The sequence below is a fragment of the Tenrec ecaudatus genome, chromosome 16, assembly GCF_050624435.1.
Source record: "Tenrec ecaudatus isolate mTenEca1 chromosome 16, mTenEca1.hap1, whole genome shotgun sequence".
Taxonomy (NCBI): Eukaryota; Metazoa; Chordata; class Mammalia; order Afrosoricida; family Tenrecidae; genus Tenrec; species Tenrec ecaudatus.
The window spans coordinates 15879948-16005373 of NC_134545.1; the positions used below are offsets into that span (position 1 = coordinate 15879948).

Below are 125426 nucleotides of genomic sequence, written 5' to 3' on the forward strand. Positions count from 1 at the left end.
GCCTTTGTCACCCTGTGGTGGCTTGTGTGTTGCTGTGATACTGGAAGCCGTGTCACTGGTGTTTCCAATGCCAGCAGCATCAACCAAGATCAACAGTTTGAAACCACCAGCAGCTCTGAGGGAGAAAGATGAGGCTTTTACTCCCATAAAGGGTGAAGTCTCAGAAAGAAAGGAAAAAGAGCTACAGTTTCAGAAATCCACAAGGTGCATCTCTACTCTGTCCTACAGGGTCTCTGTGAATTGGAATCAAGTTGTTGTTAGGTAGACATTGTCATGCTAGAAAATTTCTATTTATTTTGGGTTTCCATGTTGGTTGGAGCACAGTTCTCCTTGGTATTCTCTTTTATCACGTTGGTTCTCTTGTGCACGGTCTTCTTTTACTTGGTTAAATTTGCCCCCAACTTCTTGTTTTAGTGATTCTTTCTACTGCTTTTCTGTTTCATATATTTCTGCTCTGATCTTTATTATTGTTGTTGTTTTAATCTCTTGTCTATAGGCTTACTGTGCTGTTCTTTCTCTAGTGATTGGATATCTTGGGTTAAGGAGTTGATTTTAGGGTCTTTCTCCTTTTTGGATGTGTTTTTTTATTGCTATGAATTGCCCCGTAAGCACTGCTTTGGCTGTGTCTCAAAAGGTTTGGGGATGATGTCCTGACATTCATGTTTTATTCAAGGAATTGAAAATTTTAGTACAATTTTAAATTTTACTAAACTTTAAAGGGGGATATGGGGAGTGGAGGGGAAGAAAAACAACCAAGGAAGAGGAGAAATAAAGTGAAAGTATTAAGAGACTAAAGAGCAGACACCATGTTTGGAAAAGCAGAAGCCCACACAGGGGTGGGAGACCCTCAGTGAGATGGGTTGACACAATGACAGCCACTCTGGGCTCCAACATGCTGGGGTTGTGAGAAAAAAAAAAGATGCAGGACTGGGCAGCATTGCGTTCATTCTGTTATACAGGAGGACGCTATGGGTCAGGGTTGACAACGATGAGGTTGCTATGAGTTGGGGGCTCAGAACAACAAAGCTACATTCAAACAATGCTGGAGGTCTCTTCCTAAGGTCATTGGAAAGACTGACTGAGAATTGAAAGCATACTTCTTAACGATGTGATTTGGCAGCACTCAGTACTTCTCCTTGTATGGTCTAAAATTAGCCCCCACACCCTGCCCTGTATTTCCCTCGGGTCTCGCCTTCTAATGGCAGTGATAAATGGAGGGCCAAGAGGAAGAAGACACCTGCCAAAGAGCAAATTAACACAGACATCATCCTCAACCCAGTTGGAAGCTCTCTTAGCCTTAGCAACATCAAAGACGTCTCCAGAAATGTAAAACTTTTCTTAAAATTTTTTTAAAATAATTTTATTGGGGGCCCATCATCTCTTATCACAATCCATACATATATCAATGTGTCATGCACATTTGTATATTCGTTGCCCTCATCATTTTCAAAATATTTGCTCTCCATTTAAGGCCTTGGTATTGGCATTCCATGATGCACACCTTCCCGACATGGTCGCTGAAGACAAATGGGTGCATAAGCAAATGTGGTGAAGATAGCTGATGGTGACTGGCTATCAAAAGATATACTTCTGGGGTCTTAAAGGCTTGCAGGTGAACAAGCGGCCATCTAGCTCAGAAGCAACAAAGCCCACATGGAAGAATGAGGAGCTTTTCTTAAATTTTTATAAAAACTTGGAAAGCGGCGAGTGGCCTGTTAGACCAGGTTGACTAGAGAAACAAATCCAGGGACACTCAGGTATTTGTAAGAGAGAGCTTTATATCAAAGATCAATTATATATTGAGAAAACATCCCAGCCCAGTCCAGATCAAGTTGTGTGTGTGTGTGTGTTCTTTTTAAAATCATTGTATTGGTTGCTCATACAACTCTTATCACAATCCATCCATCCATCCATCCATGTGTCAAGCACACTTGTGCATTTGTTGCCATCATCAGATCAAGTTCTTAAGCCTGACGTTAGCTCATAAGTCCAATACTAGTCCATAAATTCTCCCTTCAGACTTACACAGCTACATGAAATTATGCAAAATGCAGGAAGATCACAGGCCAGTAGGTGCAAAGTCTTGTGGATCCAGCAGTGGTGGAAGCATCTCAGCGCTGACTCGGTTATCCACATGGTTCCTCCAAGCCCTCACAGTTTGGCTTTTCCACAGGAAGGTGAAGCAGAGAGAGGGGCTCCCGCAGGTCTCTGCAAGTCCCCTGAAGGAAGAGAGAGAGAGAGAGAGAGAGAGAGAGAGAGAGAGAGACCAGCCTCCAAAGAGCCATTCATCTCTGTTGCCCTCCAATGAAGCTGCCATCTGATTAAACTCCGCCCACATGCTCCTACGGGAGCCTAGTTGGCACAATAAACCTAACTCTAACATGGCCATGAAACAAAGGGAACTGCAGAAGCCGTGAGTAGTCCCACCATCTTCAAGCTACTTTCTGAAAAAGACCACCATCCCCATGACAGCTTGAGCTGCCCTCCCAAGAGAAGGGACCACTGGTGTGCCATGTAGTGACTCAGCGTTTCAGTTAGCTTCAGGAAACATTCTACAATATTCTGTAATACTCTCCTTTGGTGTCCAGAAATAATCCAAATATGCATTAGTGAGGACAGTTGTTGCTGTTGTTCAGTGCCATTGAGTCAGTTCCGGCTCGTAGTGACCCTGTGCATAATAGGAGACCCTGCCCAGTCCTGCCCTGTCCATCCCCACAGTTATGCTCATGTCGGGACCCACGGTGGCAGCCACTGAGTTAATTCCTCTTGTCCAGGGCCTTCCCCTTTACACTCATGAATTACTTAAAATGCTGGGCTTGGGTGGGGGTTAGGGGGTGACATTGGAAGATGGGAGTTGCCACTGTGGGAGGGCGGGACAATGGTTTCCCCTCTCTCCATTCCCCCCTCATAATAGGGAAGTAAAGCAAGTGATCTCTAAACACCTGGCGGGCACACACACACACACACACACACACACACACACACGACAGTCAATTAAGTCCAGCTATCCACGTCTCCCTCCCATCCTGCTAGCTCAGTTACCTTAAAGACCAACCAAACTCACTGCCATCTAGTCCTTGCTGACTCTTAGCGACCCCCTGTGAGTTTCTGAGACGGTCACTGTTTATGGGAGTAGAAAGCCCAGTCTTTCTCCCATGGAGCCGATGGTGGTTTTGAATCTCTGACCATGCGGATCGCAGGCCAACACAGAACCACTATGCCACCAGGACTCCCTGCTGCAAAGACCACCCCAAGTCAATGGGGGGAAAGGGCAATCTAGAAAAAGAGACTACGAACAGTGACCTAACTTGAAGGCGACCTGCAGCCTCGCCGGACTGTGCGTGCATGTAGACACTGCGGAATTTCTGCTGTGTAGATCCTCAACAACCATGAAACCAGACAAGCTATCATCTGAAAGAAAGAAGGAGCCTGGCTGGTTGAGAGCAGAAGACCACCAGAGACTATAACCCTGAGAGAGTCTTGAAATCTTGAACCAAAACTAACCTGAAGGTCCCCTTGCAACTAAATCACAGAATGGCTCACCCCAAATATTACCCATGCATACGGGGTGCCTTTGAAATCCCACCTCTGCAAGGTCAAGTGCCCGGCAATGACTGCAAAACGACAATGAGAAGGTCAGGGAGCAGGGCAACTAGATTCACGGAAGCGGGTCAACCTGAATGGAAATCACGAGAGGGCTCATTCCTGTGTGCAGACGTCGTTGCCTGGGCACCTAAGGGGCCGAGGAAACCATCACCAAACACAACCTTAAATCGATGGGTAACAAGTGTGACTTTAAAGAAGAGAGACTTATTTTTCACTATTCTGAAAGCTTAGCATCCAAATCAGAGATTCTTTCTCTGGGCCTCGCAGGGTTTCCGGGTGTCTGCCTGCCACCCTTGGCATTCCCTTGCTTGCAGACAGGGCCTTGTGTGTTGTCGGTCTTCCTCCCGTGTGTCTCTTTGGTTCTTGTTCATAAAGCGCCGCTTAGGAATGATGAGACTTAAAGCATCCTTACTCTGACAGGGTCTCATTAGCATAGCAAAAGAAAACCTATGTGCACACAGGATTCCAGCAGCCACATTTCCTTTGGAGGAAAACAATTCAAGCCTTTAACACCTGCCCTCCTTCCCCCACCCCTGTAATCCCTGTCTGAAGGCAACTCATCCTGCCAGAACCCAGGCTGGGGCGCTCCATCCCTCCTCCATCACACACACCCATGTCATGACCAACCCCAAATCTGGTTGGCGCTGTTTGTCTTGTTTCTTTTCTCTCATTTACATAGCATTGGTGATCGCTCAGGAAGGATCTCCTTACATCTTCCCAGCAGCCTTTTCTCCCACTGCCCATCCCCTGCTGCCTCTCTTTCTGGAACTTGTGTTAGGTGCATAGAGACCATTTACTTCACTCCCCTAGCTTAGATATGGGCAGCCCACACTGCCTTTCAAAGGGTAGTACGTGAGCCGGTCCTGACCAGCTGATGCATGTAGTGTATTCATATTCTAGCCCCCTAGCCACGGACCATGGACCCTGTGTGATCCAATTCAATATTTGGTAGAAGAACTATGAAGAAAGAGGTGCTGTCCGTCATCGGTGTTGCCGAAAAAGGGGAAGATACACCAGAGATGCTGGCCGTGCCATCTGGCCACCCTGAGGAGAGAGATGGCCCCAGTAAAGCCAATATCGAACAGGAGAGAACTGATTACTAACACCGTTGGGACCCTGGATCCAACCATCCCTGAAAATGAACCGGTCACCAGTGAGCATGTAACACAAACCACGATCTCAGTGAGAGAATGCGGGCACAGGCCCCGAGGCATCTGGTCAAACAGAAAGTCCTCGTTGCTGGGGATCAGAGAGCAGCGTCAGGCCAGAGTTTCCACTTGGTCTCAGAGACAGCAGGTGCCAGGCCACACCTGGGGCGGGGGGCGGTCATAGGAAGAGATCAGTGTTTGCCACCTTGGGTCACACTGCCTGAGCAGGTGCTGGAACTAATCCAAACTGAAAGTAACAGGCTGCCATCGAGTGGAGTCTGGCTCATAGCAACCCTATAGGACAGGGTAGAACTGGCCCTGTGGGTTTCTGAGACTGTCACTCTTTATAGGAGGAGAAAGCCCCGTCTTTCTCCCAAGGACTGGCCGGTGGTTTCAAACCGCTGACCTTGTAGTTAGCAGCCCAACGTATAACCACTACACCAGCAGGGCTCCTACGGAACTCTCCAGGGGGCTGCAAAAGCAGATGAACTTACTGCCGTCGAGTCAGTGCTGACTCACAGGGACCCTACAGGACAGAGCAGGACTGTCCCCGTGGGTTTCTGACACTATAACCCTGGAGAGGAGCAGAGAGCCTCGTCTTCCTCCAGCAGAGCCGCGAATGGATTCAAACTGCAGCCCCCCTGTACACCAGCAGGGCTCCAGCAACAACAGATACCTACACTTTATCTTGGATTATGGGCTATAGCACCCAAGTGTTTAATTGTTGAGGGTGTGGGGGGAGGACAGGGGGGGTGACGTGCAGGTTTTTTTGTTGTTTTTTTTTTTTAAATCAGTTTAGGAACCTGTGCCCTGGATCATCATCCTAAAGGCGATGGGAACGTTTTCAGGAAGAGAGGAGTTATCATCTGATTTGAATCTTGCAAAAAGCATACCAGGGCTGCAGGGAGGATTTGGGGGACCGTTGTAACCAGCAGGTGAAGGGGAACAGCGGCCTGGGCGACTGTGACCTGTGCCTAGGGCAGGCTGGCCACATCTCCTACCTTTGTAGTGACGATGTACGAGAGCCCGTTCTCCTGCCATGAAAGCTATACGGCACACCAGCAGCCTGCCCCAGCCACCAAATCAGGGGCAGCAAACACAATCAATAAACCTGCCAGAAGTACCGCTTTGCATACAGATGGCCACCAGCCGGGAGCCGGGAGCCAGAAGCCAGGCAGAATCTGCAGTTACCCAGAAGCTTGGGAAAAGCACCTGCAAGCTGGGCAAATTCTGTCCACCAAACAGGGATACCTGTACCTGTCTGTCTCTCTCTGCCTGGTCACACACCTCAATAACGCCTTCTGAATATTTTCCTAGGGTTTGTTGGGGGGAAGGTGTAGTGGGGGAGAACACAGATGTTAACGGCAAAGGGAAAAGTTTCCCTGACTGCAGTGAATTTGGGCAACGTCACCTTCACCAAGTGATCAAGGTTAACATCATCCATAACAGGACAAATGACATCACAGGCCACCTCATGGAGAGGGACACAGCCAGCATCTAATCGCAAGGACACAATCGGGCAGGCAGTCCATGTGGAGAGATGCAGAAAGGGACCAGGGCCTGTGCGGGGAGTCAGGGAAGACCCCAAAGGCAGAGGAAATGCCCCAGGTGTCGGGAAACTGGAGGAAACCGGCTAGGGCAGCGGTTCTCAACCTGTGGGTCGTGACCCCTTTGGGGGACAAACGACCCTTTCACAGGGGTCGCCCCATTCCTAACTGTAGCAAAATGACAGTGATGAAGTAGCAACGAAAATAATTTTATGGTTGGGGGGTCACCACCACACGAGGAACTGTTTGAAAGGGTCACGGCATGAGGACGGTTGAGAACCACTGGCCTAGTGGGTTTAAAATATAAACACAACAAGCAAACCAACAAGCAAGCGTCTGTAGAAGAACTTCACTGGGACGATTGGGGCAATTTAAGCCTAGGCCAGGCCGAGGAGAGCAGATTGGCAGGTGTCGTGTTAAATGTCCTGAGCGTGAAGGCGAGACTGCGGCAAGTGAAGGAGGAGGTTGTCCGTGTCCTTCGTTTTTTAAAGTTTGGTTTCTTTTGTTTGTTTTTTTTCAGTGTTCTTGATATAGTATTCACATATCATACACTTCCATGGTGAAATAGCTTTTAAAATGTGTTGTACATATGTCATCACAACCAGGTCTAGTGCTCCCTCCCCTCTCCCCATTCACTGTTTGCTCCCCAAATCCCCTCACCCTCCTGATCTCCCTGTTGTCCATGTTCTTTAGAGAGGCCACACTGTGGGGTGAAGCGTCGTGCTATCCACACCTCATCCTCAGGATGAAAAAAACAGTAGCATAGATGGATGGGCGGATGGGCAGAGGGAGACAGAGGTGGAGAGAGACGTACTGAACCACAGAGAGAAACTCCCAACAATGGCTCAGTGGCTGCGTCTGCACGTGCCTCCTCTCCCACCCCCCGCCCCCACTGCAGGTGTGAAACATCCCCAATGTGAAACGTGTGACGGGAAGATCAGTAAGCTGTGCAGCACTCCCGCCTGCACGCGTGCACACACATGAAGCCGGCCTCTCACACCCAAGGGGTCCGTAGGCGCAACTGTACAGTAATAATACATAAAAATCATAGTAAAGTCATAGAAGATAGGAGAGAGAGTACGATACAGGAGTCAGACACATTTCATAGCAGCATGCTCACCTCAGCCCCACTTGGTGGTCCACCTGGAGGTGGGAGAAAAGAGGAGAGAGAATCTTTACTAACTTGGGATATTTATAGGTGGCCATAAGACATACATATTCAGTAGTTATATACATAACAAGGTGAGTGATAGCTAAAGTAAGGTCCCTGAGCTCACAGATGAGGACACCGAACACCTGTATGACGGGAAGGTATGAGAGGGGCTGGGTAACATGGCGGGAAGAGACAGCAATTGCTTCTGTCGGGAGATAAAATCCACCATGTGCTCACTTCAAAGCAGCATATCTGTTAGGTGGGGAATCTATGGGAATGTTATTTAAAGCAAGATCATGTACTTGGACTTTATCTCTAACTTACCACAGTGGTGGCTTTCCTACCGTGGAAGACTAGCTTTCCAGAGTCCCTCTGTGATAAGTTAGGGACTATAATCCTCATCGGATCTCCCTCAGTGTTAGTTCCCCACAATAAAGAGCCACGTCCTAGAGGAGGAGATCAACGGGCACCTGGGGTCTGTGTGGTCAATTCCAACACACAGGGAGCCCATGCGGCCGAGCAGAACTGCCCCCATAGAGCCTGCTAGGCTATCGCCTTTACAGGAGAAAATCGGTAGGCCTTTCTCCTGCATAGGAGAAGGGGATGGGGATGGTAGGTGGGACTGGGGATGGGAGGAAACTGGAATTACCAACCTTGGATTTAGGGGGTGGGGGAGTGGGCATTGACCATTGCAACACCAGGGCGCCTGGTTTTCCCAGGAGAGCTTCATTTTTCAGGTGAAATCACATTGTCATTAATAGCGTCCTTGAAGATGAAAATAAAATCAGGGAAGGTGTGTGCCAAGGTTGTCTCCTCTCCCCATACTTATTTAATCTGTCTGCTGAGTAAATCATTACAGAAACTGGATGATAGGGAGAAGAATGTGGGATCGGGTTTGAAAGGCGGCTGGTTAACAACCCGCAACACCCAGAGGACACGACCCTGCTTGCTCAAAGTGAGGAGGACTTGGGGCCCTGGCTGATGAAGATCACATGTACAGCCTGGAGGATGGGTCACAACTCAATGTAGAGAAGACCCAAGTCCTCACCACTGGACCATAAGTAACATCGTGATCAATGGAGAAAAGGTTGAAGGTGTCAAGGATGCTTGGATCCACAATCAACGCTCAGGGAAGCAGCCGGCAAACATCAAAGGATGCCTTGTGTTAAGTAAATCTGCTGCCTCTTGAGAGTATTGTAAAAAAAAAAAAAGCAGTTACTTTGAGGACTAAGGTGAACTTGACCCATGCCATGACATTTTCCACTGCCTCCTGTGCTTGTGAAAGGTGGACATTGAGCAAGGAGACTTCTAGAATCGGTGCGTTTGGATTACGGTGCTGGCAAAGAATATGGGAAGCACATGGTTACTGAGCACCTCTTCTATGACGGGTCACACCCATTGCCATCAGACTTCCCAACAAGGTGGACGCCGTGATCCTCATCTTCCCAATGAGGACACAGCAATCACACAACCTGGCCTGTCTCGTGCATGGACACACAGCTAGGACACACAGCCCATGGGGGATCCACAGGCCTGCTTTCTTCCCTAACGGGACACAGCATCGATACTACTTAGAACAGAATACTACCTAGCACAGAACCAGCAGCTTGAAACCAGCCAGCTCCCAGGGAGAAAGACGAGAGGCTTTCTGTTCCCAAAAAAGATCTATAGTCTCAGAAACCCACAGGGGCAGTTCTGCTGAGTTCTACTGGGTCCCCATGAAGCAGAACTGACTTGATGGCAGTGTGTTTGGTTTGGCCGTGGTTGTTCTTGAAGCAGAAGCCCACAGTGGCAGTTGCACCCTGTCTTACAGGGCCTCTGGGCGTTAGAATCGACTCCGTGGCAGTGAGGTGCAGGAACCTAGTGATTTCTTCTTCATTCTGAAGATTGAAATGATCCGGTCTCCAATGGGGATTTCAATCCATTTTCAGGTGTGGAAAGGGTGTGAAAATGCACTCTGTTGGTTCCCAGGAAGACACCCTGCAGGGATCCTATCTCTGGCCAAAGCTCAGGACCTTTCTCTGTCCATACTGCAAGCTAGTGTGGGACCGTTTGTAAAGCCTGCATTCAACATCATTGCATGTGGCTGCCTGAGGCTGAAGAGGGACTTGAGGACCAGTATCGGACTTAGGGACGTGAGTTGGACTGAGCTGAGTGCTTTCTTGTTATAAAACTCCTTTGTACACATTTTAAAAAGAAGAATTGCAGTCTCAGAAATCCCCAGAGGCAGTTCTAGCCTGCTCCCTCGGAGCTCTGAGTTAGAATGGACCCGCTGGGTGTGAGCTTGGTTCTGTTTTTGGAAGCACTTGGTGGACTCAACCCGACAGAAAGAAGGAAGTCGATTTTAGGGCAAGTGGGTGGAATGCTCATGGCAATCAAACATGCATGAATGAAGATGGGGGTGGGGGAAATAACCCGTCAAAATTCCTTTTTATGAGTCTAGAAAGCTGTCCAAGATCCAGACATATGACACCTCCTGAACAGACTGTAATTTTAGTGTTTGGCTTCCTTTAGTTTGGCTTCCTTTAGTTTGGCTGGGGTTTTTTCCCCTCCCATTTCCTTCCCTTGGTTAGATGGAGTGAACATATGCTTGGGATTTCACAAACTCCGTTTTGGTTGGTGTGGGGCCTAAAAATATCTGAAATTCTTTTTAGTGTTTTATGATGATGATGTCTTGTTGAGAATCTGCCTTTGGGCTTTTTGGATTTTGCTTCTCTATATAAGCTAGATGATCACGGCTTGCTTCTCTGGTGAGTGGGACGTCAGATAAGTTTGTGACTGACCCTGAGCCTCAGTAGATTCATCTGCAAAATGAGATCAGCCCATGGTTACTGAGTGCCTCCCATGCCAGGGAACACAGGCTCCGTGGTGGTGGGTGAAGGGGAGCATGAGGGGTGCCTTGCTCACAGGTTTTAAAACCATGGAACCAAGTCTCTGGTCGGGTTTGGCACAGAATTGCCATTTAGAAATCACGGCTTCATCGGGATTTTTCTGCCAGCCCTGGGTCCTGACCCAGGTCACGTTCACCTCCTATTCAGCCTGTGTCGGCTGCCATTCCCCTCAGTGGGCCACGAGGTCCTTGGAGGCAGGGATCCAGAAAATGTCCATGTTGGGTGCTGTCAAGTCAGTTCAGACTCAGCGAGACCCCATGTACCACGGGAGGGGCCACCGCCTGGCCCTGCGCCGTCCTAACTGTTGGGAGGTTTGAGCACACTGTGGGCGCCTCCATGTCCTTCCATGTTGTGGACGCTCCTCCTCTTTTTCACTGCCCCTCTAGTTCACCAAGCAGGGGGTCCGTTTCCAGGCACTGGTCTCTTCTGCCAATGTGCCCAAAGGACGTCAGAGAAAATCCAGTTGTATTACCCACAGGAGCGAGCCAAATGCCGGGTTACCTGTGCTCAGTGAAAAGGGACTGGGGGTGGGGGTGGGGGGGGGGATGCACAGGTGCATCGTGTCTGGAACTTTCAATCCTGGGGGAAATGTCATCATTCGCAACTCACAAGAAACCCGAACTCAAACTCCCTGCCATCAAGGCTGTCCGACACAGAGCCCCCCGAGAGGGGAGAGCTGCCCCTGCGGGTTTCTGAGACTCAAGTGTTAGCAGAGGAGAAAGCCTCATTTTTCTTCCATTGAGTGGCTGTTGGTTCAAACTCCTGAGCTTAGGGTCAGCAGCCCAATTCAAAACCCGCTACACGACACCACACCACTCTACAACACCACTCTGCACTACACTACACTACACTCCCAGAGCTTCTTTTTGTGAGGAAACAAGATCTCACTATTTTTTAAAGATAGTCTCCATTCAACAGAATCCTATCTTTTTAACAGAAGGGTAATTCACTAAAGGTTCAACAAAATTTCAATTTAACTTTCGTGCCTTTGTGAACTCCTATGAAAATATCTATTATCGGAGAGGGATAGAGAGGGAGTGCACGGGGGCAGGGGCGGGAGGCTTTTGTCCAAATATATGAGTCTGATTTTTCCTTTAAAAAACATTATCTCAGTAATGAGTCTATTCTGATGCAATGGCTCCTTCCCAATGTTATCATTTCGTACAATGTTCACTAAACGATTCACTAGAGAATCCTGGAAAAGCTGGCCTGGATTGCCCAAAATAATGAGTTTACTCAATAGCGTTACATCGTTACAAAATGCTACAGGTAGGCACGTGGATCGAGAATAAAAACTCAGCTCTCTGCCATCGAGTCAATTCCAACTCCCATCCAAGAACGGAAGCATGAAGATGCGTACCATCGAATGGCAAACTGTCACCAGAGGGGCACTGGAAAGGCCAGATCAATGGGGAAGAACAGAAGCGCAAAGCCTCCAAAGCCCTTGCAAATTCAATTCTAGAAGATCCCAAGAAGAAACAAATCCTACCTGACACACCCAAACCCACTGCCAGGAGCTGACTCATAAGAATCGGGCAGAACTGCCCCCTCATGGGTTTCTCAGGTCATAACTCTTGACGGGAGTAGAAAGCCTCATCTTTCTCCCACAAAGCAACACCTCACCCACTCTGTCACTGGGACCCCCAAAACATTGAATGAACTCACAACTCCTAAAAGATCTTTCTCTGGATTTCTTAAGACTCTCTCCGTACCTGAGTGGCCCACCACACACACACTGGGTCAAAAATTGAGTCAAAGGTAAGCTCAGAGGACCCCCTCGCCTGATATCAATCACCATGATCGTGCACTCTTCTAAGCAGCCATCATAGGCGCCCTCTTTAGCTTTGGTGGCATGGCGATTATGCATTGGGCTGCCAACCACAACACCAGCAGTTCGAATCCACCAGTCGCTCCGAGAGACAAAGATGGGGATTTCTACCCTCGTTCAGATTAACAGTCTCAGAAGCCCACAAAGGCAGTTATCCTCTGTCCTACAGCACTGATGAGTCAGAATTGACACGATGCTAATGAGTGGGGTGAATGCGTACAGCAACCATTAATTTATGCTGACCATATTGTTGGCTGGCTCAACCGAATATGCATGACTCCCTGATACACTGAGCTCCCGGGAGGCCATCAGTGTTTCATTCGTCTGGCCCTTTGTTAGGTGGCACAGTAGGGTGTCAAGTCTGGCTCATAGTGACCCTCCGCGTCCCTACAGGACTGCCCCAAAATGATTCCTAGACTTTAAGGAAGACTAAAGAAGAGTGGATGCATTGAGACTATGCTGTTGGTGAAAACACTGCAAGTACTCGGGACTGCCGAAGAACAAACATCTGTCTTGGAAGAACAGCCAGAATGTTCCTTAGAGGCAAGGATGAAGAGACTTCATCTCCCAAACGTTGGGTATGTTGTCTGGAGAGACCACTCCCTGGAGGAAATCATGCTTTGGTCAAGTGGAAGGGCAGCGAAAATGAGGAAGGCCCTCAATGAGATGGATGGACGCCGTGGCTGCAGCAATGGGCTCGACCGTAACAATCCGTGGTGAACGATGGTACAGGACCAGGCGGTGTGGCGTTCTGTTGTACAGCGGGTCGCTGTGAGCCAGAAGCGACCCGACTGCACTCAACAATCTTTACAGGAGCAGACCACCAGGTTTTGCCCCCCAGAGCGTGCTGGTGGGTTTCCATCCACCCACCTTAGTTAACAGCTGAGCACCCACCAGGGCTCCTGGTCCAGCCCTCGCTGGGGATTAAATACTTTTGCTGAATGAAGAGCATTTGGAGCCACAACACATCTTTTCCAGTTCAGTACAACTATAATCTCGCCCCAAGAAATTACTTCTGGAGACTCACTTAGGATTCACTTACTTCCGTGTGCACACCACTCCCGGGTCTGGCAGGAGAGCACGCTGCTGTCTCATAACCCCCCTTCAGGAGCTAGAGTTCGCCTCCTGATGACCTTGGGGAAGTGAAATTGTCCGGTCTCACATGACACAAAAGCAACTCAGCAAGGCAATTTGCTATCCCCTTGATAACATAGCAAACCTCTATTACTGGCTCATTGTCATTTTGCAAATTGTTTGGAAACTCAGCTGTTTTTTGGTGTGTGCGGGGGGTGCGGTGGGGGGGCATGTGGGGAAGATGGAGGAACAGCACCTGCAATTAAACTCTTCAGCTACGGTCACAATCCTCTTTTTATTACCCCAAAGGGAAGCCAAGAGAACGGGTGGAGGCGAAGTCCACGTGTACTGTGCTCCAAGATGGAAATGTGCATCCTTCAGGAGTTTCACTGACAGGATGACCAGGCTGTAACCTAAAGGTCAGCAGTTCCAGCCCACAACCTGGGAAGAGGCGGCGGCCATCTGCTTCCATAAACGGCCCTGGAAACCCCACGGAGAGGCTTTCGACTCTGTCCCTCTGGCTTGCAATTGTCATCTCCATGTCCTCTTAAGATTTCTCGTGCGCAGGCGCTACAGGACTAGATGGGCCTTACACGACACAGCAAAGGGCAAGACCCCGCCACGACTGTGCATTCCAGGACCACAGGCAGGCTCCTGGGTAAGGAAACGTCCCTGGGGTAGTTCCAGGATTTCATGTCAACTTAAAGATCAAAGTATCCAGGCACCCCCTCCAAAAAAAAAAACAAAGTGTGGGGCTGGAGTTTAGCCTGTCAATCAGGTCACCGCCTGATGGTGCCTCCTTGTGGGCGTGGTCTTTTCATAAGGAGGGTCCTGGGACCCTCCTCCACTCTGCCTTCAACTCCCTGTGACAAGTCACACTGAGCCCTGTTCAGGTCCTGCGATGTGGCCACTGCCACTGGATCCACACAACACCGAGCCCCACGACTCTACGCACCAGCAGGTGATCTTCCTGCATTCTGCATCGAGTCTAAAGAGGGGCTTCTGGCCTAGAGGGACTTAAGTTGGCGTGGGCTGGGATGTTTCCTCAATACATCGACTTCTTGACATAAAGTTCATTCGTACACATACTTGTCTGTGAGTGTCATGGGATTTGTTCCTCTAGTCGACCGGGCCTCACACCGTCAACTATGTATGCAGCACCCCTTCTGGCAATCCAGAGAGTGAACCTCAAAAAGCATGGCAGGAAGCTCAGTCAAGTCTTCCGTGTGTGGAAGGGCACCTCCCCCCTTAGGGCCTCTCCAGAGCCGCCCTCACCCTGGGAAGCAGTCGTCCAGCGCCTGTCTTCCTCGCGTAGTCTCAATGCCCGCTGCCACGGCGCATATCACACATGATGGGACAGGCTTCCATTTTCTATCCATGCCATTGTTGAAGAGCCATTTGCAGCCCCTGGACTGGCAGCTCCCCATGTTCATCTCCGTCACCGCAGCAGCCCCAGGGCCACCATCATTTTTGAACGGATCGATGGCGGTGCTGTTCAAACCAGTGGAACCAAAATAGATGGTCTGAACAACCAAGAACACATCGAGTCGGGAGAGCAGGAGTCTCTTACAGAGTAAAATCAGTAGCCCCTCCACCACGTGCTATATTCACTGCTGAGCATAAGGACGCAGGGAGAAGGCCCTGACAGGTGGACTGTCACAAGGCCAAACAACGATCCTGGGGATGGCGCAGGACTGGGCGGGGCATCCTGCTGTGGTCCCCGGGGCTGCCACAAGGTGGAATCGACCCGTCACACTTAATGACAATGCCCGGTTTGTCACACGTAAAATCATCATTCTGCCCGAGTCGGCAGCAGTGCGTGGCCACGCCTGTTCGTGGTGTGAACCACGTCGCAGGGAAGACGCACTGGAGGCACGTCCACCCCCCGTTTCTGAACAGCCTCAAGACAGGGCGCGATGCTCACCATTCACTAGCCCTCCGTCCCGGACATGTGTGCTGATGACGTAATCACGAATGCTTCCAAAGACTCCCTCCTTTTCTGTCTCCCAAAGCTGTTCCAACAGCAGACAGACAGCTTTCATGTGTCCTGCAGTCCACCTGGAGGCGAGCTGCTGAACCCAACGTCAAGGTTCTGCCTACATGGTTCCGTTCCCCCTAGCCGTTTCTGATTTCTTTTAAAGGATATTAATAACGGCTGTACAAGATAAAAAGTATCCTCAATAGCACTGAATTATACACGCAAAAGTTGAACTGGAGACTGTCTTGGCCTGTATATTTTTGCCACAATTGAAAAACACAATTACATGAATAATAATGAGTACAAGGAAGAAAATGTTCTAGAACCGATTGGGAGGACTGTACAACTCTTTTTGATGGGATTGAATTATTGAATTGTCTATGTGGATGATGCGCCAATAAAAGAATACAATATAAGAAAATGCTTTTATTCCTAATTTTTAGTTCCCATACAGCTTACAAATACACTTTTACTCTGATAATCCTGCTTCGCAAAGCAGTTGAGCTAACAGCCATACATACAGGTGAGGAGATGGCTAACATCCACTATTGTTCCCTACATCAACTACCATCTTCACGTCTTCTTGTTGTGAAACGATTGCAAATAGACTACATAAGATACATGGGCAAAAAGGCAAAGAAGTGGATCTCTGGAAACACTTAATGTATAGTAAACAGTGCATATTATCAACATGTACACGATTCACATCAAAATGATGACATCCTAAAATGTATTCCTTTTAAAGGATAGCTTTTTTTTTAATCAATAAAATATTACATATCTTTTAATACTCTGGTACAATACTTCTTCAGACACTGCAGGAAAATCAAGTGTAGGTCTAGTCATCAGCTTAACAAAGGATCCTTCTTCATTAGCTTTTATTAATAAAAGTATCACAAGTAGGTCATAAATAACAGGCAGAAGTATTAATTACATGTGTCGGGGTTTAAGATGAAAACTTGTAAAAATTAGTTTTGAGATACAGCAAAGTTACACAACACACTAAACCAACTGTTTTAATTTTGCTGTGTTGTTTTTTTTTTTGCCTGTGTGAACTGCCCATAGTGGGGGTGTGGGGGGTGTGGAGGAGGGGAGCACAATAGTTGAGTGATGGAAGATTATTCTGGAACTTATTTGTCAAGCAGAAGAGAAGAGGCGTCAACATGAAGGGCTAACCGCGCCCAGTACACGGGGGTCTGGGAATCAGGGAGGCCGTGTGCTTGCTGGGTAAGACGTCCTTCCGCAGACCACGTACTGGAAAGAAGACAGCAGCGGGGACGCAGGTCTCCAGTCTAGCGTCTCCCTTAGCGATGTATAATGGACAATAAAATGCTACACAGCCACATCCCTTTCCCCCGTTCCCCTGCATCGGAAGCACCCCAGGGTGTTAAATTCGCTCTGAGATTCCCCAGTAAAATACGGCCCCCTAAAAACAACCGTGACCATTTTCTGGGCTGTGTCAGAGCGAGGAGATTGTGAGGAGTGTGGGGCACCGAGACCCTGGCGCACACATTGCCTCAAGCCCGCGTGGCCACGGCTAAGGAGCTGCCTCCCAGGGGACAGCTGACCGTGACTGTCACAAGGGCCACACACTGGCGCTCGGGGGCCTCTTGATTTGCTTTTTAAACCGTTATTAGGGCACGGAGATGTGGCTGCTGTTTCCTCCCTCTCGAGAAGTCAGCTGTGGGCTACTGGGCCAACTTCAAAGTACTGACAACCCAGAGTGGCCCCCGGGGCTACCGGCACACTGCAAATGTGTGTCTGTCTGAACTAGTTTCCAGGGAGCCTGATTTACCTGTTCCTGCCTGCTCTGGCCCTGGGCCCTTCTACCTCCTGGTAAACCACCCACCTTTCCTTTCCAATGTCTTTAACACCTTACACCCTGGGGCTCCTCCCTCTTCAAAGGCAGCCCCATCCCATGTCACCTCCTCGGAGAACCTTTTCCCAATCCCTCCAGACACACCTTAGCAACACCTTCGGGACCACGGAGAATCTTGTCTTCGCCTAAGCTGGCCTGACAACGCAATCATCTGCTTGCTTCGTGGCGAGGAACGGAAATTAAATCACGGTCCTGGAGCACACACGGCTGGCCAAGATCGGGCGTTTGTTTCCGGACCAGGCTCGGAAAACAGCGACTCAGCTTCATTAAGCTACAGACAGACAGGCAGACAGACGTGAACGCAACCGATGTAGTTGAACAAGCGAAACCTTTGTGTGCTGGTGTCAAGACTCCGCACCCCCAAGTCCAGGGCCGAAAGGTTCCCGCAACATCGAGGCTACAGTGGAGACTTTTCCAAGTGACAATGCAACCGGAAGAACAGGGGTCGCCCAGAGCCTTGTGGCAAACGCTGAGCTGAATCTCCCCTCTGCAGGCTGTCATTTAGAGTCCACCAGGCAGGCAGTCCCGGCAGGCCACCCCTGCACTCCAAGGCTATCTAGGTTTCATGGAGAGCTGGGGGTTGTTGGGATGGGCAGATTGGCGACAGGGGCAGCCAGGGCTCTCCCCAAAGCCCCTCAGGGTTTCCAGGGTGAGCGAGACCGCAGAGAGCGACTTCCAGGGCTGGGCCTGGTCTTCCTCTCAGGAGCATATGTGCAGGAGGTCCTTGGTGGCAGAGCGGCTGCGGCATTGGTTCATCTTCAGACACAACCACTACCAGCGCCTTAACCTCAGCACACTTGCCGAGTCACGGTTCAACACACAGGGCAAAAAGGGGCGTCTATGGGAAAGGCACTTAAGGTCGGACGTTAGGGAGGGGCGCTGCTGATTCAAGGGGGCCAGAGGCCTGGTGGAGGCGTCCCCACCCGCCACGCCAGCCTGGCTGGACGCCACAGGTCCCGAGAGAGGGGCACGTTCACCCCATTCTCGGGAACCCATGGGCATGGGTGGGTCTGCTTCCAAACTCGCTATCCACCCCCCCAAACACACCCACAGCCTTCTGAGACCAGTTTCCTCAGGTGCTGGTTCTAAGAACCAGGGCTGGCGCTGGCACAACTGGTTCAGGAAGCTTCTCCCCTCCCCCAACTGCCGAGGAGCCGGCGCTGACCCTTGGGGACCCTGCAGGGCAGGGCGACACTGCCCCTGTGGGCTCCGGGGACGGAGATCCTTAGGGAAGCGAAACCTCTCACCTTTCTGCCATGGCGCGGCTGGTGGGCGAAACCGCTGACCCTGTGGGGGGCAGCCCAACGTGCCCCCACCCCCAGAGTGCCACCAAGGCTCCTTGGGAAGCGTCTCAAATGCCCTGTTTCTCAGTCTGACCCGGAGCTCGCACCAGCTACTGTTAAGCAGCTCCAGCTTCCGGACATCACCAGCAGCTCAGCTTCCACTTCCGCCACCTGTGGTGTGGCAGTTGGTGGCCAGGGGCTCACCTCTGGAAGCCGGGATGCTGGGTCGAACCACAGGAGGGATGCAGTGACAGGCCTGGGCCCATGCCTGAGAAAAGCCTGGCTCATCTCCCTTTTCTTTGCTGGTAGCTCTGCGCTGCCCTGCGGGAGAGCCATGTGGAACGGCCACTGGCGGAGAGAAGCGAGGCCCTGGGAACTACATGTAGACAGTGAAACAAGCTCCCCACCCCCAGGAGTGTCTCGACCAAGCTGCTGATCACGTGACCGCCCACCAGCCGGAAGAACAGCTCAGCTGAGCCCAGCCCAGACCCAAGAGTCATGGGGATGGGAAGGGGGAGAAGGGAGGTGTTTGGAGCCTCAGTCTGGGGATGGTTTGTCAGCAACCGATCACCCAAACCTTGGTCATCCAAGGATGCCAGTTTTCTAAACGTCAGACAGATTACTCAAAACAAAGGAAATACGGCCGAGGTCTTCTTGCCACTGCACCCAGGATGTCAGTGTCAACAGGCTGAGTGGCAGCTGCTAAGGAAAAACGGTCATCCGCTAAGAAAAAGAAAACAAAACATCTCTTATCCTAATGTGTCGGTTTCCACGATACTCCCGAGACAGCCATGCAAAAGGCGGCCACCAGCTCTGTCCGTCGGGGGCACTGGCTTAATTCTGTCACCTACAGAAAGCGGCCCTCAAAATGAATCACCCACCACAGGGTAACGGATGGTAAGGGAAAGCGTCCCCACCTCTTCGGGGCATTTGTTACTTGCTATTCCCACATGGTTTCTCCTCTTACAGGTGCCCTGTCATCTCCCAGGAAGAGGAAATGGTTCAATTGGTCAACAGGGTAAGAGGAACAATGATGCTGACAGCCGGAATTTGAATCAGCATTTGTGAGGCAGAACAGTTTGACCGCTTTCCTCGGTTTACAACAAGATTCTAGAAAATAGAACACTGCCTAGCTGAGAAAATGAGCAATTAGAGATCAGGTCCTGCTGAGTGAGAATACAGTGGTGGGTCCTTTGATGGTTTCAAACTTGACTTCTCAAAAGAGAGTCAACCACGTAATAACCCGAGACGTCCACATCCAAATTCATTCTTCATAGAAACTTTCTTCTATCTTTTTTTCATCCTTTTTAAGGGGTGGGTGAAAATCCATATCTGGGGGAAGAAATAAGTGAGATTTTTTTAAGGCAGTAAATCTACATTCTCAGCACAGTATTAAACTATTTTCAATTAGATGTAAGCAAAGCTTTTAAATAGCAGTGTGGTGGTTATGCGTTAGGCTGTGATCCACATGGTTGACAGTTCAAAGCCACCGACAGCCCCGAGGGAGAAAGACTGCGCTTTCTACTCCTGTTAACATTTAGTCTCAGGCAACCACAGGGGACTGTTATGAGTTAACATTATCTCTATGGCAGTGTGAGCGAGCGAGCGAGCAAGTGAGACAGACCCATGAGAATAGGAGCCTGGGGGTGTAATGGTTGGTTCGAAGCCACCAGGAGAAAGACAGGCTTTCTATTCCCATAGAGTGACAGGCTCAGAAATCCACAGGGGCAGTTCCAGCCTGCCCTAGAGTCTCACTATGAGAGTTGGAATTGACTCGATGGCGAGGTTTTTGACCTAAGGGAACGGAAATTCTCCACCACGTTTCTCATGTCCTGTCAACACACGCACCACCACTGTCTAACGAAGGAGGTTGGCAGGGAAGGGGAAGAGGAAGAGGAAGGGAGATGAAGTCCCAGTAGTAGAGGGAGAAGAATGTGGCGTGGATCTAGTTGGAGGCCAGAGAATCCAATGCCCTGAGTCATTCGGCCGCTCCAAGGGCCAACTGGGCGCCGAATGAGGGTGTTCCGCCTCCCAAGCATCACGGACACGGGCAGATGCTTCCCAGAGCCTGCAGTCATCACAGCTCGGCTAACCACCTCCTATCAAAAGGGCAACGAAACCACCAGCTGTTCCCCCGAGGAAGACGGGGCTTGCTACTCCTCCCTTTATGGAGTTCCAGTCTTGGGGATGCCATGGGGCCGTTCTACCCTGCCCTGGAGGGTCGCCAGGAGTCGGCATTGACTCACTGCCGGGGAGAGAGAGCGTGCCGAAACAGCTTGCCTGACCTGGGGTTAAAAACGGGTCATCGTTTGACCTGCTGAATTGTAATCTATGGACATTATGACCCAATAAAGCTATTTTTTTTAAAAAAGAAAGAAAAAGAATCCTCATTTACATCTACAGCGGATGTCGCAGGTAGCACTGAAATACCTGTTTGTGTGCTGAGGTCTGGGCGGGTCCTTCTCATCTGAAACTTTTCTGCTGCTGCATCAGGCCCACGTTTTCATAGACTCTAGCGTTATCTTCTCTCATTCTGAAAGGGGAAGAGATGGCATGCTGACAGAAATGCAGGCCAGCCTCGGTAGGCCACCCGCGGCCCTGAGAGCAGCGCACATCCGGGTCAGGTTCCTTTGGGGACCAGGCATGGCTCAGGCACAGTTCCTGCCCCGCAGAGGAACGTCCTACAGAGCGCCAGAAGGCATCCACCTACAGGCAAACACAATGCTGAGGCTACAGGCGAGTCGGTCTCCAGGCCTGTGCTCCCGGGGGTCTAGTTCTCTTTTCTAGGTGGGCTGAGATGGGGCAGCCTGCAGCACAGGCGAGTGGGCTAAGCATGCAAGGACGGAAGACGTGGTATGGACGCCAAGTCAAATCTGGACTCACGGCAACCCCACCGGGCCCAATAAGACACCCTGGCAGGGTGGTTGTCAGGGCCAAGAATCTTGACAGAAGCCGACTGCCCGTCTTTCTGCTTGTCGAGTGGCTGGTGGGTTCAACACCACTGATCAGTCTGTTAGCAGCCAAGCGCTTGCCCTGGGGGGATCCGAGAAAGCAGAAGCTGCCAGGAAGCCGCCATCAGTGACCATGACTAAGAGGTGTCAGCTTCCGTTCAGACAGAGTGATCAGGATGCTAAATGGAGAGAGAGGGCCAACCCAACGAGCGTTGCCTGACCAGACCAAGATGTTGACAGCTGTGGGAGCTGACCAGGAGGGTGCTCCCCAATTGTCATGCGCCCACCCACCCCCAGGGTATTCTGGGTCTGCAGCCTCCAAGGAGCCCTGGGGCATAGTGGTTACAACACTGGGTTGCTAGCCACAAGGTCAGCAGTTTGAAACCACCAGAGAGTCTGAGGAAGAAAATTGAGGCTTGCTACCCCCATGAAGAGTGACCATCTCAGAAAGCCACAGGGGAAGTTCGACCCTGTCCTATAGGGTCGCTGTGAGTTGGAATCCACTCGATGGCAGTGAGGGAGCATCCTCCAAAGGGGATGGTGGAAAGGATGAAGCAGAGAGCCAGCCTAGTGGCCAATGGCATGCCACTGGTGATAAAGGAGTGGACTCTGGTGCCAACTTGAGGGGAAGGCTCTCTGCTCTCCGGCATGACTTTCTGGCTCCAAGGAAATTACAACAAGAGAGCCAAGTAAAATGCAGCTTCCCTGAAAAGAGGAAGTGGGAAGAAGGCTGGGCATGCTGGGATAAAACACTTTGCTTAGTTTCTGTGGTAGTTAAGGTTTATTGAAGGGCGGAGAGATAAATGGCCCCATGAGCCTTGCCTTTCTTGTCTCTTGCTCTCTGATGGTCAGACCAGGGTACAGCTACCTTAGCTAGTTCCCTGCTTCAGCCGGCAAGGCTCACTTCCTGCGAGACATCCCCGAGGAGAAGCCACATGGACCTGCCCTGATGCAGCACTGGGTGCTGGAGCAGCCATGTGGAGACCCCTGCCAGAGCTGAGATGTTTACATGTTCACTGACTAGGCTTTCCTCCTGCAGTCGGCATCATTGTGTGTGTTTTGTGAAGTGGAGGAAGTCTTTGCAGCTCGGTATCGGACATATGGGCTAATGTTGGACAGTATTGGGTTGAGATGCTTTCTTAATATACACTTACTCTTTACATAAAACTCTTATAAAATATGAGTGTCTATGAATTATGTTTCTCTAGTCTACCCAGACTAACACCGTGTCATTTCAGCGGTAAGCAGACAATAAATGCAAACACAAGGCTTACCGATGCAAGCGGAAGTGTCCACAAAGCACCGTCAAGGCCCCAGGAGTTTCAAATACCCACAGCAGAAGCAAACAGAGGATTCATCAGGGAGACTCAAAAGCAAATGTTATGCTAGGGCGTGACTAAGATATGTGGAAACAGGTCCCTTAACGATCGCTATTCCCATAATCAACCTGACAGACATGTTCTGAGCACACATTTTCGTTTAAACCAGGAACCTGCCAAGTTTTTCTGTGAAGAGCCAGATACTACACGTGCTCAACCCTTTGGGGACATACATGGCCTCTGTCATTTTTTGTTTCACTCTTTCTGATCGGAACTGGGCCAGAGGGCTGTAGTGCCCACACTTGACTTCTGCTGACCAAGGGGAGATGGGAAACTCAGGGTCCTGTGGACCCACGAATGGTCAGTCTGTGAACCTATCTGAGAAAGCCCTTTCCCATTTCCCATGAAACCTGAAGAAACACTCGATCCTTCTTATTGGAGGACCACTTGCTGTACCATGTGTTTGTTGTCACTGGCATTAGGTGACACCAGGCCAATTCTTGACACTAGCAGAGTGGGAGTGGCCCATAGCAACACCACCCCCTCAACCAATGACAGAGTGGAACTGGTCCAAGGTGACCCACCCATGGCAGAGTGGGACTGGTCTACAGTGACCCCCACATGGCAGAGTAAGAATGGTCTACAGTGACCCCCCCCCATGGCAGAGCGGGACTGGTCTACAGTGACCCCCACATGGCAGAACGGGACTGGTCTACAGTGACCCCCCCCATGGCAGAGTGGGACTGGCCCACAATGACCCCGCCATGGCAGAGTGGGACTGGCCCACAGTGACCCCCCATGGTAGAGTGGGCCTGGCCCACAGTGACCCCCACCATGGCAGAGTGAGACTGGTCTACAGTGATCCCCCCAATGGCAGAGCGGGACTGGTCTATAGAGACCCTCCATGGCAGAGTGGGACTGGCCCACAGTAACCCGCCCGTGGCAGAGTGGGACTGGCCCACAGTGACCTCCCGTGGCAGAGTGGGACTGGTCCACAGTGACCCCCCCCATGGCAGAGTGGGACTGGCCCACAGTGACCCCCCCGTGGCAGAGTGGGACTGGCCCACAGTGACCTCCCGTGGCAGAGTGGGACTGGCCCACAGTGACCCCCCCGTGGCAGAGTGGGACTGGTCTACAGTGACCCCCCGTGGCAGAGTGGGACTTGGCCCATAGGGTTTTACTGGCTGTCATCTTTCTTTCTCCCAGACAATCTTAGCCAGCATGACTATCAGCCTGTCACTTAGGTCCATTAGAATTTAGCTTGGACAAATGTGGTGAAGAAGGTGGACGGTGCCCGGCTATTAAAAGACATAGTGTCTGGGGTCTTAAAGGCTTGAAGTTACGCAAGCTGCCATTCAGCAGAGAAGCAACAAGTCCATATGGAAGAAGCACACTGCAGGTGCGATCATGAGGAGTCATAAGGACCAGGTAATAGGCATCAGCAGACACATAACAAACAAAAACATATTGTTGAGAATGAGGGGGGTTGGAGCACAGATCCAAAGCCCATCTGTCAACAGTGCAACAATCCCCCCACAGAGGGGCCATGAGTCAACCAGGAGGCTGTAAAGCATCAACGAAACACACTATATTCCTCTGGTTCCTTGAGGGTTCCTCACCCCCCACTACCACGACCCCAGTGCTGCTTCTCAATTCAGACTGGACCGGAACATGTACACAGGTATAGAGAGGGATGGGAGGAGCTCACAACATACAGAATCCAGGAACAGGAGTGGGAATCAAAATACCAGACGGGTAGGGAAAAGAAGGGGAGAGGAAGGGAGAAATGAGGAACCAGTCACAATGATCAACACATAACCATACACCCCTCTCCAGAGAGAACAACAACAGAAAACATGGGGGAAGGGAGACAGCGGTCGGTGTAAGAGATGAAAATAACCATGTGCAACCTAGCAAGGGGTTATCAGGTCGGGGAGGGAGGGGGAAGAGGAGCTGGTACCAAGGGCTCAATGGAAAATAAATGTCTAGAAAAGAATGAAGGCAGCATATATACAAATTTGCCTGATGCAAACGACATATGGATTGTGACAAACGTTTTTAAGAGTCCCCAATAAAATGATTTAAAAAGAAAAATGTAGCTTAGCTTGTGGTATCAAAACGTTTGGTCCAGAGAAATGGCTAGTCGGTGACACGCGGCGTGAGCGGCTTACAGCAAGAAAGCGCCAATGAAATGCATGCAGGGCAAAGGCTGGCTCCGTGGAGGCCCGTCCACAGGCTCCGGCTCCGTGATGAATAGGCGTTCCTTCCCCGCGACTTACTCGGTACAGGATGGTGTCGGGGTACAGGGCAGGAGCGGGCTCTGATCGCCACCGGTCTGGTCCGCGAGGGAATACTTAATATTTGTGTATTCATGTCCTTTCCTCTTGCTTTTCTGAAAGTTGAAGGTGGCAAGTGAAAACACGTGAGTTGGGGGTTTCACTGTTAAATGTTGTCAGGAATAAAGCAGCCAAAGCATTGCACTTTTTAAGAGAGAAGAGAAACCGTTACTGGTGCTGCTCCCGCGGTGGAACTATATCAGGATCATGAATTCAAACGCCTCGGTGCCACGAAGTCCATCCGGACTCACCGTGACCCCATAGGACACGTATGACTGCCCTGTGGGTTTCTGAGACGAAGTCTTTCCACAAGCAGACAGCCTCACTGTTCTCCCACTGAGTGGCTGGTGGTTTTGAACCGCTGATCTTTCATCGTGTAGCGGCCCAATGCAGAACCACTAGCCTGTGGGAACACTAGTACATGACGTCATATCCACTCTTACCACCACCGCCCCTGGCATTTTTTAAACTTCATTTTGTTTTCTTTGCTCTAATGACAGCTTGGGGTGGGCAATTTAAAAAAGAAAGAATCTCCCAGGGGAATAGGATTCATCTCAGACAGGAGCGAACTGCCCTTAAAGGGGTTCTGGTTACTGCAGCGGTTCTCAACCTGTGGGTCACGACCCCTTTGGGGGGGTCAAGCGACCCTTTCACAGGGGTCGCCCGAGTCATCACAGTAGCAGAATGACAGTGATGAAGTAGCAAGGAAAATAATGTTATGGTTGGGGTCACCACCACATGAGGGACTGCATGAAAGGGTCACGGCATGAGGAAGGAGGAGACCACTGGGTCAGAGGGTTTTCATCCTAAATTCTCCCAGACACAACCAGTTCTGAAAGTCTCGTCTATCAAGAGACCATCGCCACATGCTACAGGAGGGGGCGACTTTCCACCTCAGATGGACCCGGCGTGTGGGGGGCGATCCCTTAGCAGGGTGAAGCGTGCCCGGTGCCGTCACTTTGGGAAGCGAGGGGGCACGGCTGGTTTGTGTCTCAGGAGCCCCGTTTCATGGTGGTTACGGGCTGGGCTGCAAGCCCCAAAGTCAACAGCAGCTTGAACTCACCGGCCACCCTGAGGGGAGAGAGAGGTCTTTCCACCCCCTTAGAGGGACAGTCTCAGCTCCACTCTGCCCCACATGGTCGCCAGGAGTCAGATCAACTTGATGGCAGTGAGTTTGGGGGGCTTAGTTCGTGTCTAGTAAACATGAAAGGCCACATGTTGGATGAAAGTCCACACATGTACTTCCTGAGGAACTCTGGCACATCAAGCTAAGTGCCCTGTCGGAGGTGTCCTCTGGGAGAGCCGAGGCCCGTGACACAGTCTGTCTGTCTGTCGTGAAAAGATCCGCAATCCAAAGAGGCTCCGGTTCCTCAAATCAAATTCATGACCAGGAGGTGGCCGTCTGCTCCCACTGGGCGTTTTCGACTTTGCCAACCCTGTGGGGCAGTGCTACCTTGTCCCACACGGTTCCCACAAGCCAGAATCCACTAATACAAGTCTGAGGTGGTGGTTGTCAGTGTTAGGTGCTGTCTAGTCGGGTGAGAAGAGGTGGGGTTTTTTGTTCGTTTGTTTTTAAGTGGCTCCAGAAGGTTTTAAAGGCCATGATCTTTACAGGACAAACTGCCTGGTCCTTTTCCTGTGAGGCCGCTGGGCGGCCTTGAACCTCCAACCTTTTGAGCATGAGCAGCCAGCTGGGCCCTTGAGCATGCTGCCACCAGGGCGACATGAATTATGGACATGGTGCTCTGCTTTGTTTTTCTCAAGTTTTTAAAATAAGGATTATTAAAACAAAATAAATTGACATGCAAAAATTATTGCAATGGCATTTTTAGGGGGTATACCTATTTACCACCGCTTTTTTAAAAAAACCAACAAACAAACTGCTCAACTGCCCGGGGGCTTCCAAAAATTTGAGGATTCCATTATTTTTATTTCCCTTTGCCACGAGCTTTTGGGAACCCCTGGTATTAAACCTGGAGCCCCTGGGGGCGAAGTGGTCATGACCGATCAAACAGCGCAGGGTGGAGAGAACAGTGAATGCCACTTGGTCGCCCAATGACCCAAGTTCACTTCCACTGAAGAGCGATGAGCCAAAATAGCAGTTGGTGGTCTTCAAGGAAGTACTGGGAGGTACTGGCACCCCTAAATCTACTGGCTGAATTCATTAATGCATGCGTACATGCACGCCTGGGGAAGGGATTGCCAGGGACACCCAGGTTCTACATTCTGTACTCTCTAAAAATAAACTCGTAGGAGCAGGTGTGTGCTTTTGCTTTAAGCAGAGAGGAGGAGCGGCAATAAATGATTTGTTTTATTTTCTAAGTTGTTGCTAAATCAGAGTGGGGTCAGAGAGATCATAGATGGTCAGCAGACGAGAGCTGGGAGGGAAAAGTGCCCCTAAATTCTCCAAAACAAGAAGTGGGAATGACACAAGGCGAACCTTTCCCCCAGCTTTTCCAAGGCAGACTGCTCTAGGGATTCCAGGGGGTTCCCGACTTGCAGCCATGGGGCTACGTTCCCTCTGTCCATCTTAGAAGGCCTTCGCTCTAGGCAAGTGCTCACTGTACACACTGCCTGGCCCTCACCAGGTCTAGCCAAAAGACACTCTTAAAACAGCCTGCAGGAACCAACCAACGGTCTCCGAGCTGGTGCCCAGCACTCAACAGGAACACAAATCCAGATCCAAAGTCCTGACGCTCAGATCCGGCAGCTTGTCCACTATTGGACCTTGTGTTTCTCTCCTTAAAACAACAACAAAGAAGGTCTTGGAGAAGGTACAGGCAGAACGCTCCTTAGAAGCAAGGAAGGCGAGACTTTGTCTCATACGCTTTGGATATACGATCAGGGGAGACCAGTCCCTGGAGAAGGACATCAGGCGTGGCGAGGTAGAGGGGCAGTGACAACGAGGAAGGTCCTCAACAAGATGGAAGGGCACAGTGGTGGGCTCACCCATCAGCGCAAGGTGAGGATGTCCCCTGGTACGCAGGGTCGCTATGGGGTAGATGGTTCTGACTGGACAGCACCCAACCACCGCCACAAGTTTCTATCCACACACCGGTTCTGTGGATAAAACTTAGAGGGCAATCTAATGCGCAACTTTGCGTGAACCAAGGCCCTATTACACTAATGAACTTTACTTTGGCTCAGCAAGCCTTGACAATGCGGCTGCCATTCTGCTAGGCTAGCCCAGCTTCCTGGAAGGCAACAGACAGGGTGGTAAGGAGGCAAACTCCACTGACATCTCTACACTATTCTACCTGCTGTGGAGCACACTGGGGGCATGAAGAAGGATGGGGAGCGGGGAGTAGGCACAGCCCCCCCCAAAGAGCAGTTCTCACTCCCCCCCCACCACCTTCTCAATGTGTCCTCCTTAACTCAGCATCGCATCTGCTAGGAATTGTTTCAGATGGGAAGGCTCCAACCCCATGTTCTCCATTATTCACATCAGAATTGTATCGCCTAGCGGGGTGGCCGTTTCCCGTGGTTGTAAGGCCCCAGTGTTCATTTGAAGAGATGGAATTGGGATAAAGATGGCCTAGATCAAAGGCAGACCAGGCTGGGAACTTGGGAGGGCTGGGAGTTTGAAGCCGGCTGTGGGAACCTGGGGGGAAGGGAGGCCCTTCTGCGACCTGGGGTGCAGCTGGGATATCTGCCCAGGACCCCTGACCCAGGTGTTGCGAGCCTGAAACCTGGAGCTGTACAGTTATGATGGATAATTAGTTCCCAGAGGGGCCCTCCCTCCTGGCTGGGACCTTGTTTTCCCGTTCCCAGGAGGGCCCTCTATCCAACATGGCCCCTGCTTACAGGGAGGACAGCCTGGCTGCCCCGGCTACACACTCACGGAAGAAAGACAGAGGGGAACCCCGGCCCCGGCTCGTACCTGCTCTTCTTCGATCCTGCGCTGTAGTGTTTCGATATAATGCTGGACGGCCATATAGATGAACCGGTACTGTGCTTCTGTCTGCACCATCCCTGACCTCTGGGAGCGCACCATCTGGATGGTTTTGGGCACATCGATGTCACAGTCAACGCCTGCAAAGGAAACCCGGAAGAGCGTCAGGGCAAGGAGCAGTCAAGGATGGAGTTGCCTCCCATGTGGCTCTGGCAGCCCTGGAGAGCTGATGGGTCCAGACAGCAATGATGGACCACGCCCCAGCCCTACAGCTCTGCACCTCTGACCGGTAACCCCAGAAGATGACAGGGACAAGGTCAGAGGTCAGGACTCCTACACACTCCAGTTGTACTGCCTCCCACCCATCTCTGCACACCACCAGCTTCAGGCAGCGACCAGCAGCGCATACTGGGCAGCAGGCCAGAGCAGTGGCGTCCACAGCTCCTGGGCGTCACCTACTGCCCAGAGCGCAAATGACAGCACTGCTTGTCCCTGCCAAACACGTGGGAAGTTCTGGGTTGTGGCTGGCCATCAAAGGCTTCCCCCGCAAGCTATTTCTGCCAATGCCTTCCTTCCGGAAGCTAAACCCGAAATGGCAGCTTCTCAGCCTCCGGAGGACCTACCTTTCTCTCTGATGATGTCAATGAGGATGTCGATCACGATGAAGGTCCCCGTCCGGCCAATCCCAGCACTGCAGGCACAAGGACAGAGGGCGTGACAACAGTGCCACTCTCGGAGGCACCTACCTCAACCCCAAACAGAAGTGCTGGCAGCATCGGGGTAGAACTGAGCAGGGTATGTGTCTGTATTTGAAACTGCACCAGCAAAGAACCCGGGGCTTTGGAATCCTCTGGGGAGACTCCAGTCTCCAAGTCACGCGGCACATTCCCCATCTCTGCCATGCCGGGGTCTGTCTCCTTGGTAGGAGGAGAGCAGCAACAAATTCCCTGAACTGATCGAGTGGCACAGCGGTCTACTTGCCCAAGCTGGGGGTAAGCTCTAAGAAACCTGGCTCAGCCCAGGCTGGGGGGAAGTCGAGAGCACGGTTTCCCTCGTAGCCCTGGCCGGGAAGCGGTCTGAGGCAAACCAACATCCTGGCAGGGAGACCAGCTCTCTTACGTCCATAATCAAAGCGGTTAATCCTAAATTGCTATTATGAAGAGAGAAGCTCAAGCGGAAACTCCTGGAGGATAACTGTCTTCAGAAGAGAGACTCCATGCGCCCCGCCCTCCCCGGGCCGGGGCAGCTCTGTGGGATCGTCAGGGCCACAATGGGTGTCTGTGCAGGTCAGCCCTGGACACAGACGAGGTTTCTCCCACGAAACAAGAGGGGGCCGGGCCCGGTCACCTGCAGTGCACCACCACGGGCCCCGCGTCCACGATGCTCTCCTGCTTGTGGTGGACCTCTTCCAGGAAGTCCAGCACGCCCCCGGGGTCGCTGGGCACGCCGTGGTCCGGCCAGGTCCGAAAGTGGTATTGCCAGACCGTTCTCTCCGTGTTCCCCTGGAGTAAAGCCAAGAAAAACCAAAAACGAATTAAATAAATCAGGGGCTTGAGGAGTCACCCGGTTACGCTCTTGCCCGTGGGGTCAGCGGGTACAGGGGCTGCTCGGGCTTTGGGGCGAAGCCCCCCTTCAAGGGGCTCTCCTGTGGGTCTGGCCGAGCGCTCCCAGGAGTGCTTCTGTCAGAGGACCCACAATGTGCTGAGGGCAACTTATTCTTCAGGAGACTCGAGCCTGGGTCGTCTCTGTCTGCGCCATCCAGTGGTATTCCTCCAGGAGGCTTCTGGGGATGGGAGTCTCCTCTCACCACAGGACACACCTGTTCCTCTTTTTATCTTTGAATACCCAAGCCCCTCCCCCGGCAACACTCACACATCCACACTTGCATTACCATTCTGCTTTAAGGACACAGTAGGTACAAAGACATCCATTCATCAGGGGGCTAGAACTGGGGCTGGAATCCCAGCGCTCACACTAACGAGAGCCCTTGCACATCTCAAAACCGCTGAGATAGTTCAGGTTTATTGTGCCAACCTGGCCGATAAGCACATGCGGGGTTAACTGAAGAGTGGACAGATAAATGGCTCGGTGAGCCTCGCCTTTCTGTTTTCTCGGGTCTCCTGCTCTCTGATAGTCAGACCAGGGTGCAGCTGCCTTAGACCAGGGTGCAGCTGCAGTTCCCTGCTTCAGCTGGCAAGGCTCACTTCCTGCAAGACATCCCTGTGGAGAAGCCACACGGACCTACCCCTGCCAGGGCTGAGATGCTTACACGCTCACTGATTCGGCTTTCCTCCTGCAGCCAGCATCACGGCGTGTTTTGTGAGCTGGAGGAGGACTTTGTAGATTGATGTTGGACCTATGGGCTAATGTTGGACTTATGGGCTAGGACAGCACTGGGTTGGGATGTTTTCTTAATGTGCACTTCCCCTTTATATCAAACTCTCTCCTGTATACAGAGGAGTTTCTGTGGCTATGTTGCTCGTCCACCCAGACTAACGCAGCTGCCATGTCCTCAGCTCCAAAACGGGGACGATGAAGGCTTTCTCCTGGGGGATGCGTCTCGTGGACTTTGAACACGGGAGACACCAGCCCCTGGTGGGGAGGACAGCCTTGTCGAGCGAGGGGCACAGTGAAAAAGAGGAAGACCCTCAGAGAGACGGACTGACACTGTGGCTGCAAACAGGGGTGGGTCACCCATCAGAACATGGGTGAGGGTGCTTTGTTCTGTTGTACGGAGGCTCATGCTGAATCGGAGACGTGACAGCACTCAACAAGGCCTCCTCCTCAGGGAGCATGATGAGGTTACAGAAGGTCGTTTAAAAACAACGCCTGCTCTGTGGCACAATGGATAGCGCACTGGACTTCTAGCTATTTTCATAAAAACAACGCCCCACTGAGCACACAGGTGGTGCGAATGCCGGGAGGACGGGAACGCAGAAGACCAGAGCATCCCATCCTGGGGCTGCCAGGCAGGTCACTGCGGCAGCGGGCCGGTCCTGGCTGCATCTTCGTCCCTGCGGGCACACCTCCTGAGCTGTGCTTCGCCTTGCTGCGCGGTGCAGATCCCGGCAGCTTTCTGCTGTGGTCTAAGGCAGTCCTGCATTGAGCAAGTCTCCTTTCCCGACAGCATGAGCTCACCTCGGGTCTCTGGGCACCTTTCACTGGCACAAACGTAACAGCGCCTCCCTGGTGCAGAAGCAGAACTGGTATATGCTCCGGGAAAACCCCCAAAATGGGCACAGCTCGCTGTGTGGGCACTGGCCACAGCCTGGAGATGGAATGGCCTTCTGGTCGCCCTCGCTTCACAGCCGCTCTCTCAAATACACCATCTCTTCTGCCCCTCACACATCAACCTCATGGAGAAAGTTCTCTGTCCACAGCACGCCGACTTACTTACCTGCACCTCTGCCACCACCTCCTCCTCCTTCCTGTGACCCCGCCTCGCCTCCCCCTCCCCGTCCAACCTCCACCCCTGCCTCCCTGTCCCAGAAGCCCCTTGAGCTTTGTGTCTGAGAGAGGGCTCAGACTCTCTCCTGCGTTCCCCAGCCCCCAGCCATGCAACCAGCTTCTCCAAGGAGACAACTGGCCCTCAGCCCCCGTGCACTCCCTCCTCGCACCCCTTCGGGTTGACCGGCCCAGGAGCTCAGTCGGTCTCCTTCCCATTGTCCTACCACTTTCCACAAGCCCCAGGTTTTTTCACCTGCTGGACAACCAAGCAGCCGAAGCCGATGCGCACGGCCCTCTCCGCTCCTCACCCTCGCTCCCTTTCCAATGCTCAATTCTGACTGTGGCTGCCGCTGCCCTCAAAACAGAAGCCCCCAACCTGACTGGGGTCCGCAAATACATTGTTCCTCTAGGTCAGTGGTTCTCCACCTTCCTAATGCCATGCCCCTTTCATACAGTTCCTCATGGGGTGGTGACCCAACCATAACATTATTTTCGTTGCTACTTCATCACTGTCATTTTGCTACCGTTCTGAATCGGGCGACCCCATGAAAGGGTCGTTCTCCCACCCCCCCAAGGGGGTCGCGACTCACAGGTTGAGAACCACTCGCTGCACTAGGTCCTAAGAACCTTCTCTTCTGCTCTGCATGAGGCCCCTCAGAGAGCTGCCTTTTTTCCCCCAGTGACTTTCCCTGCCTAGATCCCTTTGATTACGTTGACATACCGATGTGTGTCACCAACTAGCTAATGAACGTCTTGCCAACAGAGTGCACACTCTGGGCGGGTGGGGACGGCAGACACAATTTCAGTCATCTCTGGGTCCCCCAAAGATTTTGACTAGTATGCACAGATCTCACACACACACACACACACACACACATATTCGAGGGAAGCCAAGCCTAGCCCTGTTCTGGGACCTCCGTCACCCCAAGACCCATGCTCCACTAGGAGCAAGAATGGGGCTGATGAAATGGACTCCCGCCACCACACCGGCCCCAGGGCCTTTACACTTGCTGCCCCCTCTACTTGGACCTGTCCTCTCCCGACTCTGACTGTCTGGGGATTCCACCTTCAGACCTCGGCCTCCTGCAGTGTCACTTCCATGGGGGGAGGTGGGCATAGTAGCCCTCCCTCACACATACACCACCCTGTGAGGCCTGCAGAGCCCTGAGCCCCCTTGGCTATTTCCTGGGTAAATCGCCCGCCTCCCTGGGAACCGCGTGCGGGCAGGCAGGGACAATGTGTCTTATCCACAAGGTACCACTGGAACTGCCCAAGACACGGGAGGGCACTTGGTAAACGGTGGCTCCATCAAAGAGCGGACGTCTGCGGGAGCGCACGCCAATGGTGACCACGGAGGACAGCAAACCGCAGGGTCCCCAGGGCCTCTGCAATACGACAGGATACTTACTTGTCCGACCTTCGACAGTTTAAGTTCGCGCAGCGTGTAGTCGTGAGCGGCGCTCTCCTTGACGTTCCTAACACGCATGACCCCGTATTCTTTGAGAGCGTACTCGTCGGGCCAGTACTTGACACATTTGCTCTGCAAAGGACGGGGGGGGGGGGGGGAGGAGAGAAACAGTTAGTCTCTGTTCACATGAAGAGGAACACTCACAACATGGACAGCATTCAGCCGTAAAAGGGAATGTTGTTCCCATACGTGCTAGTGTGGATGAACCTCAGAACCATTATGCCGAGGGAGCGAGGACAGACAGACACACAACTCTCTCTGAAATGTCCTGAACAGACCAAGCTGCAGAGTCAGAAAGCTGACTGGCTGTTGCCAGGGGCTGGGGGGGAGGGGAGGGCAGAAACTCACGGGCATGGGAATCCCTTCCTTCTGTGGCGGGGGGCGGATGGGGGGCTGTTTCAGAACTAGACAGAGGGGGCAGTGGCTCAACCCTGACTGTATGAAATGCCACTGAGCTTGCCGCTTTAAAACGGTTAATCGCGTGGTATGTGGGTGTCATCTGGCTAGATATAGATAAGACCAAGCAGCAGCCTAAAATGAACGTTCTGATCCTGCCCAGTGACCACGAGCACGAGAAATAGCCTCGCTGGTATCTAACGGCTGGAACTCCAAAGTCGAAAGGAAGAGGCGTTCAACTAAGGAAAGCAGATGCTCCGACTGCCGGGGAGACGGGGAAGAGGGCGCGGCTCCGGCAGTCTCGAAAACCACGTGCTTCAGAGAACCTGGCTGGCTTCTCTCTGAAGCACCAGCATGCAGAGCCGCACCAGCCAGCGTGAGGGTGCTGGCAGGAGTCCTGGCGATGGGGAAGGCAGGCAAGGATGCTGGGGGCGGACCAAGCGCCCTGCGAGCCAGACGGCCTGGTTCCTTGCCGCGCCAGTGTGGGCGCACGCTGCGCCCTATCTACCCACGCGTGAGCGGCTCTCACAGAAAGGCGGCCGATGGGGGTTGGAGCCAGCTGCTCTTTCTATATCCAGATCCACCGGATACCAACCACACGTGCTGCCACTCCCTCCCCGGGAATGCCACGCCTGTCATTGCCACGGTCTTCAAGAGCGGGTGGGTGAGAAACAGCTCCAGGGAAACCACGGAGGGAGAGCCGTCACGAGGTGCGAAATGGGTCTGTACTCGAGGGGGCTAGAGCGTTCCCGGAGAGAATCCCATCTTCCAATTCCATTTTGATGCCAATTGCTTAAAGTCCCCGTGGATGCTGTGCCATGGCCCCTGGGCAGAAGGCACTTCCCTCGCCTACACCCCCCGGGTGCGGTCTCACAGCCAGCCACCCACCCTGTCTGCACAGCCACCAAGACAGAGTGTCAGCAAGAGGGGCTGCCCCTGGAGGTGAGGGGGCAGAGGGCAGTGAGCAGTGAGCACACAAGGATGAGGGCGCCGCTTCAGGGGCATCAGAGCCCAGTCGTCGGTGAAGGAAGAAAATCCCGTGGAAGAAAGCTCAATGGACGGGCTCGTGGCTCGTGGCCAGGCAGTTTTTTGACTTGGAATGGTTTGTGTGGTCTTCTATCAGTGCTCTGAACGCTGCCTTTTCTCCAGGACTTTGTAAATGCAAGAGCTTTTTTTTGGGGGGGGGGGGTGGGGGGACAGGTTTCACAGAATTGTTCTCTCCCCACCCCACCCCCAAGAAATGCTTCAAATCGTCATTGAGCTCAGAAGGTTGCCGGGCAATCTATTCTCAACGCCACACGCCTGCCCACGCCAGGGAACCAACCAGCAAGTCATGACTCTGAGCAGGATGATTCCAGCGGGCTTCAAGTTCATGCAGATGGGGGGGGGGGGTGGGTGCTCCCTCCCGGTCTTCCAACGCAACCTTGCACCATGAGCGCAGCCGTACCTCAGCGCCCACCTGTCAGCCAGGAAGCAAGAGGAGGCCACGGGCTGGCATCCCCTCAGTGCACAGAGCAAACTTCAGGAGAGCGGGTCGGGGGAGCACAGGCCCGCTGTGTCATCGCCCTCCCTTCCCCAGGGAAGAGTTAGATCGGGAGAGAGGGCCGAGATGGACATCCTGAGGAAGGGCAGGGTGGCATAGCCTGTTTTCCTTCTTCTAGCTGCTTCCCCAGATCCTCCTTGAGGAAACCAGGAATGCTTCCTTGGAGGCGACATGGGAAGGGACCCTGTGACATGGCATGAGTCACCAACTTCTCTGAGGACGCATGGCCGCCTGCATGTGGGCAGGCATGGCTGGGGCAAAGGACTCTGGCTTTCCTGTGCAGGCTTCGGGAAGGCAGGGGCCCCTGAAGCAGAAACTCTGAGAACAGTTCCGCTGGTCCACTGGTTCAAGGACTCCTCATGATCCCTCTGTCATAAGCACGGCCACACCTGGCCTCCAAGGTATGTTTTTTTTATATAAAAAAGGAAATGGATTGTGGTAATGGTGTGTGACATGTTCAATGTAATCAACGTCACTTTGGCTTCTACACATGAAGGGGGTTGACCTGGCAAGTGTTTGTCATGGTCTCACACGCACACACTGAAAAGGAGAGTCCATCAACGAGGCCTCGTCCAACAGCGAAAACCCACTGCCCTTCATTCACAACTGAAAGGAAAGCCGCATTCATACCAAAACCTAGTTCTTTCTTTAGGGAAAAGAGAGCAAGGGACCGGGCCCGGCTCCTTCAAGCCTGTTTTGAGCTTCCAGCTTCGGGTGGCCCCCTCACATATGTCCTTCTGATGCGGACTCTGCTGAAGAAGCGAGGGAACTTTCTGCAGATCTTCAGAGAGCTCTCTCTGTTCAGCTCTCTCCTCTTTGGTACTCAGCCCTGCAGAGTCTGCCCGCCTTCACTTCCCTGGGCTCACTACTCTGCCTCCTCTGGGGTGGGTGGGTACCATGAGCTGTTTGGATTCGCCCCCGTGGGGGTTACAGCCTGGGAACCCTCTGCAGACGGTCAGTTGGTTAGGGCCACCATGGGACTTCCCTCATTCAGTATTCTTCTCCGAGTGACTACTCTTCTGAGGTGCATGCTATCTAGAGTCTGAAAAGACTTGTCCCGGGTCGTCTCAGGTGTGAGGGTAAACCGGGGCTCTGTTACTTCCATGCATTCAGAAACAAATGTCGCAAAGGTACCACCTGGTCCCTCCAGGCGATCAGACCATGCGAATGGTCATTGTCAGGACTCTCCAGCCTTTGGAACCATGACTTGAAGGATCCAAACAATGCAGTCATGCACACGCTTAGTGGTGCCATCTCCTCTCCAGAGTGAAGAGCAGTCCTGTGTCTAGTCTGGTACGTGCGCTTCACCGATTTATTGGCACTTGCATGTTAAGCATGTGCACTAGACAAAGCCCCCTGGTGGCACAATGGGGGAGTGCCGGGCTGCCAACTGAAAGGTCAGTGGTTCAAGCCCACTCGCTGCTCTGCAGGAGGAAAGACCTGGTGATCCGCGCACAAAGATCAAGACCCAAACTTCTTGCCACTGAGTTGGTTCTGACTCAAAGAACCGAATGGGACAGGGCAGAACTGCCCCGTGGACAGTCATCTTCACAGAGGATTCTGCCACGTCCTTCTCCCATGGAGACACTCAGGGGTTTCAACTGCTGACTTTCTGCCTAGCAGTCACCGCTTCCCTTGGCATCTGTAAGAGCCACAGGGACTGCTGAGACGGCCCAGGTTGGATCGGCCGTGGCCCTCCCAATGTCATTTTTAAGCCAGTAATTACGCGCTTGGCTGTTGACTAAACGGTTGCCAGTCTGACCCCACTGGCTGCAGTTTGGAAAGAAGACTTCATGAGGTCACAGCCTGGGGAACTCTATCGGCCAGGTCTACCCTGTCTACTCAGGTCCTCATGAGTTGGAATTGACCTGATGGAATGGGTTAGGTTTTGGTATGAATGCGGCTTTCCTTTCAGTTGTGAATGAAGGGCACTGGGTTTTCTAAGGTTTTTGCTATTGGACGAGGCCTCGTTGATGGACTCTCCTTTTCAGTGTGTGTGTGTGTGTGTGTGTGTGTGTGTGTGTAAGACTATGACAGACACTTGCCAGGTCTATCCTTTTCAAAATGACGTTGATTACATTCAATATGTCACACACCATTACCACAATCCATTTCCTATTTTTCAAAAAAATCCAGAAAACATACCTTGGAGGCCAGGTGTGGTCGCGCTTATGAAACAGGGTCTCCCTCTGCAGACAGAGGGAGCATGAGGAGTCCTTGAATGAGTGGACCAGCAAAACTGTTCTCAGAGTTTCTGCTTCAGGGGGCCCCTGCCTTCCCGAAGCCTGCACAGGAAAGCCAAAGTCCTTTGCCCCAGCCATGCCTGGCCGCTTGCAGGTGGCCACGCGTCCTCAGATAACTTGGTAGCTCATGCCGTGTCACAGGGTTGCTTCCCATGTCGCCTCCGTGAACTAGAGTCCCAGGATGGGGGGTGTGAAGCGAGAGAAAACACACGGAGAGAAATCAACAGCGGGAAAGTATGGAAATGGGACGTCAACGAGCGGGTCCAGCGAACCCAGAGCAGAGCAGGAGACACCGAGAAAATAGACCCGGACACGTCACACGTTTCTTTTCCCTCCCTGTCACCTGCGGGAATTCGGGTCAGTGGAGTTTGCTCGTTGAGTCCCCAACAGGGCCAACCTGCCGTGGCCCACGCTAGCCAAGCTATTTGCCGGAAAAGACGAGGCAGCAAAGCACGGTACCTTGCCCCGCTCGACTTCTTTCGTGGTCATGACGATGACGCGGGAGTTCTCCTGGAACACCATACGCCAGAAGTCGTTCACTGTGTTTTGCAGGCAGCCCTGGGTGGCAATGTAACTCTTCTTGGGTTTTGCGTGGTTGCACTTGGTTTGAAATTCAGGCTGGAAAGGGAGAAAGCTGCTTCAGACGCCAGGGTCCGGAGGAAGGCTGTGACATGGGAATCGGCTGAGGGCGTGTGGTCAGAAGAGGGGCGGGAGGCGGGGCAGTTACCATGATGATGTTCGCATTGATGTAATCGGAAACGAGCTCGTTGGGATCGCCATCGTGGAGGACAACCCTGGTGTGATCAACTGGAAGAGAGAGACATGTGTCAGGAGATCCCTCGGGCCGCTGTGGAATGATTGGCTCCACTCAGTCCATCCTCCCCCCACCCAGCTTCTTACATGTTTTCTTGACGGAGCACTCACCGCCCATCATGAAGACGGCCCCAACTGGCAGCTCAACTATCTGATCCACAGGATGCGCCCTAGCACTTGCTTCACAAAGAATAAAGCTTGGGGAACAGCATGGCACCCAAGGCAACGTCTGGTTTGGCTCATAGTTTTCTTTAGGAAATGCGCTTTGGGGGAAGCTGGGCCAAAGGTAGACGGGGATTCTCTGCATGGTTTTCATTTTCAACTTCTACAATGTCTACAAAGTTTTTTCTACACAAATTGTTAACAAAAGAACAACGCAGACATAAAATGACATCACGTCTGAAACTTGCTTTAACGTCATCTGCAGGGAAAGGGTGGGCGTGGATCAAAGTAGAGATGAGTTGGTAATGGTTGCAACGGAGTCATGGGTGTATTGTTGGGGGAGCTTTGTAGATGCTTGTGTACATTTGTAACTCTATTTGAAAATAGAACGCCAGCGTCTTAACATTTGGAGTAGAATGAATGACACAGGTAAGAGTTTACGATGGGCTGACACCTGCTTCACCATCACGCCCACAAAGGATAGAGCTGCGTTTTCTCTCGAGGGCACGGTGGGCTAACAAACAGACTTCCCTGGGGAATTAAACCCACTGCAGCGTCTGTCCTGGGGGAGTGCACACGTGCTTGCTCTCTTTCTCTGGGACCACTCGCTCTGAGGGAGACCAGTTGCCACGTGACCAGGAAACCCGCTTGCCAAAGATCAAACCAACAGCATATGCACCGTCAACTGCCCGAGTAAGCCCAGGCCCTGAATTCAAGACCCACGGGAGGTGTGAGATAAGAAATGTTTTGTTGTTTTAAGCTGCTGCATATTTTGGGATCATTTCATTCACAGCACGAGGCAGCTAATAGGAGGACATCTAACTAAGAGACGAGCAACCCAATGAGATTCTGACAGTGTGCGCTGATCAAATTCAATACACAGTGCACCACTGGTTTAAAAAAAAATCTGCCTTCTCTACCCAGGCAACATATTCTGCGATTTTAGTAATATAATCACCTATCTTCAGACTATTCTTTTGCCAAAGACTCGCCATGTTTAGAGAAATGAAATGTCTTGTTTTGTAAATCATTTTATTGGGGGCTCTTAAAACTCTCGTTACGATCCATATATCGACTGTATCGACATATTTGTACAAATATTGCCATCTGTTTTTTTTTCTAGACATTTACTTTCCATTGAGCCCTTGGGATCAGGCTCCTCCTCCCCAGCCCCTCCCGGCCGAGAAATGAAATGTTAATTCGCAGAAGTATCTGCTTGGAATCGTTAAGGGGTGGAGGAAGCAAGGTACTCCACGACCCTGCATGTTATTGTTCACTTCATCTTTTCTACATCCCTACATCTTACTAATGAGTGCCATCAGACCCCTGAGCGGAAGCGAAAACTCGGCCGGGAAACGGAAGAGGCTTCTCCAAGGTCATTGAAGAGGCTTCCCCAAGGTCATTAGCGCCACACTGTGGGCTCAGGCTGCTGCTCGCAAATGCCTTCTCTTGGCATGAGGTCTCCCCTTTCTCTCATTCTCACGGGCACCATTCCCAATGGACGACAGCAGTGACAAGGCACAGATCAGCATCTAGACACACACAGGCACGAGGAAGAGAGAGGCGCCTGGGGGTGCCGGCGTGAAGCAGTCGGCTGCGACCCGGAAGGTCAGTGGTTCCAACCCACTGGCCACGCCATGGGAGGAGGAGGAGACCGTCTGCTTCCATGAAGGTGACAGCCTTGGCCAGTCCTATGGGACAGTTCTACTCTGGCCTCGACGGCTGCCACGAGCTGGGAGCGATCAACAGGAACAAAGCAGTTTGGGTTTTGCTTGTTTTTCTGTTGGAGGGCGCAAAACCCACACAAACTCTTTCTCGGGAGCATGGGTTTGTAGTATCTGACAGAGTGGCTTGGAGAGGAGACCTCTGAGCATCACCGAAAATCTGGCTAGACACCCCCAACAACAAAAAACTTGTGAACACTGACACACATATACGTAGGCGGCCACACTGTCCGTTCACTGCCAGGCGGCTGCCGAGGCAGGCCCACGGCCCCAGCAGAAGCTCCAGGGACCCGGGGGTCCAAAACCCATACTTACACGGCAGGATGTTTTTGTACCGGTTCTTATTTTTATTCTCTTGTCTCTGGCCCTCTTTCCGGCTGTAGAGAAGCTTGCACTCCTGTTGCTGTAATGTCTGGAGAGGGGAAGGAAATACTGTCACAGTTCTGCCACCATGACACGCGGAGGGGTCTGCCGCCCTCACAGGGCGTGCACCCCAACGCTGCTGATGACGCAAACATGCTGCAGACAGCCTAATCGGCCAGCCGGACGGAGTGGCTGAAATAAAACATCGTGCATTTTTGCAACAAAAGAGTACACTACTGATCGTCCGAGGATGTCCTAGGAGAATCTTACATGTCTTGCCAATATGATCGGAATAAGAGTTAAGTTTAAAAAAAAAAGGGTGTGTGTCAGGGAATCCAGGGCGGATGATCCCTTCAGGACCAGTGAGGGCTGAGAGTGTCGATACCAGGAGGGTGGAGTGAAGGTGGGGTAGAAAGGGGGAACCGATTCCAAGGATCTACATATAACCTCCTCCCTGGGGAACGGAAAAAAAAAGTGGGTGAAGGGAGACGTCGGACATGACAAAATAATAATTTATAAATTATCAAGGGTTCATGAGGGAGTGGAGTAGGGAGGGAGGGGGGAAAATGAGCTGATGTATAGATTGTCATAAGAGTTGTACGAGCCCCCAATAAAATGATTTTTTTAAAGTGTGTGTGTGTGTGTGTGTCACACTTTCAAAACCCCTTAAGATGTACACAATCTGTTTGTATTCATTTATGTATATATGAAAGAGCTCTGGTGACGTAGTAGATGATGCACTGAGCTGTTAACCACAAGGTCAGTGGTTCAAACCCACCAGCTGCTCTCCTGAAGAAAGATGAAGCTGTCTGCTCCTGGAAGATTCAAAGTTTTGGAGAGGCATTTCTCTTTTTTCTTTTATATCATTTTATTGCGGGCTCATACAACTCTTACCACAATCTACACACACATCAATTGTGTAAAGCACATTTGTACATTCATTGGTCTCATCATTCTCGAAACATTTGCTCTCCACTTAAGCCCTTGGCATCAGCTCATTTTTTTCCCCTCCCTCCCAGCCCCAAAGAGGCATTTCTTAAAAAAAAAAAAAAAAAAAAAAAGAGAAGAAACATTTCTAGCTGGTACTGAAGGGTCGCTACAAGGAGGAATCACCTTGTTGGCAGTGAGTTTGGAGTATCTGGATGTATGTAGAGGTCAGCAGTTCGAAACCACCAGCTGCTCCTCTGGAGAAAGACAAGGCTTTCTACTCCTGTAGAGTTAGTCTCGGAAACCCACAGGGGCAGCGCTACCCTGTCCTATAAGGTCGCCACGAGTCAGCATTGACTCAATGGCAGTGAGATGTATGTAAGAAATGTACACCCCCAAAATACAGATTGGATTTTTTTTCCCCAAGGAAGTGAGATTATGGAGAAGTCTCCTCCTCTTTATTATCATTTTGTTTTGCTAAATTTCCTTCAAACATCTTTTAAGCAGCCATCAAAAATGACAGTCAATGAATATGGGTGTAGACGCTATTTTAGAAGAGATGTGGATTCAGTGTTCTGGGTTTACAACCGGCCTACTTTAACCACTGATTCATTCCCAGCAAACCACAGGACCAGCGCCAATTCGGCCACTGGGGGGGTAGGGGTGGGGAACAGCACAGGCGATCCTGGCACTGCTGGATGGCCAAGTTCAGGCGTACTTTGTCCCCAAGCTTTTCAAACCCTCCTAGGCCACAAGGCCATGTCCGTGCTGCAGAGGCAGCGCCACGGCTGGTGGTCCCATCCGCACCTGTCCACTCGACCCATCCCACAAGACCAGAAGCCAGAGAGCTCGGAAGAAAACGCCAGGATTCCTGAAACAAACGGTCAGGGAGGCGTCTCAGCAGGCAAAGTGGATGGGGAGGAAGATCCCTGGGAAAGAAGAGAGACTTGTCAGGCAACACCAGCGGGGCTAGGCTGGCCGCGCAGGAAGAAGGGCTGTGGGGAAGTCGAGCTCGGGGGCAGCAGCCGAGTCAGACAGGAGGGTGCCCAACCAGAGGGGCTGCTTCCCGTTCGAGAGGGAAGTTTCATTTTCACAACAGAGTGCCTCTTCAAGGGTCATCCGTCTGAGCCACGCCTGGTTTTGAAGCTGGATCAGTAAGAGTCACTGGTAGGCAAACAAGTGAAAACTAGTCTAGAGGGGAAACACACACACACCCCAAAAGGGCTCTACCCCCTTAAAGGTTCCCACAAGCAGATGCAGAGACAAGATTTCACACACCACAGCTGAATTTCGTGCACGGGAACACAAGCCGGGGCTTGACATTGGTATTTGGCTCTCGGCTTCTAAATGCAACGTTTGGCCTTGACACCCAGCTGGTGGCCAAAGTGTTTAGCCAGCTGACCAAGGACCAGCAACAACAGGCCATTGGCGTGGCGCTCTGACAATGACGTGGTCAAATGGGAAAACGACGTGCGTGTGCGTGTGCACGAGCTGGCTCTTCCTCTCTGCCTGTGAACTGCTCTGCCCCGCTGAGACCAGTCAGCACAGTCAGGTTCAAAATGAAGTTCAAACACAGACCATTCCCTTGAGAGTCAGCGAGTGAATAGATACCACCACCACGGAGACTCGTGCAGTGTATGTGGTCGAGGAAATCACACGCATCTTGATTTAGATCCAACGTGGCGGTAAAGCTGCCCAACCTTCTGCTGCTCCGTTCAGGGCAGGCATGTGCACTCCCTGCAAACGCCAGCGCTGACCCCATCCTTGCCATCGAATGGCTCTGTCTTCAAGATCAACCCGAGTTGTGCACAGCGGCCCAGGAGCCAACGATGCCCCTGCTTTTGGGGTCTGCATCTGACCTCAACCCTCCTGTTTCTCTGCAGGATGTGGAACCCCCCCCAAAAAAATCCTGCCATCAAGTCCACTCTGACTCACAGCGACCCTCTGGACAGAGTCGAACTGCCCCTGTGAGTTTCTCAGACTGTCAATCTTTAAGATTGTCCTCTTCCTCCCAAGGAGCAGCTGGTGGGTTCAAACTGCTGACCTGGTGGTTAAGAGCGTAGCGTGTAACCCACTCTGCCATCAGGGCTCCTTAGATGTGGCTCAGAGTGGCGCAGACGCTGAAGTCTGGCAGCTCTGAGAGCCTGAAGCCCACCCTGCTTGCCATTAGTTTCTGGCTGTGGCAATGTCACTTAGCCCGACGGGGCCTCCGTTTCCTCAACCGTGAAGGGCAGATGACCCTACTATGTCATTGGGTTGGTGTGATGATCAAAGGGATGCAGGTAAAGCAGGACACACGGCCTGGAGTGCAGCTCCGCGTGTGGACGATGCTGGCATCTGCTGTGCAGATCTACCGTATACACTGAGTATAAGCCGACCCGGGTATCAGTCGAGGCACCTAATTTAACCACAAAAATGGCATTAAAAAGGCGCTGAAAAACTTGACTTATAGACGACTATATATGGTGTATCCTGGCTGCTCAATAGGGTGGGGGGGCGGGGGGTCCTACAGAGTGGCCAAAGCAGCAGCAGCAGCAGCAGCCCCTGGGAGAATGGGAGAACTCAGAGGCCCAGGCCCCACCCAGATCCACTCAGTCAGAACTTGCATTTTCACAAAATCTGTAAGAGACTCCAACACAAAGTAACGCTCGAACTCTACGCTCCACAACAAAACAAAGTCTGCTCTCAGGTCAAGTCCAACTCAGACGGACCCTCTCTCGGGTTTCTGGGAGCAGACAGCCTCATCTTTCTCCCATGGACTGGCTGTGGCTTTGAACCACACTCTGTGGTTAGCAGCAGCCCCTCACCTGGGCCAGCACACTACACCAGCCACACTCAAGCCTACGGATCTGAAGTCACATCCTTCAGAGAAACAGGAGGGTTGAGGTCAGATGCAGACCCCAAAAGCAGGTGCTCCGTTGGTTCCTGCCTAGAATTCGCTTTACCAACCTTGCTCATCTAATGACTAATAAGTTTTATTATTTAGACCCATCTCCGATACTTCCTCTTCTGAGAAGCATTCCCTGGACCCTTCACAGCAGGCCAGAGCAGGACCGAGTATCCCTGAGCCCCATGTCTTCCTCTGCGGGTCACAGGGAACCCCCAGGGCAGGGAGGGCCTCCTGAGGCAGCCAGGGCATCTAGCTGGACTTTGTTGGCAGCTTCCTTTATTCTGTACTAGGTTTCTAAGCACCTGTCCACTGTGGATTTGAGGCTGAAACAGCCCACTGTCAGGCCTGTGGGCCCTGGGTCTCCACAAAGGATGGGCCCAGAATTTTCCTGAGCCGCATCTTTGGCACAGCCAGGTGCCCAGGGTCATGGATTCATTACATCCGACACCCTTCCTTTGGGCTCCTGAAGCGCAGCCTCTTCAGCGCCTACAGCCCGAGAGGTTTCATTTCAACAGTGCAGGGCTGCCGGTCTTCCGAGTCAGAACGACTCTGCTGTGACTCTGCTCACAGAAGCTCCCAACCGCCCCCTCCCTCTCCATCGCCACAAGCTCAAAGAACCTGAAGATGAGCCAGCCAGCCCTGCCCTGGAGGAAGGTGCATCCTACGTAGCCTTGGACAGCAAGTTGTTAGTCTCCCATCAGGCTGGGCATCGCGTCTCTCCACCCCATCCCCCACACGGAACCTGTTGGACCGAGTAGTCCAACCAAGGGGTCTGCACCCATCTGAGGACCCTCAAAAGGGGCCGGCACGTCCAGGAAGGTGGGGCAGCTGGAAACTCTGGTCGCCAGAAGGTCCAGCTGGCCAACGACGCCTGACGAAGAGTTGTCAAGGATGAAGCCAACACGGCCAACGGTCCCCCTTCCAGGGACTTCTTGCTAATGACAAAGACATGGCAGGAAATGAGCAAACCTCAGGGGGCAGCCAGAGGAAGCGAGCCCCCAATGAAGCTGTGCATGTGGTCGTGACTGGAGGCTCGGCTGACACTGTGGAGGAGACCCTCTTTCATGGTACGGAACCTGTTAGACCCACTCCACCTTCTCCTCCTCCCCACAAGTCCCTACCTGTCAGTATGACCCAATGACAAAAATCGACTTTCACAGGTTTCTAAGGCTCTGGGGACCGAAAGTTGCCAGGCCTGGCTCTCAACTAGAGTGCCATGAATGAAGATAGAGGCCCGGAAGCTCAGTGCAAACTGGCAGGGCCAGGGTCACAGTACATGGCCACTAGCCTGAGCCAAATTCACTAGGGGGGGGGGGGGATGACCATGAAAGCTCTACTTCTTCAAAACGGAACTACCCCCGAAAGACGTGAGAGCCAAAACACAGGAACGTGCACCCTCCATCTTCATTGAAGCACTGCTCACAAGAGCAAGAGGATGGAAACGGACTAAATGCCCATGTGGGGAAGAATGAATAAGCTCGGAATACTATGCAGCCCTGAAGAATGATGACATGGCGATGTCCCTGACAGCGTGGATCAACCTGGGAATAGTACGCTGAGTGAAATGAGTCAATCACAAGAGGGCAAAGACTGGATGAGACCACTGTCTTGAAGGAAAACCAATCAAGACAACGGTTTTCATAGCAAAAGAAGCTGACATTGAGGGTTACTGAACGGGAGCAGGGGAAGGAAGTTGATATAATAGGCTACAAGGCAGGCCAGGGTTAACTTGGAGACCATCATATTTCTACAAGAAGAGAAATCAAAGAGGGGCTGGGGGTCAGCTACTGGAGGGGCTCCATAAATGATTCAAAATGTTGACTCCTAAACTGATTATTTGATACATAAGTCCCCACCTAATTCACAAAAAGTTAAAAAAAAATGACATGAGTAGATCTTCTGAGTACGGGGCAGAGATGGAAGAAGTAAGATCAGCAAAATACTGGAAAATCTTCGAGCTGGGTATTGGGAAAGCAGGGTTTTGTGACTCCCCCTCTACTTTGGGGGATATATTTCAAGTGCTCCATCATTTTTTGGGGGGGGGAAAGGGTTTCTTTAAGAGAAATGACTAAAGTGTGAAAGCTCCCCCTAGCTGGGCCCTCCAGAGGCAGGACCATGGCCCTGAAGGAAAGGGAGCCAAGGCAGAAGGCCGGGCTGCTCTGGACACCGTTTGTCATGACCAATCACCAGACTGGCCCCACTGGCCCATCAAAATGGACAGGTTTATTGCAGGCGGTCCCTGGTCCTCCCTGCGGAAGAAGTTGTTGACTCCGCCCTCTTCACTGCACATGACACCCAGGCCGGCAACAGCAGTCACTTTGATGCCACGCTCACTGCACTCTGTCCCCGTGTCTCCACGATCCTCCTGGGCAGAGCTGCCTGAAGGAGGCCACCCGAGGAGGGCGGCGCAGCTAGAGATGCTGATCCCCAGTTGGTGGGGTCAGCTGCCATCCAGCCCCCTTGCCCCTCATGGTGACCTGTGGACAGGTTGGCAGGGTGGGCTCCACGGTTGCTTTCAGAGCCTGCTACTCCTTTCTGCAGCACCAGAGCCACCGGTCAGCCTCCGGTGACGGGAACTGAATCTGGGTTTTTTACAAGAAGGGCAAGAAGCCCACCCCTGAGCCACTTCGGCCCCCTGGTCACCCAAGAAGGTGCTAGGTCACTGAGAAACACACACACGCACACGCACACGCACACACACACACACACACACAGAGCCAGGGCGCCAGATTACAGCTAACACAAGTGCCGGCTTCTGCTCAGGTGCTTATTGTAAACCAGCTCACAGCCTGTCCTCTAACAAGGTGGAATGTAAGTGGAAAAAAGCACATTTAAAATGACGTGGTCCCTGGAGAACAGGTTTAGAGATATGAGACAAACAGTCCACGGCAAATCTAGACGTGTGTAATTAATGCGATGGTGAGGAATTGGGGCATGAGGTCCGGGAGAGCCAGAGGGGGTTCCTGGAAGCGGCGGATACTGGAAAGAGGTGAAGGGTGTAGATGGGGGCAATGCAGGAAAGGAGGGCATTTCAGCAACTTAGGGGCCAGCAAGGTCATGGGGGCGGAAGGGGTCTAGGGGTGGTGAGCTGGAAAGCAGTGGGCACAGAGGGCCTTGGGAGGTTGGGCGGAAGAATTTCGGCGGCTGAGTACAAAGAGGCGTGGTGTGCGCGAACACTCGAAGTCCTACAAGTTCCAGTCTTGGTCAACCCTTCTCCAGCCCCGTCCCCGGGGCGTCCCTGTCCTCGCCTTCCAAGTGAAGGCGGCGAGAACAGACTGGGATGGATGATGGGTGAGCTGTGCCGAGCAGGGGCAGAGAGGTCGGAGCAGCTCATGGCTTCTGAGCAGATGGGAACCGGAAATCCTGGCAGCAGGCAGAGAGGGTTCTCATCTCGGCCGCTGGTCACCTGGGCAATCCTAGCTTGCTGCCTTAATCTCTGAGCTCTGGCCCCCTTCTCTCTCACAATGGAGATTCTTCCTTCTGTAAGATCGGAGGGGCCCCTGGTGGTGCAGTGGTTACGGGTTGGGCTGCGATCTCCAAGGTCAGCAGTTCGAAACCACCAGCAGCTCCAAGGGAGAAGGTGGAAGTCCACTGAGTTTGGTGTGCTGGTGTTTGTGAGGTCTGAGGGGCGCAGTGAGAGAGCGGACTTCCTGATCCTGTGCTAACACGCAGCACAGCACAAATGATCACCGCTGTTTGCCTTCTATACTGGTCTTAGCCAAAAGGTTGAGAAGCGACGGTTAGTTTACTTCGATGGTGGTTACTTTTATGTGCCAACCGGGCCAGAGGCTATGGTGCCAGGCGTTTGGTCCAATACTAGGCTAGCTGCTATTACGATCGAGTTAGTTGGCCTTAAAATGATGCCCCGTAATGTTGGTGAGCCTCTTCCAATCAGGTGAGGGGTCTCAGAGTGAAAAACAACAAAAACAACATTTATGCCTCAGACTTTGTCCAAATTCCTCATTTTTCATACTTCCTGTTGCCTGACCTACAGATTTTGAACTTGGCAGTCTCCCACAATCACGTGAGCCCATTCTTTAAAATGCACACACAGGGAGAGAGGGTCCTACACAGCGGGGAAGATGGACACCATCTGACAGTGGAGACAGGTGCTCTGGTCCACAGCAAAGAAAGGCCGGGATTCCCCGCCAGCAGCAGAGCGAGGCGAGAAGGCTGGGACACTTCCTCTCTCACTGACCCGGCTGATACCCCGCGTCCTGACTTCCAGCCTCTACACTTAACGAAGAAGTTAACTTTATGGTCATTAAAGTCACCCACCTACTTTACTTGCTGGTCTTTTGTAATGGCAGCTCTCGCGTAGACGAAGACAACACACAAAAATGAGTGCATATGTTAAAAACAAACAAACATATGGAGGTACTTCAAAGAGCTTGTGGGAAATGCATGTTATGAAAAAAAACTATGCCTGGATTTTAATTTGGGGGCGGGGGACAAAATAAACCCATCCTTACGTATTTTAAGAAGCCCTGGTGACATAGTGATTAGGTTGGGCCTCTCACCACGAAGTCAGCAGTTTGAAACCACCAGCTGCTTCTTGGGAGAAAGATGAGGCCTTGTACCCCTGTAAAGAGCGACAGTCTCAAAACCCGCAGGAGCAGTGCGGCCCTGTCCTGCACGTCGCCACACGTCAGAAATGGCTCGATGGCCGGAGGTCGGGTTTTGTTTGTTTCACTTAGCGCGAGTCAGTAAGAAAAACAATACGTCAGTTTAAAAAGAGCAACTCCAACTCGGCTAAGGCTGAAACGAGAGCAAACCTGAAACCTACGCTGATGGTTAGGTGGAAGTCCTGGCGCCTTCTGGAAAGCGTATGGGGACAAGGGCGCCGAGAGAAACCAGAAGTTTCCAGAGGGATCACTCGTTTTAGGAAGGGACACCAGGATGTGGAGGATGGCGCCCACCTCAGTTGGCAAGGGAAGAGTTCATTTGCCGGTGCTGTCATCGAGGAGGATCGTTGGTGAACAGCACCACGGTCAATGCCACGGGCATCTGGAGGGGTTCCGCTTACAGGATCCCGACTGAGAACAGTGAGCAAGCTTTGGTTCGATTGGGGTGCCAACACTGGTGTGCCCGGATCAGCTGTGCGCGAGGGTGGAACTTGCCGTGGAAATGGGAAACGGGTCCAAGGAGCCAGGCACAAAGCACGGTGGGGGATGAAGCAAGCCAGGCAGGTTAAAGGATGTAAAACTGCTGCAGCGTGTAACTGTCCGTACGGATGTCAGATTCCACATATCAAAACCACAGGGAGTAACACCCGTCACCAGAAAGACAAGGAACTAAAGAGTGAGAAAGAGGAAAGGAGAGGGCGAGGGCAGAGAGGGGGCACAGAGAACGGAGCGAAAAGATGAGGGGGGAGGGGAGAAGAGGACAGAGAGAGGAGGGAGGGAGAGAAAGAAGAGGGAGGGAAGGGGAAGGGGAGAGAGGAAGAGGAGATAAAAAGAGAAAGAGAACAGAGGGAAGGGGGAGGGTGGGAGAGACGGAAAGAAAACTCCCCAGAGGAAAGGTGGGGATGTCTCTAGAATGAATGTTGGGCTGGTGGTTAAGAGCCCTAACCTCTGAGACGCTCCGCCCATAGGAAGGTGGTGGCTGTCAGCACTCGGAGTGCAGGCCTAGGGGACAGGATCCTAGAGACGGCTCCAGTTTCCACTGCTGGGCGTTTGCCAGTGCAAGGTGGGAGCCTGGTTGGGAAAACGGGTGTCGCTGTTGAAGATTTCTGCTAGCGGTCACCAACAAGAATTCTGAGTCTAGACATGGCTTCGGAGCGCAGTGGAGGGCTTGTTTCCATCCAGCCTGGCCAGCCTGCGGGAGGAGTTATAGCTCCCCTAAGGCGGACGTGAGCTAAGGAGATCCAGCTGGACTCTGGACGCGAAGGCAGCCGCTGCCTGTCCTGGAGAGGCACAGGCTAGCCGTGGAGCTGACGGTGACAGGCCTGCAGTGACATGTGCCACAGCCGCGTGAACTGGAAACCGCCGCAGACCGCTAGAGGCGAGAGGCGTGCGTAATGGAAAGAGGCAAGGCTTTGTCTCAAAAAAAAAAACAAAAACAAATCAAACAATCACACAAAAACAAGTTCTGAGCACTGGGAGGAGGGGAAAAAACAACAAACCTCCGGTTAGTATGGTTCTTGGTGTTTTTTCCCCTTAATCTGAAACAGAAGCCTCCGAAAACCACAATCTCTCTGAAGTCCAACCCTGCATACCTGTGGGAACAGGATCTCAGAGACGGCGGGCACCCACCCCACTTCAACCCCAGGCTCTGGGGACAAGGAGCCGTGTGACAGTGAAGCAGGCCTCTGACAGACAGCCTCCAATGTGCTGGCTTTCACGGTGTCTAGATGCAGGGGGTCTCAATCCGATGGAACACCCTGACTTGCTACCGAAAACAACGCCGATCCCAACACTCCACAAATACGTACTCGGGACCTACTATGTGCCAGGCTTCCTGTCGCACAGTACACAAAGCCAGGCCGCAGTCCTGGTATCATATTCGTCTTAGCTAATATGTATAACCAATCCCCCCCAAACTCACTGCTGTCAATTCCAAGTCATGGCGACCTTCGAGGGCGGCCGGGACATGCCTCTTACGGTGTCCGAGCTGTCTTCTATACGGAAGCAGGCAGCCACATCCCTCGCCCTCGGAGCAGCTGGTGGGCTCAAACGGTTATTAAAAATAATTTCACTGGGGTGCTCTTACAGTTCTTTTAACAGTCCATACATCAATGGTTTCAGGCACATTTGTGCATACGTTTCCATCATCATTTTTCTAACATTTACGTTCTATTTGAGCCCTTGGTATCAGCTCCTTTTTTCCCTCCCTCCCCATCTCCCGCCCTTGTGACCCCTTGATAACTGATAAATTATTACTGTTTTCATGCCGTACACCAACCACTGTCTCCAACCTAGATCCTGTTGACATAAGCTCTTCTCTGTACCAGTGTACATGCTCCAGTCTAGCCAGAACTGAACCAGAAGAATATTGTGTGCTTCAGCGGTGCTATATTGCACCCTGGTTGACTCATCCCTTTCTTGTGACCCTTCTATGAAGGGACGTCCTATTGTCTACAGATGGGTTTAGGGTCTCTGCTCCGGCACCCCTCAGTCTCAATAATTTGTTTGTTTTGGGTCTTCTGGTGCCTGTTACCTGATTTCGTCGATTCCTCATGATGACACAGGCTGGTGTGCTTCTTCCATGTGGGCTTGTTACTTCTCTGCTAGATGGCCGCTTGTTTAACTTCAAGACTTTGAGACTCCAGATGCTGTATCTTTTGATAGCCGGGCACCATCAGCTTTCTTCACCACATTTGCTTATGCGCCCATTATGTCTTCAGTGATGGTGTCAGGTGGGTGAGCATCACAGAGTGCCAGGTTGTTAGAAAAAGTGTTCTTGCGTTGAGGGAGGGCTTGAGCAGAGGCCCAAAGTCCATCCACTTCCTCATTGTTGCCATATAAATATATGTACTTCTATTTCTATGAAGACATTTACATAAGTACACACCTATGTTTAGAAACCTTATCCATAGCTTTGCTTCCTAGATCTTTCCTCTCTTTTACCTTCCACCACCATGCTCTGGGCTCAAACTCTTTGACTTTCAGTTAGCAGCTTAGCACTTAACCACCAGTGCACACTTCTCAGTGCACACACTCAAAACACCAAACTAAACGCACTGCCAGCTCATTGTGACTCTATAGAACAAGGTAGAACTGCCCCTGTGGGTTTCAAAGGCTATAACTGCTTATGGGAGTAGAAAGCCTCATCTTTCTCCCGTAGTTCTGAACTGGTGACCTTGTACCTAGCAGCCCAACTTGCCACCAGGGGTCCTCTCTGTCACCCCACACTGCCTTAAAACTCTACCTTCAAACTTCTCTAGAACTCTGGGGAGCTAACGCGTACAAGAGAAAATGCCATAAAACAGATTGTGGTAACAATTGCACAGCGCTTCTTGAATGACTGAACTATTGAATTGTATGAGTCGTGGATTATGTCCCAATGGACTGTCTTTCTTTTTTAATCTCTAGAACTCAACCACTCCCATTGCTACTGGGGCTGGTCCAAGCCATGATCATGTCCATCGTTCAGGTTATAGCAACAGCTTCCCCACTAGTCTCCCTGATTCTATCCTTCCAGACTGTTCTTCCACTGGGCAGCCCCGTGCTCATGTCACTCCTCTGAGCAAAACTCCCCAGACTTTCCATCTTACTCCCAGTCATGGCTGAGGTTTTACACTGACTTTCAACGCCTTTCGTGCGTGACCTGCTGGCTCTTGCCCTCTCCACTGCCACGGCCCTGGCCTGTCTGCTGGCCATGGAGGATGGTTAATAACCACCCCGAGTGCTCCACCCCGCACTCCCATCTCCCCACCCATTCAGTTCAGGGCTCTTTGCTGGCTGCTCCCGGTGCCTGGGGTATTCTGCCTGAGGTCACCTGCATGGCTCGCTCCTTTACTTTCATTGGGGTGCACTCAGTGTGAAAAAGCTCGGCCTTGAACATGACGTGCTTCTCCTAAGAACTACATGTAGTCAGCCAGACAACAAAACTCGGAAGAGGAGCTAGGAACCTGGGGGGCGGTGGGGTGTAACTGTCCAAAAGGCTGAGAAAGGTTGTGCACCTAACTCGATGTCACTGCATGGTACAAGTCATTAAACTGTGCACGCAGACACGGATGGACTGGTGTGTGGCGTGCCGTGGGCACTCACGACAACAAAATACCACATCTTAAGAAAAGGCCCCTCCCATCCGATGTAGACTACAATAATCAGGGCTCCTGGGGGGTGCGGGAAGGAGGGGAGGGAGGGGATAGAGAGGAGCTGATGTCAAGGAGTTCAAGAACCCCTTATAGAGGGGTTTAGGAGAGGAGATGGGTTAATTAGGGTGTGAGGTAGTATCGATGAAGAACACAGCTTTCCCCCAGATCCTGGATGCTTCCTCCCCCCAACTACCATGATCCGAATTCTACCTTGCAGGGCTGGATAGGACAGAGGCTGTACACTGGTACATTTGAGGGCTGGAGGTACAGGGAATCCAGGGTGGATGATACCTTCAGGACCAAGGGTGTGAGGGACGATGCTGGGAGAGTGGAGGGTGAGTGGGTTGGAAAGGGGGAACTGATTACAAGGATCCACATGTGACCTCTTCCCTGGGAGAGGGACGGCAGAGAAGGGGGGGAAGGGAGACTCCGGATAGGGCAAGATATGACAAAATAACGATGTATAAATTACCAAGGGCACATGAGGGAGGGGGGAAAGGGGAGGGAGGGGAAAAAAAAAGAGGACCTGATGCAAAGGGCTTAAGTGGAGAGCAAATGCCTTGAGAATGATTGGGGCAGGGAATGTATGGATGTGCTTTATACAATTGATGTATGTATATGTATGGATTGTGGTAAGAGTTGTTTGAGTCCCTAATAAAATGTTTAAAAAAAAAAAGGAGTTCAAGAACGAAAGGGGCAGTTTGGAAACTGACTGTGGCAGCAATTATACAACACCGCCGGATGGGGCTGAACCGTGGGGAGGTAGGCTAGCTGTAAGAGCTCCCAATAAAATGGTTTAAAAAAAATAAAAGAAAGTCTTTGTGTGTTATAAATCAAGGACAATGATAGCCTTAAAAAAAAAAAAAGAAAGAAAAGGCCGCTCAACAGTGAAGTCTTTATTGATTTGTCCCCCCCATCGCACTCACTTTTTACGTTACTCTTTATCTTACTCTCTTTAGCACTCATACCCTCTGTGTCTTGAGTATTTACCTGTTTCTTTGTTTCTTGTGCCTCCCCAACTGACTTAAAAAAAAGAAAAACAACCAAAAAGCCAAACTTGTTGTCATCTGGTCGATGCTGATTCACAGGACAGACACAACTGTAACAGGGGGTGCTGTCCCACTCCCTACTCCCCACCTCTGAGAACAGGTGGTCCTTGGGGGCATGTTTGTGGTATGGGACCAAGGAAGCTGGCATCCAAGCCAATGAGGATGTCTGGGACTTTGGTATATGGCTGAAAGTTGCTGGCTTTCATTCCTTAAAGGGAGTAAAGGTAAGATTTTTAAGTTAAGGAACAGAGAGATCAGTCTAGGGGGGAAAAAAGAATGAAGCAGGTGCGTGGAGAGCAGAGATGCTAGATTCCAAGAAGATGGCAGGATGGCGGAGGGAGCTGACAGCAAGAGGTGAGGGCTGACAGACTGCCAACAGCAAGCTCTCCGTCCCCAACTTGGCTCCTGCAGCAGCAGATTCTGATGCGGCCAGACGCAGTGCCCAGATTTGGTCCACAGAGCCCCTGGCAACTTGGGTCGACAGGACCCAAAAAGGGGGAGGAAGGTTCTGATGGTGCCGGTACCCTTTTAACACGTCTGCACCGGACTACCGTGCAAAGGCTGCATCAGGCTTCAGGCCACACGCATGCTCCACCACACAACCGCAGACTCGTGGCCTGTTTTTCATTTATCCTCATGGAGTAGAACTAACTCCACTTCATTCCAGACATGGAACTATGCTCCGCGTCTCTCTGTTCACCAGCACAGATCTGCATGAGCTGTGAGACATTCATAGAGCTCGGCTAGAGGAAATCTCTAGGAAAAACCAAAGACTTATGCATGCAACTTCCTGACCATACAGCGTATCCCAGAAAAGCAACATCAACCTCACGTAGATATCAATATCACAGGAGAAAAGAACCAGATTCTTCACAAGCCACTTCCTATTTCAAGATGTGCTGAAAGCGAAAGTAACTTATGAATGTCTTCCTGTAAGTCTCATGCGTCTTCTTTCAAAATGACACATGGGGTTTTACAGCGAAGTCAGGCGTAGAGACGAACAAGGGCTGTCTGGGTTACATTACCAACGACGCCGCAATTCAGAACGCTGGTCTACCTTAGAGACCACCCCAAGCACACTAAGTAGGAAGTGATCCCCAATTTATCACTTTCTGAGAAATTACCAAGGTGCAATGACTACCATCACACTGCGCTGCCGTGGAGGCTCAAACTTCAGTTTCGGGGGATTTAGAATGATAATGAGTATCTGCCTCCAAGCATCTAATTTTTTTTTCCCATAATGGTTTATTCTATTCTCAGCTCTATTCCCTTGTCTGGCCTCTAAGAACTCGGGGTCCAAATGCGGTCTTGGTTGTTTTATTCCATTTCCCCCCTTCAAAGATGATTCCACACCCCCACTGTGGTTGCTAACACTGTATAAGAGATGACCTGAGCAGGAGCTGCCACACAGTGAAACCAGCAAGTCAGCGTTGAGCAGCCACCCTCTCCCCGTGGCCAGAAAAGTCCCCATTCCCATCTAGGCTCCCCTCATGGAACCATGGAGAACGCCTCGGCTACCGCAAACTCTTATCCCCTAGCCACCGTCCCTGGTGCAGCCCCAGACCTCTACCTCACAGCTATAGTGTCAGAGTCACACCGAAAGAACAGCCACACACCATACTCACACGGTCACACCTCAGACACCCGAACACTAAAACAGGTCCAGATCATCCAACAGCTGATGGTTTCTTCCTCTTGACCAGAGAAGCTCACCATCCCCCGAGCGTAACTAAAAAGATCATCTTGCAGGTTGTATAGATAGGCTAATCGAAATCACGTATGACACGAGGGCTTTCAAAGAGTTTGTGGGGGGGGGGGGTTTTGAAAAAATCCATTATGTTTTCATTGCATTCGCCCATGGACTTTTTAAAAAAAGATGAGAAGCAATCTTAAAAAAAAAAAAAAAAGATGGGCCACAAAAACATTAACATTTTTAAAAATGCTAATGTGCCTAACAGTCAATCTGCAAAACTATAAAAAGATGCACACACAAGGTTATTCTTTGCAATCCTCTGCAACACATTTGGAAACTACTCAAATGCCCCTTGATAGGTTGACTGAACAATGGTGTAGTATGTAGTAAAAAGGTTTGGAGGAGAAAAGAAAAGAGTTAAGCAAATACAGAACCACATTTTCATGCAGATAAAATGCATGTGATACAGTTTGGGGACAACGACTCAGCCCCTGACCCTCAGGCAGTTTTTCAAGGGTACTAGGTAGGTTGTTTTATGGTCGGATGAGCTACTTACATGGCTGCATTCTTTGCAAAAAACACACGTAGGTATAAATACACGTACTTATGAGCAGACGGAGCGGTCACTACGTGGCAGTATCAAGGAATTACTCTTCATGTTTTAGGTGTGATAGAATATGGCAGTTTTGTTTTTTTCAAGAGCCCTTGTCGTTGAAAGAGAACGACGTTCCCAGATGAAATGCTATCTGGGATTGGCTTTCAGGGAAGAGCAGCTAGGGGAGGGAGCAGCGTGCAGCTGAGGAACAGGCCATCTAGCAGCACTTGCTGTTGCTCCCTGGGAAATCCGGTGCTACCAAGCGAGGAGAGCCACCAAGGTGAACCAAGCACAATCCTTGTTTTTATGGTATTTTCTGTCGAAGGAAAGGGACTGGAAAATAAAGATGAGAATGTGCGGGGACTTCACCCCGAGTGTGGGGAGAAAGTCTGTTCTCTTTCAATTCCTTTTTTCCAGAACTCTCTGGGTGACTGGGAAGTGTTGTGACAAAGTACAGAGCATGTGCTCGTTCATGCCAAGTCTCCCTCTCAGGTTGGTGTCAGGAAAAGCCATGCGTTCATGTGACTTGCCCAGGTTCTGCATCTGAACTCCCGAATCAAAGCTACCCTGAGCTATTTCTCTTCTGTTCCTTCACTGTAATGTACACACTGCAGTGTACAGATTCTCTATATAGATTCTGAGTCTAGATTCTTTCTAACGGACCCTCAGGAAAATGCTGGAAATCTTCCAAAGGAATTAGACCCTTTTGTTTCCCCGGGATTTTTGCTAACAAACCAGAAGAACTGCTAGCTGATCCATTTAGTATTAACTGTCAACTCCCTTCTCCCGTACACAGGGACCTCCTATTTAAAAGAAGCCCCCAACAATTTGCTTGTGCCAATCAATGACCAAACCAAGAAAAGATCCCCCCCCCCATCCCATTCCAGTCTCCGAACCCAATTCCAGCCTCTCTTCCATTAGAAGTGATTTTAAGACTCTTGCTTTAAATAAAACTTAAAAAAAGAATCTTTAACAACTTACCTCAAATTCTTCCCAAAAGCCTTGCTTGACTTTATCTGTGGTCTCGGCTAATTTGCTTAGTTCTCGCACCCGGCTCTCTATTTCAGCGGCATTGATCCGAGTTGTGTTGAGAGGCTAATCAAGTTCGGCAGATGGTGTGAAATTTAAAAAATCAGTGTTAATGAAGAAAAAAGAATAAAGACGGATTTCCTTCTACACTGAGAACCATGGGAGAGAGATAGGGAATTCACAGGATGTCTGTCATTCACACTGAAAGTCGCCTAACCCAGTTTCACTATAAACCGCCTCCCACCACCGCCCGGTGTGGGCGGGAATGTTATCTTCCCTCCATCTCCACACATACTTTACTGTCCTCACAGATCGACCACAGCATTACTTGATGGTCTCGTTTGCCACCAAGGGCACGTGTTGAGATGACCATGAACCCAGGATCACCTCGGGGTGACGAAGACTTGGGGAAAGCGTGCTAGGAGGAGTCTACAGCACCTCGGATGGGTATCTATGAAGAGGAGACCTGTCGGGACTGGCTTCCAGGTGATTCAGAGGAGGGCCGTGGGCCGAAGTGGAAATGCAAGCTTGGACGGACGCATCCTGACGGAAGCTGGGTGGTGGGTCCCCGGAGACTGCCGGCACTCCGCCCCTTTGTCTACTTCGGTGGGTCTGGGGCGCCGCCAGGAGGAGCTGGGGTGGACCAATCGGCTCACCTGCTTGAGCTGCAGCACGGTGCCCAGCGTCTCCACCATGGGGTTCTTCTTGTAATGCTCCACGAGGTCCGTCAGCGAGTCAAACCGCTCTCCTCCACCGACGTCGTACTTCATTTCCTGCCGAGACAAAGCAGTGGCTGGGTGGGACCTCTGTGTCCCGTGAGTGCTTTCCCCGCCTGAAGCACAGGAGGCTGACTCTGGGCCCAGGAATGGAGAGACCACACAACTGCACGGCCACAGAGGAGAGGGGGCCACGTGGAGGGCGAAAATGGAGAGACCAATTGAATGCGTCACTGAAAAAGGACCCCATGTTTACCAGTTCACAAAAATGTTTCCCCCTTGTGAGTTAATGAAAACGGTTAAAGAAATGAAATTTTTTAAAAACCAAAAAAACTATACTCTTTTCTATACTCAAGTTAAAGGTTGCTGAATAGAAGGAAAATAGCTTTTTTCTCTGAAGCATTACCAACTGAGACTGGAGAGCGGTGTTGGTGGCCAAGATACACCAAACCAAGGCACACTAGCTGCATTCAAGTCGATTCCAACTCACAGTGACCCTTTCAACACGGAACAGAAGAGCCCCTTTGGGCTTCGGAAGTTGGGTATTTTCCAGAGGAGGAGTGAGCCTCCTTTCTCTCCCACAGAGTGGCTGGTGGGTTTGAACAGCTAACCTTGTGGTTAGCAGCCCAACTCCTAACTCACTGTACCACCACCAGAGCTCCTTAAACAGAGACCAGAACTTTTTTCTTTCCTGCTAAGATCCAAACAGGCTACTTGAAGGACAACAGAAAAAGAGTTAAGCTAAGAAAACACAATCACCCTATGAAGATAGTTGGGGGTTAGCCTACAAAAAGAGAACCACAGAGATCTCTGTGGTGAGGAGCACTCCCTGAATGACAAACTGAGGCCCGCCGGAAACCCATCTCTCCATAAAGGCAAGGACAGTGACAAGACCCGGGGAAAACGAACCTTTACAGGATTCTGGAAATTAAAATGTGTGCCAGTAAGGACATACCGGCACATGCTACAACACAGAGGAGCTGAGGAAACGTGGTGAGTGAAGACCTCAGCCTTCATGACTATCAGATGCCCAGAAGTGGCAAACCCAGAGAGTCGCAAAGTCAATTCACAGTTGCCAGGGACTGGAGGGAGGGAAGAAGAGAGAGAGAGAGAGAAAGAGAGAGAGAGAGAGAGAGAGAGTGTGTGTGTGTGTGTGTGTGTGTGAGAGAGAGAGAGAGAGAGAGAGAGAGAGAGAGAGAGAGACAGAGACAGAGAGAGAGAGACAGAGAAAGAGAAAGAGAGAGAGAGGAATAATGTGAATTAAGATTTCTTTAGGGGTTGATGATACTGTTTGGGAATTAGTTCATATTGACAGCTATATACTTTTGGGAATATTCTGAAAACCACAGAATGCACTGGTCACTTCTAAACAACAAATCATGCAAACTCGATCCCAATGAAACTATTACCTAACAACGGCTAAGCAAAATAACAGAAGTACTGAATACATAGGCAGTTTCTGTTTCGGCAACGATGTTAAACCGCTGTGCTCCAGTCACCACGCTGCAAACAAGGAAAGGCTGCGCTGACTCTCCTGGCCTTGAAGTGACCGTTGTGCGGCAAGAAGGCAAACAGGGTCACACAGGCCAGACTGTGCCAACCCCACAGAGGAGCCGGCGCCGGCGCTTTAGAAACTCCAACAGCAATCACACAGCTGCAGATGCCCTGAGACAGGACTGAATCTGCTGGCAACAGACTACAACTAAGTAAGTTAACGAAGCTGGGAAATGCTGGAAGTATCCTAAGACACGGGCAGGGGCTCTGGACTCAGGGAGCGCAGGAAACCGTTGACTCTGGACACACTGGTGTGTGCTGCTTCTCTCAGCAGAAAAAGCGCCCCCAGAGGGCGCTGGGGGGGGGGGCTTACCTGGCAGCGGATCATGACGTGAGTGACTTTGGACTTGCCGTCACTACTCTCCCCTTTGTCGTCACCAGTGCGGACGGACAGGACAAAATCTCCGGGGTGGCTCTGGCTCTCACGCACAAGAAAGCTCCCATGTTTCCCTTTCTCTGTTAACAGCTTCTCGGCTTCTTTCCCAGAGAGGTGCCCGTGAAACCACCTGGAGTTTGGAAAATGAAAAATGAGTTGTTGTTTGCCAGAGGGCCCCAGTGATAGTTTCCAGAACAACCGTACACAGTCAGCACTGCCTAGTGAAAACAGTCTTGGGGGCTGGGGGATTCTGCTCCGGACAGAAGGGACAGAGATGCCCAGAATGACGAGAAAATGCCAAAAAAAAAACGCACCATCGAGTCGATTCCGACTCACAGTGAGTGACCCTGAAGGACAGGTTAGAACTGCCTCTGTGGGTTTCCCAGACTCTTTCCAAGAGTAGAAAGCCTCGTCTCACTCCCACAGAGCGACGGGTGGTTTCGAACTGCTGACCGTGCACTTAGCAGCCCAACTCATAACCACGAGGCCACCAGGGATCCTGAAGCACAAGAGAACCTTTTAAACGAGGCCACCGCCACTAGGAAACACACATGCTCAATCATTTTTCACTTTCTTAAAGACAGCGCATTTTTATTAAAAAGGCAATTTATCATTGTTCATGTCACCCAAACCAGAACAGACCAACTCTTCAATCGGTCATTTAAAGAAGTTCAAATAGAAAGCGGTGATACATCAGAATAATTACGGGTATCTGTTCTTGGGGGAGCAGAAAAAAAAAGACTTCATTATAAATGAATGTGAACATCCTAGAAACTTCCCAGAGCCCTGGTGGCATAGTGGTTATTCGTTGGGCTGCAATCCTCATGATCAGCAGTTCGAAACCACCAGCAGCTCCTTGGGAGAACGACTGGGCTTTAGACTCCCGTAAACAGTTACTGTCCTGGAAACCCACAGGGCGATCAGTGGGAGTCGGCGTTGACTCGGTGGCAGTGCGGGAGAGAAATCCCCCTAGCTCCAACCTGCAACTGACCAGTCTCCAAATTTACTGTCAACGTCTTTGAACTCTATGTGGGGGCTTCCCAACGCTCGTGAAAGCTCCCGTATCTTTCCATGAACTTTTGCAACCCCTTCATATAGTGCGTTATCGTCTCAAATGTTATGTGTGTGAGACTTGAAGCTGGGCTGGGGGAGCTTTTGCTAAAAATGGATTCTCGGGCCTCACAACCAGATAGATACCTTTGCACAAAATCAGGATTTGGTGGGGAGGGGGGGTGGTAAAATCTCCCCCCACCCCTCCCACCAGTGTATCAGATCAACCTGCATGGGCCCGTCTGCGGGCTGACTCGGAGCCAGCATTTAGCATAATGGGAGACATACTAACACAGCCCGACCCTTAACGCAGCTTCCTTCCCCCTCGGCAGTTTGTGGAGAAAGCTAGGTCCTATCATGGCAGGAAACGCTAAAGGCACACAACTACAGGAATACACTCTGAATTACCCTCACCCATGCTTCACCGGAGAGAGTCAAGTGCAGACATGAACTATGCAGAACTAGGCAGCAGCCTTCCAGGGAGAATACCGAGATCACGGGAGAAACAAACGCCCAACACAGGATAGGCTGGAGGTGAATGTGAGAGGTGAAAACCCTACCTGTGGATGCTAAAGACATCAGCCTAAGTGAACAAACAAACAAACAACAACAACAAGCTCACTGTCACCGAGCCAACTCAGACCGAACCTACAGGGCAGGGTAGACCTGCCCCTGTGAGTTCCCAAAACTAACTCTTTCCAGGAGTAGAATGTCCTGGCCTTTCTCCCGAGGAGGGCTGGTGGCTGCTGACTGCTGACCTTTCGGGTCACAGCCAAGGCCATAACCACTGTGTGCTCAGGGCTCCTCAGGGACCCTGGGGATTGGTAACCGAGTCAGAGAGGAGAGTGCGGAGGGAGGAGAGAATCAATGAAATCAATCCAAAGACATCAACCCCCAGCTTCCATCAGCTTAATCTCAACACAGGGAGAGACTAGGGGGCAGGAGCGGGAGCAGCATCTCTGAAACAGTATAATCTAAACCCAAACCAAACTCCCCGCCATCGAGTCAGGGCCGACTCCCAGTGACTGCCGTGTGGGTTTCTGAGACTAGCACTGTTAAAGGAAGTAGAAAGGCCTGGCTTTCTCCCTCCCTCGGAGCTCCTGGTGGTTTCGAACTGCTGACCACAGGATTGCAGCTCAACGCGTCATCACTACACCACCAGGGCTTATGACTTAAGTCAGGTCGTGTTCACACAGCTGTGGCCACAACACTGTTCGCCAAGGTCTCTGCTTCCCCACGCCTGCGCTTAAGCTGACATCTGCTGGTGGAGCTGCGGCATGACACCTGCAGAGCTCCCAGCGAAGGGGCTGCTCCACTGGTCTCTCCTTCCCCCTGCTGCCCTCTCTCGCTCAAAGACGGCCAGCTGATGCCCAACAGGGCTCCACGTTACTCCTGCACCAACTGGCGACAGGAGTGGTCCGAGAGCCTGTGTAGAACACGAGCAATGTGGATGGAAGTGGAAGGGTTGGCAACATGGGTCCTGAGAATAAACTGATCCGACTGTGATTACTTTCGTGAACTAAGACTGCAGAGCTGGACAAAGACATACACACCAAACCCCCACAAGGCATGTGTGTGGCACACGGATCCAAAAAGAAACGGCACCGCGTTCCCTGCCCTCGAGTCGATGCCGGCTCGTCGCGCCTCTGCCGGACAGGGTAGAACCGCCCCTGTGGGTTTCCGAGGCTTCCGTTCACAGCAGTAGAAAGCCCCTTCTTTCTCCCCAGGGAGCAAGTGGTGGTTTTGAACTAGGGACCTTTTCAGCCCCAAGCAAAGCCACTATGCCGCCATGGTTCACACACAGCCCTGGGAAAGCCCACGGAAGCCTCCGAGTCCGGTTCCCAGAGGCCACTGACCTTTCCGAGGTAGGGTCTGCGCAGTTGAGAGGATATTTCAGCTCGATCACATCTCCGTTCTTCTCTTTCAGCTGCCCGTGATGCTCCATGTAATACTGCACCAGCTCAGCCAGCGTGGCAAACTTCTCCCCTCCATACAGGTCATAGTAATCGCCCGTGTTCTGGATCTTGATGTGGGTGACCGCTCCATTTCTTCTAAAATCAGCCATTGGGAGAGGGGACAAGGAGGAAAGAGTCATTCCAAGAAGATGGGTCCCCGGGGGGGGGGGGGGGCCAGGAGTAGCTTCCACCAACGGGTGGACGCCAACCCCAGAGAAGAGTTTATATCTTTCCCGTAACAGATGCAACTGGGGGGAAGGACACGTGGTCAATCATGTCAGCACAAGGACTCTGGTGTCCCCTTCTCCCCCACGGCTCCCTTGAGAAAGGGCGTGCCTACCGAATGACAGCTATTAAGTGGTATTATTTTTCTCACTGTTAATTAATCAAAGGACCGTATAATTAGAGGTCACGTTACACACGCTGTTAGTCGGTTCTGAGTCACAGAGATTCTAAATACAAGAGGAGGCAACCCTGCCCAAGCCTGCGCCGTCCTCACAGCTGAAACCTGACCTGCTGAGCCAGCAACTCCACTCTTTAAGGATTTTGCCCAGAAGAAAGGGCTGGCCGCCAGAAGACTCGCACATGAATGTCCATTTCAGCCTTATTTTCTTTTAGAAAATCAAAAGCCCAAGTGTGCATTAACCAGACTGATCAGGAGTGGCATAGTCATGCAATAAGAGTATACACGGGGAGGGGGAGAAGTACCACAGATAGGAACTGGAAACACAGGGAATCCAGGGCAAATGATCCCTTCAGGACCAGTGGTGAGAGTGGTGATACTAGGAGGATGGAGGGAAGGTGGGGTAGAAAGTGGGAACCGATTACAAGGATCTACATATAACCTCCTCCCTGTGGGATGGACAACAGAAAAGTGGGTAAAGGGAAATGTCAGACAGTATAAGATATGACAAAATAATAATAAGTTATAAATTATCAAGGGTTCATGAGGGAGGGGGAGCAAAGAGGAAGGGGGAAAATGAGGAGCTGATACCAAGGGCTCAAGTAGAACGCAAATGTTTTGACAATGATGATGGCAACAAATGTGCTTGACAGGATGGATGGATGTATGGATTGTGATAAAGAGTTCTATGAGCCACCAATAAAATGATTTACAAAAAAAGAAAAAGGTTTACTAAGAAAAATAAATAATATAAAAAATAAGAGTGTACAACATTAAAAAAACAAACACCGATTGCCCACACCTATAGCTATATATATAGATGTTTTCTATATATGTCACAGCTCAAAAATAATAGAAGCCAAGCACAGAATAATACATCCAGTATGACTTCACTTATGTGAAATTCTAGAATAAGCAAAATGTCCACAGTAAGAAATGAAAAGTTAAGAACAGGAAATGAAGAGTGCTGCTCCTAAGGAGAAGAGAACTGAAACAGATGTATCTTCTGGGAACTTTCTAGGGGGATGGAAATGCTCTGAATCGTGATTAGGGTGTTGGATACATAAATAAATGCAGCACCTGTGGAAACGCATCTCCCTGTACATCTACGGCACCGAAGTTATAGCCTTAAGTTATTTTAAAAGCACTTACAGTCGACCGTTTCTGGCATAGATGGCTAGTGTGCTACTCACTGGGTTTACACAATAAAATCCACTGTCAGCATGTCCGTTCCAACCCATAGCGACCCTACAGGACAGGGTCGAGCTGCCCCTGTGGGTTTCCAAGTCTGTACATCTTCACGGGGATAGACAGACAGGCTCATCTTTTTCCAGAGTGGGTGGTGGTTTCAAGCCTTGTGGTTAACTGTCCATAACCCACTACAAATTCCCGTAATAGCAGCCACATTTTTCCCAAAGTTGATGTTCTCATTTTCCGTAGGAGCGTTTTATGATTTCCATTGGTTTTCTGACCTGCTAAGCACGTCACGTCTCTAGGATACCCGCCATGACTTTGTGAATCCGAAGTGTCAGGCAACCCAATGATATTCTTGTAGCATTATTAATAAAGCTTTTGAAGACCATCTGCCGCATATACTTGTATGTAAGCCAAGTTTTACAGCACATTTTTAATGCAGCTTTTGTGGTAAAATTAGGTGCCTCATTCGGGTCGGCTTATACTTGAGTATATACGGTATCTCCAAACTCACTGTCCAGGTGATTCCAACTCTCAGAAACCCTGTAAGATGGAGAAGACCTGCCCCTGTGGGTTTCTGAGACTGTAACTCTTTATGAGAGTAGACAGCCTTGTCTTCTCCCGCAGAGCGGCTGGTGGTCTCGAACTGCTGTCCTTGCAGTTAGCAAACACCAGTCCTCTTTATTTCTATCAAAAAATAAGGGAAATGGGGCCTAGAAACAAAAAGAAACACTGCCCCACAAAGTTATTGACAATATTTTGTATTCTTGGCAAAGCGGTTAAGAGCGCAGCCATTCACCAAAAGGTCAGCAGTTCAAGCCCACCAGCCACTCAGTGGGAGGAAAGTGTGGCAGTCTGGTTCCATAAAGACTGCAGCCTGTAATCCCACCGGAGCAGTTCTACTCTGTCACTGTGGCTCCAGTGCAATGAGATGGTTCTTGGTGACAATCCTGACACACAAGGCCACATTCGCCTCCAGCTACATCTGACTCTACTGGGCTTTCTAGGCCTCACTTAATGCCAACACAAACACAGGTCGCTCGGGTACTGTCGAGAGCAATGGTTCCCAAACGGGGTGATTACTGCCTGCTGGAGGGCCCTGGGACAGTGCAGAGGGGGTGGGTTGGCAAAAGCAGATACCTACACTTTAACCCTGGATTATGGGTTAGAGGACCACAGTGCTTCACTGCCAGGGGGGGTGACTGTCTTTTCTGAAGAGGGGATGAAAAGCCCTATCAGTGGGGGACCTATGGCCTAGGTCAACACGCAGCCACACACACAGACAGACCTCTGAACCATGATCCTACAGCGCAGAGTGCTACGTGAACCATGAACTCTGTCTGCAAATGCAAGGAGCAACCCAAGGCACATGATTCATGGTGCATACGTGCTCATTCAGCTCACGGACTAGAGAGCTAAAACCCATGAAAATCATTTTCTCTAGGCCAAACCGGGGGAGCGGTGGTGGGGTGGTGGTGTACAGAACCGAGGCACAGTGGTGAAGAAAAGAAAACACTCCATTCTGTATCTTACTTTCAAGAAAAAAAATAAAATCAACAAATACAACGCGAGCAATTGCTGCATCATCATTGTTCCCTCGGGGGAACATTCTAATTGAATGTAAGGTCTCATCAGTCATCCATTTCTCAGCCTGAGCACAGAAGAAATAAGTTAGTTCATTGCAGGAACCTCTCGTTCAGGCATAGAGACATGCAGCTACACCTTAGTGTTTACAACTTATCAGAGATGGCGAGACATCATCTCATGGACTTTGGACAGGTTGTCAGGAGAGACTAGTCCCTGGAGAAGGACATCATGCTTGGTCAAATGGAAGGGCAGCGGAAAAGAGGGAGGCCCTTGATGAGATGAACGGACACAGGTGGCTGTAACCGTAAGCTGAAACCTAAGCACAACTGTGAGGCCGGTGCAGGGCTGGGGGTGCTTCATTCTGCTGCACCCGAGGTTGCTATGTGTCGGAACCGACTTCGTGGCACCTACCCACAAACAACCAGACGCATCACCTGTCACATACGACACATCACCTGTGAAAGCACACAGAACCAGCAAGCCCGAGGCAGTGTTATTACTAAGTTGTTAAAAGCATTGGCCACAACATATAGAAATGGCCTTTAAGACTGAGGGGAAGCTGGTCAGCTTTAGTGACGAGAGGAATGCAAATTAAATTTCCCAGTGACACCATCTCCAACCCATCAGATTAGCGAAAAGGCTTGACAACACCGTGCACTGGCAAAGCCGTGGAAAAACTGTACACACATAATAGTGTCGCCACACACTGCTGGTGGGAGTACAGGACGTCTTGCAGATAGTAATGGTAGTGTGGTTACACAGAGAATGCTCCCTTATGCAGAGATAGGGTACGTGTGTAAAAATGAAGGTGGTATCAACAACCTATTTGCACAAGCCTTGGGCGACACTGTTATCTGTGCGCACACAGACACGCGTAAAGAGGAAGAGCAAATAGGGCCCTGGGTCCAGCGGTCGGGGAAGGGAACCCAGGGCTGACACTTCATCTTTCAGTTTTCTATAGAGCTGACATTTTTCAGAATACAAAGTTGGGGGAAAGGAAAAACAAAAATCACACCAACAAGAAAGCCCCACAGGTTTTGAAGTCGTCGGACCTCAACCACTGACCAGCCACTGATGAGAACTTGGACAGGTCACTTAATCTCTGTGCCTCAAGCTGCCTCACTCAGGTCTGTGGGAAACCAACCGCATAATGTGTAGATGCAACTGTGGGTCTCTATCTCCCAGAGCAAAAGACTCAAGTACAAGACAAACAGTCTACAGGAACCATGGCTTCACAAACCCCAGGACCAGAAGAACTGGATGGTAGCGCTGCTGCCCGTTCTGATCAGGGCCACGGGAGATGGGTCTGGATAGAACTGGAGGGAAAAGGTGGAACGATCTCAAAGTCCTTTAACAAAAAACAATGGGAAAGAAAAGCTGTTTGACTGGATTGGCTGAGATTGGGGGGCTCTCTAAGACTGCTACCTGAGATGCTCTTCAGGCCTAGAGGTCACCTTGTAGCTAAACAACAAATTGGATAAAAATATCATCCACGCCACCACCACCCATCAGCACTGTGCTCCCTTTTCACACCCACCCACAAATCACCTCTAAGACCACAGAGTCAGCAACGACTTTTAAACAAAGCATACAAGGTGCAGGGAAGCAAGACTCATGAAGATGGAACAATTAGACCAGAAATCATGGGAATGCCTCGGCATCACAGAGAGTGGAATCACCATCAGTGAAATTGTGTAGAAATTACAGAATAGTGGGAACCGTCACGGAAACACCCAACAAAATGAGTTTGCAATATTATTTAGCACAATAGCTTGGTAGAAGGCAAGTATTTGAAAATGTTTGCTATCATCGTCAACCTTGTCCTGTGACTATCATGTAATAGCCAACCAAATGTTTACAGCTCAAATGACACACAATAGGCTAGAAAATAACTCCATTTACTTTTTATAGAAAACACACAGACACACACAACACTGCCAGCAAGTTGACTCCGACTCACAGCAACCCTATAGGACAGAGTAGAACTGCCCCTGTGGGTTGCTGAGGCTGTCAACTTTGATGGGAGCAAAAAGTCTCATTGTTCTCCTGCAGAGCAGTAGGTGGTTTCAAACTGCTGACCTTGTGGCTAGCAATAACCAGGATGTAACGTGTAGCCCCCACACATAACCCACCATGCTACCGGAGCTTCTAATAGCAAAAGGGAAGTAAAAGCCAAGGACAAGCTCCTTAAAGAAATTGATCCATGCAAAAAGGGAACCCTGGAATTTCCAGAGGCTCAGTAAATCCTCTCAAGAATGTGCTGCTCTACTTAAAAGAACGGTTAACACAGTGCGTTCAGAAAGCAGCTCACAGTTAGGGTGTAAGAGGTAAACTGTCTAGAAAAACTCCCACACACATACAGTGACAGGTAACGTAACATCCACGGCCATAAACCAAAAGCAGCCTAACTCACTGCCACTGAGCCGGTTCCAGCTCCTAGTCACCTGATGGGTAGAGAACTGCCCCACCTCTACCCCAGCCTCCATCCCCCAGGCTCCCAAGGCCGCCATCTTCCCAGCAGCAGACTGCTCTTTCTTTCTCCCTAGACATGGCTGGTGGGTTTGAACTGCCAACCTCTTGACTAGCAGCCGAGCAATTAACCACTGCCATACTGGCCAGGAAAATGTAAGGAGCAGGGGAAAGCCCAATGCCCGCCACCAGGAGCCCGGGCAGAGTGAAGTCCGTTCACGCTACGTGTGCACCTCCGAGCCATCAAAAGGAGTGAGAGATCTCAGAAACGTAACACAGCCACTTGCAGGCTGAGCGCGCCATGAGACCACCACCAGGCCTTCAGAACGTTTGTGAGCAGGCAAACGTGTGAACAGGCATCGGCGGGGCTCAGGAAGGACGTGTGCCAAGCGCTCCGTGGCGGTTTCCTCTGGTGCCGGCAGGAGGGGAATGGGACCGGGCACGGGAACAAAGGGGACCACAACTTCCTCCCGCAGTAATGGTTGCCGTCTTCAGAAAAATAAAAGGGAGATGAAGAAAACATTCAGAACGTATTTTTCCCAAGAAACAGACGCTGTCATCAGGGGATGAAGAAGGCAAGCGGTTGAACACCCTGACAACCCTAACTGATGTCACGGGTGCCCACTATCGAAACAGCCTGACGCTTTGATAAGTACACATTTACCTCCACACAAACCAGCCAAGAACCACGCACGGGGCACCGGTACCGGAGGAGCAGACCCAGGATCTCACACTGGAAGGCTCAAAAACACGTATCCAAGAGATTAGGGGCCCAGGAGGTGGACCCCAACAGGATGGGAGAAAAACATGGCACCTCAAACTCCCGGGAGAAAACCAAACCAAAACACGCGGTTACTGGACTAACTGAGGCTGAAGGACTCCCTGAGACTAAGCCCCCAGGACCCCTTGTAGCTGACTCGCAGCGGGGTCAGTCAGGACTGTGGTTCCCTGCAAGGATCACCTACAGGTGACCCAACAGTCAACAATGGCTTTCCAACGAAGGTGGGAAAGGATGTGAGGGGGCAGGGAAACGGAATCGCCACCCGAGTGGAAATTAGGAGAAGGGAAGGGACCACATCACTGACCAACCTGACGGGGAGGCGGGCAACTGCCGGCTACACCTTCACCCCAGACAGGGGCAAAGGTGATTTCTTGTTTGTTTTAATAAATCACTTTATTGGGGGCTCTGGCAGCTCTTCTAACAACCCACGCATCCATTGTATCAAGCGCATTGGTACATAGGTTGCCTTTTCAAAACGTTTTTTCTTTCGACTTGAGCCCTTGGTATCAGCTCCTCTTTTGTATCCCATGATCTTTTAAAAGCACGCCTCATTGGAATATGGGTAACAGCAGACAACAAACAGTGAGCTTGAAATCTCACATCTTGCCATCTGTTTTCCCTCCCGGCCCATTTCAACTTGTGCTGGTGTGTGCTTTTCTGCATTCGTTTGGACTGGGGTTTATGTGTGTTGTGTTTGGTGGTGGCTGATGGGTTGGGTTTGGCTTTCTTTGTGTGCAGTCCAGAGACAGTAAGCAGAAGAAAAGATGACAGTAACTAGATGAAAGCATAGGGGTTACGACAGGGGCGCTGGGGCGGGAACGGAGAGCTAAGAGCAATGGATACAGGAATGAAGCAACTGGTCAGAAACGGATTGTAATGGTGACTGTGCACTTTTCTTTAAAAATCATGTAATCAGCGGCTCTTACAGATATTACAGGAATCCATAAATCAATTACATCGAGCAAACTTGTGCATGTGTTGCCATCGTCATTTTCAAAACATTACCTTTCTACTTGAGCCCTTAGTATCAGCTCCTCTTTTCTCCCTTCTGCCCTCATAAACCTTAATTACATATATTTTTTCATATCTTACATCATCTGCTGTATCCCTTCACCCACATTTCTGCTGTTTGTCCCCCCCGCCCGGGGGGAGGGGCTATACATCCATCATTGCCTTAGATTCCCCCCTTTCTCCCACTTCTCCCCAGCTCTCCTCCCCTCAAGGTGTCGATATTCACATTATTGTTTCTGAGGGGTTTATCTGTCCTGGCTTCTGCGTGTCGAAAGCTCTATCTGTACCAATATACATACTCCAGCCTAGCAGGATTTGAAAGGTAGAACTGGATCATGATATTGGGGGTGGGGGGAAAGCATTAAAGAACTATAGGAAAGATGTATGTTTCATCAGTGCTATACTGCACCCTGACTGGCTCATCTCTTCCTTGGGACCCTTCTGTAAGGGGATGTCCAATTGTCTACAGATAGGCTTTGGGTCTCCCCTCCGACTCCTCTCCTTAACAATATAACTGTTTGTTTTTGATCTTCTGATTCCTGATCCCGTAGCCACCTAGTGATCACACAGGCTGGTATGCTTCTTCCATGTGAGCTTTGTTGCTTCCCTACTAGATGGCCTTTTATTTAACTTCAAGCCTTTAAGACCCGAGATGCTGTTTTTTCATAGCCGGACACCATCAGCTTTCTTCACCACAGTTGCTTACGCACCCAATTTGTCTTCAGTGATCGTGTCAGGAAGGTGAGCATCACAGCTGTGGCACCTCTTTGTAAGCTATTTCAAACACTGGATTGTATCACACAGAGTACATGTCAAAATGGTTGAAAATAAAAAAAGAATGCCTAGACCTGTTCCACCTCATCCTCAGTGGCGTCTCATGGGGAGAAAAATGATCCCCCCACCACCACCATCATATGCCCCTTATCCTAAGCTCCCTCCCACACCACTCTCCTGACAGTGGGCTGAATCAAGTCCTATCTGTGACTGGTGTTTGGGGCATGGCCTCCCAGCAGCGTAGCAGACGGGCCTTCAAACGTCCCAGGAGGGTGGCTGGTGTTTGGGGAATGGCCTCCCAGCAGTGTAGCAGACGGGCCTTCAAACGTCCCAGGAGGGTGGCTGGTGTTTGGGGAATGGCCTCCCAGCAGTGTAGCAGACGGGCCTTCAAACGTCCCAGGAGGGCAGGCAGTTGTGCCTGGGTGACTACACCACTTCCCACCTGGCAAACATGCACAGGGTTCTCTCTCCAACCAACAACTTACCGAACGGAAAGTGTGAAGTCTCCAGGGTTACTCTTACTGGGCCTCGCCAAAAAACTGCCATCCACGCCTCTTGTCAGCAGCAGGTTTTCTGCCTCCACACCGGTGATATTTGGGTGAAACCACCTAGAAAGACAGACAGACAGAGATGAATAAAAGCCAAGGGCCTTTGTCACCACTCCCTCCCAGGACATTACCGCCAACATGTCTGGAAGCAGCTGATAAAATGCAAATCAAGGTCTTCCCTGGCCTGCCCCACTCTTCCCCTTGGCTGCCACCCTCTGCCACCTTCTCCAGAGAAAAGGCCTGCGACTCAGCATGCCAGCTCAGGGCTGGGGCATGGCGGGTAGGGGCACAGGCTGGGCTGTTCGGCCATTGTACTTGGTGGGGTCAGGCCCAAAGAGGCAGTCCATGGGGTCAGGAGGCTGAAGAGATGGAGTGGGACTGAGCAAATAAGGAAATAATTCAACCATTTATATAGATAAAAGCAAATCTTGTGAGGAAAATGCAGAGAGAGAAAGGGCCAGCACAAACCCCGTGAAGTCAGGTTGGCTCTGGAGGTAACGGGAGGAACTCCCATGTTTCAGGCATAGAGTGAAATACGTGTCCGGAGACACAAAAACCCACTGCCATCGAGTTCATGCCAACTCACAGCAATGCTCTAGGACAGAGGAGACCTGCCCCTGTGAATTTATGAGACTCTAACACTTTACGGGAGTAGAAAGCCTCGTATTTCTCCAAAGGAATGGCTTGGTGGTTTGGAACTGCTGACCTTGCAGTCAGCAGCCCAAAGCATAACCACCAGGCCACCAGGGCTCCTCTATGTACGCAAATGTATGTGTTTATGTTCATATACGAATGGAAACAGAACCACCAGAATAGAAATCATGAAGATGGTCATGCCTTTTAAAGAAGAAACCCACTGTGTCATCGAACAACTGGTGTAGAAATTATTCATGGAAAGGCGTGGGTGTGCAGACGTGTGCACAAGGGCGCATGCATGTGCACTCTCACACTCACTCACACTTCCTAGCTGTCTTCTAAAAGGATGTGGCCACAATGCTGCCCAGTCACCAGCACACCCAGCAGCCTTTACCTACGTTTCTAAAGGCCATTCTTCACCGACAGAACCTGAGCTCCCAGGGGAATGGTTGCTTCCAGGCCTGGGACGATCAAAGAAGATGGGCTTGGGACATCTTCCTGAGCCAGAGCAAGAGCCAGTTCCATGATCATGAGGATGTGTCACAAGGGCACAGAGCCTAGCTTTCAGGGCTGCCAGTGGTCAAAGTGGGGGTCACTTGAACCTCAAAATAAGCCCTGAGTAGCAGTTGTAGTTTGCAACTTTTTTAATAAAACAGACGCCTAAGTCCATAGATATTAAATTTTAAATTAACTTTAAAATACACAAGAAGAAAGTCCCTTGTAGTAGAATAACAAACAGTGAAATATTTTTTTAAAAGATGGAATTTGAACATCACTGCTTAGCAACCATCATATATATAAATAAAACCCACCCACTGCACAATGTCAACCCCTAGCGACTTCCACAGGACAGTGCAGAACTGCCCTGTGAGCTTTCCCCATCTTTCTTCCACAGAGCGGCTGGTGGTTCTGAACTGCTGACCTTGCTGATCGCAGGCGAACGCATAACCACTACACAACCAGGGCTCCTTATCATAGAGAGAGTTAGACAAAACTCATCAATGGGTCCTAAAACTAGGGACAGGATGTGTACATTGGTGGAAAGCATCTCCCCCACAAAATGCTTATTAATTAAACATTAATAAGTAAAGAAATACCGAACGATGAACTCTACATTAGAGAAATTTGACAGATAACATTTAGATCATGTGATAAAAGTTAAAATCGCCAGCAATGAGTTAAAATTGACATCTTGTGCCTCTTAACCTAATGTACTGAGAAAGGTGTCCTTTCTGAGATAACTCAAAAACTCACTGCCATGGAGTCAAATCCAACTCGCAGCGACCCTAATAAGATAGAGTAGAACTGCCAAGAATTTCCCAGGCTGTGAAACTTGACAAGGGCTGATAGCCTCATCTTTCACCCGAGGAGCGGCTGGTAGGTTTGAACTGCTGATTTTGTGGTTAGCAGCCCAACTTACAGCCCACTGTGCATCAATACAATCTGAGGCGCATCAGATACACTCAAATCGCATGCCACGCTACAAAGTAGCTGCCCTGCACTCTTTATAAATTCGAGCCCAAGACAGGAAGGCGGCAGGGAGCTGTCGGGGTGAGAGAGAGTAAATGACACAAGGCGTGCGCCTGGTTATATCCTAGGGCAGGAGGAAGGAAGACAGTCTGTTGTTATTTTGTCTTTGGCTTAAAAGGAAGTTATTGAAGCAATTTAAAAGGTGTTGATTTGGATGCGCACAATGGTTATGCCTCTGGGTCGCCCTGTCTTGAAAGTTGGCGGCACAAGCCCACCTGCCATGCTATGGGAAGATGACCTGGTGATGGGCTTCCACAAAGAGAGTCCAGAACTCCCGAGGAGGCAGCTCCACTCTGTCCCATGGGGTGTCTCTGACTTCCAAGACCACTCAACAGCACCCAGTAACAACCTCCCTGCAGACAGAGGCCAGGGAGGAAGAGACTGGGGAGGGCCAGGGGAGACAGAGACAAGGAAGATGTGGTTAAACTGACACCAATGAACAAATCGAGATTAAAAAAAAAAATCAGAAATTCCTTGTACTACTCTTGTAGCTGCAATGTTGAAACTGTTACAAAAGAGAAAGCTTACAAAGACACACAAGTGACAAAATCCATTGGGGGGGGGAGGGGCGTCATTGGCTTCAGAGGCTCTGATTCCCGGCAGGAGGGTTTCCTTGATGGCATCTAAAGGCCAACAAGATTCATGGCCCGGGAAATGACTAAAACCAAATTATGCTGGACCTCTAAATGCCAGCAGGAATATAAGTCACTACTGAACCATCCCCACGCCGACAACTCAATGAACTTTCGGAGACTGCTCAACAAATGTGGGTCCAATTAAAGCATTTAACAATGTCCTCAATCATGCATTATGGATGTGGACAGCAATAGGATGAGGAAATGTGCGGCTAATAGCCCCCATGAACAGCCCACCTCCTTTGTCATGAGACCAGAACTAGCTACCTGGCTACAATTACTGCAATTACTGAGCATTTACATCAACCAGTCTATAAAAGACTCCTGATCAAAAGGGGGACACACATACACACACACACACACACACACACACACACACAAAACAAAAAAAACCTGTCATTGCGTTGGGTGGAGAGAGGCTTTGTAGTAAGCATTTTTTCCCCACTAGGCGAGCACTGAGCAACCTGCTCTGAGTTTGTGCACCCAGTGCCATCACCTGGGAAGGTTCTCATCACAGTGAATTTTTTGGTAAAAGCGGTTTCACTCAAATCTCGTTTTTTGTGATGGCTGATTTAAGCTGTAGAATTTTGCTTGCGGGGGGGGTGGGGGGGGGGAATGCTGTAGACACTGTTGCGGCCTGTGTGATCACAGGGTGTCGAGGGGATCAGGTATCAAGCTCCAAATAATAAAAAGTCATATCATCGTGAATAAAGGAGAGTGCGAGGTGGGGACCCAAGGCCCACCTGTAGGCAACTGGACATCCCTTTGTAGAGGGGTAGGGGGGAGGAGATGAGCCAGTCAGGGTGCCGTGTAGCATCGTTGAAACACACAACTTTCCTCTAGTTTTTAAATACTTCCTCCTACCCCCACTATCATGATCCCAATTCTACCTTACAAACGTGGCTAAGCCAGAGGATGTACACTGGTGCAGATAGGAACTGGAAACACAGGGAATTCAGGACAAATAAACCCCTCAGGACCAGTGGTGAGAGTGGCGATACTGAAAGGAAGGTGGGATGGAAAGGGGGAACCAATTTCAAGGATCTACATATAACCTCCTCCCTGGGGGATGGACAACAGTAAAGTGGGTGAAGAGAGACGTCGGGCAGTGTAAGATATGACAAAATAATAATTCATAAATTATCAAGGGTTCATGAGGGAGGAGGAAACAGGAAGGGAGGAGAAAAAAATGAGGAGCTGATACCAAGGGCTCAAGTAGAAAGGAAATGTTTTGAGAATGAGGAGTGCAATAAATGTACAAATGTGCTTGACATACAATGTATGTATGTATGGATTGTGATAAGAGTTGTACAAGCCCCGCAATAAAATGATATTTTTAAAAAACTGTTGTGATGTTGAACACAGCTTACAGGGACAGCGCTATGGGAAAAACAAGGATACGAGGGGTTTCTTCTTTCAAAAAAGGTGAAACATCGACTGATGACAGACTTCATTGTGGGCATCCATCAACTTCCCAAATGGACAAAAATGTCAACTTGACTCACAAGGCATTTGGAGTTTGTTCCACCAAGTCAGACTGTTAATGGAACTTTCTATTTAGAGGTTCTGAAACAGCATGTCTCTCTTGCCTCATGCACCTTACTCAGCTGACACTGCTCCGTGTGGCGTTTTGTTTCTGAGAATGAAGAGGGACATGAAAGGACAGCAATTTGGTGATGTAGAAGAGGTGAAGAAAAAAAAAAACGAGGGAGGTGCTGTCAGCCATCCAAACATGAATTTGAAAAAAGGGTTTCCAAGAATGGAATCGCACATTTGACAAATGTATTAAGTGTGACGGAGAGTACTTTAAAGGTGATAAGGTTGTTTTGTTAAAAAAAAAAAAAATTTGAATACAGAGCTTTGGCAAAAAAAAAATTCCGGTTTATTTTGGTCCACCACCACCCCCCAGCCTTGGTATATATACATAATCAACCAAAAATAAATAATAAAATAAATATCATAGGCTCAGGAAGGAACGAAAATGGGGGAAGCTACACAGCATACTGAGGAGAAGCTCCTTCTCGGATGACGCACGTACTGGCTGTGACCTAGGCAAGTTAGCTTACCTGTGTCAGCTTCAGCACCCTTCATGCACAACAGACATGGCCACTTCTTACCTCCCAGGTTCCTTTTCAGGAAAAACTCAAAAGCACAGACAAGAACTTGAGAAGACAAGGAATCTAAGTGAAGAGTGGGGAGACCATAGGAGCAGAGACGGGGAGAATGCATGACACGATCACCACCATGGTCCACACACTGTCCACATAACTATGGCTCAAGGGTGCATGTTTTGTTGTGTACCTGTTGGCCCTAAACAATTTTGAAAAGGTCTTACTAAGTTCATTTGCCCAACAAAGAGACGGCCTGTGGTAGTTACACAATCTGGTGTCAATTTGAGGATTCAGCGTAAAGGGGTGGTGTCTGGCCTGTCAATCAGATCCTAGCCAGTGAGGCCTGTGTGGGGGCATGGCCTTCTCCTGAGGATTCTGGGAACTCGGTATTCTTTCTTGGAGGCGGGAGACTGACTCTGGAGACATCCCTGTGGAGAAGAGCCATCCCTCAGGAGCTGGAGAAGCCACATAGAGACCCTTGCCAGGGCTGAGATGCTTATAATGCCACTGGATCCACAAGACTTCGTACCCACTGGCCTGTGATCTCCCTGCATCCTGTGTCATTGCATGTGTTTCATGAGTCTGAAGAGAGCTTTATCAATTGGTATCAGACATATGGGCTAATATCAGACTTACGGACTTGATCTGGACTGGGCTGGGATGTTTTCTCAATTGCTCTTGTATATAAAGCTCTTTGTTACACGCAAGTGTCTGCGAATTTGTTTCTCTGTTCTACCCAGACTAACACACCACCTTTCACTGGCAAGGCGGCAAGGCACTGGGGCCTATCCCAGTGAACAAAATAAAGTCCCTTCCTCATGTAGCTCTCTCTACAGTGGAAGGAGACACAGCAAAGAGCTCCGGTGTGAATCAGCTGTCAAATGATGATAAATGCTACACAAAGAGGGCTCAAGCAGGGACACGGGACAGGGAGTGAGGCAGATACTATTTATACAGGGTGACTGAGGAAGGCTTCTGGGAGAAGGTAACTTTTGACCAGAGACCTGGAAGAAGAGAGGCAATAACAAACTAAGAGGAATCAGCAAGATCAAGGGCACAGAGCTGAAGCCGTATTCGGAAGGTTCAAGCAAGCGGGAGAAGCCGGCATGGCTGCTCCACAGAGGGAGACAGAGAGAAGGACGGGGGAGCCCACCAGCAGCCAAAGTAACGCAAGGCCAGATCACCCAGGGGCTCCGCAGACGATGTAAGAGCGGGAGCTTTTCTTGAATGCGCTAGAGAACAGAACTGGAGGGTTTGAGACAAGGACGCGGCATGACCTGCCTTCGAGCTCTAACTAATCCTGATGTGAGCGCATGGATCAGCACGACAGACCGTGACAACCCAAGGCAAGACACGACGGTGCCATGGACTGAGGTGGCAGCTGTTTGGGTAGAGATAACAATCTATTCTCAGGAGCATTTGTTGAAGGCCCTGGTAGCAGAGTGGTTATGTGGTTGCGATCCTAAGGTCCGCAGTTTGAAACCACCAGCAGCTCCTCAAGAGAAAGATGGGGCTTTCTACTCCTGTGAACGGTTAGTCTCGAAACCTCACTGGGGCAGTCCTACCCTGTCCTGTAGGGTCGCTATGAATTGGCAACAACTTGATGGCACTGAGTGAGTGAGGGGCATCTTATACTTGTCATGTGCCACTGGGTCGATTTCAGTGCAGTCACCCCATGGGACAAAACAGAACTGCCCCACAGGGCTTCCTAGGCCTTGCAGTTAGAGGACTCGATGGCCAGGTCTTTTCTCCCGTGCAGCCACCCCCCCACCCCCGACTTTCCATTTGCAAACGAGTGCTTTAACCATTGTGCCACCAGGGCCACTATTTCAAAGGTTGCTAAGAGGATTTGCTAGGAGCCTGGTTAGCCCTGGACTGCTAACTGCAAGGTTGGTGGTTCAACCCCACTAGCCCCGGGTCTCTCCTAGGGAAAAAGATGTCTTGAAAATCGGAGACCCTATTGTAGGGTCTGGAATCAACCGGATGCAGTGGATTTGGTTTTGTTTTAAACAAGGTTTGCTCATGGGTTTTCATATGGAGAGGGAGGGGAAGGAGGTGGGGAGGAGGGGCTGGAAGAAAGAATGACTCCTGGGTTTAGGGCCTGAGCAAGGTGGAAGATTAGAGGTACCACCCGATGCAGAAAGCATCTCACTCACTGGGGTCAATGCTGATTCATAGTGAACCCCTGTGCATTTCTGAGACCATTAAATATTTATGGGAATAAATAAGGACTGGCTGGTGGTTTTGAACTGCCAACCACTCGATCGCTGTCCAACACATGACCACTATGGCACCAGAGCTCCTGCAGAAAGAATAGGGAGGGGTTTAATGAAAAAAAAAATTGTTCCCCAAGTGTCTGGTAATATAAAGACTAAATGTTACATACTATCATGGTCTATCAAAACAATCTCCACGAGACCGTCCTGATCAAAAGTAATCAGGAAAAGCAAGAGCCCAGGGGCAGTGAAACACCAACGTGCCTGCTGTTCCTATGAACTGAAATGACTTTCTTTCCTGTAGCAGCTTCTTAGCATTTTCTTTCTTTTTTTTAATTTTTTTTTTTTGTGAACTAAACATCGTTCTATTGAGTAATGAACTACCCCAGAAAAAGGCGTCTTGGTGGCTGTGGTAATTACGTAATTACATAATCTGGTAATTTAGAGGATTATAAGTGAAGGGGTGGAAGGGTGGAGCCTGGCCTGTCAATCAAGATATAACACAATGTGGGCATGCCCTTCTCCTGAGAATTCTGGGAACTCCTGGATTTCCTACTTGATGGGGGAGACACTTCGCGCTCTCTCTGCTCATTCCCTTTGAGACTCTCTACTGACAAGACACATGGATCTATGCTAATAGCAATGACAGCCCTGGACCTGAAGAAGCCACACGGACCTACCCTGATACAACCGGACCTCTGGAGCCGGAGAGCCATGTGGAGACCCCTGCCAGCACTGCGATTCTTACAATGCCACTGGATCCACAAGACTTCCAACCCACTGGCCTTGATGCTCCTGCATTCGGCATCATTGCATGCATTTCCTAAGTCTGAAGAGGACTTTAGAAATTGGTATCAGACATATGGCCTAATATTGGACTTATAGACTTGATCTGGACTAGACTTGGGATGTTTTCTCAATACGCAACTGCTCTTGTATATAACCCTCTTTCTTATGTACAGATGAGGGTCTATGGATTTGTTTCTCTAGTCTCCCCGGGCTAACAGTGGCATAGGGGTTATAGGTTGGGCTGTTAACTTCAAGGTCAGCCACTCAAAACCACCAGCTGCTCCACAGGAGAAAGATGGGGCTTTCTACTCCCATAAAGAGTTAGTCTGGGAAAGCCACAAGGGCAGATCTACCCTGTCCTATAGGGTCATTCTGAGTTGGCAGTGACTTCATGTCAGTGAGGTTATTTTTTTTACCTCAGAGAAAAACCACCAGGCTCCGATTAGAAGGATTAAACACTGGTTGATCTCTGACTCCCACTGACCAGGAGCTTTTGCCCAGGGAAACCTCCTCCGTTGAGATGACAAATACGTAGCATTCCAGTACCCAATATTTTTGCATTCAGTATGGTTACTTAAGGTCTTCAATTAAAAATAATAAAACAGAAACAAACAGACCTTATCACAGGTTCTGACCTGTATCCCCAACGTGCCAGGGACTGAAAGAGAGCTTCCAGCTACTTACAACTTCTTAAAAAGCACAATGGGCCTCTGACATCAACCCTGCATTTGTATACCAACAGAGGCGAATTAAAACATCAAACCGCTTTTGCCAGAGCACCGTGATGTGACGTCGAATTGGTGTGGTAACATGATCAGTTCATGGAAGTCTAAAGTTCTGAATGGCTTTTAGCCAAGAAGAAAAAACAAAGCCAATTCATAGGTAACAAATGCAGATGTAGGGACCAGGTATTCTGGCATATTCAGTTTGTGGCTTAAAAAAAGAGGGGGGGGGGGAGCTAGTGGTAACAAGGCCGGGGCTCATTGGTCTGTGGGCAAAGCCTCCTGAACAGGAGCACGGCCGCTACAAGTCAGACTGCCCGGACTCAAGTCCCAGCCGTGGGTAGTTGGGGTTGGTTGCTTGATAGTGATGCTATCCATCCCACAGCATTGAGAGAATCAAGTAGGTCTATTTATAAAGGGCCCAGACAGTGCCTGGGTTCACAAGTCGCCAAGGACAATGGTGCCTGCCTAAATCCATACCTCCACCCCACACCCCAGCCCCACATAGCCCCACCAAAACAATAAAGAACAAGTTAATGCTACAGAGACACCACCCCCTCAGTAGAACTCCTAAGTTCCCAAAAGTGGCCTGCCATTGGACTCACCTGCAGAGCTGGTGAAATTACAGACCCCTGGGTTCCATTTGCCACCTAATGAATCAGAATCTCTAAACCAGCGGTTCTCAAGCTTCCTCATGCCGCGACCCTTTCATACAGTTCCTCATGTTGTGGTGACCGCCCCCCCGCCCCCGCACCGCCAACCATAAAATTATTTTCATTGCTACCTCTTCACTGTCATTTTGCTGTGATAAATCAGGTGACCCCAGTGAAGGGGTCGTGACCCACAGGTTGAGAACCACTGCTCTAAGAGGCAAAGCCCATGGATTGGTAGTTTCACCAGATCCCCAGGTGATCCCAATCGTCGGCCAAGTTTGGGAACCTAGGCTTTAACTGGAAAGGTATGCTCAGATTTATAAATTACCTACAGGTAAAAAAAATAGAGACCACCTCCCTCTTTTGCTGTGGTCTCTCTCTCTCATCTCTCTCTCTCAATCCTTTCTTTCCCCCTCCCCCCTCTCTCCCCTCTTTCTCCTCTCCTCTCCTCTCTTTCTCTTCTCTATCACCTTCTCTCCTTAATAAAAACCCATTTAGATCACCAAAAATAAATAAACAGAGCAAACACACACATACAGCGCCCCCCCAAAAAAACCACACACACACACACACCATCACCACCACCACCCACCACCTCAAACCTCCTCCTCCTGCTGCTGCCGATGCATTCCCCAAGGCCTTATGCCAAGCAAGGGCAGGCCAAGAAATAAGACTTCATCAGGGAGAGGACGGGAGCCAGTTGCCTTAACAACCCCCCCTCCAGAGGACCCCTCACCCCCAAGCACAAAAATGAAGAAGACCAAACAATGATATTCTTGGTGTTGAAAAAGAACAGTAGGTTAACGGGACGCGTGATTTTGATACATTTCCATTACCTCGACCAAAATTACAGACACCGTTGGCATGTGCCGCCTACCATTTATCCTGACTTTTCTCCATTTAGCGAGACAAACACACATCCAAGTTCATATTCTTCTAAGCTCCAACTTCTCATCTCCAACTTCTGGGTGATATATACCTATCTCTGCAGACATGTGTCAGTGGAGGAGGAATCCCAGGAAATTGGTTTCACTCCTGAAAGCATGGCTTTGACAGCACAAAGAAGCAGAGTCTTGGAAAGTAAGTCAGTAGTTCTTAGAAAGGAAGCATCAAGTGTAAAGACAAACCATGCAGCGGAAGAGACGCTGAGCCCAGTGTCTCCCAGGGTGGATCATGCTCATTGTCACAAATGTTATAGAGAGTATCACAGTTAAATGTATAAGTTAACAGTGTCTAATTACGTTGTTTTTAAACAAAATACGCTGCTCTTTAAAGAAAATGGAGGGGTCCGTTCTTCAGCTGTCTATTTGACGGGTATCCCCAGAGCCGGGTCTACAGGAAATGTCCATAAACCAGTACGAAATGCTCCACCAGCCGCCAGAAGACATGGTCTTCCAGGAAGTAGAGCCAGAACGCTCCTTAGGAGCGAGGACGCACGCCTTTGTCTCCTATACTTTGAATGTGTTATCAGGAGGTCCCCGTGAGCGAGGCAGCCTAGGACGGCAACGCTGAGCTCACTGGCACAGGGCTACACTGGGTTTCTATGAGCCAGAACTACTCCACAGAACCTCACAAGAGCAAAGAGTTCAAAAGCATCCTGTTAGATCAGAGCCCTGTTGGCAGGGAAGGGATGTAGAAGTCTGCACGGTGGCCAAGTGGTTGCAAGTTGGGCTGCAGTCCACAAGGTCAACAGTTCAAACCAACTCGGCACTCCTAGTGGGAGAAAGATGGGGCTTTCTACTCCGGGAAACAGCTACCGTCTTCGGGAAGTCAGCGTATTTTGTTCTACATGTTCCTGTCGGCTCCCTGTGAGTCAGCATCGCCTCGATGGCAGAGAAAGTAAGGTTTGTAGTGGACGTGTGGACAAACAGATCTATTTCTTCTCCACTGTGTCCACTGGCCACTAGGAACCAAGCCAACGCAGCAATTCCTTGATAAGTATTTGGAGAAGGAAGGACTCCGTAAGCTCCATCACGGCTCTCTCCCATGTCCCGTATCAGCGGGATACTGTCAAAGATGGACCCTACTTTCTTGTGGGCACACAAGGGGCACAGCCACCAGCTGGCAAAGTTCCTCTTCCAATTGGCCCTACCAGCTCTTTTTGGGGTCAAAAAAGCTGTTTCGAGAAGCCGGTCAATTCTTATTCCCGATTTGTGGTACAGAAGAGATTTTCTTCCCCCCACCTCTCTGATGCTATGATAATTTTAATAAGAATTAGTAAATTTAATAAAAATCAAATATAAAGGACACCTGTACACAAGTCAGAAGCTTACCCCAATGCCTCCTCGGTCCATTTGGACACACTGGACTTTGTCTGAACTTGGTTACTATCAGAGAGGAGACGTCTGCATCTACTCGCAGGGATTGGTGATGATAGTGTTAGCATATAGGTTAGATGGTGGGGCTTGGCTACTTCACCAGTCCTTTCTACACAAAAACCAGCTGAGGTTGGCCACGCTACCTAACCCGTCAACAGGCTCATTTAAAGCGGTGGAATTTCGTATTCACCCTGCCAGTGCGGTGAAGTTCTAGCACGGGGCAATGTAGCCGCAGAAGATCAAGGTCAGAACGGCTCTGCAGAGCTCAGTGGCCATCCAACACAGGTCCAAGTCCCTAGAATGTCAAGTATGTGTTGTCAACTTCAGCATCAGAAAGAACCGTTAACAAAAACCACAGGTCCTGGATTTGCTTTTCCCTTCAGTAAACCAACATAACTGAACACACTTTTCTTTAAGGCAGCAGTTCTCAACCTGTGGTTGGCGACCCCTTTGGGGGTCGAAGGACCCTTTCACAGGGACCACCCGATTCATCGCAGTAGCAAAATGACAGTGATGAAGTAGCAACGAAAATAATGTTATGGTTGGGGCTCACCACAGCATGAGGAACTAACTGTATGAAAGGGTTGTGGCATGAGGTAGGCTGAGAACCACTGCTTTAAAGAAATGGGTTTTCAGTTACCGATCTGAGTTGGACTTTTCTGAACACGACATACACTCAGCTAGCAAGAGCAGGCAGGTGTCCAACACTAGATTCTCCTTCCCTTCCAAATGACTTGAATGGAAAAGGAGGAGCAGCCTGGCGCTCCTTCCCACCTCCCAATGGACAATTCACCTTGGAAAGAAACATTTCCAAGTACGTGGTAAAAAGCACTCCGGTATCTGTTTTTGTTTTTTGTGTTAAGCTATTGTTAGGCAGACTGGCGCAGGGCTAAAGGATGTCCATTAAAGCGTGCCCAGAGAGCCAAGCACGGAACAAGGAGTGCTACACTGCACATGCTCAGAGGCTCAGGTTTCCCGCCAGTAGGCATGGGTGAGCGCTAAACATGGATTGGCCCACCTGGGCCAGGTGAATTCAATTCAACCAATGGGGTCGGTCAGGGGTCGGCCACCACGCCTCCCCAAGGAATCCTTGAAAAGGCAGGAGCCCAGAGTCGAGAGGGAGAGAGAGAACTTTGCCTGATGCTGAGCAGCCCTCTCCAGGCTGCATGGTCGGGAGGAGTCCTATGAGTGCCGTGTAAATCTGAAACTTCTTCTAACTCTCATAAAACTCACTTGGATCACGAACCAGGCTTCGGCGTGAATTCTTTCTCGCGTGGAGCCAAGGACCGAGGTACAACTCTTATCTCCAGAGAGATCTAACACTATCACAATACAAAATGAAATCGCAGCTTTAAAAGTTTCTGAAATGAGATTCGTACTTACGCGGAAGGGGAGGTTGGGGGAAACAGGAAGTCAACAGCAATAGGGACAAGAAAATAGGCAATGTTCCCAGCTGGTTATGGTGACAAATGCACAAACCATTTTGGAATATGACTGAACTAGTAAATCATATGGTAAGCTGATTATAGCTCAACCAAACTTTTTTAAAATAAATAAAAGTTTCTGAGACGCAACGGACAACCAAAACTCAGTGCCATCGACTCAATGCGGATTCACAGTCACCATACAGGACAAGGTAAAACTTCCTTCCCTGTGTGTTTCCAAGACTGTAACTCTTTATGGGAGTAAAGTCCTGCCACAGTTCTCCCTCAGAGCAGCTGGCGATTTCAAACTGCTGACCTTGTAATTAACAGCCCAACGTGTAACCACGATTGGCTAAGGCCACTAGGAGGTTTGATAGGTTGTTTTAAATTGCTAAATGAAAAACGAGAAAACAAAAACACTGGTAGGCAAACCACCTCCAAAACTCACTGCCACCAAGAGGATTCTGCATTCCAGCAACCCTATAGGGCAGGGCAGAACTGCCCTTGTGTTTCCCAAACTGTAAAGCGTCTGTCTCCCACGGAGTGGCTGGTGGTTTCGAAATGCTGAGCTTGAGGCCGGTAGCCCAATGGGTAACCACCACATCCCGTGGGCTCCTTAAACCTGCTTTACAATAAAAAGTATTGGGGGGGGGGTATAAATTGCCTGAGGCAAGAGCCATCGTGGATGTTAAACCTAGGATGAACTTCAGAGAGAAGACGGATGGTCTTAACACCGCCTGTCTCCCATCGGTTGCTTATTATAAAAAGCACTCTTCTGTAGTGGAAAAATCCAACCGACTCTTGACCGAGTGACCAAAAACCAGACAGATCCAAAATGAAAATATTTCTATTGCAATAGGGGGGAGAGATGGGGGAGTTGTTTCTCTGGAAAAGCAGTCGCTGTCATAAAAGACAAAGGCTGTAAAAAATTCTCCAAATGAAAGAGATCCAACAGCCAAGCACAACTGGGCCCTGTTCTGGAGGCAAAAGAACAAAGCAAGCACTCTAAAGGGCATTATCAGGTCACTGGACACAACTGGAACACAGGACTGTTATTAATAGTAACAAGAATTAAAGAGAGTAACTTTATTCTTCAAAATACACAGTCAAGTATTTAGAGGCCAACAGACCGTGAACTTCTCAGATGATTCCGGAAAAAGTATTGTAAAATAGGTAAGAGGGGGCTTCAAAAAGTGAGGGGGAAATGGAATTCAGAGATTAAAATGATCATGAAAGTTTTCCACAAACTTTTAAAAACCTAGTATGTATGTGTGCATAGAAACTATTAAACTATTAACACAAAGGGGATAAAATCTTCAGATGATTCTGAATAAACTGTACTTCTACTTACACTCTTTCAACTATTCTTATTCTTGCAATTTTTCTCTAAGTTACCAAATCTTTCTCCACAAATTTTCTCTGACCCGTCGCCATCAAATCAATTCCAACTCAGCGGGACCCTAGGAAGGTTTCCGAGGCTTTGTAAATCTTTACTGAGAACAGACCAGCCTTAGCTTGCTCCTGAGGCACAGTTTGTGGGTTTGAACCACCGACCCTGCATTCAAGCAACCCAACGATTACCCAGCAGCCCCACTTGGGCTCCTTAAGCTTTCTCTGGGGTTCCAAATAAAAAGGCAAAAATAATGTTTTTAGATTTTTGGATACACCCATACCCTTAAATTACCAGCATTACCTTCAAGAGCATAGACCTCAATTCCGGGAAAATGTAAGTCCTGAGTTGTCCGGCCCTCACCCTGAATCTGGCTGTCTTGCTGCTGTGGAATAGGACAGAGAACAACTGTCCCCTCTGTACATGGTTGCAGAAGCCTATAAGCTTAAAGAGGTCGCTACTGGGTAACCTCTGACTTTCTGGATAGCAACCAAGTGTTTTAGCCTCCCCACCACCCGGGACACCTACGAGCTGACTGTACTCAAAACAGAGTTGGTTCCGACTCATCACGACTCTATTGGGCAGGAGAGAATTGCCCCTGTGAGTTTCCAGGACTTGATGGAAGCAGGCAGCCTCACCTTTCTCCTGAGGAATGGCCGGTAGTTTCAAACTGCGGACCTTGTGGTTAGCAGTCCACAGCATAGCCACTGCCAGCAGGGGTCCTATACGCACTGCCACTGAGTCAATGCTGACTCACAGCGACGCCCCCTGCGGGTTTCGGAGACTAACCACTAATGAGAGTGGAAAGTTCAGTCATTCTCCCAGGGAGCTGCTGCTGGTCTCAAACCGCCGACCAGGCGATCGCAGCTCAGTGCATAACCCCTCCACCACCAGGGCTCTTTATGAAACATTAGGGCCGGTTTAAATCATGGCTTCTTGTGCTGAATGTCTGTCGTGAGCCCTTATGCAGAGCAAACTCGAGAATCTAAGTGTTTAACCATTTCACTTGCTATTGATTTCTAAAACTATATATTATTAAAAGGTCTAAATAAAAAAAATTTTTAAAGGTCTAATGTGAGACTCTGAATCCAGTCAGCTTCCGAATGTAGCCAGGTGTCCTCATCCTGGCGTATTGTAAAGAAATAACACTTCCATAACTTAGCCCACTGAGACTGATGCTGGCTCTGGCTGGCACCGTCTCCGGCCGGAAACCGTCACACTGCCTCTGGCGGGGGAAGCCAGGTAAAGACCAGAGACCTCATCAAGTGGATGAGCAACAGGAGCAAGGCAGGCAGGTGGTCCCCCTCACCTTTGCTTAATTGAATAAGCCAGATGACGGCATTTACAACTTATAATTACACCGATGGAATTATTAAGAGTGACGGTGTTCAGGGCAGTGTTTCCACGGGAAACTTACTAAGCAGCGTTTCACACAGAGCTGGGGCAGAGTAAAGGCTTAGCAAGCATCCCTGTCACTGCCACTATCTCAGCCGTCTTAGAGATCTCTTAGAGATCGCAGGATAGGGACACGACCTGTGCATAATTAGGGAGCTTCACATAGGCCAGTCTGACATCTATAATTTATGGGCACTGCCTTTTCAGAAACTTCCACTGGCCCAGGGCCTGGCTGACTATTAGCGCAAACAGCATGTAATTACCAAGTACAGCTTCCGAGGGAACCATCTAGCAAAGCTTAATAGGGTCTCTAAACCAGAGTTTCCCAAGGGGGTGAGATACTGCCCTGTTGGGGGAGGAGGGGCATGCTGAACTGAAAGGGGGCTGAAAAAGCAAGATGTGCCCACTTCATCCTGGATGATAGGACAAAAGTTTTAATGGCCAGGGAGTCTCTGAGTAATTTTTTTTTTAACCTGTAAAGGGGACAGTGGACCATATAAGTTTAGGGGTGGGGAGTGTCTATGGTCTAAATTCTTCTCTATTAGCTATTTTACCAAAAAAGATTGATATCAAAAAAAAAAAAAAGATTGATATCTACCCCAAACCATTTTGGCCAGTTACATTTTTAAGACTTGTTTTCCAGCGCGGGTGCCCTGGTGGTGCAGTGATTAATCGTTGGGCTGCGAGCTGCAAGGTCAGAGGTTCCAAACCAGCAGCCACTCCTGAGGGCTTTCTGCCCTTACAGTCTTGGAAACTCCCAGGGGGCAGTTTAACGAGTTGCTTGCTAGCGGGTAGCATCGACTCCATGGCAGTGTTTTTGGTTTGTTTGTTTGTCTGTTTGTTTTATTAATCATTTTATTTAGGGGCTCTTACAGATCTTCCAACAATCCAAAATTCAATGATAGTGAGCACATTTGTACATACGTTGCCATCATTTTCTTTTTCTTTTTAAAATCATTTTATTGGGGGCTCGTACAATTCTTATCACAATCCATACATCCATCCATTGTGTCAAGCACATATGTACATTTGTTGCCATCATCATTCTCAAAACATTTGCCCTCCACTGGAGCCCTAAATATCTGCTTTACCATCATCATTTTCAAAACGTTTTCTTTCTACTTGAGCCCTTGGCTTCACCTCCTCTCCCTCCCCCACCCTCCCACCTCCATGAACACTTGATATCTTATTATTGTTATTTCGTATCTTACACCATTGTACACCGTTGTCTTCCTTCACTCCCATTTCTATTCTTCGTCCCTGGGGGAGTGGGGAGGTCCTTTGTTTTCAAGTGCAGGTAATTGTGGGATTTGCAGCAGGCTTATCCACAAATGAGCCTCCGTTGGAGTCCAGACAGCTCCGGAGAGCTTAGGAAGGGAGGGACACAGCAGCGAGATTCACGGGACATCTACTTCTAGGGCTGGCCTCAACGAATATAAACACTTGTAATGCTGGGTACTAACAAAATGGAAAACCACCACCACCACCAAAATAAATAAATAAAACCCAGCCCACGTCTCTCACTCCAAACAGCACGAATGCCACTAGGAGTTCCCAGAAAGGGAAAACAGACCCTCCCTGCCAAGGAGTCCATTCTAACTCACAGCGACCCTATAGGACGGAGCAGAGACACCACCTCCAGCTGTCGATCTTTATGGGAGTGGAAAGCCTGGCTGGCGATCTCTATGGGAGTGGAAAGGCTCTTTCTCCCACCGAGTAACTGGTGGGCTCAAATGGCTGAGTTTGCGGTTAGCAGCCCAATACATCACCCACTCGGCCACCAGGACTCCTTTCAGGAGGGTTACCCACTGCCATCTCAACTAGTGGACGTTGTAGGGCTGGCCCCGCGGCAGCACTGGGTTTCTCAGACAGTAAATGTTTATGGGAGTAGAAAGCCTCCTCTTTCTCCCGAACTGTAGGAGTTAGTCAATGGAAACAAAAACCAAAACCGGTAACGGAGATGCATCTTGATAACATTATGCATTTGAACAAATGTACAAATGCGCTTGACACAATGGGTGGATGGACGGTGAGAAGAGTTGTACGAGCCCCCCATAAAATGATTTTTAAAAAACCAACATATGTATTTTAATAAGTTGGGGAGGGAGGGCAGTACGTTGTGTGAGCAAGCTCCATTACAGGCGCCCCTCGCTGTACTGTGCTTTGCATCGCTGCGTAGGGCAGATGTTGCGCTTTGTACAAACTGAAGGTTTGTGGCAACCACGAGTTGAGCAAGTCCACCCTGGGCGCCATTTTGCCAACAGCGTGTACTCGCTTCGTGTCCCTGTGTTGCCTTTGATAAAGCCTCTCAATATTTCAAACTCTTCCATCCTGTTATTGTTGTACACTTCAGACTACCTACGGTATGGTGCACTCGGAAACATTTTAAAAAGTGTGGGGTTCACTTTATTGTGGGGGTCTGGCAGTGAATCCTCAACATTGCCCAGGTAGACCTCTGTCAGGGCTCCTGTTCCAAGATGGCCTAGGTGGGGAGGAACTCACCATCTCACAGAGACCAATGAACACACATACACACACACACTCACATGCAAGTCCCCGCCGCCGACTCACTCCTAAGTGACCCTCTGGGACAGAGCAGCGCTTCCCCATAAGATTTCCAGAACCAGAAGGGGGCAATTCCGCCATCGAGTCAATTCTGACTCACAGCGACGCTATAGGACAGAGTAGAACTGGCCCTGCGGATTTCTCAGACTGTCAAATCTTTACGGGAGTAAAAAGCCTCATCTTTCTCCCATTCAGTGGAGGTTAGTCCATTAAAACAAACACCTGGGCCAGAGAACAGCACCTCTTAGCCGGCACTCCCAGCGGTCTCTTCTGCCCGAGACTCCTCGCACATGTTCGGCTCAAAGCAAGGGCCAACCTGACTGAAGCTCTCCCGAGATGACCACGCAGCTTGACTGTGACCTGGAGGCCATTGAGAACAAAGCAGCATCCTCCCTCGCCACCCTTACCAAGTACCTCTCAGCCCTGCAAGGCTTCAGGAAGGCCCTGCTCCTGGCTGTGCAGGTGGAAGAGCAGCCCGGCAAAATCAGCAGTAAGAAATAGCCCCAGCAATGACTGCAAATACATCTGAAAATAATGGAAGTTTCCCACAGACTTTGTATACCTACCACACTTTTGCCTGTTCAGTTCCTTACAGGTGTAGGCCTTACTGAGTACAATGACAAGAAGCTGTTTGCAAGCATACCATTCCATGATCTGTACAATTTTCCCATCACCCCTACCCTCCACTACCACCACCTCCGCTTTCTCTATACCGACCCTAGTGACCACGAATAAACTTTGGTGTCTATTAAAAAATAAAATAGTAAAACAAACACCTATAATGGTGAAGCTTCTTGATTCGCTGAATGTAATGGGAAAGGCTCTATTTAAATAAAAGGGGGAGATCAGGTCTTTCCAAACCATCAACCTTCCTGGCTTGCAGCGGACGGGTGCATCATCACCCCACCACTGGGCGCCTTTCCCACGCGGCGCCAGCCTCAGATCACTGCCTAAGCAGAGGGGAGTCCTGCCCGGAGTGGGCCGGAAGCAGCAGAAGGCCGGGTCCCCACTACAAGGGAGGTCATAAACTCAGAGGAGAAATCAAACGCCCTTGTATGTGAATGCAGATTCTGGAGCTAGGAACTGATTTGTGTCAAGTGATTTTAAAAAAGAAAAAATGCTGACACACCCCAGAGAAAATGCAATGCTGCTGAAGGTTTCGCTGCATGTCTGTATCCCCCTTCCCGCATTGATGTGGGGCAATGGATAAGCAGGTCGGTTATTTCAGGAACTTTTGCTCCAGGCTGCTGCTGCTAAGAAAGGTATTTGACTAAGGATCCAACGTCTCATTCCCAGTTTCTTGCCTGGATAAACAGACAGCAAGTGTATCTCTCTCACCTGCTCCTTCAGAAAAACTAACAAAATAAATCCGTATCCTTGTCCTTGGGGAGGTTTATCGTTGGGTACTTTCTGCGGAATACAAGACTACTCCTGTCTTCTAATTGAATTTTAATCTGCTCTAGGAACAGTGTAAGTCAGGAGTCGAGGCAGTCAATAAAGACAAGCCTTGACGTCTGAGAAGGCTGGCTGGGGGAAATGTTGTCCGAGCAGTTTGCTAATGGCAGGGCACGCCGGCTGAATCTGTCACTACCTTCTCCTGGCGCCCGTGGGTCAGCATCGCTGCTCTGATGACAGGGCAATCCCAGGAGGTTGCTTCCACAGCAACAGGCCTTCCACTACCTCCAGAGTCTTCTCATCGCTCATCGCTGGTGTGACCTCCCTGCGTCCCCTCTTGCCTCCTCTCACACAGCAGCCAGAGGGATATTTTTAAAATAGATCAGCTCATGCCACTCCCCTGTTCACAGCCTTCTCTAAGTCCTCTCTGTGCTCTGAGAGGACACGCCGGGGTCCACGCAATGTGCAAATCCCTTGATGTGGTTTGTTGTTCTCCTGCCTCCCTGCCCCAGCGCTGCAGTCTGCCCAACACCTCAAGAACCTACTTCCAAAAAAGAACCTACTTCCCATCTCAGCCGTCTCCCTGCCGTTACCTACCACATGAAACTCCTGGCGCCTAGCACAGTGCCAAGCGCATAGCAGGCACCAGGCAACACGTTCTTGAATGGAGGGAGAGATGTTTCACTAGAGAAGGTCAATGGAAAGAAAGAAATAATAAAGTCTAAAGGCCATTCATTAAAAAAAAAAAAAAAGGCATACATGCACAAGGAGCCCTGGTGGTAGAGCGGTTTCGTGTTAGAGTGGTGGCTGAAAGGTCAGTAGCTGGAAACCGCCAGCCGCTCCGTTGGAGAAAGATGAGGCTTTCTACTCCTGTACAGAGTGACCATCTCAGAAACTCCCAGGAGGCAGTTCCACCTTGTCCTATAGCAGTGGTTCTCAACCTGTGGGTCGCGACCCCTTTGGGAGCTGAACGACCCTTTCACAGGGCTCACCCGAGTCATAATAGTACCAAAATGACAGTGATGAAATAACCATGAAAATAATAAGGAACTCTGAAAGGGTCACGGCATGAGGAAGGTTAAGAACCACCTATTGGGTCCTACCGGGTGGCTATGAGTCAGAGTTGACTTGATGGCAGTGAGATTTTTTTTAATGCATGTACTTCTAGAAAAGCTTTGGTGGTGTGGTGAGCTATGCACTGAGCTGCTCATTACGAGGTCAGTGGTTCAAACCCACCAGGCCAGGCGCTCCATGGGCGAAAAGACAAGGCTGTCTACGCTGGTGAAGGTCTAAGAGTCTCAGAAACCCAAAGGGGTAGTTTTCCTCTGTCCAACCAATCAGGTCACAGTGAATCAGCATTTACTCCATGGTAGTGAGTTGGTTTTCTGGTTGTTGTACACGAGGCTAAGTCAGAAAGGACGGCTCCGTGGATCCCAGTGCATGTGCGCACAGGTTTATTCTCAAGGAAACATGTTTAAGCATGTCTCTGCGATCGGTGGATGACAGCAGACAAGGAACGCGCTAGTCTTAGTCTCACGAGGCTGCCTACAAAAACAGGTCCAATCAAAACCGTTTATTCTGAGGGGATCTGCTGAACCACTTAAATTCACGGCTCAGAATGCGATGGCGATTGTATTTAAGGCACCCCGAAGCGCCATCCTGATAGATTTTCCCAAAGGGTCCAATGATGGCCGTGGGGTTTACTGTGCACAAGTTTGAAGAGAACTGAGACATGCCTTGGTGAGAAAGAGGCCAGGGGAGGTGCACAGAGGCACAATATCTGCCCATCGCGACAAAGCACCTGCTCATTCTCCCAGGGTAACAGACTGCCCTTGAGAGAGTTTCACGGATAAACCCTCCCCCACCCACCCTCCAGGTCTGATCTGGTCCCTCCGGACTTCTTTTTGTTCCCCAAACTCAGAGGACACTGAAAAGGAACGAGATGTGAGTCCTTTGGGGAGGCCCAAACTGCCATTTGAAAAATGGTGAAAATCAAAGAGTGTGCACCACGTCAGGGAAAGGGAAGAGAGTCGGAAACACCGCGTGCAGAAGTGAACAGATCTAGATCAGAGCGCTCCAAACTGATTCGGCCAACTACTCACCACCCTTTGCAGGAAAAAAAAAAAGAAAGAGACTCAGTGGCTCCCTCCAAATTCACTGCCATCGAGTCGATGCCGACTCACAGAAAACCTACAGGACAAGATGAAACTGCCCCTGTGGGTTTTCGAGGCTCTGGGAGTAGAAAGCCCGGCCGTCCTCCCATGAGTAGCTGGTGGTTTCGAACTGCTGACCTTTCTGTTAGTAGCCCAACTCGTAACCACTGTCCCCAGAGCTTCTAGTGGCCCCTAGGAATTAAAAACTTTTGCTGCGTAACCCATCATCCAGGACAGGTAATTTGCTTCCGCAGCCCTCCTGGGTTGTTCCAGGGCTTCACATTTTGATATTTTAATGAAAGTTGCTGTCATTTTTGTAAGAATACTTTTTGACTTACCCTCATATGTATCCGTGCGTGTATTTATACACATGTGTATGTGTCCACACACAGAGAGAATGCAAGTAATGGTAACATGCTTGCCTTCCGTGTGGAAGACCCAAGTTCAACTCTCAGCCAATGCGCTTCAAACTATCTGCCAGTGGAGGCTCACGGACTGCTTTCAATGGAGCTTCCAGACTAAGGCTAGGAAGAAAAGCCTGTTGATTTACTGCTAAAAAGTGGGCCAAGGAAAACTGTTTGAATCACGATGTCCTCTACCACTGTGTATGGAGTCACCATGACCGGGGAGCCAACTCAAAAGCAGCTAACAACAATTCACACACACACAAAGAAAGAGCAAGGTTGAGATTTCTCTATGGCTCCATTTCCGTTTGTCACTGCCTTTCTCAAGCTCATTTGGTGGTGCCAAAGGAGGAGTCTCAAACTCTCTCACTGCTATTAAGTTGGTGCCGACTCATAGCGACCCTACAGGACAGGGCAGAACTGCCCCGGTGGGTCTGCGGGGCTGTAACTCTTCCCAGGAATAGAGCCTCTTCTTTGTCCTGCAGAGCAGCTGTAGTTTTGAGCTAGTGACCTCACACTTAGCAGCCCAAAAGGGCACGCACTACACCAGCAGGGCTCCGAAACACATCTCTAACTCCTGCCCCCAGGGCTCTTTGCAAACATGGGCAGTCCCTTCAGACTTCAACCTTACCAAGGACCCTCCCGTCCGCGTGTGCTAAAGGCACACAACCCTCCAAAATGTGAACCAGTCGCACCCAGGACTGCACTTCAGGTGTTTGGATCCATTTCACAGGTCTCGAACCCAAGACAGCTGTCCACAACTCCCACCAGTCAGCCAAGCAAGCGTTGGTACAGGCATTGGTTGCTCCGTCCCTTAAAAACATCAGCCCTGGAGGCGAAATGCAGTGTGGGAAAGCAGAGGTCAGCACAGTTCCCCCTACTGTTCCCCGAGCTGCCTATGCAAGCACACCAAGGCCAGCGGAGTCCCGCTCCAAACCAGGAGTCCAGCTCTGCCTCTGCAGACTCTTGAGCGGACACTGTCATGGTCTCAGCACCGAGCGTTCAAAACGCTGAAGGAAAGAAACCTTGGGCCACTCAGCCCATGGGCCTGACATTAATTCCAGACGTTCCACACAGGAGACATCTCCGTTCCCACTGGACAGTCATGGAACTGTTCTTTTTCGGCAAGGAGGGTTTATTTACTCCCAGAGGGGATAAACAAACATGGCCACTGGGGAGAGCCTGGGACAAAATGTCCTTGTCGGGCAAGAGATAAACCCAAAGTCTGGAGGCCGAGAGCAAGCTCATTTGTCTTCCCCTTGCAGCTCGTCCTGCTGCCTACCTGTCGGAGGGACACAAGCAAGGGTGCAAGGTGCCCCATGTGAGTATGTAGGGGGGGACACTGGGAGACTCTCAGCAGCGGTGCCGGAGCGGGGCCGCCCAGCACGCTCAGAATCTAAATGCAGGGCGACTACTGCCCGTTATGCTGCTGGAAAATCAGGGCCTGTTTCCCCAGAGGAATCCGCACACTGAGAGCTCGCAAATTCCAATGCCTGGTGCAATGGCTAAGCACCAGGCTGCCAACTGAAACGGTTAAATACAAGAGCAAAGGCCTGGCAACGTGGTCTCGTAAAGACGACACCCTTGGAAGGCCTGGTGCGGCAGTTCTACTCTGTGCTATAAGGGCAGGGCTTCTTCCACTGTTTCCACCCTGGGCCCCTTTTCGCCCGAGCTGTGTGCCACGCGGGCAAGTCCTGCCAGACACCCCTTGGATTCCTTACGCATTTGACTCGGATCATTCGGTTTGGGTCGCTGAACAGTCAGAAACCTTTTACTGCCGCCAGGTTTTCGCGACCCCACGGTTTATGAAGCTTTGCAAGAGGGTGGCTCAGGAGTCAGACTCCACTGTTTGCCAAGTAGCACTAAGGGGGAGCCTGAGAGACCCCAGGGGGCATTTCTCTGTCAGACAGGGTTGCCGTGAGTCAGTTTCAGCTCAACAGCACAACCACCACCACGGAATAAAGAACTCTCAAAACACACTAGTAAGAAAACCACCTATTTAAAAAAAAAAAAAAAAGGGAACGATTGGAACAGATACCTCACCCACGATATAAAAACGGGTTTCCATAGACCCCAATTCAAAGACTCTAGAGGAGAAGGCAGAGCAGCCCCATAGGGTTTCCATGAATGTAAGCCTTAAAAAGGAGCCTTGGTGGCATAGTGGGTTGGTTACACGTCAGGCTGCTAACTGCAAGGTCAGCAGTTCCAATCCACCAGCTCCTCCAAGACAGAAAGTCTTTCTCTTCCTTTAAAGATCAACAGCCTCAGAAACACACAGGGGCAGCTCTACTCTGCCCTATAGGGTCTCTATAAGTCCCAGGGGACTTGATGGGAGGGAGTTGGACTGCTGTTGATGTGAATCCATCAAGAAGCAGACAGACAGCCCATTCCAAATGTCGGCAAGGAATGTGGAAGAAACAGAAGCTTTCATATATTGCTGGTGGGAATGGAAACGGTACGCCCGCTCTGGAAAACAGATTAGCCTTTTCTGAGGAAGTGAACTCTATGCCCGCTAACTACTTCAGCCACACTTAGGCAATTTGCCTAAAATAAAAATGAAAGCACATGGCCCTCCAAACATTTGTTTTTGTTTTTTCACGGGTGACGGGCTAGAACAGCTTTAATATCAGACAGAGATGATTGTAAACTTGCTTAGGGCCAATCAAACCATAATATAATATGATACTTGGTCAACTGACCTCCAAACATTTGTATGGGAATGTTCGGAAGTTATTTGCGATTGTTAAAAACTAGAAACAACCCAAACGTCCATTGACAGGGAAGAGACTACCTGGGGAAATATTACTCATCAATCAAAAGGAACTGCCTAAAATAAGAGACGGAATGCCCTATTGACACACACGGCAGCACGGATGATGTCATAATACTGTTGAGCATAAAGTTAAGTCAAAATTTTAAAACGATGGCCTATGTGGATGCATACGTACATATATAAATGTCCATTTATAGGAGATCCTAGGAAATGCACATTTACATATTATGACAGAAAAGAGAACAGTGGTTACCTGAGAACAACAAAACCCACTGCCATCAAGTCGATGCCGACTCTTAGTGACCCTACCGGACAAGGTAGACATGGACCTGCCCCCATGGGTTTCTGAGACTGTAACTCTTTACAGGAATAGAAAGCTTCATCTTTTTCCCAGGGAGTGGCTGGTGGTTTCAAACTGCTAACTTTGCAGGAAGCAGCCCAACATAAAACCACCAAGCACGCCACCAGGGCTAGCCAGGCACCAGGGAACAAGGGGCCCCAGGCCACATCCCAAGGGTGATGGGTCCATTGCACAACACTGATTCCCACGCTGGTTTCAGGAGTTGGGAACACGCTAAAACTTGCCAAATTTTACATTTTAAATATGTACAAAACACTATGTTGTCAAGCACACCTGAAAACGGATCAAATAATAAAGCCGGCTTATAAATTTGAAAAACCATCCGAAATAAGGCCCCACGGTGAGTGAGAAATGCCAGGGGCTGGGGAGGCGGAGAAATCAACTCCTTTTCCAAGTGTCATCTTTACAACTTGCTGGTTTGCCTGTCGGCCACGTGTCTACGCTTCTAACCCAGTAAATTAGACAATATAGGGTCTGTTACCATCCAGTCCCTTCTCCCCCTCCCCCTCTCCAACCCTCTTTTGTCTCCTTAAGCAGACCCTTACTTGTTTGGAAGAGCAGACACAGGGAACTAAAGGCTCCATGACTATTTGACAGATTAAAGAATAGACAACTGTTTTATTTAAAAGCTCCCTAAAGCATTCCACCATCTGAGTGAGGCTGGCTAGCCGCTGTTCTGGAGAGAGGCATCTTCCCCAGATCTGTAAGCCCTTGCCAACAGACCTGTCCAAGTCACTCACTCTCTACAAGTGCCCGAGTTTGCTCTTCCTCTCCTGTTTCTCCCCAGACCCGTGACTGAAGAATCTGCAGGTGTGTTTCCAAGAGCCATCCACACAACTGGAAAAACTGTTTTTCAACTATCTAAGGGTGACAAGTCCAGGCAGTGGGATTATATAAGAGTGGCAATTCCAGGGAGCAGGATGGGGATCTGAAAACAATAGGTCCCACGGGGCTGTGTAACAACAGAATGAAAGGCTCACAAATGATTAGCAAGCAGTATAAAATCATAGCTTCCCAGTGTTTTAATAGTGGGGATTCTGACCCCACCCACTTATTAGTTGGGATGGCCTTCGGCAAATTGCCAGACTTCTGACACTCAGCTTACTGACCTGTAAAATGGGGATAACCGGCCCGTGCCTCATAGGGTGGTGTCAAGAACTAAACTTGTTTGTCTCAGAGTTAAGAGTTAAATCAAGGTGAGCTATTCAGAATCACATTCACACACTGATCTTTCTGATCCTGGAATGAGCGAGGCACAGATTCAGATCCTGACATTTCCCAGCACCTTAACTCTAAGGCTCATCTTCCACGTCGGTGAAAGGAGGATGACTCAAGTTACCTGATTTTTAAGATGACTGGGGTGGGGGGACGGATTAAATAACTTGACCGAGCGTCCTTTTCTCCCCATCTCCCAAAGCGAAGATCGCAGAGGGCGGAAATACTTCTAATAGCTGCCGATAGTCACTTTTTCCATTGGGGGTCAGGGGGGTGGGGGGGGGAATGGAGATGCAAAGGCATAGATGGGGATCAGGGGTGCTGGGTGCAGTCCCCAAAGGCGCGCGGGAGGCGGCGTGACCCAGAGTCGTTGGACCGTCAGGGCCCCAGCCCCAGGAGCCTCCCCAAGTGCGCGGGGTTATTTCGGAATCACCATGAGGCAATTCTCATGAGGCAATGGGTCAGGAATGCGGCGCCGAGCCGGGCCGCGGGCGTCCGCGACGACCCCGGCGGCTCTACCTGCCCGGGTCCTGACGGGCATCCCCGGGGTGCACGAGCCGGAACTCCCGGAGGCAGGAAATGAATGGGGACCCGAGGGGTGGGGGCGCGGAAGAGCCAGACCCCAGGCCCCGGAGGTCGAGGCGGGTGGGAGGAAACCTGCTCCCCAAACCGAGAAGGGGGTCCAGCCGGGGCGCCCCGTCCCAGACGGGGCGGGCCGAGCGAAGCGGGGGCCCCGCTGAGGGCCGAGCCGGGGCCCCCGGGACCGCTCACCTCCGCGATGTCATGTTCCTCCCGCCCTCCGGCTCCGCGACGGGCCCGCTCCTCGCTCAGGCGCCGCTGGGCCCGCTCACATCGGGCTGGCTCCAGGGAGGCCCCGCTCGGGACCGGACAGGGGGCAGAGCCAGCCGGCCGCGCGCAGACCCCCCTCCAGGCCTGGGGATCCCCGAGTCTGTGCAGCCGGCCGCCCCCCACCCCCAGCCCGGTTCGCCCCTCCTCCTCCCCCGCCCTTCGCGGCCGGCGCCGCCGTGACGTCACCGCGCGCGACGCCCGCCGCCACTTCCGGCTTCCCGTCCGCTGAGGGGGAATGCCCGGCGGGAGGCCTGGGAAGCTAGCTCGCTCCCGGGAGCCGCCGCGCCGCCGCCGCGCGGTTCCCAGCGCTTCCTCGCTGCCCCTCCAGGCCTGAACGGGGCAGGGGGGGCGGGGGGCGTGAGCTGCAAGCTGGCCGTCGTTCGAGCCCTGTCGTCTTCTCCCGCCGTGTCCACGTCCATCCTGGCGCCGGCTGCCAAATCGAGATTCCTTGATTCCATTCCGCAGGCTTGCTGCTCCGTTTGCAAACGCTGGCGCCTCGCGAACGTCTCCCCCCGACACCCCCCTCCCCCCCCCCCCCCCCCGGCTCCGTCCCTCAGTTTCTTCAACAGTACAGGGCATCCCCTCCCCCACCCTGTGGAGTACCCTGAGGATTAAATATGTAAAGGGCTTAGCACTGGGGCCTGGCTAGTCTAGTAAGAACTGTATCGTTGTTACCTGCTCTCACCACGAAGATTAAGGATCTATTGACCCGTTAAGGGAATAGAGCTAGCACGTAGCACAACCAGGATTTGAGCGGACGACTGTTTGGCTCCAAAATCATTGGCATCCGTTGTTTCCCATGTCCTGGACAAAGAACTCTCAGACGGTGAGGTGACTGCTTCACCGTAGAATGTGTGCCCTGCAAAAAGTGTCTTCAATATCTATTGTTTTGGTAGCGCCTGTTTCTCTTCATCCTCAGAAATCCTGGCCACCTCGCACTTTGAAGAGAAAAAGAGGCTTACCCCTTCTGCTCTGTTCCCCACAGTACAGCGATCTGAAATAACAACTGATCGTTCCCTACCTTGAATGGTGTCTCTCTTTATCTAGGGTGAAGTCCAGTTTTATTTGATTTTTTTTTAAGATGGTGTGGTCTGGTCCCTGTCTACATCACCAGCCTCTTTTCTGCCCACCCCTTCCCCTCATGTTCTATGGCCCAGCCATTCTAAGTGACTTTGGGGGCTCCAATTACCATGCTTGTTGCCTTCATCCTTCACCCCCATGAATTCTCATGCTTTGAATTTCAGGGTAGAAGTCACCTTCTTTGGGATAGGAGACTCCTAATCCGGATCAAATGATCCCCGGGGCACCTATCCTAGTTTAGAATCGACCATGATAAATCGGGAAAATACATGGGAATTAAGTTCTTGCCCTCCAGAATCCAGGCTGTCTGCCTGCAAGTCTATAAGCAAGTCACTTAACCCCAACTGTGCCTCGATTTCTCCCTCTCTAAAAAGGGGATCAAAATAGTACTTACTCCCATAGGGTCCTTATTAAAAGCTTAAAAGGATTAAGGTTTTAGTTTGTTAAGTACTTAGAACAGTGGCTGCCAAATTAAGCATCTGGGAAAAGCTAATTAGTGGTTACACACTGGCTTGATCACTGCTAGTTCGAAACCACTCGCAGTTCGGAGGGACAAAGGGCTTTCTACTCCCGTAAAGACTTACAGTTTCGGAAACTCACAAGCAAAATTCTTCCCTGTCCTAAAGAGTCGCTATCAGTCAAGTCGGCATTCACTCGATGGCAGTGAAGTTGGTTTTCTTTTCTTGTAATTATCACTTGTCTCTTTTCCCAAGGAAACGGTAAGCCCCTTGAGTACAGAAACTGCCTCTCCAGTTGGTCCTATCTTCTGTACACTCTGCCGCTAGAACCGTCTTTCTGATCAGGGTGCTGAGGCAAATCTAGACATGTCACTCTGCTGGCCTGTGAATGGCATCAGAGTGTTTAGCACTACATTAAAATCCTTCCCTTAGCACCTGAGGCACATCCAGGGAAGACCTGTTCTACCTCGTTCACACCCATGCCCAGGCACACTCTTGCCATTCCCAAAGGCCTGTTGCTGTTTCTCGTACCCATGCTGTCCCAAATGTGTACAATACCTTACACACCCTTCCCTCTCTGGACATCAAGCCATGGAAGGGTCGGCTCCATCTCAATCCACCCCGCCAGGTCACTTCATGAGAACTAAAAGAGAGACCCCTTTTTCTCACTGTGTCAGGTGAACATTGGACTGCTAACTGCAAGGTCAGTAGTTCAAACTTAACTACTCCCTGGGAGAAAGACTTTAAGCTTAAAAAAAAAAAAAAAAGAAAGACGAGGCTCTGCTCCTATAAGATTTAGCCACTCGGAAACCCCTACGTACAGACACTATGACTTGAAGTCCACTTGATGGCAGTGGGTTCCTGTGCTCTTAGGGCAGCCCATGTGAACATCTAACACCAAAGTCATGACTGGTTGATGCTTCAGGGTCTCCCCTGACATCCGCAGCTTTCTTAAGTCATTTTATTGGAGGCTCTTACAGCTCTTATCACCATCCATCCATCCATCCATCCACTGTGTCAAGCACCTTTGTACATATGTTGCCATCATCCTTTTTGAAACATTTTCTTCCTGCCTGAACCCTTGGTATCAGCTCATTTGTGTTGATCATTGTGACCAGTTCCCCCTTTCTCCCCACACCTTCCCCTTCCCCTCCTGGTATCACTACTCTCATTACTGGTCCTGAAGGGGTTATCTGTCATGGATTCCCTGGGTTGAAAGGAGCTCTTATCTGTACCAGTGTACATGCTCTGATCTAGCCTGATTTAAGGTCAGGATAGTCAGGGTGGGTGTGGTGGAGGAAGCATTAAAGGACTAGAGGAAAGTTGTATGTTTCATCAGTGCTATACTGTACCCTGACTGGCTCTTCTCTTCCTTGGGACCCTTCTGTAAGGGGATGTCCAATTGTCTACCAATGGGTTTTAGGTCCCCACTCTGTCCTCCCCTTCATTCACATCAATACGATTTTTTGTTTTGAGCCTTTGATGCCTGATATCTGATCCCATCGATACCTCATGATCACACAAACTGGAGTGCTTCTTCCATGTGGGCTTTGTTGCTTCTCAGCTAGATGGTCACTTGCTTACCTTCAAGCCTTTAAGACCCCAGATGCTTTATCTTTTGATAGCCGGGCACCATCAGCTTTCTTCACCACATTTGCTTATGCACCCATTTTGTTTTCAGGGACCTTGTGAGGGAAGGTGAGGATCACATAATGCCAGATTATTAGAACAAAGTGTTTATGCATTGTAGGAGTACTTGAATGGAGGCCAAATGTCTGTCTGCTGGCTCAATACTTAACAAATAAATATATGTACATAGATGTATTTCCCTATTGTTATATATAAATATATTTACATATGTACATGCCTACATTTAGATCTCTATAAATGTCCTTTGCCTCCTAGTTCTTTCCTCTATTTCCTTTTACTTTCCTCTTGTCCCACTATCATGTTCAACCTTCATTTAGGTTTCAGTAATTCCTCTTAACTACATTGACCTTGATCAAGCCCTACCAGGCCTCCTACGCCCTTCTCGCCATTGATTTTGGATCACTTGTTTCCTTGTCCCTGGGTTTATTGGCACCCTTCCTTTCCCCTGCCTACCCCTCTCCCATGTCCCCCCAGAACCATCCAAACCATCAGTCCCGTTGTGTTCTCCTCCGGATTGTTTATCCTGCCTATCTTATCTAGATAGACATGCAGAGACAATAACAAACACAAAAACAAGACAACGCAAAACATAACAAAAGAAAACAAACAAACAAAAAGAAAAGCCTATAAATAGTTCAAGGTCTGTCTGTTGACCTTTATGAGTGTTTTCCAGTTGAGTCTGATGAGATGCCACGCTCTAGCCCCAAAGTCTATTTTTGGTATTCCACGCTCTAGCCCCAAAGTCTATTTTTGGTATTCCTTGTGGACTTCATTGCTTTGTTCCCTTTGCTGCTCTTAGTGTTTCACCTTGGTGTGGTAGGGTCAGAGCTGGCACAATTCCCGAACTGTGCCTCCAGTGTTGTCCCCTGTAGCACTGTGGGTCAATCAGGGACTTCCTGTCTCCTGGTAGGGCCAGCCCTATTGTCCTCTCTGTGCATTGACTGCTCTGAACAGGAATGTCATCCTCGGAGCTTGGTGGGCCAGGATGTGCTCCACTCTCTCCTTCCCTCCTTGTTTGCTCCTGATCAGAAGAGCCCCTCTCCCTGAGCTGCATGCAGCTTTAGTGCTCTCCTCTGAAGTGTTGCCAGCTTTTTAAAGCCAGAGTTTTCTTCCTCTTGAGAGCTCCAGTGCCTAGCAGAGAATGACCTCAAAATGGGCTTATTGAAATAAATAAACAGACTTATTTAGAGAAGCGTCCTTTGATTTTTCTTCTCAGCTAAAAACGCAATGTGAAGTCCTTGCAACAAGTCAAATAAATACAGCAATTTTTCAATGTCTATTTTTTTATTTATGTATGTAAGAGGGAGGTTTATATCAAAGAGTAATAGCATATGAAGAAAACATCTCAGCCCATCCAGAATAAGTCCATATGTCCTACATTCCTCTTCAGACTCACACAACTCATGCCATGACGCTGCATGCAGGAGTATCACAGGCCAGCGGGTGGAAAGTCTTGTGGGTCTAGTGGCGGTGGGAGCATCGCGGTGCTGGCGTCCAATGCCTATTCTGTGCTTCTCAATGTCTATTCTATCCCCCACCCTGAATATAACTGGTCGGGTTTACATGCTCCCTTATTTCTCACGATATCTGTGTAAGCACACACACGCGCACGCACACACATACACACTGCACATCCCCATTTACTCACATCTTCATTTCTTTCTATTTTATTTTTTAAAATGTGTTCATGAGACACACTTGTGATTTATACAGTCCATAATGGACACCTCTCCTATTGTACATTCCAAATATAAGGTGGGCCACGTGTGATTTTAACGTGTTTCTGTTGTTGTTATGTGCCATGGAGTCGGTTCCAACTCCCGGTAGCCATCTGTACAAGAGGACATCCTGCCTGGTCCTGTGACATCCCCACAGCCGTACGTATGTGGGAGCACCCAGGCAGCCACTGTGTCCATCTGTCTGGTTGAGGGGCCTTCATCTTCCTCCCTTTTTTGCTGCCCCAGCATGATGACCTTTTCCAGAGACTGGCCTCTCGAGCACATGAGTGTAAAGCACATGAGTCTTGTCTCTAAGGAGTATTCTGGCTGTACTTCTTCCAAGACAGATTTGTCTGTTCTGGCAGGATAGGGAAATATGTGGAAATTAAGTTCTTGACCTCCAGAAGCCTGCCTGTACTAGAGGTTGCATGTCAACAATAAGAAACAGGGGAAAGGAACTTGAAGATTTGACTGTATCCAATTGTCTTGAGTTACCTTTTACGGCCAAAACAAACATACCACAAGTGGGTGGCTTTCATGAACAGACATTTAATTTCTCACAGTTTGGGAGTCCAAAATCAGGGCACTGACTCCAGGGAAAGACTTTTTCTGTCTTTGGGGTTTGGGGGAAGATCCTTTCTCCTCAGCTCCTATTCCTAGGCTCCTTGGTAATTTTATTTGGAATTCTGTGTATCTCGTCCACCCACCCCTACCCTCTCTGCTTTTTCCAGCTGGTCTCCACCCTCTCTACTTGTTCTAGCTGGTCCTAATCTGTTCTCTTTGTATTTCAAAAGGGATTGGTCTAAAACACACCCTACACTGATAAAGCTTCTTAACATAACAAAAGCCATTATCCAATGGGGCTATAACAAGAATCTCATTCACTGCCACCAAGTAGCTGCCAATGCCTGTCAACCCAATTGGGCAGGGTGGAAGTGTCACTGTGGGCTTCCTAAAATATAACCCTTTCCTGGAGTAGAAAGCCTCCTTTTTCTCCCTGGGGGGGGGGGGGGTGGCCTTGTAGTTAGTAGCTGAGTGGGTAACCTCCAAGGCTCCTGGACCACAAGTAGACAGGATTTCCAACCAAAATTTGGGGATACCATTCAATCCAGAACAAAATATCTTTCAGACACATGTTGCTAATAGGAAACTTCTTTTTAAAATCATTTTATTGGGGGGATAGGAAACATTCTTAATGAGGTATTTTACATTGCTGTCTTCTGACTAAGCCTTCAAAAGCATATATATTTTACATTGATCAAACCAAAACACCAACCCCCCTGCCTACAAGTCAATGCTGACTCAGAGTGACCTTTGCAGAAATAGTAGAACTGCGCACCTGTGAGTTCCCGAGAATGGAACTGTTGATGGGAGTAGAAAACGCTTTCTTTTCCTGAGGAGCAGAGCACCTGCTGGTTTCAAGCTGCCAACCTGGGAATCACAACCGAATTCCTAAACACTAGGCCACTTAAAACATGTGGATAAAGGCTACCATACTGAATAGCTCATTGTTTTCTGTGACCCCCCATAATATGTATGTAGGCTCCTTAGTCATCTAGCCATGGACCTTCAAATTATTTCCAGTTTGGGACCACTAACAAAAATGCTTCCATGGACTTGCTTATGAGGGAAGTATTGACTGAATGAATCATTATATTGGCTTCAAAATTAACACTCAGGAAGTCTTATCAATATTGCCAATATCATTTTAATTTTATAAGGAAGCACTTCCCTTGAAGTCATACTCCATGTGTTGCGCTACAAGGTCAGCGTCCAGCTGTCTTGTGGTGTTCTTTCTGTGCCGTAAAGAGGGAACTCAGTTTAACTAGATGTGTGGCCTTGTAGAATTCATTGATTCTAATAAGGCCTCATTTCATCAAAAAGTCCTACCACCCAAGGAGGCGGTAATGAGGTTTAAAATGAGTTAGTTGCTGCAGACAGGTTTATTATTTACAAATAGGCAAGCACTGCGTAAACTTAAGAACCTTTTGTGCTTATCAAAACCAGGCACTTAATGATAAGGTTTACTTTGTAACTAGCATTCTTATTATCATATTCCTGTGATATTTGCCCTACTAATGAACTGCGAGGAAGCCCTAGTGGCTGAATGTATAAGGCTGCCAACCAAATGGTTGAGATTCCAACCCTCTTACCCTGGAGATCTGCGCCTGGCTGTAAAGATCACTTTCTTAACGACTCGTGAATCGACTCTTCCCAGCAGTGAACCAACCATCCTCTGGAGTTGAAATTGATTGGTAAAGAACCAGAAGGTTGCAGTACCGAAATACACCATAAGAGGGATAGTTAAGCTTTCATTTCAGTGGTTCTCAACCTTCCTAACACCATGATCCTTTCATACAGTTCCTCATGTGGTGGTGACCCTCCAACCATAAAATTATTTTCATTGCTACTTCACCACTGTCATTTTGCTACTGCTATGAATCGTCATGTAAATATCTAATAGGCAGGATGTATTTTCATTGTTACACATTGAACATCATTAAAGGATAGTGATTAATCACAAAAAACAATGTCATTATATATTGTGAAATATTTATTTCTAATGAAAAATCAATGAAATTGTGTCTTGAAGCATGGTGTAGCATGAGGCAGACCGGCCTGGAGACAGAAGAGTGGCGTCTGGGTTTCTAAGATCATTGGAAATATGTGTTTTCAGGTGGTCTTAGGGCAGGCGACCCGACCCCTGTGAACACGTCATTCGACCCCAAAGGGGTCGCAACCCACACAAGTTGAGAACCGCTGTTTTATTTCGAGGCTCGTCCATTTAACAACTACTTGGGAGCATCCAGCAGGTGAAATAGTCCTGGTGTTGTACAGTGATTACGCATTGGGCTGCACATGGGAGGGGTCCCCAAGCAAGAGTTCATCCTCCCCCACCTCCAGAAAGCTAACAGCCACTTCACCCACCCCCCAATTTCCAAAGACGTTAGCTCCCTCCAAAACCCGATCCCAGCCACCACTCCTGTCCTGCCTTCCAGGCATCTCCCCAGCACACCATCAATCAACGCGACGACTTGTGGGTAGGGGGGAAGTGGGGGGACGAAGATGGGCTTTCTACTCCAGTTAACAGTTTTAGTCTCGAATATCCACAGGAACAGTTCTACCCTCCCTTTATAGGGTCGCTATGAGTCGGCATTGACTTATTGGCAGGGGGGTTGGTGTTTGGGTTTGATAAGTAAAATATGGGGCTATCGTGTCTACTACCAATCAGAATCAAGGCGATGGGAATAAGTTTTTATTTGACTAGGTGGAAATCTCTGAGATTATCTTTTATTTTTTGAAGGCTCGTGGGCATGTGACAACATAAAACAATTGAAGACAAAATATGCTTCCCCACCCCGACCCCTTCAAAGAAAAAAACTACATTTCCCATGGTTCTTCAGATCCGGAAGGAAGTGCAACTGACACCTTCCCGTGATGCCTTATAGACCGGAAGCTGCGGCCTTAATTCTCTTTCCCATCTTGCAAGGTAAGAATGGCCACTCTTCTGGGCAAGAGTTGATCTCCGGACTTTAATCCTTCGCCATCCGAACTGGGAGGGCATCAAGTTGCCATTTAGAAGGGTCGGTCATGCTCAGGGCGAAGTAGGGGGCCTCCTAGACGCTTCATTTCTTTCCCTTGGGTTTGTGGCGGGGGACGAAGTGGCTGCGCTCGGCTGCCGTGGAAGCTGCGGAAGCTCGCCGGCCTCCCGAGCTGGGGCGCGAGGGTTCCAGGCGGGCTGGGGGTGCCGGAGGCATCGGGCCAGTGTGTGCGTTCCGGAATCCAGGGCGAGGCTTCCCGAAGAGGTCGCTGCGCTTGTCTCAAGCCACGTTTGGGGTTTGGGACCGAAGCCAAAATGCCGGCTTCTCGTGGACCCGGGTCCGCTGCCGGAAGTCGCATCTTGAGCTTCGTGCTTTTCGCGTGTGTGTGGCCGGTTTAGAGCGAACTGTGTCCATGCCTTTTAAATAGCAGTCGTAACAAAAAGGCGCAAAGACCCTAAAAGCAGATACCTTGAGCCTCCAGGCGGCTCCTGCTTTCCTGCCAGAGGTTGAGGCGCGTCGTTAATCTGATTTGCTTAGTTTACTAACCCGCACGGCAGGAATAATGGTGGTTTAGACTAGAGGCTCTTGACCATTGAGTCGCTGAAGACACGCTCACGTCGCGTTGATGGTGTCCTGGGGAGACGCCTGGAAGGCAGGACAGGAGTGGTGGCTGGGCTCGGATTTTGGAGGAAGTTTAACGTCCTTGGAAATTGGGGGGGTGAAGTGGCTGTTAGCTTTCTGGAGGTGCAGTTTTGAAGCATGGCTTGCTCCCTCGTTGGTAGATGGCGGGTGAGAAGGCGGAGAAGAAGCCCGAAGTCAAGAAAGCAGATGCCAGTGGCCAAGTTAAGGCGAAGGGGCAAAAGCCCAAGAAAGGGAAGCCACACTGCAGCCGAAACCCAGTCCTAGTCAGAGGAATCGGCCGGTATTCCCGCTCCGCCATGTATTCCCGCAAGGCCATGTACAAGAGGAAGTACTCGGCAGCCAAGTCCAGGGTAAGGAATCAGATGGGGGTCCCCATACCGTGGTGGTTGGTTCCTCACGTAGTCCTGCCACCTGACTTTGATGCCTGGGGCTCCCTGTAGGTTGAGAAGAAGAAGGAGAAGGTTCTGGCTACTGTCACAAAGCCAGTCGGTGGTGACAAGAACGGCGGGACCCGAGTGGTGAAGCTGCGCAAAATGGTAAGACGGGAGGGGGGACAACACAACATGGTAGTTGGTCGGGTGTGTTTTGCTGGAAGCTTGAATGCTCACCTAGATTGTGGGGTGTGCTGAGTTTTCAGAGGTTTACCAAAGAGTTGTTCTCTGAGATGACAGCTTCATTCAGGCTTTGCAGCCTGGCATGACCCCGTAGGGTGGTGGTCAGGGTTGAATGAGAAAATAGGAAAAACACCTAGACTCTGGAATGGGCTGGAGAATATTGTTTTTTGTGTTGATTAGGAAAACTTCCCAGGTGTGAAGCTTGGAGTGAAAGTAGACCCAGCAGAGATGACTTTGGCTCCCTTGTCACTGCTTTTGGCTCCCTTGTCATGGTTTTTGTGTTTGTCGTAAATACAAGGTGGTTCACCAAAACAAGGAGAGCCTTCCGTAGTTGCGATGTCCTTGTTGGGCATGTTGCTTAACAGAGAGCGTACCCGGCTACTTGAGCAGCCTGCACACTGCAGGCAGAAATGAAGCCCATGTCACAGGGCATTTCATCCTCAATGGTGGGGAAGGAATGGGCTTAATTGAGAACCAGAGGTTGGCCTCAGGTCCTCTCTTCCAGGGGTGGCAGGGACAGCCTGGGCTGCCACAGTGATGTCCTGGGGTGGGTGCTCAGGTTCCTGAGGCCGGTGGGACCCCATAGTGGCCTTCCTTGCTTCTGATGGGTTGCAGGGACCAGAGACGGGCCTGGCCATCATGGCATATAGAGCATGACCTTTTCTGCCATGGACCACTTGGTTATCACATCATTCATCAGCTTTAGAATTATACTTGATCAGACATTTTATTGCCTCCCCTGGAACCACTTTGGTGGAGGGAGGGGTATGGTGTTGATTGCGTGGGCTGGAGGGTCCAGCAGGCAGCATGCATCCCACAACTCTGTGTGATACTTGGGCTTCTCACCTGAGGGCAGGGAGCCTCTGTCACTAACAAAGTCACCAAGGGCATGGTGGGGTGGTTGAGGGTTCTGTCATGGCTCTAGAAGTCTGAGAAGCTCTCCTGTCAGTGGCGTTTCTAGGGATTAACTGTCCTGAAGTGGAGCGTTCACAGTATAAGAGGTATGAAGGGATGTGGTTGTCTGTCGTTTCACATAACCACCTGAGGTGTTAACTACAAGGAGGTCAGTGGCTCGAAGCGACCAGTCACTCCATAGGAGAAGAATGAGGCTGTCTGCTCCCACAGAGATGTACAGTCTCTGGAGTTGGAAACAGTGACAACGGTGGTGGTGAATTAGTCTTTAGTGACATTTCATTTGGAAACCAGGCTTAAACTGAGCCATCCACGTAGATTGTGCAAACTGTCATGTGTTCGGAAGCACAGTGGTTGATGTATGCTGTGTGGTCTCAGGCAGGGTGTTTACGTTTCCTGCAAGCGTGCTGTCAATGAGCCCTCCTCAAGGGGAGGGCTTCTCTGAGTAAACGGGACGGGCTCTCCCCACAGCCTAGGTATTACCCTACGGAAGACGTGCCGCGGAAGCTGCTGAGCCACGGCAAGAAGCCCTTCAGCCAGCATGTCAGGAGACTGCGCGCCAGCATCACCCCAGGGACCGTGCTGATCATCCTCACAGGGCGCCACAGAGGCAAGGTGAGCAGGGTGTCTCCTCGGTGGGGTGGGGAGATTCCGGCAGTCCCTTCTGTAGGTGAGTTTCTGGTTTGGTTTGTGTGATCGTAGGTGGTCCGGTAACACCATGGTCACTTGGTAGCATGCCATTTTGGATGTATTCCTAACATCCTGTTAATGCGAAGCATGTTTGGCCCATAGTACACTGTGCTACTTAGCCATTCCCTGTCATTGAGTGCTTTTCACAGGTGGTAGGATTATCGCTAGCTTTCCTCCCTCTGGATACAAGGTGCTCATGGAATTGAGTTTTTTATTCCTAAAGTAATGGTGCTCATTGTCTCAAAACACAAATGCTGGCACCGTCGATCTTGGCCCTGTGGGTGGTGTGGTGTCAGTCTGCATGCCTGTGCCCGGGTACACAGTTCCTCACCAAGTGCATCCACGTGGGGTTTGATGGTTTCGAGAGACAGCTGCTGCTGGTCACAGAAGCATCTCATGTTTCCTCCTTCACTTTACAGAGAGTGGTCTTCCTGAAGCAGCTGGGCAGCGGCTTGCTGCTTGTGACTGGTAAGTACCGGTTTTGTATTCCCTTCACCTTGACTGTCTGCACCAAGGTTCCCCTGCTGGAGGGTCCGGGGCCTCTTCTCACAGTGGCCATGGGCGCTTCTGGGTTAAGTGGTGACTCATGTTTAAATTCAGCATGTTGCTGCAGCATTTCCCCACGAAATGCAGAATGGTCCCAATAGCATGTCCTGCATAGGACTTGTCTATCATTTGGTAGCAGAATCCTGTGCCTAAACGTGTCATCAGAGGCTTTTGACAGTCCTGACCCACCAGTTAAGTAGGGGAGGGATTGCTCTTTCCCAGCTGGTATGACCTGAAAAATGTGAGATGGGGCAGGACCTTCGGTAAGGAACTGAGCTCTTGGGGAAACGTCTTGGTGTTGGCTCTCGAGAGAACACTGGAATTTCTACAAAGCCACGCTCCTGGATCTCTCCCAGAGGAACCACAGTGCCTCCTCCAAGTCAGTTCTAAAGTGTCTGTTGCCCTTTCTTTCCCTCACCAATGTTGCCTCCTCTCAGGACCTCTCTCCCTCAACCGAGTTCCTCTGCGCAGAACACACCAGAAATTTGTCATCGCCACCTCCACTAAAGTTGACATCAGTGGTGTGAAAATCCCCAAGCATCTCACAGACGCCTACTTCAAGAAGAAGAAGCTGCGGAAGCCCAGACACCAAGAAGGCGAGATCTTTGACACCGAGAAAGAGGTGAGTGTCTCTGGTGCAGTCTCCTGTGGCGGTGTGGGCGCTTCAAGCTGGCATAAAAAATAAACAGGCTTGCGCATCATTGCACGGAAAGAGGGAAGGGGTAAAGAATGAGAGATGTCTGAGGAACACTCGGTATTTTTCCAGATTCTTCTAAATTCAGTCATCTCATGATGTGTGTCTCCACTTTATAGATTCTGGGGTTTGGGAGGGCCCTTCTGGGACTTTACTGCTACTGTTGTTAGGTACAGACCCGTCTTTATCCTGGGTGCATACATTACAGTAGCCCAGGGGTCAGCAAACTTCTGAAATCAAAGAGCCGATCCTGCCTCACAACAATTTAAAAATTGTTCGAGGCATAGATACGTTTCTACAAACAAATCACCATTGTCTAAACAATGTTCTTTAAAGAAGTTTTTTAATTGTACTTCAGAGCCACAGACCAGAAGAGCCGAGTGCGGATATGGCTGTAGTTAGCTGACTACCATAGACCACGGGGAGCATATCGTTCTGTTATAGCTGACAGTCAGGGTTGTCTTTATAGATATTCCTGGAAACCAGCACTTGGGATTCGTGTTCGTTAGTTGACTGAGGAATTTGGTCTTCGTGACTTGCTTATTAAACGTGGTGTTCTCTTTCGTTACAGAAATACGAGATCACGGATCAGCGCAAGGCTGATCAGAAAGCTGTGGACTCCCAAGTTTTGGCAAAAATCAAAGCTGTTCCCCAGCTCCAAGGCTACTTGCGTGCTACCTTCGCGCTCACGAACGGGGTTTATCCTCACAAATTGGTGTTCTAGATTCTTGCAAAGAACTTAATTAAATAACTCAAAGTTTGACTGTTTTGTTTTTCTTTTGGTAAAATCTCAGCCTGACTTAAGTTAAAGAGGTTCCTAACAAGCTAAGAACTTTTGGCCCCGTGGTCACCCTTGGCACTAGGTCAACGTCGTTTCCATCAGGTTCTTTGTGTCTGGCATAGCTTGTCCACTTAACTCTCTGTCCCCCATGAAACTGGCATCCCGCTAGGCATCCCAGAACAGGGCCAGGTGAGACCACACAGTAGGACCACCATGAGGCCTGGACCAGAAGTCCTTTCCTCCCCACATGATTTAATGAGCTGCTGACCACAGAGTCAGTGACTTGAACCTCCCAGCCCCTCTGGGGGAGATGAGGCTGTCCCCAGGAGATGGACTATGTTCCGAAGAAGTAGTATAGTCTTTGCTAACACTATTTCCAGTCTGTTTGTCTATTGGGAGCCTCAGCCTAGCAAATTCCTGAGTCTCAGAAACAAACCCTGTGTGGGTGGATATGAGTTTTTTTAAATACTCCTTGGTTAGACAGTGGGCTGCCCACCAGCTGTTCCTAGTGAGGAAGCTGGGACGGTAATCTTGTAGAAACGTCCAGCATATCAATGTTTGGCCCGCTCTGTTGGCAACCTTCAGGGGCTCTGGTGATGAACAGGTCACTGTCAGGTGTGAAAACCTGTTTGCAGTTCTCCCCTAGACAACTAGGGATGGGTTTGAGTTGGGAGGTAAGTGACCATGTCCAAGAAACTTAAGACCTTGCCATTCTGCATCCCTTCGAACAAATGTGTCAGTCGTCACTGCCATTGAGTCGATAGCCACTGAGCAACCTAGGGAAGGGTAGAACTGCCCCTGTGGGTTCCCCAGACTTCAGTGGAGTCAAAAGCCTTGTCCTTCCACATGGAGCTGCCACAGTTGCCAATGACCTATGTATAATCTCTGTGCTACCACGTATGAGTCATTCATTTAAGAGCATTTTATTGGGGCTCTTGAAGCTCCTAACAGCCCATACATTGCACATGTTCTCTCGCTGGTATCTTTAGATTTTAGCCATCCTGATAACCTCTGGGGTGTGTGTGTTTTGAAACTTCTTGAAAATGTCCTTCGCCCCTTTGTGGCTCTCAGTTTCAAAATGGTCATGGGTGGAGGGTCCTTTTTCCTGACTGCGCCCCTCACTTGCTTTTTTGCGCCCTCCCTGTTTTAAGAGAACGTTTCAGCAATGTTTCCCCTTCAACCATGTATACGGGAGAGGCTCAGCCACGTGGCTTAAATCCACAGTCATCCAGCTTCCCTGTCCTGTACTTAGTTTCCCAAGTCAGGCTGCTTCAGTCACCGACCTGCTCTTCCCACCTGTCCTCTCACCCTGCCCTGTGCCTACTCAGCCTACGTTGTAATGATGAGTTGACTTCTAGATGGCAGGCCAGTGGAAGCATCTGTTGTGTTTGGCTGATCTAGTTATTAGAAAGCTCTGGTGTGTGATGAGCATGGCGCTAGAATCTTGAAAGGTGAGGCTTGCAGTTTTTTCTGCTGATTTGCCAAAATTCATAGGTGACTGTACGAGGATGTTGACTACAAGTATTTGGGTTCCATCAGTAGAGGAATTAAAGTCGTTGACATCAGAGACCAGAGTATTCAACTAAATTGCCACTCGGTAGAACTAACCCCTTTGAGTTTCCACAAAGGCTGTTATTTTTTGGGGGGCGGGGGGGCTGGCAATCTTTACTGGAGCAGGAAGCCTCTTTCTCCCCCGTCCCCTGGAGCGGCTGGTGGATTTGAACTGCTGACCATGTGGTTCACAGCCCAATACAGAAGCTACTAATGTGGTTTAAAAGAATGAGGTCCCTCTATCTGAACTATGAAGGGACAAGGCAGGTTGAGCGGAACATACTGCAAATTTTAAGCATGAAAAGCGCTGAGGTCCCAGCAAAGGTCTTTACAAACCAACTAGAAAGGAATTTTGAGACAAGGCAATGTTAATACAGCCTGGGGGATGGAGCTTCCTACCTTGTAAAGAATCACCGTCTCAAACCCACAGGGGCAATTCTACCCTGTCTAGAACACGGCCGTGAGTGCGTGAGATGAGGACTTGATGAAACTAGACAAGGTTGGGAAGTAGAATGTGCACTATCTCACTTCCGATTAAAAAAGTATTCAATACATTTTGGTCTTCAATTGTGGAAGAGCTGGAAGAACTGCTCCTGTGGGGATGTCAATCCTTTAAAAGCCATTAAGACTTATTTTACAATGGCAATCCAGTCATGGAAATGACTTTTTAATGAAAACATTTTTTTTCTACCGAAATTGGAAGAATGGCCTTGTCTTTCATTTTTGCAAAGTTCGGGTGTCTGCTTTTGTCTCCATTTCCCCAAAACTTGGTGCCCTCTAATCTAGATCCTCAGTCCATGGGGCAGAGTCGAACTGCCCCTGTGGGCTTCCAAGGATGGCAATCTTGACAGGAGAAGAAGCTTCATCTTTCTCCCACTGGGCGTCTAGTCGATTCTAACTCCTGACCACTAACTAGCAAGCAGCACCCTACCTAACCCTTGGCAGGGCCTGGCCGCCTTGGTTTCATAGAAGGCAGCTGGATTCTTGTTCCCCAAAGACAGCATGTTCTACAGCTTCTGGAAAACCCACTCTCTCCTCCAGAGGGAACGAAAGTGAGGCAATCTTGGTCACATTCTAATTGTTTGGGGTTTGGACCTCAGGGACCCCTTTCAAGCTCGCCGGAGTGCCCATAACCTTGGAGAATGACTGTCCTAGTCCCTTGGCAATGTTCCATCAGAGGGGAGTCTCTTTCCTTCCCCCTGGTGACTGGCCTTGACCAACAGCCTGTGGCATCCATGATGCGGTCTAGGTTTTGCAGCTTCCGGGGCCTGTGAGAAAGCCCCAGCTAGCCTCCCTACAACCAAGACCACGAGGCTAAAGAGGCCTGAAAGAGCCAAAAGCCAGCTCCGACCCCAAGACGTGAATGAGGGCTTCCAAGACCCTCCAGGCCCAGCTGAGCTGCTTCCAGCCACATGAATGTCAGCCCTACCGGAACTGCCCAGAAGTGTAAGCATGGAGAACCCTGGCCTGCTGTCCAGTTGTTCTGACTCCTGGCACCCCTTTAGGGCAGAGTCGACCAGCCTCGTGGGGGTTCCCAGGCTGTAATCTTTAAGGAAAGCAGACTGCTTCATCTTTCTCCTACATGGGACTTTGAACCACTGACCTTTTGGGTGAGTTGAAACAGTGCTTCACCACGCTGCCACCAGGCCCTTTTCTAGCATTTAATCATTTTTTGGGGCTCGTACAATTCTTTTTTTTTTTAACGTTTTATTAGGGGCTCATACAACTCTTATCACCGTCCATACATATACATACATCAATTGTATAAAGCACATCTGCACATTCTTTGACCTAATCATTTTCTTTTCTTTCTTTCTTTTTTTTCCCCTCTCTTTTTTTACATTTTATTAGGGACTCATACAACTCTTATCACAATCCATACATATACATACATCAATTGTATAAAGCACATCCATACATTCCCCGCCCCAATCATTCTCAAAGCATTTGCTCTCCACTTAAGCCCTTTGCATCAGGTCCTCTTTTTTTTCCCCTCCCTCCCCACTCCCCCCTCCCTCATGTGGGGCTCATACAATTCTTATCACAATCCATACATACATCCATTGTGTCAAGAACATATGTACATTTGTTGCCATCATCAGTCTCAAAACATTTACCTTCTACTTGAGCCCTTAATATCGGCTGCTCATTTTCCCCCTCCCTCCCCACTGCCCCCTACCTCATGAACCCTTCATCATTCATAAATTATTATTTTGTCATATATTAACACTGTCCGATGTCTCCCCCTGCCCTCTCCTCTGCTGTCCCTCCCCCAGGAAGGAGGCTAAACGTAGATTCTTGTAATCAGTTCCCCCTTTCTACCCCACATTCTCTCCACCCTCCAGGCATCACCACTCTCACCACTAGTCCTGAAGGAGTCACCTGTCCTGGATTCCCTGTGTTTCCAGTTGCTCTCTGTACCTATGTACATCCTCTGGTCCAGCCAGATTTGTAAGGTAGAATTGGGATCATGATAGTGAGGGAGGAAACATTTAAGAACTAGAGGAAAGTTATGTTTCATTGTTGCTTCCCTGCACCCTGACTGGTTCACTGATTGACTTAATAGATAATGGATTGATTGTGTGTGTGTACACAGTCATCGAAAAGAATCTGAGAAGTACTCAACGGGAACGTTGATGGAAACAAAAGAAGCCCCTATTGAAATAAGTACCAGAGCAGAGTCTGGAACAAGGATATTCCAAAGAAAACCTCCACACAACCGGTCACTTCTTCGTGTCCTTCAAGTTATTAGAGGTGGTTCCTGTGGAGGAACAGCCACTTGTGTGTTTTGATTTCCTAAGCAGAATGTTCCGGCTGCTGTCACAGGTTCATAAGTATCCTGCCACCTCATAAGTATAATCTGTTGTGAGGAGGCAACGAGTCGGTGCCAGCCCATAGCGACCTTAATGCACAGCAGAAGGGAACACTGCCCTGTCCTGCACCATCCCAAGATGGCTCCTAGGCTTGAAGCCCTTGTTGCAGCCACTGAGTCAGTCCATCTACTTGAGGGCCTTCTTCTGGTCCTATGTCACTCAGTGACTGCATACTATTTTATCTCACAATGTGCATGCTTGTCAATGGAGTTGACTTCCTTGAAGCGATCCCCCTCAACCTGTCCCTTCCCACCTCTTTCCCAGCCCCAAGAATCACAGCTCCATCTCCCAGGCAGTGCCCCACCCTGAACCCTCATAGCCCCCCCACCCTCCTCCTCACATCTGCCAATACTCGTCAGTCGCGTGCACCTCCTTCATCGCTTCAGGGTGCAACCTCATGGAACCACGCCACTAGCCACTCACCCAGTTGAAGACCATGTAATTTCTCTTCTGAATTCCTACAACAGCTGTAGGTCATTGTCCTGCCTGTACTTTCTCACCTGAGACCACTCTCCAACCTGAGAGCTATGTGTGATGCTGTCAACGGCAACCCTTAGGGTGTGAAATGTTGGAACGTGTATGTCACAGGATGTTGGAATGTATATGGCACGTATGTTACCCAAAACTCACCTATATTTTCCTTCCTGGTAGCATAATGAATGACAGGTTGGGCTTCTGACTGTAAAGTCAGCAGTTTGAAACCGCCAGCCATTCCTTGGAAGAAAGATTAAGCTTTCTACTCCCCAAAACAGTTTCTGTCTCAGAAATCTACAGGGGCAGTTCTGTCCTGTCCTACAGGGTCACTATAAGTCAGAATCAACTCTGGCAGTGAGCTTCCTTCCTGATAACATGTCTATTTTGAGCCCTTTCCTCCCGAGAAAGCATCCCATCCCAGCAATCAAGTATCAGTCCTGACCATGCCCGGTTTGCTGAGAATGTGCAGAATGGCCAGTCACAACCTTCGGGTCACCCTGGAATGAAAGAACTTTAATCAAGGAACCAGAAATAACCTAACCAAACTCACTTCCATTGAGTCCATGCTGGCTTATAGCGACCCTATAGGACAGGATAGAACTGCCCCTGTGAGTTTACTGAGACCGTACCTCTTATTATTATTTTATAAATCATTTTATTAGGGCCTCATACAACTCTTATCACAATCCATACATACATCTATTGTGTAAAGCACATTTGGGCATACATTGCCCTCATCCTTCTCAAAACATTTGCTGCCCATGTAAGCCCTTGGCATCCGCTCCTCATTGCTCCCTTCCCTCCCCACTGCCCCCTCCCTCATAAACCCTTGATAATTTATAAATTATTATTTTGTCATATCTTTCACTGTCCGACATCTCCCTTCACCTACTTTTCTGTTGTCCGTCCCCCAGAGAGGAGGTTATATGTAGATCCTTGTAATTGGTTCCCCCTTTCTACCCCACCCTCCCTTCAGCCTCCTGGTATCGCCACTCTCACCACTGGTCCTGAAGGGATCATTTCTCCTGGATTCCCTGTGTTTCCCGTTCCTCTCTGTACCAGTGTACATCCTCTGGTCTAGCCAGATTTGTAAGTAGAACTGAGATCATGATAGTAGTGGGGTGGGGGAGGAAGCATTTAGGAACTAGAGGAAAGTTGTATGTTTCATTGTTGCTATATTGCACCCTGACTGGCTCCTCTCCTCCTCATGACCCTTCTGTAAGGGGATGTCCAGTTGCCCACAGATGTGTCTTGAGTCCCCACTCTGCACTCCCCCTCATTCACAATGATATGATTTTTTGTTCTGATGATGCCTAATACCTAATCCCTTCGACACCTCGTGATCGCACAGGCTGGGCGATTCCATGTGGACTTTGTGGCTTCTGAGTTAGATGGCTGCTTGTTTATCTTCAAGCCTTTAAGACCCCAGGCACTATATCTTTTGATAGCCGGGCGCCATCAGTTTGCTTATACACCTGTTTTGTCTTCAGTGATTGTGTCGGGAAGGTGAGCATCATGGGGTGCCAGTTTGATAGAACAAAGTATTCTTGATTGAGGGAATATTTGAGTGGAGGCCCAATGTCCATCTGCTACCTTAATACTAAACTTATACATATATGCACATAGATCTATTTCCCCATCCTCATATATAAATATATTTACATATGTACATGCCTTTATTTAGACCTCTATAAATGCCCTCTGCCTCCTACTTCTTTCCTCTATTTCCTTTGACTTTCCTCATGTTGCACTATCATGCTCAGTCCCCACCAGGGTTTCAATAATTCCTCTTTTTGACTTTACCCTTGATCATGCCTTACCAGACCTCCCACACCCACCTCATCACCAATTTGGATCACTTGCTATTCCCTTGTCCCTGTGTTTGTTAATACCACTTCTTTTCCCCCTATCTCCCCCTCTCCCATGTCCCCTCCCCCTCTCTCATGTCCCCTCCCCTCCAGAACCGTCACTCCTGTTGTTTACTCCTTATTATTTTTTGCAAATCATTTTTTGGGGGCTCGTACAACTCTTATCACGATCCATCCATCCATCCATTGTGTCAAGCACATTTATACATTGGTCGCCATCATCATTCTCAAAACATTTTCTTTCTACTTGAGCCCTTGGTATCAGCTCCTCATTTTTCCCCTCCCACTCCCACCCTCCCTCAGAGACTGTAACTCTAGATGGGAGTCAAAAGCCCTGTCTTTCTCCCCAGGAGCAGTTTGGCAGCTTCGAACTGCTGACCTTGCAGTTCACAGCCCAACATGTAACCACTACACTACTAGGGCTTCTCAATAGGCCAAAAGTGGCCGGAAAGATGTCACCAGGCCCACTCGGAAGAGATTTGAAAGCCAGAAGGCCTTTAATCCATATCCTGTAGAGATTCATAATCCTGCCCTAATTAATACCTACTCATAACCATTCCTGGGAAATATGTTCCATCTTCACAATCTCCTCTTTTTACTTCCTGGGCTTCCGTATCAAAGTGTCAGCCCCCTGTTTGGGAGAACGTGCCTGGGCTGGGCCCAGCCTGCTCCTAGCAGGATCATCCACAGTAAAGCATCCAATCTGTTTCTCAGAGGCTCTGAGGAAGACCCGGACTGGGAACACTCCGTTTCCCACAAGGCACCTGCCTCCACAGCTAATGTTATTCTAAAATGCAAATCCAATCCCTGCGATTCCATTACCCAAATTTCTCAGGGATGCCTCACTACCCTTTGGGAAATGTGCCTCTCTCCTAGCTTCCCTGTTGGACCCCCTGCTTTTCCGTCTCAGGCTTCATTCCTCTGATCTCCGTTCCAATGCCAATCTCGTTCTAATGCCAATTTCATTCCAATGCCAATCTCGGGTGACCCAGTTTCAGAAGGGAAGGCTGTCGGTGGAGACTGTGCTGGGGAACTCCGGCTCCCAGAGTAGCTGCTCTGGGCTCAGATCCCCGCCCTGCCACTCCCAGACTGGGAAACTGTCAACTCATGGGGCTTACAGGTCCCCATCTGTAAAACAGAAACAGAGATGGTGCCTGGCCCCCTTGGTCTGTGTCTGTGGGCAGAGCACCGAAGACATCATGGCAAAGAATCCACGGTGTGTATTAGCTGTCATGACTCTGCTCTCCTGTCCACCTCTCCTCTCTCACCTCCTGGTCTTCGCACACGCTATAGGGTATGGCTGCCTCAGACTCTCTCTGCCACTATCCTCGCCCAAGAAAAGAGCACACGATTAATTCAGGTAGCCTTCTGGGTCATGGCTATTCAAAGCTGGCACTACCGACCTAGTGATCCTATAGGACAGGGTGGGACTGCCCCCGTGGCCTTGTACGGGAATAGAAAGCCTTATCTTTCTCCCTCGGAGCAGCTATGGGGGGTTTTGAAATGCTGACCCGCTATGCAGCGTGATGGTTTTATTTCCCTCTTGCACAAACTCCACAACCATGCCTCTGACCCACTTTTCCTCTTGGGGAGTGGGGGGACACTCATTCTCGAAAGTTTGGCAGAAGAGGGGAGGGAGTGGCCTGCTGGGCAAGTCCGAATGGAACGTCTCGGTGCTGCGAGCCCTCCGGGTGGTCACTAGGCGGCAGCAGAGAACGTCGCTGGCTTCACACGCTCCCCGGGGCTGGTTTCTGCAGAGGAGGCTCTGCATCCGAGAATGCAGCTTCATCCTTGGGCACTTTATGCGGGTGGAGGCCTGTCCTTTAGCTCCCACCGCCCAGTGGAGCTTCGCGGAGAGAATTTCTCTCCTCTCTCCCGTGTGTTTTTCAAACAGCCCTTTCCTTTCCTCCGATTTCCTGTCCCTGCTGCTTGATGGACACACCCATATGCCAAAATAATCCTTCCTGACAGCAAATAACCAACAGGGCCAAGCAGATCCTTCCAGGGGGTTTGTGATGGTACATTTTGATTAGGTGTGTGTGTGTGTGTGTGTGTGTGTGTGTGTTTCCTCTATGAGTCTGTGATTAATGAGATGGAAATAATCTCCCCCACAGGGTGTGTGTGTGTGTGTGTGTGTGTGTGTGTGTGTGTGTGTGTGTTTCTTGATGTTTTGAAAGGTTTGAAATCAACCTGGCAGCTTTGCCTAAAAACTACCTTCGAGCAAGATAAAGGCTCGTCAAGGGCCACTTAGCTTCATGCCATCCTCACATGTCGGTGGGCGCAGTGCAGATGGCAGGCTGGTTATAGATGGCTGGTGCAGGAGAGCCAGCCAAAGAAGGGAATGGCAAAATCCCAGAGGGGCCCCAGCTCAGCTCAAGCCAAGGCCAGTGCACATCACGTCAGCAGTGGAGGCACGGGGAGAAGGTCTCTAGCAACAAGCCTGGTCCCTCTTGAGGATACACACTCCCTAGGGGGAGACCCAGGTCCAACCCTGTAGCTATTCTGCTGTCTGTCCCTCCTCTTTGCTTCAACTTAGGGCTGTCCAGCCGGCACTTCCCCATTGCTTCTTCCCTCTCTCTCCAGTTTCCTTTCTTGAATGGAAAGTGGAAAAGACAATCCCACTCCCCCTCAAGGAAATATTAAACAACACCTTTTCTTTCTGTGAATACGCGCTCCTCTCCTATGCAGTGTGTGTGTGTGTTGTCTTGGCTAGAAAAAATGGATTCTCTGCCGCCCAGCATACAATTCTTTTGACTAAGGGGCTTCCTTTGTCTTGCTGAACTGTTCTAGAAATGCCCCGTCAATGGTCTTATTTCCAGGTGGGGGTGGGAGTGTTTTAATTCCTCAGCTGTCTCATCATTGGTACAGTGGTAGCCATGTAGTCCTATGATTAATTAATTGCTGTTACTAAAATATTAAATAACTATTAATTATGCAGTCTAAAGACATGAAGCCCTGGATCTGGGCTGTCTTCATTTATTGGGGCGTAGGTCTACAATCCCGGGGTGCTTGACTCCTGGTGAGGAGATATCGTCTCAGAGTTACTTTACACCAGGGGTTCTTAACTTGTGGGTTGCGACCCCTTTGGGGGTCAAATGACCCTTTCACAGGGGTTACCTAAGACCATCGGAAAACACATAGTTTCTGATGGTCTTAGGAACTGAGATACCACTCCTCTATCTGACTCCAGGGGGGTCCGCCCACATGCAGATATGCCCACATACAAGTACTCAGCGTGAAGACTGTTACCCATGCTACACCATGCTTCAAGACAAAATGTCCAGCTATCAAAAGATACAGTATCTGGGGTTTTAAAGGTTTGAAGATAAACAAGTGGCCATCTAGCTGAGAAGCATCAAAGCCCACATGGAAGAAACATACCAGCCTGTCTGACCACAAGGTTCAGAAGGGACCAGTTATCAGACATCAAAGAACTAAAAATCATATCAATGGGTGCCCACCTCCCTGATACGATCAATGAAGACAAACGTGCACATAAGCAAATGTAGTGAAGAAAGCTGATGGTGCCCAGCTTTCAAAAGATACAGCATCTGAGGTCTTAAAGGCTCAAAGATAAACAAGTGGCCATCTAGCTGAGAAGCAACAAAGCCCACATGGAAGAAGCACACCAGCCTGTGTGACCACAAGCTGTCGAAGGGATCAGGTATCAAGTATCAAGGAACAAAAAATCATATCATTGTAAATGTGGGTGAGTGCAGAGTGGAGACTCAAAGCTCAATGGTAGCCAACCAGACACCCTTTACTAAAGGGTTGTGGGGAGGAGATGAGCCAGTCAGGGTGCAGGGTAGCAACGATGAAACATATAACTTTCCTCTAGTTCTTAAATACTTCCTCCATGCCCCCCACTATCATGATCCCAATTCTACCTTACAAATCTGGCTAGACCAGAGGATGTACATTGGTACAGAGAGCAATGGAAACACAGGGAATCCAGGACAGATGACTCCTTCAGGACTAGTGGTGAGAGTGGCGATGCCTGGAGGGTGAAGAGAATGTGGGGTAGAAAGGGGGAACTCATTACAGGAATCTACGTATGGCCTCCTCCCTGGGGGATGGACAGCAGAGAAGAAAGCTGGGGGAAATGTTGGACAGTGTACTATATGACAAAATAATAATAATTTATGAATGATGAAGGGTTCATGAGGTAGGGGGGAGTGGAGAGGGAGGGGGAAATGAGCAGCAGATATTAAGGGCTCAAGTAGAAGGCAAATGTTTTGAAAATGATGATGGCAACAAATGTACATATGCGCTTGACACAATGGCTGGATGTATGGATTGTGCTAAGAATTGTATGAGCCCCCAATAAAATGATTGGGGAAAAAAAGACAAAATGTCATTTATTTGTCATTTGAAATAAATATTTCACAATATATCATGACATGTTGTTTTGTGATTAATGACTATGCTTTCATCATGTTCAATTTGTAACAATGAAAATACATCCTCCCTATCAGATATTGACATGATGATTTATCATAGTAGCAAAATGACAGTGATGAAGTAGTAACAAAAATAATGTTATGGTTGGGAGGTCACCTCCACATGAGGAACTGTATGAAAGGGTCACGGCATGGGGAAGGTTGAGAACCACTGCTTTAGACCCTCAAAGGTGAGCATTTTGAAATCGTGGTGGGGGGCAATTCCTTTAGCAGCTGTGAGTACAGGGAATGAAAGGTTTTTTTTTAAATAGGCCAAACAAGGAAGCTGAAGGTACAGACTCAGGTTCCAATCCAAGGTCTGGGTTCCACTGCAAGTTTCGATGGATACTTCATTTTAAAATTCTCCCTTTGTTGTTGGTGGTGGCCTTTAAAGTCTACGTTTGCTGTTGCTAAGATGCATCACACGGCATGTATCAATTTAGTCTTCCGGTTGGGCACCCAAGCCCACGCTCCTGGATTGAGTTGTGCCTTCCTCCAAGAAGCTGAAAGAACTCTGAGGGTCCTAGTTAATCTTTTGGGAAAGTGTCCTCAATCTGACATCATGCAGATCATCCTTAAAGAGCCCAGTGCTCAGGGCAAACCATTAAAAAAAAAATACTAGTTTAAGTTAAACTTGTTTGATATGAAGAAGACGTCAGCAGCCATTTTTGGGTTAGGTGATATGGATTATTTCAGGGCCGTAGTTTCAGGGGTTCATGAGACATACATTTATTTTTAATTGGGGTGCAAGTCTGCACAACAAAACCTTCACCAATCCAACCATTTCCCCAGGCTCGATTCAGAGACATTGATTATGAGCTTCTCGATGTGCAACATTGGGGGCATTTGAATCGCGGCGCTGGGGGAGGAATATTGAACGCGCCAAGTTTGGCTAGAAGAATGAGCCAGCCTGCCAGGGAAGAAACACAGCCGGATTGGTTCTCAGGGGCGAGG

General features: G+C 49.8%; 2 protein-coding genes across 7 annotated transcripts; one reads left to right on the top strand and one right to left on the bottom strand.

Annotated features, from left to right (window-relative positions):
- Nucleotides 1-16255: 16255 nt before the first annotated feature.
- Nucleotides 16256-100081, bottom strand: PTPN11 (protein tyrosine phosphatase non-receptor type 11). 5 transcript variants are annotated; one of them, XM_075534399.1, is made up of 16 exons: nt 99863-100081; nt 72344-72466; nt 63541-63732; nt 60572-60764; nt 58645-58761; nt 57941-58054; nt 40997-41093; nt 38710-38789; nt 38442-38600; nt 33741-33872; nt 30233-30387; nt 29509-29576; nt 28874-29025; nt 24937-25049; nt 20818-20920; nt 16256-19719 (listed from the first exon to the last, which is right to left on the bottom strand). In XM_075534399.1, exons 1-15 carry the CDS (start codon nt 99874-99876, stop codon nt 20851-20853), a joined length of 1779 nt encoding a protein of 592 aa, XP_075390514.1. In that variant the 5' UTR covers nt 99877-100081; the 3' UTR covers nt 16256-19719; nt 20818-20850. The 5 variants fall into 5 exon arrangements, with proteins under 5 accessions (XP_075390514.1, XP_075390512.1, XP_075390513.1 ...); XM_075534397.1 differs by having other exon boundaries at nt 30233-30398; nt 33740-33872; XM_075534398.1 differs by having other exon boundaries at nt 63541-63735.
- An 8231-nt stretch (nt 100082-108312) lies between these two features.
- Nucleotides 108313-113249, top strand: RPL6 (ribosomal protein L6). 2 transcript variants are annotated; one of them, XM_075534074.1, is made up of 7 exons: nt 108313-108336; nt 109171-109380; nt 109471-109566; nt 111028-111171; nt 111666-111714; nt 112230-112414; nt 113058-113249. In XM_075534074.1, the coding sequence occupies exons 2-7, from the start codon at nt 109171-109173 to the stop codon at nt 113208-113210; spliced, it is 837 nt and encodes a 278-aa protein (XP_075390189.1). In that variant the 5' UTR covers nt 108313-108336; the 3' UTR covers nt 113211-113249. The 2 variants fall into 2 exon arrangements, with proteins under 2 accessions (XP_075390189.1, XP_075390190.1); XM_075534075.1 differs by lacking the exon at nt 108313-108336 and adding an exon at nt 108407-108430.
- Nucleotides 113250-125426: the final 12177 nt, after the last annotated feature.

Excerpts from the sequence above, each read along its gene's own strand:
- PTPN11 (XM_075534396.1), bottom strand. Across the intron at positions 38,601-38,709 it reads TCAATGCGAACATCATCATG|CCTGAATTTCAAACCAAGTG; the intron begins GTAACTGCCCCG and ends CTCCCTTTCCAG. Across the intron at positions 20,921-24,936 it reads CCGACACCATCCTGTACCGA|AATGAGAGAAGATAACGCTA; the intron begins GTAAGTCGCGGG and ends TTCCCCTTTCAG.
- RPL6 (XM_075534074.1), top strand. The coding sequence starts at position 109,171 with ATGGCGGGTGAGAAGGCGGAGAAGAAGCCCGAAGTCAAGAAAGCAGAT. Across the intron at positions 109,381-109,470 it reads ACTCGGCAGCCAAGTCCAGG|GTTGAGAAGAAGAAGGAGAA; the intron begins GTAAGGAATCAG and ends GGCTCCCTGTAG. Across the intron at positions 109,567-111,027 it reads TGGTGAAGCTGCGCAAAATG|CCTAGGTATTACCCTACGGA; the intron begins GTAAGACGGGAG and ends CTCTCCCCACAG.